Raw genomic sequence first — 133,588 nt, forward strand, 5'->3', positions numbered from 1 at the left:
GATTGAACTCGGGTCTTTGCTATCTCCCTACTTTCTATTATCTCTTTTTTTGGTCTTTATTTATATTTCATATAAGAGAAAACGAAGTGACATTTAAGTTTGTGTGTTTGATTTACTTCACTTAATATTATGGTCTAAGAACTAAAAAAAAAAAAATATTAACCCCCTTCAAATAAAAGACCCAGTCAAAAAACGCGCAAGTGAAATGAATAGGCACTTCACAGAAAAAGTACGAATAGCCAATAAATACATGAAGAAATGTTCAACATCGCTGGCCATTAGACAAACGCAAATTAAAACATCACTGAGATTCCATCTTATCCCATCATCAAGAAATCGCGTAACAAGTGGTAAAAAGGCTGAAGGGAAAAGTAACTCTCCTACATTGTTGGTGGGAATGTAAACTAGTACAAGCACTGTGGAAATCAGATTCCTCAAAAAACCAAAACTAGAAATTCCATTAGACCCAGCTATTCCTTTTCTAGGTGTTTTCCCAAAAGACTTAAGTATGTCATATTGGAGTGATACATACTACCTGTGCTTATAGCAACACAATTCATAATAGTTAAATCTTGGAAGGACCTATATGTCCATCAGCAGATAAATGGGTAACAAAAATGTGATATCTACACACAATGGAGTACTATTCTATTATGTCTACTTTAATACTTATTTTTTTTTTCCCAATTGGCAAATATACTGGGTCTCAGGTGGGGAAACCCAGATATTGTTCAGATTTATATTTGGGTCAAAGATTGTGAGCAATAACCTAGAAAACCTCAGCTGCTGATTTGAGTAATAACCATGTGGGAGAGGAGTATGGCTGTGGAGTAGTGGCAAACAGCTTATTTGCTTCACACAGCAGAGGAGCTCATACTTATTAATGGAGTAATATGTTGAGCCATGACTCAATGTGCCTAAGTAGGATTGCTGTCTCTACTTTCTAAACCTTCAGGATCAACACACACCGAATTTTGGGGTGTTGTTAGCTCTGCTAGCCCAAATCAAAATAAATCCAAAGATTCAGGGCTTAAATTTGTAGTAAGCTAAGCCCCTTTCCAAGCACTCTACTTCGTTGTATCCTGCTTAAATTCAAACTCTTAACAACCGGTAAACCTGGGATTCAAGAGGCCCAAGCAAGGACCTGAGTGCTGTGGGTGGCTCAGCGAGGACATTCTGAAAAACAGTGGAACACAGTAAGTCTGGCAGACAGGACTCATCCATTAAGAGCACCGGCTTTGCAGCTTTGGAAGTTAAGGATTGGTCTGGAATTCATTCACACAAGCCGCCGGGAGTCTTTGAAGTCAGTCCCCAAGGCACTGTCTAAAAGGAAACTCGCCCACGTTCCTGCTGGGAGACACCTACTCCACCTTTGCCACAGGTATCCCAAAGTCCTTGTGGTTTTCCCACAGCTCCATCTGCGCCACGGATCTATGCGGTTCCTCAGAGCATTCTCTTCCGCCCAAACCTTCAAGCCGGCCCTGGGGAAGCCTGCAGAGTGCAGCGAACCCTAAGCGGCGCAGACCGGAAGTGCATTCTGCCCGCCCCGCCTCTGCCCTCCGGAGCCGGAAGTTGGGCTTCCAGGGCCCGCGCGTCCCTTAGGCGGGCCGCCCCTCAAGCACAATGCTTTGTGGTACCCCAGGCTTCCTCAGGGCCTCCGTAGCGCCCGCCGCTGCCCTGGCTGCTGCCCTGGCTGCAGCCCTGTTCTCGTCGCTTGCGCACTGCTCGCTTTTGGAGCCGAGGGACCCGGTGACTTCAGTGCTCAGCCCCTATTTCGGCACCAAGACTCGCTACGAGGATGTCAACCCCAGGCTGCTGTCGGACCCTGAGGCGCCGCGGCGGGACCCGGAGCTGCTGGAGGGTACCTGCACCCCGGTGCAGCTGGTCGCCCTCATCCGCCACGGCACCCGCTACCCTACGGCCAAACAGATCAGCAAGCTGAGGCAGCTGCACGGGCTGCTGCAGGCCCGTGGGCCGGCGGATGGCAGGCCGGGCAGTGCGGGGTCTCGCGGCCCGGGTGCCGCGCTGACCGACTGGCCACTGTGGTACGCGGACTGGATGGATGGGCAGCTGGTGGAGAAGGGACGGCAGGATATGAGACAGCTGGCGCTGCGCCTGGCTTCACTCTTCCCGGCCCTCTTCACCCGCGAGAACTACGGCCGCCTGAGGCTGGTCACCAGCTCCAAGCACCGCTGCATGGACAGCGGCGCCGCCTTCCTGCAGGGGCTGTGGCAGCACTACTACCCTGGGCTGTCGCCGCCTGACGTCGCAGGTGATTGCGCCCGGGTCCACAACCCTGTCTTACCTCTTCCAGAACCTGGACTTCTCCAAGCCCAGCCTTTTCTCTCTTTCCTCCGTTCCCAATCCAACATCCTCCCAGCTATGTCTTTGCTGGGCACAGGATGTTGTGGAATTGGCCGTCTCTCTTCCTTAATATATATGTTCATTTAGTCATTTATCAGGTATGAATTTAGCACCTTCTACTTGTCAGGTGCTGTAGTAGATGCTGGTGATCCAGCAGGAAAGGGGGCAGATGAGATCGCTCCCATTTCCAAATTGAATTGCCCCCGCTGCGTCCCTGTCCATTTCGAACTCCCTCCCTGGCACTTTTTACAGTTGAGCACACTTTAAAATTTAAAAAAAAATTTTTAGATTGTACATATTTGATATTTATTGAAGGACAGACATTATTCCTTATCATCTTTTCCAGGTATTGGTTCTGGACTTTTAGGAAGCTACTCGGAAGCCTTTTATATGCCCTGCTTTTTCCCTTCATTTTGTTCTTGTATTTACTGTAGTTTCATGGTGGTTGTGGTCCATGGTCACACGCGATATCACTATACCTTTTCAAGTTCTAGAGCTCCAGTGGGATCCCTTTTATTTCACAAGTGAACAAGCTAAGTCCAATAGTATGCCTCAGTTGTCCTCTAGTTTAAGGACTAGTTAGGTAGGCCCAGAATTCAGTTCTTCTCTTTTTCCAGAATAATGCTTATTCCCTCAGAAAATGTTTTAATGGTCACATATAATGATAGCAAACACTCAACACCTATTGTATGCCAGGCATGCCTCACATTTACTTTACAAAAATCTTGCAACTGCTCTTTGAATAGTTCTTTTCTCACAGATGGGGAAATTAAAATACAAAAATACCAAATAATTTTCTGATTTTCATACAGCTAGCTATGGACATGAGAAAATCTATTCAGACCTTTTCTTAACGATAATTTGTTCTATAACACATTTGATGAGAATATAGATATGTAAGAGTGTGCCCAGGAGTTGAACAGATGTTAATAGTTCCTTGTCAATTTCAAGGTTAGAAGAGAGAGGAACTTCATTTACTTGCACAGTCCAACTGAAAAACAGCATTAAAAGTAGTCTGGTTTGTCATCTCTTCCATAGCACTTAAACCATCTTCAAGGGATTTCTCAGTTGACTGTGTTGTCTTGTTACTGCTTTGGGCATAACTTGGTTGGCTAACTTGAGTTTAATCACTTGTTGACTTGTGTTTTTTAATTATAGCTAGACTTTTTCTATTAGCTTGGGCGAACATTTCTCATAAATCTCTTAAATTAACTGAAGGTCAAAAGCAGAACATATTTTAAAATAGCACAGCATATACTATATAGTATATACAGGGCCTCCTGGAATGAAAGAATTACGGTCCTTAGATTGCATTGTCATTTGCTGCAGAGTACAAAGACAGGGATCAAATCTGTTCAGGATAAAGCCAGGGATCAAAATAGTTCAGAATAAACTCCCCCGCACCCACCATTTTCAGTCTCAGAGATTAAATCCTTTGCCTAGCCACTTTGTCATCATCTGTAGACAATTGTTTTGCCTGTTGTGTACATCTGGGCTTTTGTGGGAGACTACTGAATTAGATTTTGTGTTTTTATAGAACATAACAATACCTTTGTTTATGTTTAAAGGGGAGCAGTAATAGATAATAAATAACAGGAGTTAACTATCTAGAGCCACATGAGAAATCCTATTTTGAGGGCATAGAAAAAGGCAACAAACTTCCCTTTTTTTCTTCTTAGTCATGATATTTTTTAACAACTGTAACTCAGTTGATAATTAAAGTGGGCAGAATTATCTGTATCAGGGAACATATTTATACATCCATCTGTATGTTTGCAAACACTTCCAAAGCAAAATGGTAGAACTATATTTTCATATTTTATGTACAGAAATGATACCTGGTCTTTTCATGATGAACTGTTGGAGAGCTGATGATTGAGATGTTTTGAATATGACTGAAAAAAATTTAAAAGCTACCCCAATAGTTGAAGCATGATTATGAATGCTTCTTCAATACATGAGTGTATAAGAAATAGTGTAACTTACTAAATTCTAAGTGAAAATTATTTGGAAGCTCAGTCGTCAGCTAAACAAAATCTGAAGCACTTAGCACAATGAAGCAAGCACAGTGAGACCTGAAGCAGTGTGTTTTGTGCTGTTGTCAGTAGTTTTTGTCCAAAGCATAATCTTTTGTAAAGTGATGCTGCTTTGGGAAAGTTAATGGAGAAACTAAAATACTCTTAGATTCTGGCTTAGAGTAGAGAAACAGATTCAGTCTATTCAATTCTTTCTTACTTTGTACCTACAAGCTTTGCTAATTTTTGGTTTGCTTTCTAAAATTTTCTGTGCCTGACAAACAGTAGAGGGGCCGAGGGTGTAGCTCAGTGGTGCCGCACCTGCCTGGCAAGTGCAAGGTCCTGAGTTTGATCGCTGGTACCAGAAAAAATAAATGTGGTTAAAAAAAAAAAAGAGAAGAAGCCTTTCTGACAGAAACTGTAGTTATGTAACACAGTTTTGCACTTTTTATGATTTTTCTAATTATTTTTGTTTACTATAAGAAAACATTTATTTCATTTATCTTTATTTCACTGTCTAGTATTGCTTTAGCACATTTTACTTACAGTGCTTTCTGGGTTTTTGGCCTTTTTAAACATATCCTTTCATGAATTATGATCATTATAAATGTGGGTTAGTTTTACCCTTTGTCTTTGTAATCAGTATGTGCTATTTCAGATGTGTCAATGCACAGGTTACTAGAGCTCCTTTTTCACAGTTGAAACAATTTTCACTAACTTGAAATTGTCATGTATGCTATGATTCACATATATGATTTACATATATAATTTCTTTCAGATATGGAATGTGGACCTCCAAGAGTTAATGACAAACTAATGAGGTTCTTTGATCATTGTGAGAAGTTTTTAACTGAAGTGGAAAGGAATGCTACAGCTCTTTATCATGTAGAAGCCTTCAAAACTGGACCAGAAATGCAGAACACTTTAAAAAAAGTTGCAGCTACTTTGGAAGTGCCAGTAAATGATTTAAATGCAGGTAATATATCTGTTATCTTTCATTTGAGCTTTACTTTAAATAATTTTGAACTGTGAAATTGAAAAATTAAAGGAACATGTAGTTATTCCCTTTAAAGGCCCACGACTAATCCCAGAACTCTTGGTAAGCTGAGGCAGGAGGATCACGAGTTTGAGCCCACCCTGAGCAACTTAAAAAGACCCTATCCTAAAATTAAACATAAATAAAAGGTCTGAGGCATAGTTCAAAGGCCTAGGTTCAATCCCTAGTACAACCAAAAAAAAAAAGCCTGCATTTGAATATACATTAAGAAAATAATATAATATATTGGGAAGGTAAAAAAAATTATATACACAATGCTTTATATTCTTTGAGTCTTATGTAAAATAATATACAAGATTCTTGGTGTATTTTGAAGTTTTTTTGAGGGTAAAGGTATAAAATCCTCAACTCTAAGCATTACTTATAAATAAAAATTGTCTTTTCTAAATTATTTCTTCATAAAGTGATGCAAATAGAAACAGTTCAATAGTAAATGTTAAAGTGTGAGTGTTAAATTTTAGAAAATGGAAAGTGAAGTCTTTTGAGGCTTTTATATAGAGAGATTCTAAGAAGATGAGTCGTCATATCTCTTTTAAATTATTGCACTGAGTGGGGTGACTGCAGTTTATCATCTAAACGGGTCACTTTTGAAAGTGAAAGAGAATACTACTAGTAGTTTTACTCATAAAAGTAGGAAGCAGGGCACCTTATCACCTAGAGGTGGGAAATTTAGAAAATAAGATTTTTTTTTGTTTTCTAAGAATTTATAATCTATAGAGCAGATGTTGACACATGTTAAAATCACACACACACAAACACACGCAAAGATTTTTATTATATTCATCAGTTTCCAAAAGACTGGAAATAGATGTTGATTGGGGACTTGATTACAATGTGTCAATTATAGAACCTGGATGTTTCTTTCTTTTCTTTTTTTTGGTACTGAAGATCGAACTTGGGACCTGGCCCTTGTGAGGCAGGCAGTGGAACCACTGAGCTAAATCCCTGGCCCTGGATGTTTCTTATAAGGAAACATCCTTTTATTAAAAAAAAAAAAAAAAAAAAAATGAAGAAAACTATACTAGTATTTGAAATTGAGGTTTTTTTCTCTTTTCCCAAACTGGCTATATATTCAAGTCACCTATGGAGCTTTAAAAATTACTTATTTTATTGGGAAATAATTCAACTATGTAGATAAGGATAAAAGCTAACATAATGAACACTGTATACGTTCAACTTAGTTTTATCAAATTTTAACATTATGGTTCTGATAGTTGCTTTAAATAAATTGAAGTCTATTGGTCCTTCTCCTAGATCTTAGTCTTTTCCTTTGTTCCCTAGAGGCAACCATTGTTATAAATTGAGCATTTAAATCATCCCATGCCAGTTTATATGTTTCTGTACATAAGTAGGATATTATTTTGTGGATTTTTAAACTTTTAAGAATGGTATCAAAGTGTATATGAATTTAAAATTTGATTTTGTGTTTTTCATTTTATGTTTGTAATTGTAGTCCTATATTTTGTTTATTTATTTATTTTTATGATGCCAGGGACTGAACCCAGACCTTGAGCATGCTAGGAAAGAACTCTGTCACTGAACTATACATTCAGCCTAGTCTTACATTTTAAACTTACATACAGAATTTCATTATATATAGCCATTATTCTGTTAGTGGGTATTTATATTGTTGAAGAACTTTTTTTCAGTCTCTGAATGGGCAAGGGTTTTTTTTTGCCTTAGTAGTAGAATAACAGAGCAACTTCTTTTTGGAGACAATGTAAGCATAGTGGTTGAAATCATAGATTCTGGAATTTGACTGTATTTGCATTTTGACTCTACTTTCATGAACTGTGGTTTTGGGCAAATTCTTAATATCTATGCCAAAGTTTCCTTCTCTGTAAAATGGGTTAGGAATTATACTTGCTTCAGAGGATGATAGTGAAAATTATATGAGAGTAATTGATGCAAAACATTTAGCACAATACTTGGTACGGTAACTGTTCAGTAAAGGTTTTTGCTATTTAATCTTTCTTTCTAGCATCAGTTTATTTTTGGTCCCATTTTTTCTTGGGAAAGAAGAAAAGCAGCAAAATTAAAGAGAAATCAAAGTAATGGGAGCAACCCCTACAGTTGATTTCTTTTCTCTCCCTGGCATTAGATATCACGCACTTCTTGATTAAAGAACAGTGTTTTTATTAGGTACCAACAAAGGCTACTTTTTATAGCCTTCACACCCATTTCTTTATTTCTTCCTTCAATACAAATATATATATATGTAATTTAATTAGTGAATTAGAGACATAAAATTGGTAGATAATTTATTCTGAAATCTACTTTTGAAATTGCTTGAACAGCTGAGTTTGAAAAATTGATGCTATTACCAACCTTTCTCACTCCCTTTGGGTGTGATTTTCCTTTCTTCTTCTCTGGACTCTTTCACCTTTCTCCTGCTCCTTCACTTGCTCTGCTCTTTCTTTCCTGTCTGACTTTCTGGTTATAATATGAACTGTTGCATACTCAAGTTGGGGACTAAAACCTTTAAACTTTAGCTCCTTTTTTCTAGCCCTCTAAAATTAACAAAATCAAGTTTTGTTCAATATAGTAAGTCCTTGGGTTAACCTTTTTGTGGTTTGCCAGGCAAAGACACTCTTAATGAATGTTTAGTTTTAAAAGCTGAAAAAAGTTAACATTTACAGAAAAATGTTAGATTCATTGTACTGAAATCTATACCTCCTCATGATTTCTTCCTGATAGTTCTTTTTGATTGTATAGAGCAAGTCTTAGTTCTTTGATAGCTAGGAAAAAAGCTAGTCTCTTCCCCAAACTTTAACATATTCAGTTTTTTTCAGTTGTCTTACAAGTAGTATTCTACAGATACTTAGCTTTTGAAAAATTACCAAAACTAATAACACACAATATCTTACCTTTTTTTTTTTTTCAGATTTAATTCAGGTAGCTTTTTTTACCTGTTCATTTGACTTGGCAATCAGAGGTGTTAAATCCCCTTGGTGTGATGTTTTTGACATAGATGATGCAAAGGTATGTATTACTTTGGCAGGTTTTTCTTTTTCTTTTTTGGGGGTGGTATTAATAGGGCTTTTCTGAAAAGGAAACATAAACTACGTTGTGATTAACACCTAATTTTTCTTAAATAAAGACAGATTAGTGTTCAAATAGGTCTTACCTACTTGTAAATAGTTTGGGTTCATAAAACACTGGAAAACATTTTTTTTTTAATAGTGACTTGATATCTGGGTCTTCCCAGTTAAAAACCTGTTTAACTCAACATCAGCTTTTACTGCTGAAAGGGTTATGGAGTCAGTATAATTCAAATCATTCTTTCTATAGGAAGCCAAAGCTCAGAGAGAATAAATGATTTTCTAAAGACCTGTGTCTTTGGTACATATTTCAGGAGAAAATGAATTCTATTGCTATCTGCCTATCTCATTTTTTTATTTTATCCTTGTGTTAGTTTCTTTTCTCTTCTTGCTGAGACAAAATACCCAACGTCCAAAGATAAAGGGGGAAAGATTTATTTGGCTCACAGTTCATAGATGTTTTGGTCCATAATCAGCTGGCTCCAAGGCAGTGTGGCAGAGGGGCAACAGTTCATGGCAGCAAGACAGCAAAAGCAACTAGAGCTCTTAATAAAGTCTTTCTGCCCCCTTTATCTTATTCAGATTACTTAGGATGGGTAGCACTCACTCCCTTAATCATAAAAGCCTTGGGCCTAGCACCACCATGAATCAGTCACACACTCTAGATTCAGCCACCTCTGAAAAAGCATGAGGCTTTGGGGGAACATTTAAACACAAGACTTTCAGACTGGAAAGAAGACAGGCCTCTGGGGAGTTTAAGGGGAAGTCAGTTCTGGGGTCAATTCTAGGGTGTTGGGAGCCAGAGATGTGGGGAGAAAAGTGTTATTTTCTTAAGCATTGTAAATATGGATCATGCACGATTATAAACTTCTGAAACCTTAGATATCCCTTACATATAATTATACAGTCTTCAGTATTTCCCATGGAAATCAGTTTTCTTCAGAATTTAATCTCGTATTTTGGAAAGTATACTGTTTGCCAGATAGAGCAAGCTTTTAAGCTGAAAGTTGAAGGTAAACAAGTGATTATTTTGTTACTTAGAGCCTTATGTGATCAGCAGCAAATAACATGATTCTTGTGCCAATGCAGGGGCAGGGGCAGGGGCAGGGTTTCGTGGGTAAGTTGGAAGAAGGATAAAAGTTACTCTCAGTGGATGGTTGCTGTGGGATGCTGAACTCCCATAGTACACAGGTGTACTGTATTTCCCTTCTGTGCTCCTGAGTTACTCTTGATGGCTTATTTTTTCTCTGTCCCAAGTATCTAGTACCTTACTCATCTTCTCTGACTGGCCAAACCTTATCACTTCAGAAGCTCTTGGCCTGCTCTCTTTTGACATACCCAATACTTTGGGTGGCTATGCAATTTGTCATCTAAACTGAAACACTTTTGTGAAAGGAGCACTATTATGCCAATATAAGTATAAACTGACACTTACAGTCATCATTCATGTGTCAGAATACTCACCTTGTTCCCTAATCAGATTGCTTGGGGAGGGGGACATAATTGAAATGATTTTCAGTATTTTGTAAATGATAGGTATTGGCAAAGGAGGAATTTACCTTTGACAGAATATTACTTTAGTTGCAGGAATATTTAGGATGTGATTCATCTGGATGCCTGCCATGTGTCCTTTTCCCATTCTGAGTTCCATGTGGTCCTTTGCTTCTAGAGATTAACATCTCCTGGGTTAAGTACAAGCTGCTTTCCCTGCAGTGAAAGTACATTTCTTAACCACCCTCTTCTGTTTAAACTCTACTCACCTGCTTGTATTTCCCTCCCTTTCCCTTATTTAAGCCCCTTTCCTTTCAAACATTTTACTCTTGCTTTTTGTGCATCTTCTCTTTCTCTTCTGATAGGTAGTTTGATATGCTGTAAAACCCTGAAGTCAAGATTTGGGTTATAGTAAAATTTTCTGTGCTTTGATTCCACATGTGTTAAATGATGAAACTATTGGGTGACCCAGGAGCACTCCTATAACTCTTATACTGACTTGTCTTTTCCTTTTTTTAGGATTATTTTTTATCTCTGTATTACTTATGCATCCTTCCCTCCAATTTGTTTTGAAAAATTTTAAACTGACAAGTTGTAAGAACAATACAGTGAATATAGGAGTGCATTTACCAGATATTCACTTTTTTGGACACACTTGTTTTATCTCTGTGTATAATATATTAGTTTTTTATTGCTGCTACAACAAATTAGCCCAAACTTAGTGGCTCAACACAGCATAAACTTATTATCTTGCAGTCCTGGAGGTCAAAAATACAAAATGAGTATTGCAGGGTTCATCAAGGTATCGACAGTACTGTGCTCATTCAGAGACTCTAGGGGCAAATTTGTATCTTGCCTTTTCCAGACTGTAGGGGTTGCCTGTATTTTTGCATGATTCCAGCTTCTGCTTTCGTGATTACATCTCCAACTCTTACCTACATCTTATAAAGATTCTTGGAATTATGTTGGACTCACCTAGATAGTCCAGGATAATCTATCTCAAGTTCCATAAATTAGTCACATCTACAAGTGCTCTGTTATCATGATAGGATAGTCAGTGATTAGGATATGGACATCATGAAGGGACCATTTTATTCTGTTTACCACATATGTATGATCTTTATTTCACATATCAGGACACTTCACCCTTAAAAACTTGGTCATGCATCTGAATAAGAACATTCTCCTACATAATCATAATACACTATGCTTTGTATATAAAGAAATATGTAATATATAATTATCAAATACAGTTTTCAGTTTTTCGCATGTGTTTTAATAAATCTATTCTACCTTTTTTTTTTACAAGTCAGAATGTAATCAAGGCTAACTCATGGCATTTGGTTATCAATCTGTTTAGTCTTCTTTAATCTGGAAAAGTGCTACAGATTTTCTTTTTTCTTTTATACGTTGGCATTTCAGAGGTGTCTATACCAATGTTCGTTTATTTGTTTTGCAATATGTCTTTGTATGTACTTCATTTTTTTCTTATGATTAGATTCAGAGTAAAAATAATTTTTTTGGCAGTACTTGGGATTGAACCTAGGGTTTTCACTTTGAGCTATATCCCCACTCCTTTTTATTTTGCATTTTAATTTTGAGACAGGATCTAAGTCTCTAAGTTGCTGAGACTGTACTTGAATTTGGGATCTTCCTGCCTCTGCTTCCCAGAACGCTGGGATTACAGGCATTTGCTACCATACAAGTGTGTGCCACCACACCGGGCTCCAGATTAAACATTTTTGACAAGTATCCTCTTGTGAGTGATAAGTCCTCAGTGTATCAAATCAGAAGGAATGATATTATTGGTCACATTATTGGTGATGATTTTTTTTATTTGATTGAAGTGTTGCCTCCCAGATGTCTCTACTGTGGAGGTAACTTTTTCTTTGCTGTAAATAAAGGACTTGTTCAAATGACCATGACTTGAAAAACATCAATTAAATTTTTTATTTAAAAATACAAAGTTCTATTTGAATTTAGGTATTTTCTATAATTTTTTTCCAGCGATTTGATAAAAAATAATTTATACTTGCTTAGGACTTATACTGTGCAATAGGTTTACATATTGAAGTATTTACAGATTAAAATAATGTCTGGGTTTTGTTTGAAAATAATTTGATGGCAATAATAGGAGCACAACTGAAACTGGATTGACCAAATATTGATTATTGAAATTGGATTGTGATTAGTGACGGGTTCATGTACTGTTCTACATTTTTTATATGTTTGAAATTCTCCATTGAAATGTTTTAAGAGTGCTTGCTTTGGCAGCACTTACACTAAAATTGAAATGTTTTAAGAATTAAAAATGAACAGACAGGGCTGGGGATTTAGCTCAGTGGTTTCGCCGCCTGCTGTGCAAGCACAAGGACCTGAGTTCGATCCCTGGTACCAAAAAAAAAAAAATGAACAGACATTTATGAAATTCTGAGAATTATGGTGATTTATATAAGCCCTTGTGAAGTGCTGGACAATGTGTGCCTTGATTTAGCAAACATTTTGAGCACCTGTTCTATTCCAGATACTTACTTAGGACAAAAGATACTAATAAGATAGATCTACAGGGAGTGAAAGAGATTTTTATAAGTCTTTGTACCATAGTGGGATATCTATAAAAGAAGTATATCTAAGGTATAATGGTGTGCAATAGAGGAAGCTGGATTAGTGGCAATCACAAATTTTTACGAAGGAAATGCCACATGAGTGAGGTATTTTTCTGTAGGGTAGCCTGTTTGTCAACTTTGTGTATACCTTCTGCTCTAAAAATAAGTGTATTTAGATTTTCTGCCACTTTTGGGATGAGTTTTGGTATTTAGTATTTTCCTATAAAAGTTACCCATGTCATCTAGATTTGCAGAGTTTGCCATATCTATCTCTTATGATTTAAAAAACTCATTTTCTTTTTGGATCTTTGATTCTATTGTTTTATTTTGTTGTTTCTGTTGGTATTGGATTGAACACAGGGCTTTTCTTTGAGGTTCATCTCCAGCCCTTTAAAAAAATTTTTAGAGACAGGATCTTGCTTAGTTGCCAGTTTTCCTAAGCTGGGCTCAAACTTGTGATCCTCCTCCCTTAGCCTCCCAGAGTACTGGGATTGGAAGCATGTGCCCCCATGCCTGCTGACTTTATAGTTATTTTTGTATATTGTATTAAGATTTTTGTGAGTCAGTTTGGGTAACTTACACTTTACTAGAAAAATCATCTGTTCTATTTATACTTTTAAGTCTTTCTGATATAATGTTTTAATAGTATATACAGGAGATTTAAAAAAAATCCTCAGTTATCTCCCTTTTCATTTATAATACTGTATTTGTTTTATTTCTGAATAGATTTAGCAGGTGTTTATTAATTACATTTATTTTAAATCCTTTATATTTATTTTGTTCCTTTTGGCCTATCCATACTCTTAAAATTATTGTGAATTACACTTAGTTTCTCTGGAAGTTTTGGCCTCCTCCCTACCAGGGTCTCATTGTTGCCCAGGTTGGTTTGGAACTCCTGATCCTCCTGCCTCAGCTTCCTGGGTACTGGGATCATATGGGTGGGTATACTACCACGCCTAGCTCTCTAGAAGTTTTTGTCATCTTAAAAATTTTTTTAAATTCCTGATCCACAGTAACTGTCTTTCTGTGCTGTAACGAATATTCTTCTGTATGTCTTTGTGTGTGTGTATCTTTGCTGTCTTCTTAATAACGTTTTAGAAGAGAGGGTGAGCATGTGCCCTTACCTCACTCTCCTGAACTGTCATGGCTGCTGGATTAATTGGCTGTGAAGACTGACTAACTTGCTCTTGCCCTCAAGCTTTGACATTTCCCTGATTCAAATTTGTTTTGCAACAGAAATCTCTGTGTGTCTTGGACATCAAGGCCAACTGTTTAAATGTATGATATTCAAATAGGAACTCTGAATGCTGAGATTCTACTGCATTTTGTGCAGAATGATAATTAAACAGTATCCTTTTTGAGAGTTATTACAAAATCAGGAAATCAGTTACAGTTGGGAATATTATTACAAATGATTTTTGAAATTTTTATTTTTAGGTATTAGAATATTTAAACGACCTCAAACAATATTGGAAAAGAAGCTATGGATACACCATTAACAGTAGATCCAGCTGTACCCTATTTCAGGATATCTTTCAGCACTTGGACAAAGCAGTTGAACAGCAGCAAAGGTAAAACTTTTTTTTTTTGGTACTAGGGATTGAACTTGGGACCTTGTGCTTGTGAGAAAGGTAAAACTTTTTAAAAATTTTGAAGTGCATTCTAAATTTGCTATTAATCTTCTGGAAAATATTTTATATTAGATGATTTTTAAAAACATGCCATACTTTAAAAATATTTAATATGTAATTGATACTGTCTATATGTTGGTTTTGCTTGGAATTATGCTCCTTATTGTCTTCTAAAACATGCTTTTTTTACTCCTCAGCATTGAGTTTATAATACTCATTATATTATTGCCTACATCTATAGTTAGTTTTCATTAAAATATTCAATAATATGAATATACTACAATTTATACCATCACCTCTTATCAGTGAATAGTTTCTGTTGTTTTCAGAAATAGCATATTCGTGAACTCTGTACATAGTTCCCGGTATGAATATGAATAATGTTTTTGAGAGCTACGCATAAAAAAGTCTTTGTTGACATTCATACTTTTCACATGTAAAAAAATAATAATTTTCTTGGGGCCAGGGGTATAGACCAGTGGTAGAGCATGAAGCCCTGGGTTAAATCATTAGCACCAAAAACAGATTGTTTTTCATGACATGAACATTTGATAGAAACCCAACCCCATTTTATCTGACAGATTCGCCTATAGAAAGACTTATCTGTTAACAGTTGGTGGTGTAAATCATGCTGAAAAAGAGACAGTAAAGGGATGTGAGGGCGATCTGGCTGCGACATCTGTCACCTCATTGATTGCCAGGGTTGATTCGGCTGATCTGGCTGGGTAAGCACAGGTGTCCCCTTCCTCCCTTACCTCTCCATGTGTGTCCCTCCTGAAGCTGTGAGCTCGGTTGAAGGAGGACCGTTTCCTCGGTCAAGGGTATATGAGTAGCTGCGCTCCCCTGCTAGAACCTCCAAACAAGCCCTCAAAGAGACAGTAAAGATTGGAGGGTGATATGTTCACTGTGTTTCCTGTACTAAGTTTTATTTATATAAGCATATTTTGTTTATGGTGAAGTGCAATAGCACACACCTGTAATCCCAGCTACTTGGGAGGTTGAGGCAGGAAGATTACAAGTTCAGTGCCAGTCTGGACAATTTCACAGGACCCTGTCTTAAAATAAGAGGTAAAAAGGACAAGATGTAGTTCATTGCTCAGGTAGAGGAACCCTCAGTTCAATCCCCTGTATCACAAAAATGAAAAGATATATGTTTTCTGTTTGTTTTTGTTTTGACATTTGTTTGTAGAATTTTTTTGGGCTTGATGAGAATTAAACCAGACAAAAGCAGATTGATTATTTAGTTTCTGCTACCAAAAACTTTTGCAGAATTTCATTGAAGAGAAATAACCTTCTTTGAGATAGAAGTTAACTTTTTTCCTACGTGAATTTATGAATGGTTTATGGCTCTTAAGACTTTACAAGATAACAGATCTTTCCTATTTGTTCATTGTTAGTTGTTTATTCCAGTGTTGAATGTGACGTATGATAAAATTGTGTCAGGAAACTTTTAAAATAACTTTTGTAAGACTTGCTATTATGATTCAAGTCTAGATTTAAAGCGTAATTTAAAAGTTTATCACTGGTGTTTGAAAATAACACTAGTTCGGTTCACAGAAAACTATAAAATATTACAGAAACAAATTTCAGCTGACCTCAAAAATCAAGAGATACACCATTTTTATGGATTAGAAGATTATAATAATCTATACATTGAATGCAATTCCTGTCAAAATCCTAATAAATTTCTTTGCAGAAATTGAGTTGCTAATTCCAAAATTTATGCAGAAATTTAAAGGATCTAGAAGAGATAAAACAGAGCTGGAGATTTAGCTCAGTGATTCCGCCACCTGCGCCACCTGTCCTGCTAGCGCAAGGACCCCAGTTCGATCCTTGGTACCAAAAAAAAAGACAATTAGAAGAGATAAAACAATTTTGAAAAAGAACGAAGGGACTTATACCTGACTTGAAACCTTTCTGGGAAGCTATAGTCACAGTCAAATAGACCAACAGCATAGAATAAAATTATGAAATAAACTTAGATATACAGTTGATCATCCATGTTCATGGGTTCCCTACCCATGGATTCAAGTAACTGTGGATCTAAAAATTTTAAAAGAAAATTGCATCTGTGCTGAACATGTATAGACATTTTTTTCTTGTCATTATTACCTACATAATATAGTATAACTATTTCCATTGTTTTGGTTATTATAAGTAATCTAGAGATAAAGTATATGGGAAGATAATGTAGGTTATATATGCAAATATTATACCATTTTATATAAAGTACTTGCTCATCCATTGAATTTTGGTATCTGTAGGGGTCCCTGGAACCAATCTCTCATGGGCAGGTTGGAAGGAAATACATAGAAGGACATGGAAAGATGATTTTGTTTGGTAAACTGACTTCTAACAGAAGGTGCCAAGGCAGCAGTGGGGAAAGAGATAATTTTTTTTAACAGATGGTGCTGGAACAATTGGATAGATACCTCAGGGCTGGGGATTTAGCTCAGTGGCACCACACCTGCCTCGCAAGCACATGGTCCTAAGTTCCATCCCTGGTACCAAAAACAAAAACAAATATAGATACGTAGACCCATACTTCATACTGTATACAAAAATTGGTCATAGATTTAAATGTAAAATGTAAAGCCATAAAACTTCTGAAAGGAAATACAGGTCCAACAGACTAATTAGAAAAGCTAAAACTATAAAATTCTCAGAAGACGACCTAGGGATAAATATTCATGACCTTGAAGGTCAGGATTTCTTAGATAAAACACCAAAAGCACAATCCTTTAACAAAAATTGATAAAATGAATTTCATCAAAATTAAAAACCTATCACTTCAAAAGACAGCATTTGGAAAATGAGAATACAAACCACAGACCTAGAGAAAATATTTATAAAATATATGTGTGTGACTAAGGATTTGAATCCAGAATATACAGAGAATTATAGGTCACTAATAAGGAAACAACCCAATTTTTAAAAAGTACAGGAGTGCCATGGGTGTGGCTCAGTGGTGGAGTGCATTCTTAGCACGCATGAGGTCCTGGGTTCAGTCCCCAGCACCAGAAAAAAAAAGGTGCAAATGATTTGAATAGACTTCATGAAGAAGTATGGATGACAAATAAACACATGAAAAGATGCTTGCTGTCAGTAGGTAGTAAAGCCACAAAGAAATACCACCAATTTACTACCTAAATTGACTGAGATGAAGAATTGTCCTAGCCAGGGATGGTGGCACACCCCTGTAATTCCAGCTACTCAAGAAGTTGAGGCAGGGCTGGGGATTTAGGTCAGTGGCACCATGCCTGCCTCGCAAGCACAAGGTCCTGAGTTCAAACTCTGATGCAAAAAAAAAAAGAAGTTGAGGCAGGAGGATGGCAAGTTTGAGGCCAGCCTGGAAATCTTAGCAAGACCGTATCTCAAATAAAAATTAGAAAGGCTGGGAATATAGCTTAGTGGTAGAGGGCCTCTAGATTTGGTCCCCAGAAACCTTTCCCCTCAAAAAGTACTTTACTTTATAAAGCAGTTTTATGTTCACAGGAAAATTAAGTGGAAAGTGTAGTTTCCACGTACCATCTACCACCATCAACATCAAATAAGCTGTATGGTAGGATAATAAGATTTTAATAGAGTATTTTTATCTTTGTATGTTTCTGATTTATCAAATCATTAACCTTTTTATATAATTTAAAGGACCACTCGTGTTTGGACTTAGAGGTAGAGTATATGTGTGTGAGTGGATGTTGAGTGTGTGTATAGCCAATAATCTATCACCTTGTATGAGGAGACTTTCACTTTGAGTTACCAGGCTACGTTTTGCTTTCTTCACCCTTCCCACACCCACTTTGGAGTGGTATTATGTGTATAGGTTATCATTTTATATTTAGATTAATTCAGAGAGATTCCTTAATGGCACTAAAAATGTTTTCAGCACCATTTTAATAACAACTTTACTTGATGGAAAAATTGATGATTGCAAATAATATTGCTATGTGTTAATATTGTGGTTAAATATAACCAGCTCTCTAAATTCAGGATTCTTCATTAGGATCCTGACGTTTATTTTCCTTCTTTAAACCAATAAATTTGTTGTTAAATTTAAATTGGGTTAAATTTAAAACCAGTAAATTTACTATTTAAACAAATTTAAGCAGTTATTCTTATTTGAGCAGCTATGTTTAGAGAAGCAGATTGAATTCATTGAAGAAATGATATCTTTGCATTTTTCTACTTTTCCTTCTCTCATTCTTTGTTAATATAGTTTTATCTTTTTAGATTGGAGAAATTGAAGTAGTCACTTATTGTTTTCTCAAAGATTTTTATTGCCCATTATAATTACTTGGTTCCTGAGATCTATTTTTTTCAGAAGCAAAATTAGTTGCTGTAAGTAATAAATATGTTTCTGTCATTACATCATTCTCAATGTTAATCCTTTTTCTTTTAATGGGCTCTTAATCTCAACTTTTTTGATATTTTCAGATTTTATAGTTGAATAAAAGTATGGTTTTTTTAAGGTCGTGTAGTTCTATATTTTAACATAAGATGGCAGCATTGAAATGAATATGTAGTGGAAACAGTGTATAAGGTAAGAGCTCTGTAAATGTGTAGCTGTTTTGATCCATTGTTTAACCCATTGTAACAGGAGGAATTTAGTCTTTTAAAGGTTTTAGAAATGCATGCAGATAGTAGGTCCTTTTGCTAACTCTGAAGTCATGGTTCTGTAGAATTTAATTGAGTATTCCAGGAATCTCTTTTAATGCTAATTATTGAAAGTACTGGCTAAAGTAAAAGTTTAGGTTGCTAGCTTGGCTATACTGTAAATTCAGATTCAAATATCTAACTACTTTTTGGACAGATAGTTTTTTGCTGTCACTAGGCAATTATAAAACAGTCATGGGCTCTGAGACTTTAATTCATTGCCCTCCCTTCAATACCTGGAACAGTATCTGGGATATAGTTTGTGCTCCCAATATGTAGTGATGAAATACCCACAGCCCTCCTTTTTTCCCCATATTTCTTAGTGCCACTATCATCCTCTCAGACATTCAAGCCACATACCAACACATTCTTTTTTAAAAATTTTATTATATTAGTATATGTTTGTAATACATGAAGTTTACATTCATCTAAACAAGTAGGTATTAAACACATCTTGATTCTTTTTTACACCTGTTCTGCTCCCCGCCCATCTCTCTCTCTCCATCTCTAGATCCCCTTTCCCCATTTTCATTGTTATTTTTAGTTCATGTTTACTACATGTGTACATTCATTGTAGGTTTGGTTACATGTACATGACACATTTTAAAGGTTTTTACCTCCCCTTTGCCTCTACTCCTCCCATGCCCCTCCATCTCCTGGATCCCTTTCCATTTGCAAAAGATCTACAGTATCTCCATCTTTCCTTCTATCAGTCCTTTATTCTACTCCTTATTTACACTTTACCTTTCTCAAATGAGAGATGCCATATGATATTTAAGTTTCTTGCACTTCATTCTTTACTCCATCTCCCTCATCTTCTGTATCTACTCATTGCATTTTGTCTTTGTTTTAAACCTCCAGTTTGTCAATTTGTACCATCCTCACTATTGCCACCTCAATTTAGGATAATATCTCCTCTCTCTTAGATTTTAGCAACTGCCTCTCAAAAGGTTCCTTGATTTCAGTGTTATTTCCATTCTACTTCAGTACAGTCAGTCTTCTTTCTAAGATGCAGTTCTGATCATATCCAACTCCTACATGGATCATTCATTGACTTCCCACTGGTTGGCAAGAAAAAGTACTCTCAGAGTATTGAGGACTGCTTAACTTTGTATTTGCGGGTTTTAAAAAATTTATTTATAGCTGGGCATGGTGATGAATGCTTATAATCTTAGCATGCAAGGCTAAGGTAGGAGGATCACTGCAAGTTTGAGGCCAGCCTGAGGTACATAGTGAGTCCAAGGCAATCCTGAAGTGCATAGTGAGACGCTGTCTCAAAATAGCCAAAAAGAAATAAAAATGTATTTATGCCAACACATTTCAAGATATTTTTATTGAGAGATTGAAATCTATATTACATACAAAAATGCATAAAATTGTTCCTCTTTTGTAGTGGTTATCCTGTTCCCCCTCACAAAAGACTATATAAAATGTACAGTTTAAAGAACAATTGATTGTAAATTGAACAGTTATGATTACACCAACTGGATAAAGAATAGAACATTGCTAGCACCCTGGTATACCTCCTGATTCAACTTACATATGTATTCATAAGGCATATCTTATAGTTTTGCTTTATTAATGAAGCCTTACTATTTGATTTTCACTCAATATTGTATTTGCTTGGTGGATTCATGTTATTTGAGATAGCCAAAGTTTCTTTAATTTCCTTATTGTATTCACTATTATTTTTTTCACAGTTGATTATTTTTCCTTCGTATTTTAAAACTCATTCTTATTGAATTGCATTTAGCTATTTTAGAATCACTCTCAAATTGATTGTCATCTTTTCTTGACCTATTTGGAGAGTAAACCTATTTTGCATTGTTCCCAAGAGCAGAACTAGCAGGAAAATCTTGTTCCAGTTATTTTTAAAAGTCCATGGCTTTTTTTTTTTTTTTTTTGGTACCAGGGATCAAACTCGGGATCTTGCGCTTGGGCAGCAGGTGCCCGAACCAATGAGCTAAATCCTCGGCCTGCATGGGTCCCCCCCCATTAAGTTTATTGGTACATTTTAGATATAAAATACAGTTACATACATCACTGGGATCTTGTACCATTACATGAGTATCTTGGTTCTTATTTTCTTTCCCCTTCCTTTGCCCTCCTTTCACCCCCTCCACCCTTCCCTATTTTCAAAGACTTTGTTTACATTTTTTTCCTTTTCTCATATTTTTTCTTTTCCCTTCTTTCTTTTCCCCTACCCCTCCAACTTCCCCTGCTCCTTTAGACCTTTACTTCCTATTATACAATATCAATTATACATTTTAAAAATTATAATATCAAGATCTAGGAGACATTACCACAGATTTTACAGAATTTAAAAGGATATAGAAAGCATATTATAAAAATGTTTTGAATTAAATTTGACAACTTCTAAGAAGTACCTTGGAAGACAAATTAATGAAACTAACTCTGGAGGAAATATAAAATTTGAATAGCACCTATTAAAGAAAGTATATTCCTACCTTGAAAACCTACCTATATGACGACAACAGGCTCATATACATTTTAACTGATAAATTATATCAAACATTTAAAGCAGAAAACAAAAGGAACACTTCTCCCCTCATTTTAGGAAATCAACATTGTGCTAATCCTAAAACTAGATAAAGATAATAGAAGAAAAAGTATGAACATAGATAGAAATTTGTTTAACAAAACAAACTATTAGAAGTCAGGTTTGACAGTATGTAGGAAGTGGTTTTATTATAGGGATGGCAGTGTTGGTTCAGAATTGGAAGATCCACCCCCAAAAGTCATCATTTTAACAGGGGAAAGGAAAAAGCCATATGATCCTATCACTAGTTGGAGAAAAGTATTGGACTAAATTCTATAGCTGTTCATGGTAAAAGCTCTCAGGAGACTAGAAGTAGGAGAGAACCTTCTCAACAGATTAAAGACATGTACTCCATACTTCCAGCAAAAACACCTTATATGAATGGAGAAGATACAATGCATTCTCCCTAAGGTGAGGAACAAGGGTAGATATGCCTACTCTTCATCTACGCATTAAACTTTGAAACATAGGGCCAAACCAAAATAGTCTGGCAATAAAATGACACAATTAGAATAGGATTGGCAAGGTAGAAGCAAAATCTTTATATGTAGATGAATGATCATCTACAGAGAAAATACTAAGAAATCTCTAGGAGCCCTGAGCACTAGTATTTGAATTTAGCAGGATTAGAAAACACAAGGTATGTATAAAAATTCAGGTCTGTGTATACTTGCTATAAATGAAGAATTGGATATTGAAATGTACAAGTTATGTAGGAGTACAAAGGACCTAGAAAAGTAAAAAGAAAAAAAAAGTGTTGGAAGACATTTAGTACCTAATTTTAAGACTTCTTCCAAAGCTACAGTAATCAAGGCAGTGTTGGTGTAAGGAAAGACATATACATCATTGGAATAACACAGAGAATCTAGAAATAGAACCACACATATATGGTCCCCTGAGTTTTGAAAGATTATTTAACATTAACATTTTATAGAATATAAACTCAATTCAAGAGGAGAGGAAAAGATAGTGTTTTCAGCAAATGGCACTGGAATACCTGGTATTCATATATAAAAAATTAACTTCAACCCTTTATTTCCATACATAAAAATAACTTGAAAGGATCTATGAACCTAAATATGAAAGTCTAAAACTATAAAACTTTAAGAAGAAATTATAAGGGAAAATGTTTATGAATTTAGGGTAGGCAAGAACTTCCTAGGATACAAAAACCATGATGCATAAAAAGAAAGAAATTGATAAATGAGATTCCATCAAAATGTAGAACTTTAAATGACATCGTTAAAATGAAAAGTAGTCCGTAAACAGACCGTATTTACAATGCATATAACCTATGACCAGAATATATAAAAAACTCTTACAGCTCATTAATAGACAACCCAATTAAAAAGTAGACACAAGAAGATGATAAATAGCCAGTACAGCCCAAGGAAAGGTGTGCAACACTAGAATCAGAAAAATACTAATTAGTACAATAACAAGATTGAATTATACACTCATTAGGGAGATGAAGTTTAAAGTTTTAAAAGCCTTGTGATGACTTTTTCTTTTTGTTGGATTCTCCCCCTTTGTGTTTAATTTGTCACGCCAAACAGATTCATTCTGCAGGGCTTCCTGGGGTTGTGATCCTCATTGTCTTTTCCTAGGATATTGTCAAAAATTTTTTGGAGTGTTGGTTTGGTATTCATAATGTTCCTAAGGTGTTTTTTGTCATGAAAGTATCTTATTTCTCCATCAATTTTGAAACATAGTTTTGCAGGGTAGTCATTCTGGGTTGGAGGCTGTTTTCTTTAGGGCTTGAAATACATCACTCCAAGCTCTTCTTGCCTTGAGGGTTTGCATTGAGAAGTCAGTCAGCTGTGATTCTGATAGGCTTTCCTTTGTATGTGATTTGTTTCTTTTCTCTCACTGCTTGTGGAATTTTGTTCTTCTGTTTGGTTTCTGGAATCCTAACTATTATATGCCTATGTGTAGATTTTTTTTGATCAAGGCTAGTTGGAGTCCTATATGCCTTACTTACCTGTATGTCAAATTCTTTTCGCCTGCTTGCGAAGTTTTCTGCTATCACTTCTGTGAACAGTTTTTTTTATGTCATCTGCACTTTTGTTTCTTCCTTGACTCCAATCACTCTGATGTTATTCTTCTTTGCATCATCTAGCAGCTGTTGGATTGATTTCTCGTGGTCCCTTACAGTTTTAAAGCAATTTTTCTTTTCCTGGTCACTAATTGTAATCTTATCTTCTGTATTTGAAATTCTGTCCTCACATTGGTTCATTCTGCTGCGTAGACTTTCAGTGGAGTTTTTAATCTTCTGAAAATCTGTTTGCATCTGTTTTATGGATTCCATTTGTTTCCTATGTTGGGATTCCATCATGTTCCTCAGCTCCTCTATTTTTTTATCTGTGTCCTCTCTAGATTTATTAATCATGTCTTGCACTATGGGCACAATCTTTGGTGTTATCTGAGAAATTATTTCCTATTTCATTTTTTCCAGATCCTCTTTTTTTGCCAGTTCGGGGAGTCCAGGTGGTTGAGTATCAGATTGTTCCATCTTGTTTCCCTTTGGGGTTGCTGTATGTGACCTGGAAGTCTGTTTTTGAGGCTTGTTTATGTTTCTTCTCATTTCCATGGGGTGGGGGTTGCTGCTGGCACCCTCTAGGCTCCCCCTCTCTGTCCTAGGATCATGGAATGGCAGCAGCGTAGCCTCCTGCTGGGTGCTGGAATTGGCTCACCTCCTCTGCCCTAGGAGTGGTGGAATGGTGGCAGGGGAGCCTCCTGCTGGGCGCTGGGATTGGCTCACCTCCTCTGCCCTAGGAGCAGTGGAATGGTGGTGGGGGAGCCTCCTCCTGGGCACTGGGATTGGCTCACCTCCTGTGCCCCAGGAATGGTGGAATGGTGGTGAGAGCCTCCTCCTGGGCGCTGGGATTGGCTCCCCTCCTCTGCCCTAGGAGCAGTGGAATGGCGTCCCTGCATGGCTTTTTAATACCTACTGTTGATCATTAGAATAGGCTTGTGAAGTAGTAAATTCCCAGTCATACAAGTATTCTAATTGACTCTGTATAAATACATCAGAACTTCTGTAGAAGGAATGCTTCTACCAACTAAAGGGATAATAAATGATTGCATGACTTCATAATGAAAAACTCAGTTCATTTCTGTTTAATGAGCACTTTTGGGCACATAAAATGTGCTAGGCATAGTACTAGACATTGGGAATAGTATACAGGCATGGATAAGAAATTACATTTACTTTTTAGCTACTCACACTCTAGTACAGATGGATACTTTTAAAAGCAATTTAGATAACAGCATGTGGATGCTTAGGAAAGGGAATAATTTCAGAGTCAGGCCAGTTAGAAAAGGCTGTTGGTAGATGTAAGGTATAAGTTAGGCCTTAATCGTAGGAGATGTAGTATGATAGAATTTTCATTGGTTTTAGAATCATATTAAAATTTAAATCCTTGTTCAGCCTTTCTAAACCAAATTAAAATGCAGGTGATACTCATCTTCCAAGATGCTGAGAAGGCTGGATGTGATTATATATTCATATATGTAGGTATATCACACAAATATATATCAAAATATGTACCTTTTTTTTTTACCACTATGCTTTGTGAATAAGTGCGTAGTAGTTATTTTTAGATGATTATCAACACCATCATGATGATCATCTCAAGGTAGGGTTTATCTAGGAAGGAATAATGAAAACATTGTAACAAGGAAAAATATTAGACAAAGGCTTATGTGAGACTGAAACTGGAGTTTGTAGGATGCTAAGTAAATTAATTTGATGGTTTGAGTTGGACAGTGTTGGAAACAAGTCATGCTGGGTCACGTGTTGTTTCCTAATACAAAGAAATTGACCTGTCTTTTATATGCTGATTGAAATTTTTTATTATTTGTTTTCTAATTATTTGTGTTGATTCTAGGTCTTGTATATTCTGAGATTAACACTTAGGAATCTGTCTCCTTAATTAGAACACTGGTGTTATGGTTTGTATATATATGTACCCACAAGGCCTCATGTGTTTATAGGTGTGGCTTTTTGGAGGTGTTTGGATTATTGGAGCATGATACTTATCAGTGAACTAATCCACTGATGAGTTTATAGCTAAATGTGATTTGGGAGATGAAGCCTGGTTGGAGGACGTGGGTCACTGGGGGCATGGCCTGAAAGGGTCTATATCCCTCCCTCCTCTCTTGTTCTCTCCTCTCTGCATCCCGTGGTTATGGCATAAGCTCTTTCTCCTCTGCTATGCCACCCTGCTTTGGAGCCAGCTCACTATGTACTGAAACCTCTACAAATTATGAGCCAAAATAAACCTCTCCCTCTTATAGTTGTGAGTGTTGGATATTGTGTCTTAGTGACAAAGAAAGTAACTAAGACAGCCAGTAAGTAAAATGTACCCTCATGTTACTTTTTGAAACTTGAATAATTCTATTGAAATAAATGTAGAGTATTTCCCATGTCATTTTTCATTACCCACTATATTTGGGTTATGTTGCAAGCAATAGAGGCTATATAAAGATGAGTACTTTTTATTTTATGAAAATATAAAACAAAATTTCATAACAATAGTAAGAGTGTAACAATAGTTAATAAACTTTGTCATTATCTTCATAGTAGTTTCACAGAGTACGAAACATAAACAAAAAAAATTCTTACAAAAAAGAAACACATATAACACAAAAGTTTCTTTTCAGTGTACCAGTATAAACTACAGTGGAACCTTGGTAGAGCAAATTAAGCTCTACAGTTTTGGAAAAGATGGCCACATTTGTGTTTCTATGGGAAAGATGGCCACGGACATGCTTGTCACCCGATGCAGAGTTTACAAACAAAATATTTTGCCAAACATTTCTGTTTGTGAACAGAATTGTTTGCAAGCAAAAGTGTTCGTGAACCAAGGTACCACTATATAATAGTAGTATAAATGAAACAAATTAGCATATATATTAAAATATTTTTGAAATAACTATGTAATTTGGGGAAATATATGAACTTTTACCTGCTTTCTATTTATCCTCTTCTATTTTACTGTCTCTCTCTATATCTCTCTCTCTCTATATGTTCTCTCACATAAGATAAACCATTCAGTATTTAAGCTTGTGTCTGATTTATTTCACTTAAAATTATGTTTTCAAGTTGCATCCATTTACCTGTGAATGCCTCAAGTTTCTATGGCAGCATAGTATTCTACTTTGTATAAATACATTTTCCTTATCCATTCATCTGTTGGTGGACAAACATGCTGTTTCCAAGATCTAGCTGTAATAAATTGTGATGCTATCTGCTTTTGCTTTTACCCAGGATTGCTTTTGCTCTTCAGAGTCTCTTCTGATTCCATATAAATTTTAGGTTTGTTTTCTCTATCTCTGTGAGAAATGACCTTGGTATTTTGATTGTGATTACATTAAATCTGTATGTCAGCTTTGGAAGTATAGCTGTTTTGAATATGTTGGTTCTACTTATCCAGGAAGAAGGGATATCTTTCCATTTCTTGATGTCCTCCTTGATTCCCTTTTCAGTCTGATATAATTTTGATTGTAGAGGTCTTTCACTTCCTTAATTCAGTTAACACCTACATATTTAGTTTTTTTGTTATGCTTTTGTGAATAGTATTTCAAATAATGATATTTTGACTTGGTCTTTTTCTGTATGCATCCCTTTTATTTCTTTTGCCTGATTGCTCTCGCTAATCTTTCAAGGACTGTGTTGAACAGGGGTGGTGATAAGGACATCCTTGTCTTGTTCCCAATTTTAGAGGAAGCACTTTCAGTTTTTTCCATTTAATATGATGTTGGCATTAGGTTGGTCATAAAGGGATTTTATCAGGTTGAGATAAAGAACTACTACACCTATTTTCTTCAGGATTTGTATTATGAATGGATGTTGGATTTGATCACATGGTTTTTCTGCATCTATTGAGATGATCATGTGATTTCTGTTTATGTGATAAATAGCATTTATTGATTTGTATGTGTTGAACCACCTCTCCATCCCTGGGAGAAAACCTGCTTTGTCATGGTGTGTGATCTTTTTGATAATTGGTCGCATTTTGTTTGTCAGTATCTTGTTAAGAATTTTTGCATCTATGTTCATTTAAAAAATTGGCCTATAACTCCCTTTTTTGGTTGGATCCTTGTCTGGTTTGTAATCAGGATAATGTTGGCTTCTGAGAATGATTTTGGAAGTACTCCTTCCCTCTCAATTTAATGAAAAAGTCTGATAAGTACTGGTGTTAGATCTTCACTGAAGTTCTTACAGAATTTGGCTGTGAATCCATCAGGTCCTTGGCTTTTCTTAGTTGGTAGTTTTTTGGTTTTTGCTTTTTGGTTTTTTTCCTGCTTCAATTCCATTGCCTGTTATTGGATTCTTTTTTGGTGGGGAGGGTATCGGGTGTTATTGGATTCTTCAAGATTTTTAGGTCTTGGTTCAGTTTTGGCAATTCATGTGTATCTAGTAATCTCTCCATTTCTTCTGAGTTCTCCAATTATTTAGCATATATATTTGTGAAGGAGTTGCTTATAATTTTCTGGGTTTTAGCAGCTTCCATTGTGACTTCACCTTTTTCATTTCTAATTGCATTGTGTATTTTCTTTTCTTGGTAAGATTGGCTAAGGATTTGTGTATTTTATTCTTTCAAAGAACCAGCTCTTCGATTCATTGATTTTTTTGTATTTTTTAGTCTTCATTTTATTAATTTCTGTTCTGATCTTTTTTTTTTTCCTGTTCTGATCTTTATAATTTCCTTCCTTGTACAAGCTCTGGGTTTGGATTGTTCTTATTTATTTATTTATTTTGGTACCAGGGATCAAACTCGGGACCTTGTGCTTGCGAGGCAGGTAGCAGCACCACTGAGCTAAATCCAGGGCCCTGTTCTTGTTTTTCTAAGACCTTGAGGTGCAACATTAAGTTATTTAGACTCTTTCTATTTTTCTGATAGGGTATTCACCACTATAAACTTCTCTCGTAGGACTGCTTTCATTGTGCCCCATAAGTTGTGATATGTTGTGCTGGGATTATCACTTACTTCTAGGAACTGTCTTATTTCTTCCTTAATATTCTCTGTGACCCATTGGTTATTCAAAAGTGTGTTTTTTAATTTCCATATGTTTGCATACTTTCTGTGGTTTCTATTGCTATTGATTTCTAGTTTCACTGCAGTGAGACCTGATGATATGCATAGCAAAATTTCAATTTTTTTGTTTTTTGCATTTGTGTAGGCATTCTTTACTAGCTAGTATATGGTCTGTTTTTGGAGGAAGTACCATGTGCAGTCAAATAGAAGGTGTATTCTGTTTTTGTTGGGTGGAACACTGTATATAACTATTAAGTCCATTTGTTCAAAGATTTGGTTTAATTCTGATATTTGTTGATTTTTGTATAGTTCATCTATTTGTGATAGTGGGGTATTAAGATCCCTTATTATAATTGTCTTAATGTTTTCTGGTCTTTTAAGCCCGATAGAGTCTATTTCATGAAGTTAGGTGCACTGTGGCTTTATGTATGTATGTTTGTAATTGTTATCTCCTCCTGTTGAATCATTCTGTTAACTAATATGTAATATCCATCTTTGCCTCTTTTGATCAGCTTTGGCTTGAAATCCACTTTGTCTGAAAGTCATATAGCTATTCATGTTTGTTTTTGGGTTCCTGTTGCATAGAATATTGTTTTTCATCTTTTAATTTTTAGTCTGTGAATTTATTTTTATGTTAATTGTGTTTCTTGTAGATAGCATAATGTTGGATTTTGTTTCTTGATCCATTCTACTAATCTGTATCTTTTGATTGGTGAGTTGAGTCCATTTACATTGGTAGTTATGAGTGATAAGTATTAAATTATTCCTGCCATTGCATTAATTTCCTGTTGCTATTTTGCTTTCTTTCCTTTCTATTTCATTGTTAGCCCTACCTGATATATTCATTTTATTGGACCTTTTGGGATTGTTAGCTTCATTGTCTCCTCCTAGAATATCCTTGAGAATTTTTTGGAGTGTTGGTTTGAAAGTCATGAATTTTAAAAAGTTTTCTCTATCATTGAAGCATCTTATTTCTCCATGAATTTTGAAAGATAATTTCACAGGATATAACATGTTGTTTTCTTTAAGAGCTTGAAGCACTTCATTCTAAGCTCTCCTTACCTTTAAAGTTTGTGTTAAGAAGTCTGTTGTAATTCGGATAGGTTTTTCTTTATAGATGATACATTGCTTTTCTTAGCTGCCTATAAGATTTTCTTCGTGTATTTCTGGTATTTTAATTATTATGCGGCATGGAGTAGGTTTTTTCCAATCATGGGTATTCATGGTTCTATATGATTCACTTGTATGTGTTAAATTCTTTTTCTGTGTCTGGAAAGTTTTCTGCCATTACTTGTGTGAACAAGTGTTTTTTAATACCCTTTGTGGTATCTTCTGATTTTTCACTAATTCCGATTATTCTTTTTATTAATCCTGAGTCATCTAGGAACTGTTGGATCCATATTTTGTGTTCCTGTGTTGGTTTTGTTTTTGCTTGTCTGTTTTTGTTTTTTGTTTGTTTGAGACAGGGTCTTGCTATGCAGTTTGGGCTAGTCTTGAACTCACTATGTAGCCTAGGCTGTCCTTGAACTCAAAGCTATTCTCCTGCCTCAGCATGCCAACTTCTGGGATTTCAGGTGTGCATCACCACACCCAGTTCCCTTGTTTTTAAAGTTTTTCTCATCAATCGATCATTGGCCACAGCCCTGTCCTCTGGGTCTGACAGTCTGGCTTCACATTGGTCAGTTCTGCTACCCATACTTTCAATCATGTTTTTAATCTCCTGGATTTCTGCTTGGAACTTTCTTATGGACCCCCATTCTTTTCTATGCTGGGGATTCATACTTTGTATCTCTTTCTTTAGCTATTTATTAGTCTTCTCTAGTCTCACTGATCATTTCATTAGGATCATTATCTGATTAGTTATATCTTCTTTAAATTTGCCAAGCACCTTATTGAAATGTTTTACTTCTGTTCAGACCCGTTCAGACCTACCTGCCATTATGATTTCCTCCCCTTGCATGCCCCCTGAACCAGTTTATGGGAGCTGAGAGTTTATGGAGGCATTTTGTTTCCTTGTTTTTTCATGTTTGTGGTTTTCTTTTTCTTTTTTGTGTGTGCTGGGGTTTGCAAATTCTTTGGCCCAATACCCATTGTTGGGAGCAAGCCTCTCAGTATTGTTTATGACCCTCCAGGCAATCCAGGTATTGGCATAGAAAGGAAGCCACTTTCCAGCCACTACTGTGTTACCTTGGCTATAGTAGTAAATTCAGCGACAATAATGGCATGAAATATCTTTAGGGTATTGACAATCCCTAGGAACCACTAACCCTTAACCAAAACAGAGAGGACTGTGATTTTAGTGAAGACAATTAGGCCACCCTTATATTGACCTCTAGTAATTAAGACCACTAATTTCTGATGGATGTAGGCAGCAGTGCCAGAGCACAAACATACCACTAGACTAAATGCCTTCTTCAGGACCACCACTTTTGATGATTCCTCCCACCAACCCTGACTGCCCACAATAGAATACAAGCCCTGTGATTTTCCTGGTCTGAGCCCAGGACTCCCTGGGGATCCTGAGAGGTCCCTATTTAGCTCACACAGTCTCTAATCTTTTCTCTTAGGGCTGTCTCTCACCTAGCTTCTGAGATTAGGGTATCACTTCAGTCCTGATGTAAAACTCTCCTTCTGGGTGTTGGTCTCTTCTTTGATCAGGTCAGTCTGTCTCCTCTTTTGCCCTATACTGTGGAGAACCCAGGAGCTTGAGGTGAAGCTAGTATTTCTAGGTTCTTGGCTTTGGTGTGGGGCTTGGGCTGGCACTGGTGGGGACTGGGCCCAGGTGGGCCTTGGTGTCAGGTGGGCCTTGGTGTCAGGTGGCAGCGAGGTGCAGCATTCCTGGGTACTTCTGGATCCTGTGAGGGGCTTGGGCAGGTATTGGCATCAGCTGCCATTTACATTATTGTCCCCAGGAACTCATTTCAGTTTGGACAATATTTATATAACAGCACTAAATAGGCAAAACAAAAGTGCTGAGAGAGGATTAATTTGAATTGTGGGGTTCAGTAAAGGCTTTATAAGGAGTCGTTGAGAAAAGTCATCACGGGCTTTTTTCACTAACTTCAATCTATTGGCTCCTAATAGTTGTTTTAATGTTTTTTAAAAAGCTTTTTTGAGCCACTGCCTGCATTGCAAGCACAAGATCCTGAGTTCCATCCCCGGTACCAAAAAATAAATAAATAAATACAAAGGTTTATTGAGGGGTAATTGATATGAAGTAAGCTGTGAATATTTAAGGTGAATTTTTACATATATGCATACCTATGATACTATCACCACAATCAATAAATCAGTAAATCAATAAAATATCTATTGCATCTAAAAGTTTATGATTCTTTTTCTTTTTTTCATGCTAATGTTCAAGCTCAGGGCCTCTTGCATGCTAAACATGTGCTCTGGCAGAGCTATCCCTGGCTCTTGTGACTCTTTGTAATTCATTTCTTTCTTCACATCCCAACCACTCATATACTTTCTGTCACTATAGATTAATTTGTGTTTTCTAGAATTTTGTGTAACAAAACCATATAATAAGTACATTTTTTGATATAAATTTTACTCAGCACAGTAATTATGAGATTCATCTATGTTGTTGCATGTATCAGTAATATCTCATTCCTTTTTAAGACTGAGTCATATCCCATTGTAGGGACATAGTACAATTTTATTATCTATTCACCTTTTGATAGACATTTGGGTTGTTTCCAGTTTCGAGCTATTACAGATAAAACAACCGTGAACATTCCTGGTCTTTGTACACACATGTGCTTTCATTTCTCTTGGGTAAAGCTTAGGGATAGAATAGCTGAGTCATGTGTGGGTTGGATTTTTAACTTTAGAGAAACTGTCAATATTTTCCCATCAGTGTCTGAGAGTTCCAAGCATTCCATTTTATGATCAACACTTAATATGGTAGCTCTTTTAAATTTTAGCTGCTCTAATGGGTATGTGGTAGTACCTTATTGTGATTTTAGTTTGCATTTCTCTAATAACCAGAGATAGCAAGCATTTTTTTGTGTGTGCTTATTTACTACCCATATATTTATTGTGGTGAAATCTCTTGCCCGTTTTAAAATTTATTTTCTTTTTTAAATGTGTATTTTTTTATCATTATTGCTGTAAGAGTTCTTTATATGAATTATAAATAATGTCCTTTGTCAGATTTATGCTTTATAAATACTCTTCTAATGTCTTAGTTACTTTTCTTGTTGCTAAGACAAAATATCCAACACCCACAGTTACAGAAGAAAAGGTTTATTTTGGCTCACAGTTTGTAGAGGTTTCAATTTATAGTTGACTGGCTCCAAAGCAGTGCCGTATGGCAGAGGGGCATCACAGAGGAGAAATAGTTCATGATGGGCAGAAGGCAGGAAAGCAGCAAAGTAGTGAAGCAGCCATTGAAGAGACAGCAGCAAGCAACAAGCAGTGACCCTCTTTCTGTCCCTTATATTCTATCAAGGCTACATACCCTTAGGACAGGTAGCACTCACACCCAGAGTGGGCCTTCCCAGTAGCCACACCTAGAGCTATGCCAAACTAATTGGTGCACTAATTTGGTAATCACACAACCTTGATCCCAGCAACACACACTTAATCTCTGCAGCATACACTCTAGATTGATCTATAGTCTCCTCTGTAAAACCCCACCACTGACTGTATGAGGCTTTGAGGGGCATCTAGGCACAAGCCATAACACCTAGTCTAGTTTGCTGCTTTCTTCCTCTCTTTCTCTTTTTCTTTCTTTCTTTCTTTCTTTCTTTCTTTCTTTCTTTCTTTCTTTCTTTCTTTCTTTCTTTCTTTCTCTCTTTCTTTCTCTCTTTCTCTCTTTCTCTCTTTCTTTCTCTTTCTTTTTCCCTCCCTCCCCCCTCCCCCTTCCCCCCTCTCTCCTCCCCTTTTTCCCCCCTCCTCCATCTCTCTCTTTCTTTCTTATAATATCTTTTGATGGCTTCATTTTGTCCCACCATTGAGACAGTTTCTTCTAATCTATATAGTATTCTATGCAATTTGAAAATTTTCTAATTTGGCTTGTTGGAACACAAACCTGTGTTAGGTTTGGGACTTTATTTGCCTGTTCCTTTCCAGCACCCATCCACCCCACCCCACCCCCACCTCACTTGCATGTGCTGATCAGTATTGACTGACATCTTGAGGAGCCCCTGGTGAACTGGCTGCAGAGCATGTTGTCCTGTAACTTTCTTCTCTGGGACTCTGTCCTATAAATTCTAGCCAGTGTGGCCTTCCTAAATTCTCATTCCCAAATCATAGTTGCCTTGTTGGGCTCCTCCTCTGCACCACTGCCTGCAAACTAGTTTGGAAGCTTGGCACTTGGTGAGCTCACCTCATTTGCTTTCCTTCTTTCTTACTGTGACTGTAGTGGAGTATCTGAAAACTGATATTTCATATATTTTATCCAGCTTTCTAGTATTTTAAGGCAAATGGTAAGCCTAGTCCTTGTTAGTCCATCGTGGCTGAAAGTGGGGGCTGTTTCTCTGTATTCTTACTTGAGAAAAAACTTTTAGTCATGTTAGTTCCAGATTTGTGTTAAGTTGTCTAATCTATACTTCTCCAAATACACTGCAGCTGTGTTCCAGTCAAATGTATAAGGCTTGAAATTGGTTTTTCTTGATAATTTTCTTCCCAAAGCATCCAGTGTGTCTGGCATAAAGCAAAGTGCACTTACATAAAAGTATGGGAATTATATGAGTTGTGTAAAGCTCTATTTGATATTCCTGGATCATGTTTAAAAACACATGTTACATAATATCAGTTGAGTGTGAAACATGAATTAAGAGCTCATAAAGATCTAAAAAAAAAAGCTCATAAAGATCATAAAGAGCTGTCATAAAGACAGTTGTTATTTTGCAGGTTTAGATTTTTGAATGACTTAAGTATTTGGTGAGAGTGTTTTGCCTACTTTGACCACACATGTCATCAATCCTTATTTAATGGCATAATTTTAGACTTCAAATTAAATTTTGTTTTCAGTTCAAGATTTAATAAAATCTTCTGACCAATTTATATAAGTAAAAAGTGGTATAATTTTGAAGCCCTTCCTTTAAAAATCATTTCCATCTTCCTGTCAAAAGACTGAATACTTTTATTAAAGGAAAAATTTGGTCTACTCTATCAAGGCATTGTGAGTCTCATATGTTTATTGAATAGTAGTGACAAAGAGAGCTACATCAGATACCAGATAGAATGGGATATAGCAATCTTTATGTTATAAGTAATCTTATAACAAAGTTGTATGCAAGGCCTTATGTATGGAATTAGGTAATCTGAGAAATAATTCCTTTTACATTCTTTCCCCATTTGTAGTGCTGGGAATTGAACCCCAGAGCAAGCACCACAGTTGAGCCACCCTCCACCCCCCAGTTTATTTTTTTGGGTTTTTTGGGGGAGGGAGTGAGACAGGGTCTCACTATATAGTCCAGGTTGGCCTTGAACTCACTATGTAGCCCAGACTGGCTGAACTCACAGTGATCTTCTTGCCTTAGATTCCTGAGTCCTGGGATTTCAGGCATGTGCCACCACGCCTGGCTTAAATTTTGTTCTGAGATAAGGTCTTGCTAAATTGGCCAGGCAGACTCCATTAGGTGATCCTCTTGCTTCAGCCTCCCAGAGTACCTGGAATTATAGGTGCATGCCATTGCAGCTGGCTATTCTTTTCCTGTTTGTCATCTTACTCACCTACATTATGTTAATTGTGTGTGACACATATTTCCTTACTCCTTCATTTGGACGTTGACACATTCACTCCCATATGCTGTTGCCTGTATTTTAAGCTTAATCATAGACCAGCCTTGGTCTGGAGAAGGGTTATGAAACCTAGAAAAGTTCTCATGCAGTTTGACACTTAATGCTACTTAACTTTGTCTAAAAAAATAGAAATTTGAGCAAGTCATGAAAGGACAAACAGGTATAAGTATGAGCAGCTGCTTATGAGGGATTATATTAACCCTTTGGAAGAAAAATGTTCTCCTTTTGGACATAGGCTATTTCTGTGGAAGTAGTCAGTTTTTTTATATATTAGAGTTTCAAACAGTGAAGTGTAGGAATCAGTTTACATGTTGCCTCATTATTTTTTGTTTAAAAGAAAAGCATACTGCCATTCTTAGTTGTAAAAGGATCCCTTGTTTGAACTGTATAGTTAAAAATATCTGAACAATTATTGGCTAAGTTCTTTTGAATTTTGTATCTCAAAATTATGGTTTAAATGTTTTATTTAAGCTTTCTTGGGAGCCATGAAAAAGGCCACGTTTCTTGGGGAGTCTTGAATAAAGATTGCTTTATTATCTTTGTTTACATTTTTCACTTGAACTACTACAGATTACTAAATTGTATTCTGGCTAGGAAAAACAAAATAGTGAAGAAAATCATATTTTAGATTTAAGTGGTTGATATTCTGAACTGTAATTTAATATAAATACTTTTGAGATAAAGCAAAAAATACTTAACATTCTCCTAGTTGTAACTTAAGAGTGTATTGAATTCTGCTTCTTACTCTTAAAACCTCAACCTAGACATTTAGTGTACTCTGTATTTTGTTTTCTTTGAAATGAGAAAATCAAGAGTAAAATTAGGTCTTTTAGTTGTATAAAACATGTGTGTGCTTAAAAATAAATTTTAGTCCTCTTTAGGGTTTTAATTTTATGATCATGTTGATAACATACTTTATATCTTAAAAAATCTTTCCTTTTCTCTTTTTTGGGGGAGTGAAGGGGAATGTGGATTGAATTCACCTTCAGATGCTATACATGTACTCTGCGACTGAGTTACACCCTCAGCCCCATTCTTTTTCTAAACTGTTTCCCTCTGAGATAAAATTTCTGTAAATCAAATTTGTCACAGTCTGCTTTCTTGAATTTTTAAAAGATAAAAACCAAGCCAATTAAGTGTCTTATTCTATATTCAATAAAATGTGTGTAATACATTTAAGAATGATTTGCATATATTCCTTAAAATAATAGTTTTAGGTGATTTTGAAAAAATTTCATATTCAAAAAATATATATATATATTTGTATTGACTTATAATAAACTTTACCTGTAGTAATATCACTGTCAAAAACAAAAGACATGTGGAGTCATGTTACTAACTTGGCACATTTTCTACTGTGGTATTTTGTTATCCTGTGTCGTAGAAAAAAATGACCAAACTAGTTTTAGTTATATCTGAAAAATGAGAGATAAAGATAAAAGATTGGTTGGCAAAGAGAAGAAGTTCACATATGGAGAGGAAAGGGTGTAGGAAATAGGAAATAGATCACATTGAGTCTGAGTATCACCACACAATCCACAATACAGTGCTATAGATAGCTATGTCTGACTGGAAATTTGGTCTAGGTACTGGTTCTGTGACGCTAAAAATAATTTTTTTGTTCACATATTCCTCTTCTTTGAAGCTAGAATAAAAATTTAAATGTCTGTACACTGTACTAACTAAGTTGAATTCAAGATGAAGAGTGTAATGTCACTGAGTACCTTATTTTGACTGAGAGAAGTTTAGATAACCTCATGGAGGCATGGTATTTCTAATTTTAGGAAGCAGTTAATCATGTGATATGTTCCTAAGGAAGATTTCTTGTCTCTTTGTATATCTTCTTAGAGGCTTACTTTATTGATGACCAGTTTTTTTTAGGACTGTATTTTCTATCGAATATTTTTCTTATTGTATATTATTTCAGATTAAAAGCTTGAGAAATATGGTTTTTGCTTTCCAAGTCATTTATTTGGTATAGATTGTATCCACAGAACCTAATGGGGTACCTATATTTTTGCTTTTGCATTTGAATTTTGGTATTTTGAGGAATCTGGTGAGTTTTTAAATGTACTATTCAGCCGGACACATTGGTGCATGCCTGTAATCCCACCAGTCTAGAAGGCTGAGGATCATGAGTTCAAGTCCAGCCTGGAGAACTTAGGTACTTAATTAGATTCTGTCTTGAAATAAATTTTTAAAAATTAACATATGTTATTCAACTTGTCACTTGATACCATGTTTACTTTCAGTAGAAAGTGTTATATGCCGATCTTTTAGAAAGAAAACTCACCTGACTCAACTCCTGGATCCTAGCTCTTACACCACCAAAAAGTGTGACCTTGGGGCAATTGCTACTGCAATTGCTCTGCTTTTGCTGCTGCCATGGCTATTTGCTATTACATATGGATTGACTACTTTATGCCGAGCACTGATTTATTTCTATATCTTAAATAAAGGAAGTGGCTTATCTTCATTTGGCGGGAATTGAGACTGAGAGTTGTAGTAACTTGCCTAAGTAGGTTATGCTCTATGGATTTCAGTCCATAGGGCTGTGCCCCTCACTTCCACTCTGCTCAGTTTTTCTATCACATGCTCAGTTTTTTGAAAAGCTTAGACTGACGTAAGTTTACATCCAAATCCAAGGTGAAGTTATAAATTGATTTTAATTTCAGGTATGTTTTGCTGGGCCTGGTGGCTGGTGCAAGCTATAATTCCAGCACTCTGGAAGGCTTGAGGCAGGAGGATCGCAAATTCTAGCACAATTCTAGCGACTCTGTCTCAAACAATAAAAGTTGGGGATGTAGCTCAGTGTGAAGGCCCTGAGTTCAATATCCAGGACAAGAAAGAAAAGAAAGAAGGAGGAGGAGGAGGGGGAGGGGGGAAGGGGAGGGGGAGGAAGAGGAGGAGGAGGAGGAGGAGGAGGAGGAGGAAAAAAGAAAGAAAACTAATGTTTTGAAAAAAGTTAAAAATCAGATTGAGGACAATAAATATTTTTTGGAAAATCTAGGGCCCTCTGTTTTTATTTTTAATTAAATGAGCATAGGGCAGGAATTGTTAGCTTCACTAGACACAATGAGATTCTGTGCAACTTTATTTATTTGTGACTTCTGGGGATCGAAACCAGGCCTTGCACAAGTGTTCCACTAGACAAGCGCTCCACTACTAACTCCCTTGTTTGTTTTTTGTTTTTGTTTTAAAATTAAACTACTCCTGTGAATTTATTGAATGTTAGTTTTGTAGTGAGTTAAATTGGTGGCTCAAAGATAACAGGGAAGTAATTTCTCAGTTTTTGTCATCTCTAAAAGGGTATAATACTCACACTATAGTGTAAACCAGCTGCTGTACTTTAGTTTAGCTGCCATGAGCAGCATTGGCACTTTAAAACTTATTAGGAATGTTTTCATAGCACCTCAAACACCAATTCCTCAGGCAAGCCTGTGCAGTTGTCCCTCAGAAGAATTTCATCTCCTTCTCCAGGTTCTCTAAAACTTAGACACATGCTAATCTGTAAGAGATTCTTTTGCCTCACTGCTTTCTCTCCAGCCCATGCCTCAGCCCTAAAGAACGAAACTAGGATGGTGCCTGGAACTTGGCATAGAATGATAGGACCTGTGACATCTAACGAGTTAACCAAATGGATCTCTGAAAAGTCTCTCTTCTTTATTATGTTTTGGAAGATTGAACACAGCTATTTTGTCTAGGGGCCTTTGTATAAGTATATGTAAGCAACACCAGCCAGCCAGATCCCTTTTCTGAAGTTGCAAGAGTATGTGCTATCTACGAAGAAAAAAAAATAAAACTGCTCATTTCCTCTTTATATTTAGCATTATCTCGTAAACTTAAAATATTTTACTTGGTTATACATAAATACAAAAATACAGTTTTAAGTTGTTTATTATTTCCTCTAGGCACATTTGTATTTTTGAGCAAAATCTTGTTCTAACTTTGATGGCTCTCTAGTTTATAAACTGTTTTGTGGCATAGAAACAGTGACTAGTTTTGATCATACAATCTTAATGTATCTTTGTGTATTGGCACATTTGACCTGACCTTTTAAATACTGGTTTTTATATGTTGTAAACTTCTCTAATACAGATTGCTCTGTATAAGAAAATGATACTCATGGCATTTATAAAAAATTGGCAATTTTCCTTCCTACTGAAAAATGGAACTTAAAAATATATAATTAAATTGAGATTAATGAAATGGCCTAAAACAATAATTTATTTTTGATTACTTGGCTTCCTGTGTGAATCTAATGTATAAACAATTTGATTTATCATAAAACTCCCAGTAAGCATTTTATTTTATTTTTTAGTACATTTTTGTGAGACATAATAAATACATCCTTTGTGGGGCATTGGTACATACACATATTGCATTTTGATCCTTTTTACTTCCCTTTCTCATCCTTCTCCCTTCATCACCAGATATCCTCCCCATCTTCACAAAGCCTGTTTCCTATCATTTGTCTTTTATTTTGCTCTTTATTTATACTTTGAGTTTCTTGTATTAGAGAAACAATGCAATGTTTAACCAGTGTCTGATTTATTTCACTTAGCACTGTGGACTCAAGGTGTGTCCATTTTCCTTTAAATGACTCAAATTTATCATGGCTGAGTAGCATTCCATTGTGTATATATGCCAAATTTTCTTTATTCATCTATTGATGAACATATAGGTTACTCTGAAGATTAAACTAGTGTGAGTTATGCTGCTATAAACATGGAAATCCATGTATCACTGTAATATGATGTCTTTCCCTTTTTCACAAAGATACCCTGAAGAAGAATGGCTAGGTCAAATGGAATTTCTATATTTAGTTTTTGAGTAATCTAATGATTTCTATAGTGGTTTTAATAGTTTACATTCCCACCAACAATGTAGAAGGGTTCCTTTTCCCCTCACAACTTTGCCAGCATTTGTTGTTTTTCGTTTTTGATGATAGACATTCTTTCTGGAGTAAGATGGAATCTCAGTGTTGTTTTGATTGCATTTGTCTAATGGCAAAAGGTACAAAAATTGCTGAATGTTTTCTCATATACTTATTGGCCATTTGCACTTCTTTTGAGAAGTGTCTATTTCAATCGTCCATTTTTTATTGAATCTTTTATTTTGGGAGGCCTAAATTTTGTTGAGTTCTCCAGTAAGCATTTTTAAAACATCATCATTTTCTTCTGAAAAAAATATGGTTTTAAAATATGTTTAACAGCAAGGCAGACAAAAGAAAAATAATGGGGGTAACTGCTTTTTGTTTAAACCCAAAGAACCTTCAGATTTAAAAGTTAAATTGGGGTCAAGACTGGGATTGTAGCTCAGCGGTAGAACACATGCTTAGAATGCCTGAAGCCTTGGGGTCAGTCCCCAGCACTTAAAAAAAATTTGAGTCACAACCTAGATTTAATTTCTTCTAAAGCTTGAATATGTTTTAACAGATTTTGAACTCTTGTAATTTGCACTTAGCCTTTTTGGTCTATTCTTATTCCTCAACCTACGTTTTCCATATGTGTATTTTTATTTATCTGGTATCTTTTTTTTTTCTATTTCTCCTTTATTTAATATTTGAATTTAAGACTGTCCCTACCACTGTCCAACCTTCCTGTTCCAACACAATAGGCAGCAGCAGTATATGGTTAGTTAGCACTTGAAAAGGGGATGGTTTGAATTGAGGTATCTACATGAACATTTGGTACAAAAAACAATGTAAAGCTCATTAATAATTTTGTATGTTACATGTTGAAACAATAATATTTTGGATATATTGCCTTATATCTTACCCTTGGTTTATTGGAGTTGTTCATTGGGAAAGAGAAGAGAGTTTCTGGAAAAATAGAGGCTTTGCTGTTATTGCTGCTGTCCTCGCCTGTGTCCTACCCTCATGGAGAACAAAAATGGCACTTTGGGAATAGGGTTGTTCCTGCCTTTGTGGCTTCTGCCTAATGACTGAAGAATTTAATATGCAAACCAGTACATTTGGATTACTTTTCTTTGAATTTGTGTCACTGTTAAATTCCATTTTATCTAAATGATGACTTAAATGTGTAAAGGGGCCTGGCAAGTAGCAGAGGAATGACTTTATCTTATAGTAATCAATATGCAATAATATATGTACTATTGGCTGTATGCTCCTTTTTAGTTTTATTTTTATTAGTACATGTTTATAGTACATAATGATAACATTCATTGCGGGGAGTTGGCACATAAACATAACACATCTTAATTCTTTTTACTTCTCCTTATATGCCCTCTTTAGAGAGTAATTGTATTCCTGTTCAGCTGGTTGTTGCTTTATGGAAATATATCTTTCAGGTTTCCAAGAAAATTTTAAAAATCTGGATTTTTATCATTGTTTAATCTCTCAGTTCTTAAATACTGACAAAGGCAAAATTTCAAAATACTTATATAGCTGTAATCTGAGTGCTACTGCTTTGTTACTTTGGACCTAAGTGGATACTTCTTAGAAATCCTTTAGATGACCTAGTTAAAGTATACCTTTGATAAAGTGAGAATATTAATCTCAAAGTTGTGAAACTGTCTTTTGGTCTGTTTTTGAAATACTGATACAGTTTTCATATATTTTTGAGTGTTTCTAGCATACTTTCAGTTTCTGTATGAATGTTTTCTGGCTCTTTATTCTCTTCTATTACTTTCACATAGTTCATTTTAATGTGAATTGAGTTTTCCTGAACATTGAGAATGCTGGAGTTGGGCTACTTTTCTAACCTCACAGAGCTTCTTGTTCAGAAACACAGTGGGCTGCTTGCTGAGGTTTCTTAAGTCTCTCCCATCCCCTACTTTCATCTGGACCTACTCTTTCCTTTATCTGTCCCTAGTGGCTGTGTCTCTTTCTTTTTAGTATGGATTTGTGTTTAAAGAGCTCATGGGGACTAGGTTTCTCCTGAGCCTAACAAGCTGCCTATTTTGTACTCACTTGAGTACTAGAGTGGGCTACACTGTTCCCTGCTACAGCTGCCATCTCAGATTGGCCCACAGAAATTCCCAATGAATACCTGTTGGTTATTTGGGATTCTCCCTTCTGAGATTGCTCAGGCAGTCAGTGGCTTCCCTCTGCTTTTTTCCTTTGACAGATACAAATAATAGGCAGTTCTTGAGGCTATTGGTGGTTCATAGAGAATACTTGACTATGCAGTTATTTTGTGTTTTTCAGGGGTTTGGGGATTTACTGTTATATGTGGGAAATCAGGAATGTCCCAAACTACTGCTCTGTCTTCCTATAAAATCCAGATGCACTAAATGTATAATTTGATATGTGGAGTGGTAGGAAGAAGGTAGTCATGTTTTAATAGGTTTACAAATTATATTAAAGAACAGTAGTCATTCTTTCTATAAAAGTTGGGAAAAGGTTAAGTAGTCATTTGCTGCTTCTTATTAAAATTTTTACCAGAAAAAAAAGTCATACAAAAAAAATATTGAAAGTGGTTGGTTTCTGGCAGTGTATAAACTGCCACTCCCAACCAGAAACTTATGAACTAGTATAGATTGCACTGCTACCCTTTTGTGGCTTTATTCTGAATTTGGTGCCCAAATCAAGTCTTGTAAACCATTGAAGACATGAATTACTTCACAGTTCAGACTTGATCTTAACCAAGAAATTTATTGAATAGCACTTGTCCATACCCCCCAAATGTAGGGGGAAAGAAGAACCACTTTGTTTATTTAGAAGAGCCCCATGGAATTATCTATTTATTAAGGGCCAGTTTGTTCAGTTTCACCTATAGAAAGGCATCACAGCATTGAAGTGCACCTCTCTTTCAAGTTCCTTTAACCACAGAAAGGATAATGTCTATGTACTTGGGTGGGTTTTTAATAAATTTATTTAGATGCATTTGCCATACTACAGTGATCCTGAGTCTTGGAACTTAACTTTTAGTGTAAAAAGTTCAGTTTACAGGATTTCAGTTATATGCTTTTTAAAATAAGATTAAACTAAAAAAAATGGGAAAGTTGGATACTACTTCTGAGTATAAATATTATGTTTGATAACGTGAATATGTATATTTTTCTCCCCTCATTTCCTCTTTCAAGGTCTCAGCCAGTGTCTTCTCCAGTCATCCTCCAGTTTGGTCATGCAGAGACCCTTCTTCCACTTCTTTCTCTCATGGGCTACTTCAAAGACAAGGAACCCCTAACAGCTTATAATTACAAGAAACAAATGCATAGGAAATTCCGAAGCGGCCACATTGTACCTTATGCCTCAAACCTCATATTTGTGCTTTACCATTGTGAAAATGCTAAGACTCCTAAAGAAGAATTCCAAGTGCAGATGTTATTGAATGAAAAGGTGTTACCCTTGGCTCACTCACAAGAAACTGTTTCATTATATGAGGATATGAAGAATCACTATAAGGACATTCTTCAGAATTGTCAAACCAATGAAGAGTGTAAGTTAACAAAGGTAAATAGCACATCAGATGAGCTCTGAGTAACTGGAGTAAATTTTTAGTTCATCAGTGCTGTCCTGTAGGGACTGATTACATATTTGTAATTGGTAAGCAATCCCTTGATTACAGAGAGCTTTCATATTACTTGGGTATTTCTGTCTTTTCACAGAAAAATGTTTCTTTTGGGATCTGGGCATAATAAGTAAATGATTCTTACCTGGAGCAACTTTCTTAAGGAAAAAAACTACTTGAGGAAACAACTGGCACTGCATGTTTACAGAAATGAAGAATTTCTACCTTATATAAGAAACCTCATACTGAGGTGTAGCATAGGATTTGAAAGTGATACTTGAAAAGTGCTGAACTATCAACATATAATGTTAATTGGATGATCTATAATTTGATTTCATTTAGTCAAGGAACTTTATCTGTTGTGTACAGTGCTCTCTTTTTACCTCATATGGGACAGTCCTACTGTTGTCTTTCTTAATTGGAAATATTGTGATAACCTGAGATTATCACCTTGGAAGAAAGCTAACATATGTCTGAATGTGTGAAACAATGTTAAGAAACAGGATGGTTTAAAAGGACATCTTTACTGAAGCAAGACAAAAAGCATAATAAAAGAAATATTTTTGTTAATAGTATTTATAAACTATTTGAACACATTTAAAAAAATTTTTAACCTCGTAGTAAGAGATTTCAAGGCTATCTTAAGTTATTATGAGACCTGTTTTTTGTCTATAACAATGGAAGGACAAAGAGGACTATTAACAAGTCAGATGGATTGAATCAAAGTCTTTAAATTTTTTCCTTAGCTATCTTGTTACTTAATTTCCATTTTATATTTTGTTATTATGTGAAATGCATAATTTGCTTGTTTTCTTTTTCTTTCCTTTTTTTAAAATAAAGACTCCACCCTGGCTTACTTAGTCTCACCAACTTGAACCTATTTCACAGAAGATTCTGAGTTGTGTCAAATGCCATTAAAGTATTTGCTACAGCAAACAAAATTCTTGTGACTTCGTTACAGGTTTTTTCTACTCTCCTTATCAGAATTCAGTCAGTAATTGATGGTAAAAGGTTTGAATTTCAGGCAACTTTGATGAATCAAGCAACATAGGCAATTTTATTCTAATAGAAATTCCTTCAAACAAATAGCATATTGATCAGTTTTCCTGCTGCTAGTACAAAAGACCTGGCACCTGCAACTTAGAGGAGTAGTTTCACATGGCTTATAGCAGTGGTGGTAAACCTATGGCATGCATGTTACTGTACTTGTTTTTCTTTTCCTTTGTTTTTTTACTCATTTTTCTTTTAAGACAAAAGATGTTACTATATGAGTTCTTTTTTTCTGAACTAAAACCTCAGTATTCAAGTTAATTGCAGTGTTGGTACTTTGTGATAAATAAGTTGGTTTTGGGTTGCAGTTTAGGCATTCATCTCTAAAAGGTTTGCCATCATTCGTTTATAGTTTCAGTGAGTTCAGTCCATGGTTAGCTGACTCCAAGGCAAAGATATCATAGCTGAAGGGTGTAGTGGAGCAAAGCTGCTTAGTTCATGGTGGCCAGAAAGCAGAGCAGGAAACGGAGCCAGAGAGGAAGGGCCCAGGGAGCAGTTATAGACCCTCCGGTGCCTCTATGACCTACCCAGATATGCCCAGAAGTATGCTGTACTGACATTTTAGGTAGCTCCCAAGTCAATCAAATTGACAGTTGAGCTTAACTGTCACAAATAGATTTTTTTTTTTAGTACCGGGGATCGAACTTGGGACCTTGCGCTTGTGAGGCAGGCAGCAGAACCACTGACCTAAATCCCCGGCCCATGTCACAAATAGATTCTTAATCCATTTTAATTTAAGTTCACTTTGAAGATAGTGTCTATGAAAGGGAAATTGAAGATTTTTGAGAAAAATATGTGATTTATCAAATAGTATACAGTAAACACTTACTGGAATTAATTTTTTAATAGTTTCCATTTGAAAGAATAGACCATATAAAAACATATATTAAGGATATGCATGTGTCTATGTACAGATTGTTACGTGTGACTTAGATTAGGATAATTTCAGGCAAATTTCAGTTAAAAATGGAAAAATCAGTTTTGGGGTGGTTTTGTTTTGGTTTGGTTTGCTGATGTTACTGGACATTGAACTTGTGCTAGGGAGGCACTCAACCATTAAGCTGCTTCCCAACCCCTTTTCATTTTTTATTTTGAGACAAGGTCTTGCTGAGTTGCTCAGTCTGGCCTTGAACTCACTGTCGTCCTAGCCTCAGCCTCCTAAGTAGTTGGGATTACAGATATGCACTACCATGCCCTGCTCATTTTACACTTCAAAAAAAACTAGGGCAAGGGATATACAGTAGTTTGCCTACCACTTGTGAGAGGCTCTGAGTTTGATCCCAAGCACCATAAAGGGGAGAATCTTTTTCAGTACCAAGAGTTAAGACATTTTCTAGTTAATGCTTAAATTTTTTAATCAGTGAAATTATATACAGATTTAGAGAAGATTAAAAATCTTAAATGCTTTTTTGCAAAATATGACTGGGAGTACTTTTAAAGTTATATTAATTGTTGGATTATGTGATTTTGCCAATACCTTCTTGAATGGATTTTCTAAGGTTAAAAAAAGTTGCACTAATGAGTCAGTAAAAGAAACAAGCCAACACTTGGGGGCTTTATATATAGCATTTGTTCTATGTAAAGATGAAGAACTACTTCAGTATAACATTTTCAGAAAACAATTATTTCGGAATGGCAAGTATTTAGAAATGGACATGATACAGATTAATTCACGTGTTCTCCCAGAACACACTTTCTAGAAAGAAGGTATTATGGATCTCATAAGGAAAGAATCCTGGGTTCAAACCATAGGATTCTCCTTCCTATGGAGAAAAAGCTGGTGTGTACTGTGACAAGGAAGTATTACAGTAATGTCCATTTTTCTATCTTGTTTGATCTGAGAATTCTTTTTCAAGAAGAACCTCTATGACTATTCTAAATGAGTATGTATTCAAGGATTTTTGGATTTAAGTATACTATTTGGGTCTGGGGATATAGCTTAGTGATAGAGCACATGCTTAACATGCATGAGGCCCTGAGTTCTATCCCCAGCACCAATAAATAAATAAACAAATAAAGAAACAAACCACACCTTTTTGGTTTCAGTTGAGGAAATGGTGAGTCATGGAATAAAATACAAGTGGGAAAGAATGTATACAGTTGTAAACCAGAGCAAATGAAGTATGTATGATCTTTAGTATTTTCTTAAAATACTGCTTTATGATTTAATTTTCACTTAAGAAAAATGGAAATCCATTTTATTAAATCTGAGGTGTCAAAATATAGATTTGTATTGAAATAAAAGATGCATAAATTATTGCTCTTCAGGTGAAGCTCATAAAGCACATAGCTGGTAAATGCTGTTGATGCCTCAGTATTCTCACTGGTCATTGTTTCTGCAAAATGCTGGTTGTCTTGGTTTGGTTTTTCATTTGTACATGTGTTGATGACAGAATGAATCAATAAGCACTCATTCATCCTGTTTTATCAAAATTGGTATTGTAGGATTTGTTTTAGATCTAAATAAGAGCAATTTTGAGGATTTTATATGGCTCCCTGATCCTGTTTTTCTCATTCCCTGCCTAGAGGTAACCATCAACATAAAATTCAATAATCAGCATTCCATTACTTGCTTGACTTTGGAAACTTGTAGCACTAATGTGCACATTTAAAATTTTTCTGTAGAAGGACTTACACTCTTATGTATCATTCTTAAATGAGTGCAGTGCACACCTGTAATCCCAGCATTTGGGAGGCTGAGGCAGGAGGATAGGTGAGAGTTCAAGGCCAGCTTGGGCTACATAGCAAGATCCTGTCTCAGAAAACACTAAAAACAAAAAAGACTGAATTAAAAAACCTTAAAAACAAATTTACTTGGTGCCTCACACTAACTTTGGATTTTTTGATATTTTTATAAAATATCAAAGACTATGAAATTCTTACAGAACTTATTTAACTTCATTGTTAAATGGTCATATAGTCAACTTTTGACTATATAAAAATATACAGTCAAATGGTGCCAGGTGTGATGGTGCACGCCTGTAATCTCATCACTCAGGAGCCTGAGACAGGAGGATTGCCACAAGTTCAAGGCCAGCTTGGGCTACATAGTACAAGACTTGCCTGAACTAAATAGTGAGACCATGTCTCAAAACAAACAAACAAGATGTATGGTATGTAAATATATCAGGATGGAGGGTAAGTGGAATTCATTTTTGTTAATATTATAGACATTATGATATTATTCTGGTGCTATCTTCATTTAGGCAGTGCCTAAAACTGAAGAATCTTGTGAAAAAATTAAAGATCTTATCTAGGAGAGGGCTGGGGATTTAGCTCAGTGGCACTATGCCTGCCTCACAAGTGCAAGGTCCTGAGTTCCATCTCACCTCCCCCAACCACACACACAAAAAAGATTTTATCTAGGAGATAAGGAGTTGAATGTTGAGTCTTCCCTTAACAAATGTTTATTCATAACAAATGACCAAATATTAAATTAAGACAAATTTAATCCATAGATTTTTACATTTTCATTTATTAATTATGCCTTTTCTGTCTAATCTATAACCTAATGTGTACATTGTCCTGCACCTAGTTTTTTCTGTGTATGTTGTCCTTTTGGCATTTCTCCTAACATATATGTGCTTGAAATTTTTTGTATATTACCCTGGTCTTAATTTTAACACTGGAAGAAAAACTTAGTATGTAAAGAAAAAAGTTCTTTGTTTTTTTCCAAGGAAATTTTCATGATTTGAATGCTTTCTTCTCATTAACTGCAGAACTGATGCATGCCTTTAAAGGTTTCAGGGTTACATACAACTGACCCAGAATATTTTTTTTTATTAAATTCTTTTATTGGTACATTGTAGGTATACAACACAATTACATTTCTCATTGGGAATTGTACCTTTACATGATGCATCTTGGTTCTTATTTTTTCCCCATTCCTAGCCCTCCCTTCACCCCCTCCACCCTTCCCTATTTACAAAGACTTTATTTCCATTTTTTCCATTTCTCATCATTTTTCCTTTCCCTTCTTTCGTTTCCCCTGCCCCTCCCACTACCCCTACCCCTTTGGACCTTTTCTTCCTATTTTGCATTATCGATTATTCATTCTAATCATTGGTACATTTTAGATATACAATATAATGACATTCATCGTTGGAAATTTGCACCTTTACATAGTCTCTCTCGGTTCCCATCTTTCACCCTTGCCGAGTCCCCCCTTCAACCCCACCGTTCCTCCCTATTTACAAAGATTTTTGTTCCTATTTTTCCATTTTCTCATATTAATTCCATTCCCTTCTTTCCTTTCCCCTACTCCTCCCACCTCCTTCCCTTTTTGCCCCTTTAAATCCTATTTCACATTAACTATCATACATTTTAGTCCCCATTTACACTTTCAGTTTCACACCAGAGAAACTATTCGGTATTTATACATGTGTGTCCTATTTATTTCACTTAATAGTACCACCTCAATGTGCATCCATTTAGCTATAAATGTCTCCAATTTCTCATTTTTTATGGCTGAGTAGTACTCCATTTTATTAAAAAACCACATTTTCTTTATCCAGTCTCCAGTTGATGGGCACTGGGGCTGTTTCCAAGTTTTAGCTATTACAAACTGTGCTGCTATGAACATGGGTGCACATATATCACTGCTTAATTTTAATTTTTTGGGGAAGATACCCAGCAGTGGAATAGCAGGGTCAAATGGGACTTCCAGTCCTAGTTCTTTGAGGTATCTCCATACTGATTTCCACAGTGGTTGCACCAGTCTACACTCCCACCAGCAGTGGAGCAGGGTTCCTCTTTCCCCACAGCCCCGCCAGCATTTGTTATTGGTTGATTTCATGATAGCAGCCATTCTTTCTGGAGTGAGGTGGAATCTCAGTGTTGTTTTCATTTGCATCTCTCGAATGACCAGTGATGTGGAACATTTTTTCATGTATTTATTTGCTATTTCTACTTCTTTGTCTGAGAAATGTCTGTTCATTTCAGATGCCCACTTTTGGATTGGGTCTTTAAGTTTGGGAGGTCTGATCTTTTGAAGTTCTTTATAGATTCGAGATAGTAGATCTTTGAGGAAAAGCAGATGAAGATTTTTTCCCACATTGTGGGTTGTCTCTTCACAGTGCTGGTGGTTTCTCTTGCTGTGCAGAAGCCTTTTAATAAGAAGAGATCCCACTTGTTGATTGTTTGTGCTAGTTCACGGGCAACGGAGGTTTTGTTCATAAAATCTTTTCCTACCCGATGTCTTCAAGGGTTCTACCTAACCTCTGTTCCAACTGGTTCAGGGTTTCTATTTTAATATTTAGATCTTTAATCCATTTTGATTTTAGTTTAGTGCATGGTGAGAGATATAGGTCTAATTTTAATCTTTGGCAAGTTGAAGCCCAATTTTTCCAGCACCATTTATTAAAGAGGCTATCTTTCCTCCAGTGAGGGTGTTTGGCTCCTTTATCAAAGATGAGATGGCTGAGTGTGTCTGGCGTTGTTTCTGCATCTTCTAACCTGTTCTACTGTTCCTCAGGTCTGTTTCTTTGCCAGTACCATGCTATTTTTATCACAGTAGCTTTGTAGTATAGTGGCAGGTTGGGGATTGTGATACCCCCTGCCATGTCTCTGTTGCCCAGAATTTCTTTTGCTATTCTGGGTCCCTTCTTTTTCCAAATGAATTTTTGGATTGTTTTCTCAAGGTCCATGAAGTATGCTGCTGGGATCTCAATTCGAATTGCATTAAATCCATATAGCAGTTTTGGAAGTATGGCCATTTTCACTATATTAATCCTTCCTACCCAGGAGCAGGGGATGTCTGTCCATTTTCTGATATCATCTTCAATCTCTGTTTTCAGAGTGCCGTAGTTTTCAGAGAAGAGGTCTTTGATTTCTTTCGTTAGGTTGATTCCTAGGTATTTCAGTTTTTTGGATGCTATTGTGAAAGGAACTGTTTGCCCTATTTCTCTCTCAGTGAGTCTGTCATTTGTGTAGAGGAAAGCTATTGATTTTTGTGTGTTGACCTTGTAACCAGCTACTTGACTGAATTTGGTTCTTAAGTCTAGAAGACTTTTGGTGGAGTCATCTGCAAATAATGACAATTTGACTTCTTCATTTCCTGTCTTTTTCCTTTTATTTCTTTCTCTTGTCTAATTGCCATGGCTAATGTTTCCAGAACTATATTGAACAAGAGTGGTGATAGTGGACATCCTTGTCTTGGTCCTGATTTTAGTGTGAAGGATTTCAGTTTTTGACCATTTAGTATGATATTGGCTGTTGGTTTTTCATAGATGGCTTCTATCAGTTTGAGGTAGAGACCATCTATTCCAATTTTTTGTTGAGTTTTTATCATAAATGCATGTTGAATTTTGTCAAATGCTTTTTCTGCATCTATGGAGATAATCATATAGTTTTTGTCCTTGGCTCTATTGATATAGTATATTACATTGATTGATTTTCATATATTGAACCATCCCTCCATCCCTGGGATGAATCCCACTTGATCAGGGTGTATGATCTTCTTGATGATCTTCTGCATTCTATTTGCCAGTATCTTATGAAGGATTTTTGCATCTGTGTTCACTAGTGAGATTGGCCTATAGTTCTCCTTTTTGGTTGGGTGTTTCTCTGCTTTGGGGAATCAAGGTGATGCTTCCTTCTAGGAATGAATTTGGGAGTATTTCTTCCCTTTCAATTTCATTGAAGAGTTTCAGCAGTAGTGGCAGCAGTTCCTCTCTAAATGTCTTGTAGAATTCAGCAGGGAAGCCATCAGGGCCTGGGCTTTTCTTAGTTGATCAGTTTTTAATTACAATTTCAATTTCATTGGTTGATATTGGGTTGCTTAGAATTTTTAGGTCTTCTTCGTTCAACTTTGGTAATTCATAGTTATCTAGAAATCTGTCCATTTCTTCTGTGTTGTCTGTCTTATTCGCATATAGCTTCTGTAAGTAGGTATTGATGATTCTCTGGATTTCTGCTGAGTCTGTTGTAATTTCACCCTTTTCATTCCAAATTGCATGGATTTGGACCTTTTCTTTCCTTTTTCTGACAAGGTTGGCTAAGGGTTTGTCAATTTTGTTGATTCTTTTGAAGAACCAACTCTTGGCTTCATTAATTTTTTGTATTGTTCTCTTAGTCTCCATTGCATTGATTTCTCCTCTGATCTTTATAATTTCCTCCCTTGTATGAGCTCTGCAGTTGTCCTGTTCTTCTTTTTCTAGAAGCTTGAGGTGCCGCATCAGGTTGTTTAACTGGGCTCGTTCTGTTTTCCTAATATGTGTATTCACCGCTATGAATTTCCCTCATAAGACTGCTTTCATTGTGTCCCATGGATTCCAATATGTTGTACTGTCATTGTCATTTAATTGAAGGAACTGTCTGATTCCTTCTTTAATTTCCTCTGTGATCCATTGGTTATTCAGAAGTGTGTTGTTCAATTTCCACGTGTTTATGAAATTTTTTGAGTTTCTTTTGCTATGGATCTCCAATTTCATCGCACTGTGGTCTGATAATATACAGGGGATAACTTCAATTCCTTTGCACTTACTTAAACATGTTCTATGTGTGAGTATGTGGTCTATTTTGGAGAATGACCCATGTGCAGCTGAGAAGTATGTGTATTCTGATTTGGTGGGGTGGAAGACACTGTAAACATCTGTTAAGTTCATTTGTTCAAGAGTTCGATTGAGTTCTAGTATTTCATTACTTATTTTTTGTCTAGTTGATCTATCTATTTGTGACAGTGGGGTGTTGAGGTCCCCCACTACAATTGTATTAGTGCATATATGACTTTTCATGTCTGTTAGTATTTGTTTTATATAGTTGGGCACACTAGTGTTTGGTGCATAGATATTTATGATTGTCATCTCTTCCTCTTGGATTCTTCCCTTTACAAGGATGTAGTGTCCTTCTTCGTCTCTCTTAATCAGTGTTGGTTTGAAATCTACTTGATCTGCAAAGAGGATAGCTACTCCTGCTTTTTTTCAGGTTCCTGTTGCATGGAGTATTGTTTTCCACCCTGTAACTTTCAGTCTATGAGTTTCCTTTTGAATAAAGTGTGTTTCTTGTATGCAGCATATTGTTGGATTTTGCTTCTTGTCCCATTCTGCCAGTCTATTTCTTTTGATTGATGAATTGAGACCATTAACACTGATGGTTATAGCTGAAACATATTGACTTTTCATTGGCATGACTTTTTCTTTTTGTTGGGTTCTCCCCCTTTCCATTTAATTTCTTGTCATGCCAGATGGGTTCATTCTGCTTTGCTTCCTGGGGTTGTGATCCTCAGTGTCTGTTCCTAGGATATTGTGTAAAATTGTTTGGAGTGCTGGTTTGGTATTCACAAAGTTCCTAAGGTGCTCTTTGTCATGAAAGTATCTTATTTCTCCATCAGTTTTGAAAGATAGTTTTGCAGGGTACATCAATCTGGGTTGGAGGCTGTTTTCCTTTAGGGCTTGAAATGCATCACTCCAAGGTCTTCTTGCCTTGAGGGTTTGTGTTGAGAAGTCTGCTGTGATTCTGATGGGCTTTCCTTTGTATGTGATTTGTTTCTTTTCTCTAACTGCTTGGGGAACTTTGTTCTTCTGTTGCATTTCAGGAATCTTAACAATTATATGCCTATGTATAGATTTTTTTTGATCAAGGCTATTTGGAGTCCTATATGCCTCACTTTTCTGTATGTCAAGCTCTTTTCCCCTGCTTGGGAAGTTTTCTGCCATTATTTCTGTGAAGAGATGTTTTTGTCATCTTCCCTCTCTCCTGTTTCTTCATTGACTCTAATCAGTCTTATGTTATTTTTCTTTGCATCATCTAGCAGCTGCTGGATTGACTTCTCATGTTCCCTTATAATTTTGAAGCATTTTTATTTTCCTGGTCACTAATTGCAATCTTATCTTCTATATCTGAAATTCTGTCCTCACATTAGGTCATTCTGTTGTGTAGACTTTCAATGGAGTTTTTCATGTCCTGGAAATCTATTTGCGTCTGTTTTATGGGTTCCATTTGTTTCTTATGTTGGGATTCCATCATGTTCCTGTACTCCTCTCTAGATTTATTAATCATGTCTTGCACTAAGGGCACAATTTCTCCTGTTATCTGAGAAATTATTTCTGATTTCATTTTTTCCAGATCCCCTTTTGTTGCCAGTTCAGTGGGTCCAGGTGGTTGAGTATTAGAGTGTTCCATCTCATTTCCCTTTGGGGTTGCTGTAGGTGATCTGGAAGTCTGGTTTTGAGACTTATTTATGTGTTTTCTCCTTTCGACTGGGGCAGGGGGCTGTTAGCGCCTGCACGGATTACCTCCTCTGAGCTGGGTGAGGTGGGACAGGGGCCGGGAGCAGCGGTAGGGATGGTGGACCAAAAGCTCTTTACTGTGGGCTAGGAGCAGCAGGAGGGATGGTGGCCAGGAAGCCCCTTCCTCTGGACCAGGATCAGTGGGAGGGCAGCTCAGAAGCCCCTCCCTCTGGGCCGGGAGCAGCGGGACTAGTATTGTGGTCTGGTGGTCTAGTGTCCTCTGTGTCTTTGTGGTGTGGAACCAGGTGGCTGTGCAGAGGAGTGGGGGTGGGGGTCCAGTGGATTGTTGCTGGTGCATGGCCTGATTCTGTGTTTTCCACATGACTCAGGACCTCGGTAGGGTGTGCACAGACCTGCCTGTCTGCAGCGGGCTGATTCAGCGTGTTCCATGGGACTCAGGACCTCTGTAGGGCGTGCGCCCTAGAATATTAAGTATAAAATTTTGGGACATATTTTTCTAACAGTATTTATTTTATGTGGTCCACTACAGTGATACTTTGAGTTTGACTGCCTTTTGCCAAATTAAAGCTGAACAATAAATATTTGTAACACTACATAGATTTCTTATATCCAGCTATTACTTTGAATCTATGTCAGATCACTGAATTTTCTCCTAACCATTCTTTTTTCTTCAATAAAGTGTTTCCTTCTAGTCATCCGGTGGCCTCTTGCATTCTTAAGCATCAAAACAAATTATTCCATTGTTTTTTATTTGTATATGAATAATGGTTTTAGACAATTCTACTACAGGAAAAGGTTCGTCATGTTCTATTAAAGTTTTGTAGTTTGAGTTTCATACTTGGCAACTTGGAAAGAGGTTAACTTTTAAAGATTCTAACATTACTTGATATTTGAAGATAGAAAGATTGTCTAAAACTACCCTCAATTCAACAACTTCTGTGTGATATATTCCCAGATTTTAAGACATTCTGTAGACCCAAGCTATTCATGTTTATATGTTTTGTTTGCTGAACTGGGAGAACACATATTTATTCATTAAAATCACATCCTTCTGAATCAGGTAATACTCCTGGTATAAAAAATCTCAATTAGAATATATCATTTCTAAAATAGCTAACATGGAAAATTAAGTTGAGATGAAAATCTTGAGACTGTGGTTTTTCTCATAAGAGTTGATTCATCCTGCCAAGCTTTTCTCTGATTGTCTTGATTGAACATAAGCCATTAGATGCTTTTGTACACTTCTTTTTTTTTTTTTTTGGTGCCAAGGATCAAACTCAGAACCTTTCACTTGTGAGGCGGGTGCTGGCACCACTGAGCTAAATCTCTGGCCCTGTACACTTCTTTTTTCAACAAATAAGAATCCAGTTTTGATGTAGATTATATAAACATATATACTAGTTAAATATAACTTTGGATATATACAGATAAGAAAGTTCTGTTTAAAAATATATGCTCCTAATTGGAGACAAGAACATTAATTTTGCTCTAGCTGTAATTGCTCTTCCATTGAGAGACTGAGTTTCTTTTCCTTACAAATGTTTTTTTCTTTTCTCTTGCCTTCCTGAGAAAGTGAGACAGGGAAGTGTGTTTGTTTTTGTTTCCTCTACAGCATACAATATTGTTCTCTGAAACTTTCTGTCAATATTTGCATTATGGTGATTAGGATGAGTGCCTGGATTTCTAATTTGACTATTTAGATAGCTGTAGTTTTGTACTTTCCTTAATCTACCCAAGTCATGTCCATGGTGGGAAGAAACATTGAGCCTCACAGTGTTTATTGCTTACTCAGTACTACATGACTGAAGAGTGAAAGCAAAAGTAAGATCTTGGAGCAGGACATTGAGAAAGTGAGATAGAACAACAATCCTGTCTTTTCCTTGCTGAGAGATACAGAAAACTCCCAGATTTATTTATATATATATGCCTGCCATCACTATTCTCTTGCTTGGTGGCTACTCTGTAAAGCAGGTAGGGCAAGGATAGGGTGATTAGGGCTGGCATTTTTGATCTCTAGTTTTCAAGGCTGAATACTTTCTAGCTAGGTCTTATTTTCAGGGAAACAGTATTTTAAGAAGCACTGTCATGGATGAGTTTATGCATTCACTGGTATTTGCTCAAACACGTGTATAAGATCCAGTCTTAAGAGAAAACTATATGTTACAGAGCATAATGTAACAAGATACTTTATGATCCTCAATACTCAGCTATATACCTGGTGTTAAGTAGGTTATCTACAAAATAAGTTGTATATTAATAGTTGCCATTGAGTAAGAGAAATACCTATCTATATCTGCCAAGCACTGTAGATAATTCTTTATGTGTTACCCTGCTTAATTCTTATTGTAGCATGTGAAGTTGGTAGTAGGAACCCCCATTTTGCAGAAGAGGAAATTGAGATTCAGAAAGGGGCTTTTCTAACACTTTAAACATTAATCATATTTGTTATAGTTGTATCAGTGATAGAAGTGGAATTTGGACTTAGTTCATTTGGGGCTTTTTGGTGTGCAGATTGTTTCATTAAAATAGAGTAATTGGAAACTACTTTAATCTTTTGATTCTTCTCACCATTGCAATAAAAGTACTTTTCAAGGTGCCCCCTGTATCCATCTGCTGTAATTGCTCAGGCCAAGTTGCAGGAAATGGAAAGTTGAAGAAAGTGTGATCAGATCCTCATATGTGACCTTTTCTAAGACAAGCTATTTTCTTTCTGTAACTGTTTGCCCCACCAGCTCAGACACTGCACCATGTACCTAAAGACTTTTTTTCTAGAAGACTTTTTGAGTTAGCCAGAGGGTGAGGCGGGTTACTTGATTCTTTTATTTTAAACCATCCCTTAGAATTATATTTGAAATATAAGAAAGCACAACTTGGGCCTTGGAAATTTTGTATTAATTCAAAAATAGGAACTATACAGTGTAGATTCATTTTCTCCTTAATTGCTTTTATAACAGCCCTTTTGAGTAGTAACTGTCAGGCATGGAAATAGGCATAAAATATTGAAAGATAAAATATTTTGTGCTGTTAAATATTTTATTTGCATACTGCACATGTGTGTTATTCTTGTTTTAGAAAAATATATCCCTTAGGATGTTTTCAGATTTAGGAGAATTTCTGTGCTCTGACCCCATCTTCATTCAGTGATGCAGCTGTCAGTCTATTTATGCCAGCTCTCATAGGCTCACTCTTGTAACTTACCTGGCTATTCACAAAGCCAGGGACATTAGCACAAAGCAGTGGCAGCTGGCAGGTGTTTTCCCAGATACCCATGATGCAAAATTTTAACGGGGATGAAAAAGGGAAGAATTTGCTGCTGATTTGCCAAAAGCAAGTTGCATATGTTGCCCCAGGCCAATGATCTTCATGTACATTGATATGCTACTTTGACCATTATTGTTATAACAATGCGTGTTACAGCAAATACCACATGACCACCCCATCGTTTTATCTTAATAGAAGCTTGTTACAGTATAGACATTACTAGAAAATATTTCATCTGAGGACTTGACAAAAACCTTGATCTCCCAGTGATGACTTTTACCATTTAACATGTGGCATCACCTTGGGGGGAGGTGTGTGCTGACATGTTTGCTTTTACTCTGTATCTACTGCTAATTCATTTTCTTGAACCTCATTTGGGGTAGGGGGTAGGGAGTTAGTGTGAGATCTCCTGACTTGTTCCCACCCTCATTTTTATCTGGACCTTTGCTTTCCTTGACCCTTTTTGTCCCTGTTCTGTTTAATATGGACTTGTATTCCCAAGAAGTTCTCCTCAAAGTGGGACAATACCCTGGAAGGGGGCTCCTGGTGAAGTGTGAGAGTTCAAGGGCCACCTACTCAAGATCCCTACAGAGCATAAGGTAAACTTGTACAACTCTGCATTTTCAAGGACTAGCTTTCTGACTATCAGCTACCCAAAGCTCTCTGCTCCTTCCCACAAAGAAGCTTAGATGATATGGTTCTTGTGGCTGCTCTCAGTGGTTGGTCCCTACTCGCTCAATTTGAGGAATTCTTGGAGATCCTTCATTGCCTACTTTTGTTGTAGATACTGTCTTTGAGACTTTGGTTTTGTCATTTAAATTACACTTTTCATAGGGGACAGTGGGTTGGGGAGTTTTTTTAAAAATGCTAATATTACCATTACAGAATTTTCTTGTCTTTCGGAGGATTGCATTTTGAAATCCACTATTCATGTATCTTCTTTGCAAAAATATCTGTTCAGATATTTCTCAGAGAACAAGCAAAAGCAGCAAATAAACATATGAAAAAATGTTCAACATCACTGGTCATTTCAGAGATGCAGATGAAAACAACACTGAGATTCTACCTTACCTCAGAAAGAATGGCTACTATCAAGAAATCAACCAATAACAAATGCTGGCGGGGGTGTGGGAAGAAAGGAACCCTTCTCCATTGTTAGTGGGAATGTGGACTGGTGCAACCACTGTGGAAATCAGTATGGAGATACCTCAAAGAACTAGGGCTAGAGGTCCCATTTGACCCAAAAGAATGAAAAAAATCATACCACAGCAATATATGTGCACCCATGTTTATAGCGGCACAGTTTGTAATAGCTAAAGCTTGGAAACAGCCCAAGTGCCCATCAACTGGAAACTGGATAAAGATGTGGGGTTTTTTTTAATAAAATGGAGTACTATTCGACTATAAAGAATGAGAAACTGGAAGCATTTATAGCTAAACGGATGCATGTTGAGGCCATACTCTTAAGTGAAATAAATAGGACACACGTGTAAAAACCGAATAGTTTCTCAGGTGTGAGAAACTGAAAGTGTAAATAAGGATTAAAATGATTAAAATGAATAATTGATAATTTGAAATAGGAAGAAAGGTCCAAAGGGGTAGGGGAAGTAGGAGGGGAGGGGGAAAGGAAAGAAGGGAAAGAAAAAATTATGAGAAAAGGAAAAAAATGGAAACAAAATATGTAAAGAGGGAAGGGTGGAGGGGGTGAAGGGAGCACAGGGAATGGGGAAAAAATAACCAAAATCAGGTACAGGTACAAGTACCCAATGATAAATGTAAACGTATTGTATACCTAAAATGTACCAATAAAAGAATTTAAGTAAAAAAAAAAGAAAGAAAGAAAAAATGTCTGTTCAAATATTTTGCCCTTTTAAAAAGGAGGCTTCTTTTATTATTTTTTTGTTTTTGGTACCGGGGATCAAACTCGGGTCCTTGTGCTTGCGCAGCAGGCGGTGGAACCACTGAGCTAAATCCCTGGCACAGAGGCTTCTTTTATTGAGACAAGGTCATACCATGTAATCCATATTGGCCTTGAAGTTTCAAACACAAGATCCTCCTGCTTCAACCTCCCAATTTCTGAGGTTACAGATATATGCTTCCACCCCGCCTAGCTTGGTTTGTTTTATTATCGAGATATGTTCTTTATATGTATATATTCAAGCTACAAATCTTTTATCACCTATATAAATATTTATAAATATTTTCTACCAGTTTGTGATTTCTTTAGCTCAACATTACATTTATGTGGTTTCATGAGTTATATTTCACTGATTCTCATATTTCGTTACATTAATATAATCTGTTTATTCTCTTAATGGACATGAGGGTAGTTTAAACTTTTTGCTACTAGAATTGTGCTGCTGTTAACATTTTTGTGTCTTTTGGTGAACATAAATTTTCTATGTATGCAATTCTATTTGAAGTAGAATTGCTAGGTCATAGGGTATGTATATGTTCAGGTTTGGTATAGAGTTTGAGCATCTCTAATCTAAAAATCCGAAATCCAAAATGCTCCAAAATTTGAAACTTCTTAAATGCTGATATTACATCACAAATGGAAAATTCCACACCTGACCTCATGTAATGAGCCACAGTTATAAGAAATATATGAAATTAAAAATATATGAAATATATTAAATTAAAAATATATGAAATTACCTACATGTTATATGGATAAGGTTTATATGAAACATAAATGAATTGCATATTTAGACATGGGTCCCATTCCCAAGATATCTCATGAAAATGAAAATATTCTAAAATCTGAAGAAAAATCCCAAATCTGAAGCCATTTCAGAAAAAGATAATGGCAAGGTAACCTGTGTATTGCTAAACAATTTTCTAAAAACATTATACCAGTGTGTACTGTCACCAACACTATTCATAAATGCCACTTAACTGACATTCTACCAAAATTTTGTATTATCTGTTTCTTTCAGTTGAACCATTCTTGTGGTGTCTCAAGAAAGTTTGAATGTGCATTTCTTTGATGAATAGTTGGATCATCTTTTTAAATGGCCAGCACATAACCTCTTTTGTAATGTAACTCTGCAAGTCTTTTGCCCATTTTTCTATTGGATTGCCTGCCTTTTCTTGTATAGATTTATACCTCGCATAACTTTTAGAGTTTACTTTTTGTCTCTGATATTTTGAAGTGTAATTGTGGAATTGCCTTTATTTAATATGAGAGAACCGATCTGAAACTTCATGTCTTTTTCAGTTCTGAATATTTCTCAGCATTTTTTTTCTTTAAATATTATTTCTCATCCATTTCTTGTCCTTTCCTGGAATTCTTTTTAGATCTGTGTTGGAGCTTTTCAGTCTGCCTACCTTTAAATCAATTCTCCAATCTTCTTTATTGCCTTCTATGTATTTTTTTTTAACCCTTCGCTTCTCTAAGCAACTTCCTGAGTAATTATTACTGTTAACTAGAGTTTATCCTGTCAAGGTTTCTTCTTTAAAAAAAATTTTCATTACTGCTTTTTGAAAATATTAATAACTCTTTAATTTTCAGTACTTTTTAATACTAGGGATTCAATATTCCTAAATGAATCTTTTTCTTATCTGTTTTATTTTCCCTGTTTTTATCTTTTGTTTTCTTAAAATTTAAGTTAATCTTGCATTTATTTTTGACCATTGTCACCCTATTCAGTCAAATTAATTTTAATTTCATTCTGAATAAATTCATGTTTTCATAGTTAATTTTGTTGGTGGTGATTTTTTTCATAGCGAATTTATTTTTATTTGGAATGTCTTTGGCATACTTATTTAACATAGAGGTTCTATTTGTTTGTGCCTTCTTTTTCTCCTCTTTTTATTCTTTCTCTCCTTATCTCTACCTGTTTACTGGTTTTGCAGTTGCCAAAACCTGGTCTCATCATGAGTGGCATTTGGGGATTTCCTGTGTCACTAAGCCATTCTTTGTCCTAGGCTTTGTCCTCTTGATTCCCGGGATCCACTGCTGCTCCCAGGTCCCCTGCCTTCTGAGACCTACTGCTTCCTAAGTCAAGGCTCCTGAAAGTGGGAGGGCAGCCTGTTGTTCTTCACCCTCTGAGTCCCCAGACCCTGGTTTCAAGTGGTAAGTCATCAATTTCCCATTCATTGGGATGTTCTTAGTACCCAATAAACTTCAGAAGTTACCTTTCAGCCACCTGTGCCTATCTTCTGGCCAGAAGAATCAGTCCCTCTTACTGCTCCATGTTCTTCTTCTGTTTCTGGCTCACAGAGTGTGTAGCCCACTTTTGAATCCCTCCACATTTAAAAAAATTTTGATATTTACATTTGATTTATTATTATTTAAGTAGAAGGGGTAAGTCATAGTGTAGGCTTAGTCATTTTGATATGAAATCGGATTATGCATTTTTAATTCTGTTAGCTATTTCCAAATATGAGGAAAGATACTCAGTTTCCCTGAATCCCAGTTTATTTGTAAAACAAGGCTTTTAGGCTGAGTGCAATGGTGCATGTCCATAATCCCAGCTACTTGAGAGGCTGTGGCAGGAGGATTACAAGTTCAAGACCAGCTTGGGCAATTTAGCAATACTCTGTCTCAAAAAATAAAAAATAAAAAAAGGGATGGAGATAGAAAACAAGCATGGTGGTATATGGCTGTAATCCCAGCACTCTGGGAGACTGAGGCAAGAAGATAGCAAGTTCAAAGCCAATCTGGGTGACTTAGTGAGACCCTGTTTCCAAATGAAAAAAGAAAGACTGGGGGTGTAACTCAGTGATAAGAGTGCCTCAAGTTCAATACTCCATACAGGAGGGAAAAACTAAAAACAAATCTATTGCACCAAAATCCTTAACATCCATTTTAATTCTAAATTTTATAGTTTCCATAACCTACAACCTATGACTGTATCTGTGTTAACTCAGCTAATTTATAGAGTATGGGACTTGGAACTCCTCTTTCCTGCTTTCTGACATCCAAGCTGGTTTTCTTGTAAACATGGCAGAGGATGAGGAAATCTAATCCATGGCATGCTATACCCACCCAATATTCCTGTAGCTAGAAAGTTGAGGACTTCTCTAAGTTTTATTCTAGGCAGTGCTAGCTCTTATGCCACTTTCCCAGAATTCCAAACAGGCCAGAAAACATTTTGAAACCAGAACCCTTCTAACACAAAAGTTGATTCTTATACAAATAGCAAAGATCAGAAATTTAGAAAAAAGTCATTCAGTATGGTTATAATCTCAAAACAGGGAGCAATCATCAGTATAAGCAATATGCCTGGTGTAGAACTGAAGAGAGGACTGGTTCTTAGATCATAAAGACAATTATGATTACCACATCATCAAGCAAGAAGAGGCTGGTTAAAAAGATAACTGTTGCTTTTTGTTTAATAACAGCACAAACTAAAGAAGTGAGTTTTAAAAGTTACAAAACCTGAAACTTTCAGGGAACTGATGACTTTAAAATCTAATTAAAGAAATCCAAGCTCATGTTATAACATGCTAAGAGCCAGTCTATGGAATTGCTTGAAATACAAGTTCTTGAACAATAGGAAGGTTGTGTTGTGTTTACAAACAAAACAAAGTTTTGTGACATCTGCAAATAACTAGCTGGGTGACTTTCCTTCTTTGTAGCTCAGTATTTTATTCTCATCTGGAGCAAGGAACAAAACATCTCATCATGAGGTCTGGAGGTTTTTCCCCCTTTTGAATTCTAGCCTTTGTATTTAAACACTAGAAATCCTGGTTGACTGAATTAGTTCAATTTCAAATCCCAAAAGTAAAAATAAAAGCATATTAGTATAAACTGATTTAAGTTTTAAAGATTATCAAGATTATCAAGAATGGGTGACTAGGAATTTAAAGGAACAGCTCAAAAGGTCAGGCCCCGCTATGAATTATAAGACCCTATGCCAACCTCTACTGCAGCCCTGGCTCCCATCTGGGACCTGTGTTGGTGCAGCTGATATTTGGGTTGATCTGGTAAGAAGTGTCTGATGGGACATATCTTGTCTCTAGAACTTGGCCTCCACCTTGCTCAGGCAGTGCATTGTTATTCCTTTTGGCTGATCTTAGGCTAAAATATTCCTGCTTATGATAGAAATCACTTCCTAAAGCAGAAGAACACAGGCTGTCTACCAGAATCTCCAGTATCTTGTGCACACTACTTTTTCTGTAGTTGAGATAAACTGCTAATATTTTCTATTTGAGGCCAAATATTAAAGGAAAATAGCAAAAGTGTGGGGTTTATAATAACTCATCTGAGGGAAAGGGGCTGAGGCATCTGTGACCTGAATCAAAATCCAGTGGGGCCTTGTCTATCTGTTATTTGCTGGCTATGAAAGCTTATGTCTCTTTTGTCCCTCTGTTTTTTTCCATCCTGCCTTGGGATGTGTCATAGTCAAGGACAAAGCTGGTACTGGAAGAGTGCAGGGGTTAAGCTCAGCAGATTAGGGGCAGGTTGTGGTGCTTTGGATCAGGGTCTTAGATCCTTTTTGGGGGTGCAACAAATCAACTTTTGAACCAAGATGAGCTTTCCACATGCATAAGGGCCAAGCATGCTATAGAGGTTCAGTAAAATGTGCTGAATGAATTGCATGAGGTAAAGGTCTGAGCCCGTTAAGGGATTACTCTTGGTTGTGTCTTCTCCCTTTTCTCCCCTGGTGGGCTTAGGCAGACAGGACTCCTGAGGCTTACACTCACCTCTGAGAATGCCTGGACCAGCTGAGCTCATGGTGATAGCACATGCTACTTAGAACATCTTGCTCCTTTGCTCACTTGTTCCCTTTTCTGTCTTATTACAGTTGCCCGATCCAGAGAAACCAGGGTGTGTGCCTTGAGGGGAAGGGACTATGGAGCTCCCTTACTGTCAAGGCCTAAGCCTGTCATGTGTCCAGCCCAGCTCACTAGGTATGCACAGGAATTAGGGACAAAGTCTTAAAACGTGCGTTTGCCTGTCTTTGTTCTTTGTGCTTTTGTTTTCATTTCTTTTAAGAGCCTAAGGTGGGAAGGGGTCCAGGGCAAAGAAAGGGGCAGAGGGAGACATTTGAAATCCTGAGTCACCATCATCCTTCCTTCTCTGTATAAATCTCTACTTCTTTTTAAAATGATGTACATTATTCATGCAAATCTGTCTGGGAGAAAGACTGGTCAGAGCTGGAACATTACCCATTGGATGCCAACTTTCCATTCCATTCATCTCAGTCACCCTGACAAGCAAGAGAAATAGCAAGAGGTACTTGCTGTGTGATTCCTGTGCACTGGACTCTAAAATGGGTCCTTGCTGGTTTTCATGGTAAGCCAGGGGCTAGATACTGCTATCTTTTCCACTTATGGATGAGGAAAATGAACCTTGTCCAAAGTCAAGAAGTGTTAGATCTACAAGACAAATTCCAGCACACTGACTCTGGAGCAGGTGTTCTCATCCATTATATTTGTTTCCCTCCTCCCCACATAGATACTGAACAACAGCTAACAATATGCTTCCTGCTGCCAACCCATGAGTATGTGAAAAGCATTTGCTTCTGAGCGGGGAGGGGGTTCCTCTACTTTGAAGAGTGCCACTCTTTCTGCAGGGCTAATGTTTAGGATTCACCATCACACTTCCTTTTTTCTTCAAGCTTTGTCCTGTGCATCAAGTGGCATACCCAACTGTCAGTCATTTCCTCAGAATGAACAAATACATTAGATGTGTTCCTGAGTGGATCGATTATCCTTTTATGCTTCTGCCTAAGGAGAGTTGCCATTTGGGTTTAATCACTATTTGTCTTAATAGAAATGCCTTTGGTCTGATTTGTCAATCATTCCTAAAACATTTACTGACTAGTGTAAATAGTAGCCTTTTGTGGCATTTATATACTATCTTGGAAATGATATTGACACAATAATTATTTTTATCTGTAAAGTTTTGCAAAATAGCTAAAGAACCTACATGTGGTAGAACAACCAAAAACCACAGAAAATAATATGTTTCAATTTTTAGTGAAATAAAGCTTTGCTGGCCTAAAAACGAGTTTCATTCCAAGAAGATGAACAGGTCAGCCAAGGGAAAAGAGTACCATATATCTTTTCCATAATCTAATTGTTAAGGATGGACACAGAGAAGCCCAGTACTAACCAGAACTATAATAAACTTTTAGCTGATTTTTAAAAAAGTCTCAAGAATATATTTAAAGAAATCTTTTAAGGAATAATATCTTTATATGCCAAGCACATGTATCTTTAGCATATAAAAATGACTTCATTTGTCACACAGAATTGACTTTTAAAAGTGCTTGAAGTTTGCTGAGCTGGAAAGGGGAAATTCAAATTTTATTCACTTCTTCCTTCTTACCTTTTAAATATTTATGGATGTGAATTAAAGCTGATTCATTCCCGGAAGCTTGATCCAAGATAATGATACAATAGTACAAGTTACAACAACGTCAAAGGTCACAGGAAAGTAACATCATAAAAAAATGAAATTGGTACAGTTGTTCGCAAGTTAAATAGTAAAAGAATTATTGTTTCTGAGATAGTAGTTAGTTTCTAATATCTATTCTATAATGACTTTTTTCACCAAGAGCCAGAAGATCCATTGTTCCCTCAGCAGTAACCCCCATGTATGTTTTAGCATCTGGTGCCCAGAATTTAGGCTTCATCCTTCAGGCCTTTATTGAGGATTCCATGGTAGGTACTGGAGAAATAAAAGATGGTCCCCATCTCTGGAAACCCATGGTTTTCCAGGGGAGACAGACCCTCCAGAAGATAACTGTAGTACACTGTGAAAGTGTTATAATAGGGTCATTTAGATATCGGCTCTTCTAGCAGTAGTCAGAGAATGCTTTCTCCATAAACTAACTACTGAGCAGAGCCCTGAAGACCAAGTGCTGCTCACAAGTAAGAAGGGCTCCTGGTGCTGAGTTGCAGCATGGTAAAGACGTAGGTCCAGGGAACAGCAAAAATGTTTCCATTGATTGTGTGATTATAAAACCATAATGCCATCTCTGGACAATAATAATTATAGTATATTATTAGTTTTCTTCATAAGTATAAAAACAGGGCCCTTGTATTTGGACAGATCTAACTTCAGATTCTGACTCTAGCATGTACCAGCTGTGTATTCTTGAGGCTATTACTGTATTTTGAACCACAATTTCCTTATAAAATTAGCATAACATTTCTTTTGTATGGTTTTCCATGGGTAACAAGAGATAGCATATGTAAAAACTTACAACAAGTAGAATTGACAGATTTGGCAAGTACAAATTCAGGATACCCAGTTAAATTTAAATTTGTGGTCTTTTTTTTTTTTTTTTTTCTTTTATTGGTACATTTTAGGTATACAATTCGTTTACATTTATCATTGGGTGTTTGTACCTGTACATGATATATCTTAGTTCTTTTTTTTTTCCTCCATTACCTGTGCACGCTTCACCCCCTCCGCCCTTCCCTATTTACATAGATTTCATTTCCATTTTTTTGTCTTTTCTCACAGTTTTTCCTTTCCCTCTTTTCCTTTCCCCTTTCCCTCCCTTCACTCTTTTGTCTTTGGACCTTTTTTCCTATTTCAAAATATCAATTATTCATTTTAATCATTTTAACCCTTGTTTACACTATCAGTTTCTCACACTAGTGAAACTATTTGGTATTTACACATGTGTGTCCTTTTTATTTCACTTAAGAGTATGGCCTCAATATGCATCCATTTAGCTATAAATGACTCTAGTTTTTCATTCTTTATGGCTGAGTAGTACTCCATTTTATTAAAAAACCCACATTTTCTTTATCCAATTTCCAGTTGGGAAATGGGCACTTGGGCTGCTTCCCAGCTTTAGCTATTACAAACTGTGCTGCTATGAACATGGGTGCACCTATATCACTGTGGTATGATTCTTTAATTCTTTTGGGAAGATACTCAGCAGGGGAATAGCTGGGTCAAATGGGACCTCTAGTCCTAGTTCTTTGAGGTATCTCCATACTGACTTCCACAGTGGCTGCACCAGTCTGCACTCCCATCAGCAATGGAGAAGGATTCCTTTCTCCCCACAACCCTGCCAGCATTTGTTATTTGTTGATTTCTTCATAGCAGCCATTCTCTCTGGGGTGAGGTGGAATCTCAGTGTTGTTTTCATCTGCATCTCTCGAATGACCAGTGATGTTGAACATTTTTTCATATATTTGTTTGCTGCTTTTACTTCCTTGTCTGAGAAATGTCTGTTCATTTCAGATGCCCATTTTTGAACTGGGTCTTTGAATCTGGAGGGTCTAATTTTTTTCAATTCTTTATATATTCTAGATAGTAGTCCTTTGTCTGAGGTACAGCTACTAAAATTTTTTTCCCATATTGTAGGTTGTCTGTTAGCTCTGTTGGTGGTTTCTTTTGCAGTGCAGAAGCTTTTTAATAAGATGATATCCCAGTTGTTGATTCTTTCTGCTAGTTCCCATGCTGCTGAGGTTTTGTTCATAAAGTCTTTTCCTATGCCAATGTCTTCAAGAGTTCTACCTAACTTATCTTCCAGCAAGTTTAGTGTTTCTGTCTTAATATTTATATCTTTAATCCACTTCCAGCTTAGTTTAGTGCATGGTGATAGGTATGGGTCTAGCTTTAATCTTTGGCAGGTTGAAATCCAGTTTTTCCAACACCATTTATTAAATAGGCTATCTTTCCTCCAATGATGGTGGTTGGCTCCTTTGTCAAAGATGAGGTGGCTGAGCATGTCTGGAGTTGTTTCTGCATCTTCTAATCTATTCCACTGATCCTCAGGTCTGTTCCTTTGCCAGTACCATGCTGATTTTATCACAGTAGCTTTGTAGTATAGTTTCAAGTTAGGGATTGTGATACCCCCAGCCATGTCTCTGTTGCCTAGAATTGCTTTAGCTATTCTAGGTCTCTTATAGTTCCAAATGAATTTTTGGATTGTTTTCTCTAGTTCTGTGAAGTATATTGTTGGAATTTCAATTGGCATTGCATTGAATCTATATAGTAGTTTTGGAAGTATGGCCATTTTCACTATATTGGATCTTCCTACCCAGGACCAAGGGATGTCTTTCCATTTTCTTGTATCCTCTTTGATCTCTTTTTTCAGAGTGCTGTAGTTTTCAGTGTAGAGGTCTTTTGCTTCCTTTGTTAGACTGATTCCTAGATATTTCTTTTTTTTGGATGCTATTGTAAAAGGAATTGTTTCCCTAATTTCTCTCTCAGTGAGTCTGTTATTTGTGTACAAGAAGGCTATTGTTTTTTGAGTGTTCACCTTGTATTCAGCTACTCTACTGAATCTGTCAATTAAGTCTAGAAGTCTTTTGGCAGAGTTTTTTGGGTCTTCTATGTAAAGTATCATATTGTCAGCAAATAATGACAGTTTAACTTCTTTTCCTATCTTTATTCCTTTCATTTCTTTCTCTTTTCTAATTTCTGTGGCTAATGCTTCCAGAAGTATATTGAACAGGAGTGGTGATAGTGGGCATCCTTGTCTTGTTCCTGATTTTAGCCTGAAAGTTTTCAGTTCTTGACCATTTAGTATGATGTTGGCTGTTGATTTTTCATAGATAACCTTAATCAGGTTAAGATAAAGACCTTCTATTCCAATTTTCTGTAGTGTTTTTATCATGAATGGGTGCTGGATTTTGTTGAATGTTTTTTCTGCATCTATTGAGATGATCATGTGGTTTTGTCCTTGACTCTGTTAATATGGTGTATTACATTTATTGATTTATGAATGTTGAACCATCCTTGCATCCCTGGGATAAATCTGACTTGGTCAGGGTGTATAATCTTCTTGATGACCCTCTGTATTCTGTTTGCCAATATCTTGTTGAGGATTTTTGCATCTATGTTCATTAGAGAGATTGGTCTGTAGTTCTCTTTTTGGGTTGGGTCTTTCCCTGGTTTTGGAATCAAAGTAACACTTGCTTCCAGGAATGAATTTGGAAGTATTGCTTCCCTTTCAATTTCCTTGATGAGTTTAAAGAGTAATGGCATTAGTTCTTCTTTAAATGTCTTGTAAAATTCAGCAGTGAAGCCATCTGGACCTGGGATTTTCTTTGTTGGTAAATATTTTATTACATTTTCAATTTCACTCATTGTAATTGGGGTGTTTAAAATTTCTATATCTTCTTCATTTAACTTTGGCGATTTGTACGTATCTAGGAATCTGTCCATTTCTTCTGTGTTTTCCACTTTACTGGAGTAGAGCTTCTCGAAGTAGGTATTGATGATCCTCTGGATTTCTGTTGGATCTGTTGTGACTTCACCTTTTTCATTCTTAATTGCATGTATTTGTGCCTTTTCTTTCCTTTTTTGATAAGGTTGGCTAAAGGTTTATCGATTTTATTTATTCTTTCAAAAAACCAACTCTTTGATTCATTGATTTTTTTGTATTGTTCTCTTAGTCTCCATTGCATTGATTTCTGCCCTAATCTTTATAATTTCCTCTCTTCTATGAGCTTTGGATTCATTATGCTCTTCTTTTTCTAGGAGCTTGAGGTTCTGCATTAGGTTATTTATCTGAGTTCTCTCTGTTTTCCTAATATGGGCATTCACTGCTATGAATTTCCCATGTAGAACTGTTTTCATTGTGTTCCATAGATCCCTGTATGTTGTACTGGCATTTTCATTTACTTGTAGAAACTGTTTAATTTCTTCTTTAATTACTTCTGTGACCCATTGGTTGTTCAAGAGGGTGTTATTCAGTTTCCATTTGTTTGGTGGGGTTTTGCGGTTTCTTATGTTATTGATCTCCAATTTTATTGCACTATGGTCTGATAATATACAGGGGATAACTTCAGTTCTTTTACATTTACTTAGATATGTCCTATGAGCTAGCATGTGGTCCATTCTGGAGAATAACCCGTGTGCAGCCGAAAAGAATGTGTATTCTGATTTTGTGGGGTGGAACACTCTGTAAACATCTATTAAGTCCATTTGTTCAATAGCTTGGGTCAGTTCTAGAATTTCCTTGTTTTTGTTAACTTTTTGTCTAGATGATCTGTCTATTTGTGATAGTGGGGTATTGCAGTCCCCCACTACAATTGTGTTAGTGTTTATTTGGTTTTTCATGTCTATTAATATTTGTTTTGTATAGTTGGGGGCATTTGTATTTAGTGTATATATATTTAGGATTGTCATCTCTTCCTCTTGGATTGTTCCCTTCACAAGGATGTAGTGACCATCTTTGTCTCTCTTAATTAGTTTTGGTTTGAAATCTACTTTGTCTGCAAATAAGATTGCTACCCCTGCTTTCTTCTGGGTTCCTGTGGCATGGAGAACTGTTTTCCATCCTTTTACTTTCAGTCTATGAGTTTCTTTTTGATTTAGGTGTGTTTCTTGTATACAGCATATTGTTGCATTTTCCTTTTTAATCCATTCTGCCAGTCTATTTCTTTTGATTGGTGAATTGAGGCCATTAACATTGATGGTTATAATTGATAGATATCGATTTATACTTGTCATGATGTTTTACTTTTGTTGGCTCTTTTTTTTCTTATTTTCCCCCCTTTCCCTTTAGTGTCTTACCTTGCCTAGTGGCTTCTTTCTGTTGGGCCTCATGGAGTTGTGACCTTCATTGCTTTTTTCTAGGATATTGTTTAGAATTGCTTGTAGTGCTGCTTTGGTGTTCATGAAATTTCTCAGGTGTTCTTTGTCGTGGAAGTATCTAATTTCCCCATCGATTTTGAAAGATGATTTTGCAGGATACAACAGTCTAGGTTGGAAGTTATTTTCTTTTGGGCCTTGAAATACTTCACTCCAGGCTGTCCTTGATTTGAGGGTTTGTGTTGAGAAGTCTGCTGTGATTCTGATGGGCTTTCCTTTGTAGGTGATTTGTTTCTTTTCTCTAAGTGCTTGTAGGATTTTGTTTTTCTGTTGGGTTTCTGGGATCTTGACTATTATATGTCTAGATGTAGATATTTTTGATCATGGCTAGTTGGAGTTCTATATGCCTCGCTTATCTGTATGTCCAATTCTCTACCTCTGTCTGGGAAGTTTTCCACTATTGCTTCTGTGAACAGTTTTTTTTATGTCAATTGTGCTTTCTCTTGTTTTTTCATGGACTCCTATCAGTCTTATGTTATTCTTCTTTGCATTGTCTCGCAGTTGTTGGATTGATTTCTCATGGTCCCTTACTATTTTTAAGAAATCTCTATTTTCATGGTCTCTAACCATGATCCTGTCTTCTATATCTGATATTCTTTCTTCAGATTCCCTTAATCTGCTGTGGATACTTTCAATGGAGTTTTTGATCTCCTGAATATCTGTTTGAATCTGTTTCATGGATTCCATTTCTTTCTTATGTTGGGTGATCATGGTTTCCATTTCTTTCTTATGCTGGGTATTCATGGCTTCCAGCATGTTTCTGAGCTCATCTATTTTTTTTATCTGTTTCTGTTCTAGATCCTCTAATCATGTCTTTCACTCTGCTCACCATCTCTGCGGATATCTGGGAGATTATTTCTGCTTTGAATGTTTCTAGAGCCTCATTCATCTGTTTTGTTTTTTCATGGACTCCTATCAGTCTTATGTTATTCTTCTTTGCATTGTCTCGCAGTTGTTGGATTGATTTCTCATGGTCCCTTACTATTTTTAAGAAATCTCTATTTTCATGGTCTCTAACCATGATCCTGTCTTCTATATCTGATATTCTTTCTTCAGATTCCCTTAATCTGCTGTGGATACTTTCAATGGAGTTTTTGATCTCCTGAATATCTGTTTGAATCTGTTTCATGGATTCCATTTCTTTCTTATGTTGGGTGATCATGGTTTCCATTTCTTTCTTATGCTGGGTATTCATGGCTTCCAGCATGTTTCTGAGCTCATCTATTTTTTTTATCTGTTTCTGTTCTAGATCCTCTAATCATGTCTTTCACTCTGCTCACCATCTCTGCGGATATCTGGGAGATTATTTCTGCTTTGAATGTTTCTAGAGCCTCATTCATCTGTTTTGTTATTTCCTGTGCTATCAGTTCAAGGTGTCCAGGTGGTTGATTATCAGACTTTTGCACCTCATTTCCCCCAGAAATTGCTTTTTGTGGGGTGGAAGTCTGGTTTTGTGACTTGCTTAAATGCCTTCTCATTTTTATTTTTGGTACTGTCCCTGGTTTAGTTCCTGGGTTGATATTATGAAGTTGTTTATTGTAAGTATCTTTGTTGATCTATTTAAAACCCTTATGGAATGATTGCTTCTCAGAGGTGTCTACTGGATATAGCTGTTCTTTAGGTTTTGAGTCTATAATGACTCTGAGGCTATCTCATTTTCATTATACCAGGAAGAAAAACTGTTTAGATCAATCACGACACCTTAGCCCAAGTCATACCATCAGCAACCCCATAGCATTAAATACCTCTTAAAAAATGACAATTTGTAGTAGTTATTAATCTATCATCTTTAGCTGTGTGACTTAAATCAAGATTGAGGACCAACCCAACATATAGTGAATAAACTCTTTGTATTACAACTTTACCCTTTGGGATGGGGAGTTAGAAGGGGTTGGGGATGGAGGGATAGATGGAAAGCAGGATAGCGGAAGATTAGCAGTGTGGTCAGAGAACACAGGTGAGAAGGAAAAAGAGAATAATAGGAAAATAAAGAAGAACTCTGACTGAGGACCAAAACAAGGACAAAAAGCAAAGATGAACAATGTGGGAGAGCAAGAGAGTGAGTGTAAGAGAGAAAGGAAAGAGAAAAGAAAAAAAGAAAAAAGGAGAGAAAACCAAATATTTGCAAAGAGTAGGGAAAAAATAAAAATAAGAGGAGCAAAACAAAAGAAAAGAGAAAAAACCCAAAATGATAAAACTAATTTTGGGAATAAAAAATAACCATGAAGATGAAGGGCCTCTTTCAGGGTATGTCTCTGCTGTCACAATAGACAACGTGGGTTGCAGTGTGCAGATATAAGTCAATGAGTCTCAGCAAGCTAGTCGCAGACCCATGAGATTCAGGCAGATTTCTGGCTGCAAGTCCCAAGTTGAGCTCCCTGTCCTCCTGTAGGTTTGAACTCTGCAGAGTTGTATTGCAGGTTCCAGCTGCCCTTCCCCTGTAGATAGTCCCGGTCCTGATGGGAGGTGAAGATGACTCCAACTTACCCAGTACAGTGGTCTGGTGGTCCGGTGTCCTCTGCGCCTTTGTAGTGTGGAACCAGGTGGTGTACAGAGGAGCGGGGCGGGGCGGGGCGATTCGGCGCATTCCGCGCGACTGGCGACGTTGCTACTGTGTCCACAGACATGCCTGTCTCTGTGGGTTTTTGAAAAGTGTTAAAACTGTCCCAAATATATCACAGAACGTATACTGAATACTCATTTGTTGTTTATCTGAAGCTCAAACTTAACTGTGCATCCTATCTTATTTTATCTAATAAACAATCTATAACAGTAAGTTGTTGGTATGATCAGTGTTTTTAATGCTAGGGAAGCTCTAATTTAGACAAGAGTTTTGAAAAAAAGAATAGACTGCATAGTATGCATCATACATACATGGTATGGGGGATTGTGGGAAAGGTGAAAGGATAAGTTAATGTTAGGAATCCAGAAGCTTCCCCAAGATTGATAAACACGTTCTTTTAAATAGAATTTTCTTCCAGTTGCTTAACACTGACAATAGCAAAAAATCAACACGTTTATAAGCGTCATTTTTATTTTTATTTATTAATTTTTTTTGGCACCGGGGATCGAACTCAAGTCTTTGCGCTTGCGCAGCAGGTGGTGAAACCACTGAGCTAAATCCCTGGCCCTAAGAGTTATTTTTAAAAGGCTGTGTTAATAGAATCTGAGTTTTGACACTTTACATCATTGAACTTTTCAGCACTCTAATAGTATACTTGTTGACCTTTTTCCAGAATTTTGGGTCCTTAAGAAGTCAGACTACATCTGTTCTCCTCTCTCTCCTTATTCCTCCCCCATATCTCAGGTTCCTTGGCTAATGGGTGAATGCTGCGTGTTGGACCAGCTAAAATGTCGCTGAGTCTAGAACTTTAGCCTGGAACTGTGGAGAGGGATTCATAAAAGGATAAATCCCCTTCTTTCAAAAACTGTAGAATCCTGTTTAAAAAGTCTAAAAAAGATGAAAAATAACTGTTAAATTGAGTCACTTCCTGAAATACATGTTCTATAAACAATCAGTTTCACTACTACATCCCAGTACCTAGAAGAATACCTGGCAAATGGTAGGGGCCCGGTAAACATTCGGTGAATGAATTAATCAGTATATAGGCAGGACTCACCAAAGGAAGTTCAATGAAGTAGCTTAGTCAAAATGGGCTCAGAAGATCTGGCTGAGCAGAAAATCGCCATTGTCATCCTCAACATCATCATTGTAGCTGCCATTTATTGTGAACCAGGAAGTGCACAGTACTTTATATTAAGTCTACTCAGATGTTCCCAAAAGCCCTTAAAAGTGTAGGTCTATCTGGCCCCAAATCCCATTTTTCTTTTGCAAAGCGGCTTGAAGTTCATCTCAGGAAGACTTCTTCAGACTAGCCTATTAAAAAAGTATTCCTTCCATTTACTCTTTGTCTTGGCCCATGATCTTTCATCATATAGAAACTAAACATGAATTTACTAAATACTGTATTTCTTGTCTGGCTCTCTATAGTCCATAAGGACAAAGATTGTCTTACGATTGCTGTGTTTCCAACACCCATCAGCCAGCTTGTTCCCTGACACTCAGTAGGCATCCAGTTGATATTTATCAAACAAATGCTTTTATTTTTCAGCCCTGTCTGAATAGAATCACTAAACACTACCATCAAGGCCTCTCCCCAGGGTCACCAGGTCCAAATATCCAGCAGTGAAGCCCTGGCATCTCTTTTCCCTTCTTGTAAAACTCTGTATGCAAATCTAATGCACAGCTGAAGATGAGAACTCCAACCAGCACATGATGCTGTGATAAAACTGTAAGGACTCATGTAAAAATCTGGTGGATATATTTTTATTTCCTGCAACCTTTCAAATACCTCCATAGAAGTTTCACTAAGAAATACTTTGGGGATGACCTTGTCCTCAGTATAAGTTTATTTTGTACCTAACCATTCTCATCCTGTTCTCTCCAACTTTAAATGGAAGAACACACCAGTGTCAGCAGCAAGCACATTTGAATTTAAATTTATTTTCATGGACCCTAAACATATGAAGAAAGGCTCAGCCTCATTCAAAGTAGGAGATGGAAATTATAACTATACTGAGATATCCCTCCTCATCTGTCAGATGACAAAGATGCAAAAGTTTGATGAAATATTTTATTGACAAGACCACAGGGAGACTAACACATTACCGGTGAGAATACAAACTAGCCCAATGGAGAGGAATTTATCAATTACTGGCAATATCATATATACATACATAAACCCTTTGTCCCACCAATCCCTCTTCTAGAAATCTATCCAAAAATACAATAGCAAAAATATTCTCACATATAAATACACTGGCAATAATATAATGATATACAATCAAGACTGATTAATCAATGGCAGTGGGGATTGAACCCAAGGCCTGGCACGTGCTAAGCAAGCACTCTACCACTGAGCTATATCCCCAGCCCTTTTTATTTTTTTATTTTCTAGAAAGGGTCAGTCTAAGTCACCCAGACTGGCCTTGAACTTGCAGTCCTCCTACCTCAGCCACGCCATAGCTCAGGGTATAAGTATGTGCCATGGTGCTTAGCTACACAGAAAATTTTAATGGAAGTTTTTGTTCATTTATTTTTTTATTAGTACATCTTTGCAGTAGATAATGTTTACATTCCTTATTTGGAGTTGATACATGTGCATAACGCATCTTAATTCCTTTTTTATATTAGAAAAGGGAAAAAAACCTCACAAATGTCAGTCTGTAAGGGATTGGTTGAGAAAGTTGCAGTATAAACATATGATGGTCTTTGCTTCTACTAAAAGGAAATAAGGAAGCCCTCTGTGCTGGTATGAAGTAATCTCTAGGGTATTTTTCAAGTGAAAAAAACGTGATGTAGGAGGGTGTTCATGGTATGCCACCTTTATGTAAAAAATACCAGAGGAAAATATGAATAAATTTAAACATTTGTCTATTTTTCTCTAAATAATAGGAAGATAAACAAAAAATTATGAGGGAGCAAAAGGGAAGGAAACTGTACTTTTCTAAATACACTACATTTAAAATCCTGTGACTAGGTTAATGTTTTACATAATTAAAAGACAAAAGTGATAAAGAAAAGAAAAAACCTTAAATTAAAAAACAAGCATGAACAAAAGAACCAGGCTATGTCTTAAGTTGCTATATTTATACTAAATAGAATTATTTTACATTAATTTAAAGCACTATATTTTAGGACATATCCTAGTGACAAAAGAATTAAAAACATTATATTAATTAGTTTGTTGGTTATATAAATATATATTTTTGGTACTATTTGTATAAACTGTCATGTTGTTAGGAACCATTTTAGCATGAGAGAAAAAAACATGTAACTCTAAATAAAAGGTAATTAGTTAAAATCTTTGTAATCTTAAAACTTGAACTGAAAATATGTATGAACTTGTTATATATTTTTTTCTCTGTAAAAAAATACATATTTTATACCTCTGTCCATTGAAAAGGCCTACGAACAATGATAGCTCAGTAGTAATTAACAAATGATAGTCTCAAATACCATTCCTACTAGGGCATTCCTAATAGCTGATTCCTAGTGTCGGGCAAAGATGTATAAGATGAGTCTAGTATATCTTATGCTTAGAGCAAGAAAAAGCCCAAAGACTAATAGGGTCATATTCAAAGGACTAAAACTAACCTACAGGGATTTCTAAGTGGCATGGTGAGAAAAATTGAGCATAAAGAAAATAATAACATGCCATTGATAGAAACACATTGAATACAGAAAAATCTGGGTTCAAAATGATATTGAAAAATATGCATATCCAAAACAAATTAAACATCTTCTTCACTATCAGAGGTAGTGCTCTAACATATAGTTTGAATATTGATTATTAAAGTAAAATAGACACTTACCCTAGCACAAACTGTAGACTTATTTGTGGAGCTGTTACTAAAGCTTGGACCTGTCCATTTTCAAAATTATTTTACATGAAAGAGAAACTTTTATGTATTTAAGTCCCTTTACTGGGGTTTCTGTTATATAAAACTGAACCTAATTAAAACTTAATCAATATACATATAAATGAAACTACATTTCCTCAATGAATGAGGTGGTTTCTTCCCAAATAGCTAGAACCCCTTCAGTCTTGGTGCATTGTACAATTCTTGCCTTTGGTCAATCCCCTTCATTGAAATGATAATTATAAATCAGAGGCTACACAATTTCAGCACAGAAGCTACTGGACAGACTCTTGGTTCACAAGAATTAAGTATAATTTCCATGCAGCTTTTCCATGCTGAAGGTAGCAACAGGAAGTATAAAACTATTTTAAGGATGCTGGGGAAGGGAAAAGAAAGATGGTAGTGGGAATTTTATGAAACAGTGATTTTTGAATAGAAGTTAGATGAAAGCCCACATCTAGAAGCTGTGCTGTGAAAGAACTGACAGGGTTATCAACCTCAGATTCAGATTCAACTAAGGTTCAATCAAGGATGCTCTGAGCCAGTCTTTAGGCTAGGTGACTTCCTATGTATTATCTAGTTTAATCACTAATTCCACGTCCAGTTTCCATTTTAGCCATGCATTTCCCCTTCCTTCATCAAATTTTTATCCATTGTAAATGAGATATTGACATTTTATTTTATTTTAATCACCACCCTTCTGTGGAGATGCTGGTGAAAAATAAGTGAAAAATCAGAGAAGGCCTTTGTGGTAGGCAGAAAAATGGATTCCCAAAGATGCCAAATCCTAATCCCTGAGACCTGTGACTATAGTAAGTTACATGGTAAAGGAAAAACAAGTAGCAGATGGAATTAAGGTTGCTAATCAACCGGCTTTAAGAGAGGTTCATTATCCTGGATTATCCACATGGCTCAGTGTAACACAAGAGTCCTTAAATGTGGAAAGGAGAGGAGAAGAAGAGGTCAGAAGAATGTGAGGGGATAAGAACTCCAGCCACTGTTGTTGGCTTTGAAGACAGAAGGGGGGCATGTGACATAGAAGGAGGAAAGAGCAAGGAAACAAAGTCTCCCCTGGTGTGCTCAGATAGGAGTGCAGCTCTGCTAGCAGTCTGATTTTTATGTCCATTGAGACCTATTCCAAACTTCTTACCTTCAGAATTGTTAAGATATTAAGTGGTAGTTGTTTTCAGTCACCATGTTTTTGGTAATTTGTTAGATTAGCAGTGGGAAACATGCACATGGGTATGGCCACACATTGGGGGAAGAAACCTCTCTATACATGATCTAGTAGATTCGGTGCCTCAAAGATATGAAGACAGTGGAGTTTGGAGTGGTCAGTTCTGTGATGACCTACCTGGTTGTTACTGAAGCAAGATTTGCTTTGACAAGGAATTGCTGAATAGCCCAAATGTTGACACCTGTGGTGTTCCTGCTACAGCCCTTCTTGTCCCTAAATGAGAAAGAATATTTCATTGTATGCCTATATTTTTTCTAGATGATCTATTGCTTATTTATATAAAAACCTTTAAATGAAATTTTAAAAAATTTAACAGGATTTATCTAGGTGTTAACTTTTTCCTATATCGTGTGGGCTCTTGATTTCCACACACTGAGGTACATCTTCCTACTGGGAAAGTTTTCTCCTAATATTAATTTATTGTACCTGTTTGGCCTGTTTGGGGGGGTTATTATTTTCCCTTGATTCTCTTGTCTCTGCTCTACATACTTTTCATAGTTTCACCTCTCAATTTTTTCTAATCCTTTTTGGGAGGTCTTTTCAAGCTTATTCTCCAAATCACTGCTTCAGTTTTCTTCCTTGTCAACATGATGATTTAATTCTATGATGGTATTTTATAGTTTTAAAAAAACATATTAACTCATATAGTTCTTTTGATCCCTGATTACATTTCTCTCTCATCTTTCATGCTTGTTATCTTCTTCATATTTCACCTTTTATTTCAAATGATTCATATTTTCCTAAATCTTATTGAGAGTACAACTAGAAGTGTTCTAAAATTGATTAGGCTTCCTGCAGAAATACCATATATTCCATTCATGTTTTTTTCAAAAGATGTACAGATTCTCTGTTTGTATTTCATAATGTTTCATTGGCTGCTTCCACTACTTTAAAAATATTAATTATTCTAGGAAAAGAAAGTTGTACCCAACTCTGGCAGATCATCAATAAAAATGGTCAATTACAGAACCTTCCATTTGCATTGTAGATTTCAAGACCTGTCTATCTTCAGAAAATTTGTTGCTTTGTATTTATTCTGCATCTATTAAAATAGATCCTCTGGAATTCAGGAGATAGGACTTTTGGGGGATCACAACTGATCCCTCACCCAGAAGAAAATACCTGCTTCCCTCTGTCATTATCTCTGGGCTTCTAAATCCAGGTTTTGGTAAGTGGATGTTCTTTCTGACATCTGGTACATGGCTGAGCAGCATTTCTAGTTTTCATGCCACTGTAACTTTTTTTATCTCCTTTCTTTGGGTTCATAAGTATTTTAATAGAAAGAAGGGGCAAGGGGATAATCGATGTTCCTACTTTCTAATTTGCTTCTGTTCTAAAATATGAATCCTGTGCTGTGCTATCTGGGTTCTGTCCCCTTCCCTCTGAAATGCCACTCACATTCCATAGCCACCCTCTTTATAGTAATTTCTCAGATTGGGCTCCTGTAAAACTGACTCTGAAACAGAGACTAGGTGCAGGGGTTTACTAGGCTGTGCTTGGGGTCAACACTTGGGAGGACAACAGGAAGCAGGAAGAGGCAGGGGTTGAATGGAGATATAATTCTAACAAAGGCCTCAGGCAACCCTACAAGAGCTCTGGGGCCAGGCTGGCCCTTGAGATGCCCTGATTTGGACAGGGGGCCAGGACTTTATGTCCTCAAATGGTCATTCTTTGGATGGGCATTGACCTTGGAGGAGGCATGACATTAGGTACGGCAGCTTAAACAGAGGTGAGCACTGAAGACCATCTTCCTGAAGAAAGACCTCAGTGTCATATCACGGCATCTACCTCAAGCAGTCACTGGATATAATAGCTCAATACTTTGACCTCTCATGTCATGAGAAGCTGAAATGGATTGATCAAGGTACAAGGCCAAGATTATAAATTTCTTACAATTGATATAGTAAGATAATCACCAGATGGCCTTAGCCTAGAATACTTTAGGCTAAAGACAGTTTTTGTGTGTGTGCTACTGGAATTTGAACCCAGGGCCTTTACACTGAGCTACATCCTCAGCCCCTTTTTTTTTGAGACATGGTCTCACTAAGTCACTTAGTTACTCAGCCTAGGCTCAAACTTGCAATCCTGCCTCAGCCTCCCAGAGTACTGTGATTACAGGCATCCACCATCATGCCTGGCTCCAAAAAAGTTTTTTATAATGACAATTGGTGAAGAAATAATAGACTTGCACTAGATAGATTAATCCTCCAGTAGGACATAGTTAAAGCTAACTAGGAGTCACCTGCTTTGAAAGGAGACAAAAAGAATTAATAAAGAGAATCCTAGATTTGCAAAGGAATTTTCTGTTGTCTCGATCGTCTTACATTTTGTTCAGGAGTCTAAAAGTTAAAATGATCACAAACTTTAAGCACCTGTAGTGTAGATTCTCATTTCATTTAACTCTTAAGTGAATTCCCCTTTTATGTCTTGCTACTTTGTGCATCCACAAGGCTCCAATAAATGGAAACTATGACTTAGTTACTTGGTATGTGCTCTCTCAGAGACAGTTGATTGAAATAATTCAAGTTGGAGGTTACAAACTCTATATGCAGAGGTCCAGGGGTAGAGTGCAGGTATCTGGTGAGCTCTACCATGAACAATCTGAGGTGTGGCCTCGCTCTAGCATTGGCTCCTTGCTGTGTTGATGTGGGGATCTGGGCAAGATGCTGCCCAATCATTTGATTTTTAAAGAAAAGCTGGAGCTTCAGATTCTTATGTGAAATTTCCAGATATTTTTAGTACAAATTTTTTTTCATATAGACTTCAGATTTTTAAAAGAAACTCACAACACTGTAAGACAAACAAATTTCTTAAGGGAAACTCAGGCCTGTAAACTGCCAGTTTGTAACCTCTGAGTTAAATGCTTTCAACAGAAACCTTTAGATGAGCGAAGTCAGAGTTAATATATAAACAGAATAATACTATAGTTTATTAACATATTTTAAAATGGCTTGATAGCCAACACAAACATATTACTGATATGCATTATGAGGACCATTAACTACATATTCCTTTATATCTGAAAATTGTTCAAGTCAGTAAGAAATGTTATGGCTTTTGGCCAAAGGACATTAAAAAACATTTGGAAAGCAAAAATCTAATGCTATTCAATCTTCAATGAAAATAGTGTCATGAATGCATACTATTTCATATTACCTGTATCCTATTTCAACTGGGAGTAACATTTCCCTAGTTTTAGAAGTTATTTTCCCTCTTCCCCATTACAGTCATGTGGTTCCTTTGGGAACTGCCATGTTTTTCCCTTACCTTGATTTTCTGTTCACTGTTGACTGGTCAAGTTCTGAGTGCCTGACCCAAAGGATATAGACTAAAATTCCCTGAGAAAGTTCCCTCCCTAGTGGCAGTAGCTGGCAGCGGCCATAGGGAAGAAGTTGGCCTACAGTGAAAGAAGGAAGTTCAGCTTACCTGCAGAGAGAAACAGAACAAATAATGGGAAGAGAGTCATGGCTACATTTACAATTCTGACTTTGATTATTACTGAGCCATTTCTTTATTCCTGTTCTTCCTTTGGTCTGACTGATTATGAGAAACTTCATGTCATTAGTGAAATACAAATCAAAACCACAATGAAATGCTATTTAAATCATTAATATGGCTATAATAAAAAAGACAGACAATAACAAATGTAGGTGAGGATGTAGAGAAGTCATAACCTTTACTGCTGGTGGGATTGTAAGACGGCCCAGCCACTTTGGAATACAGTTTAGAAGTTCCTCAAAAAGTTAAGCATAGAGCTACCATTATTGCCCAGGAATTCCACTCCTGGATATATACCCAAGAGAACTGGAAATATATGTCCTTATAAAACTTGCACCTAGGGCTGGGGATGTAGCTCAGTGGTTCTGGCGCCTGCCTCGCAAGTGGAAGGACCTGAGTTCAATCCCTGGTACCAAAAAACCCAAAACAAAACAAAACAAAAGACTTGCGCCTGGATGTTCATAACAGCATTATTCATAATAGCCAAAAGTGGAGATATCTCATATGTCTATTAACAGATGAACAGAAAAATAAAATATGATAAATTCACCCACTGAAATTCAGCCATAAAAGGAATAAAGTACTTGCACATGTTACATGTGGATCAGCCTTGAAATCATTATGCTAAGTGAATAGATCTTTTGTGCTCACAAAAGATCACTTATTATATGATTACACTTATATAAAATGTCCAAAGTAGATAAATCCATAGAGAAAGATCCAGAAAGAAGATTAGTGGTTGCTGGAGGCTCAAAGGAGTGGAGTAAGGAATGTTTGGAGTTTCATTTTGGGTAAAAAATATTCTAAAATAGTATAGTAATAGTAAATATTAAAACTACTGAATTGTATATTTTTAAAGGTTAAATCTTATATTATGTGAATTAATCTCAAGGCTGTTATGAAATGAGCCACACTAAATAATATTTTTACAATTTTTTATTAGTGCATATTTGTTATACAGAATAATGTGTTTCATTTTGCTATATGCATATAAGATACTCTGATTATTTTACTCTCCATTATCCTCTTCTCTTCCTCTCCCTTATCCCTTTTCTTATTTTTGTTAGTCTTCCTTCTACCTCCTCCTCATCTCTCCTTTTTAACCTTTTTTCTCTATTATTAACATTATTTATAGGCTCCACATATGAGAGAAAACACGTGTTATTTGACTTTCTGAGTCTGGCTTATTTTGCTTAACCTTATTGTCTCCAGTTCAATCCATTTTCCTGTAAATGACATGATTTTCTTCTTCATGGCTGAATAATATTCCATTGTGTATATATGCCAATTTTCTTTATCCATTCATCTGTTAATGGGCATCTAGGCTGTTTCCATAGCATAGCTATTGTGAATTGTGCTGCAGTAAACATGGATATACAGATACCACTATAGTATGCCATCTTTAATTCTTTCAGAAATATACCAGAAATGGTATAGATGGGTCAAATGGTATCCCTAGTTTTAGTTTTTTTGAAGAAACTCTATACTGATTTCCATAGTGGTTGTACTACTTTACATTTCATTCAACAGTATAGAAAGGTTCCAATTTCTCGTATCCTCCACAACATTTTAAAACATTCTTGATGATAGCCATTCTGATTGGGCTAAGGCAGAATCTCTACATAGCTTTAATTTGCATTTCCCTGAGGGCTAAAGATGTTGAAAATCTTCTCATATACTTATTGCCCATTTGTACTTCTTTTCAGAAGTGACCATAGAATTCATTTGCCCATTTATTGTTTTCTGGTGTTGTTTTATGAGTTCTTTATATATTCTAGATACAAATCCTCTGTCTAAAAAGTAACTGGCAAAGATTTTCTCCTATTCTGTGGGCTGTCTCTTCAACTCTATTGATTGTTTTTCCTTTGCTGACTTCACAATAAATTTTATCTGGTTTTCAGATAATGTATTTCTTACTTAATCAGAAACCCAATAATTAGCAAGAATGCACAAATTAAAGATCACCGCCAACTACAACATTTATTATGTACAAAGGAGAATGTAGGAGACTAAAAGCTGGAATATAAAAAATGGCTTAAAACAAAACAAATTTTAAAAGTATGAGGGGTGGGGGTTAAGAGAGGTCAGACAAAGTCCTGACCTTGTTAAGAAGGAGGCTCTGTATCAGGACGATTTCTGCATGTTGTTCAATGTCCATGAGCACACAGCTAATAACAGATGAATAAGGGCTGAGATTAGTCTGTTCTCTGCCCCCAAAGCCAAGTCCCCTAGAGTAAAGTGCACCTGCCCAGAGAGGGTGTGTTTTTCTAATCTGCACAAAAATGCTATGTCACCTAGTGACAGATATTGATACAGAAAGAAAATAATAAAACAATAGATAAATAGTGACCAGTGGCAAAGTAGGGGTAGTCAGAAAGGGGTGGGGCAGTTAGAGAAGTTTATCTTACAAAAATATCACTGGAATTGGGCCTTGAAGCATGGGCCCAGTTTGCTCACCTTAGTAGATAGAAGGGGAGTGAGGAAGACATTAAGTTTATTGGTACATTGTAGTAGGTATAAAATACAGTTACATACATCATTGGGATCTTGTACCTTTACATGAGTATCTTGGTTCTTATTTTTTCCCCTTCCCTTGCCATCCCTTCACCCCCTCCACCCTCCCCTATTTGCAAAGACTTTGTTTCCATTTCTTTTCTGTTTCTCATATTTTTTCTTTTCCCTTTTTTCCCTTCCCCTATCCCTCCCACTTCCGCTGCTCCTTCAGACCTTTACTTCTTATTACACAATATCAATTATACATTTTAAAAATTACAGTATCAAGATCTAGGAGACATTACCAGAGATTTTACAGAATTTAAAAGGATATAGAAAGCATATAACAAAATTCTGTTCTGAATTAAATTTGACAACTTCTAAGGAGTACCTTGGAAGACAAATTAATGAAACTAACTCTGGAGGAAATATAAAATTTGAATAGCAACTATTAAAGAAAGTATATTCCTAACTTGAAAACCTACCTGTATGACAACAACAGGCTCATATACATTTTAACTGATAAATTATATCAAACATTTAAAGCAGAAAACAAAAGGAACACTTCTCCCCTCATTTTAGGAAATCAACATTGTGCTAATCCTAAAACTGGATAAAGATAATAGAAGAAAAAAATATGAACATAGATAGAAATTTGTTTAACAAAACAAACTATTAGAAGTCAGATCTGGCAGTATGTAGAAAGTGGATTCATACAGGGATGGCAGTGTTGGTTCAGCATTGCAAGATCCACCCCCAAAAGTCATCATTTTAACAGAGGAAAGGAAAAAGCCATATGATCCTGTCACTAGTTGGAGAAAAGTATTGGACTAAATTCTACAGCTGTTCATGGTAAAAGCTATCAGGAGACTAGAAGTAGGACAGAACCTTCTCAGCAGATCAAAGACATGTACTCCATACTTCCAGGAAAAATGCCTTATATGAATGGAGAAGATACAATGCTTTCTCTCTAAGGTGGTGAACAAGGGCAGATATGCCTACTCTTCATCTGTCCATTAAACTTTGAAACACAGGCCAAAAACAAAATAGTTTTAAATGACACAATTAGGATAGGATTGGCAAGGTAGAAGTAAAATCTTTATATGTAGATGAAGTGATCATCTTCAGAGAAAATACTAAGAAATCTCTAGGAGCCCCGAGAACTTATATTTGAATTTAGCAGGATTAGAAAACACAAGGTATGTATAAAAATTCAGGTCTGTGTATACTTGCTATAAATGAAGAATTGGATATTGAAATGTAAAAGTTATGTAGGAGTACAAAGGACCTAGAAAAGTAAAAAGAAAAAGAAAAAAAAAACAGTGTTGGAAGACATTTAGTACCTAATTTTAAGACTTCCTCTACAGCTACAGTAATCAAGGCAGTGTTGGAGGAAGGAAAGACATATAGATCATTGGAATAACACAGAATCTACAAATAGAACCACACATATATGGTCCACTGAGTTTTGAAAGATTATTTGACATTAACATTTTATAGAATATAAACTCAACTTAAGAGCTGAGGAAAAGATAGTGTTTTCAGCAAATGGCACTAGAACACCTGGTATCCATATATAAAAAATTAACCTCAACCCTTTATTTCCATACATAAAAATAACTTGAAAGGATCTATGAACCTAAACATGAAAGCCTAAAACTATAAAACTTTAAGAAGAAATTATAAGGGAAAATGTTTATGAATTTAGGATAGGCAAGAACTTCCTAGGATACAAAATACGTGATGTATAAAAGAAAGAAATTGATAAATGAGATTCCACTAAAATGTAGAACTTTAAATGACACCGTCAAAATGAAAAGTAGTCCTTAAACAGACCATATTTACAATGCATATAACCTATGAACAGAATATATAAAGAACTCTTACAGCTCATTAATAGACAACCCAATTAAAAAGTAGACACAAAAAGATGATAAATAGCCAGTACAGCCCAAGGAAAGGTGTGCAACACTAGAATCAGAAAAATACTAATCAGTACAATAAAAAGATTGAATTATACACTCATTAGGGAGATGAAGTTTAAAGTTTTAAAAGCCTTGTCATGACTTTTTCTTTTTGTTGGATTCTCCCCCTTTGCATTTAATTTGTCATGCCCAATGGATTCATTCTGCTGGGCTTCCTGGGGTTGTGATCCTCATTGTCTTTTCCTAGGATATTGTCTAAAATTTTTGGAGTGTTGGTTTGGTATTCATGAAGTTCCTAAGGTGCTCTTTATCATGAAAGTATCTTATTTCTCCATCAATTTTGAAAGATAGTTTTGCAGGGTACATCAATCTGGGTTGGAGGCTGTTTTCTTTAGGGCTTGAAATACGTCACTCCAAGCTCTTCTTGCCTTGAGGGTTTGTGTTGAGAAGTGTGCTGTGATTCTGATGGGCTTTCCTTTGTATGTGATTTGTTTCTTTTCTCTCACTGCTTGTAGAATTTTGTTCTTCTGTTGGGTTTCTGGAATCCTAACTGTTATATGCCTATGTGTAGATTTTTTTTTGATCAAAGCTAGTTGGAGTGCTGTATTGCCTCACTTATCTGTATGTCGAGTTCTTTTCCCCTGCTTGGGAAGTTTTCTGCCATCACTTCTGTGAACAGTTATTTTATGTCATCTGCACTCTCTCCTGTTTCTTCATTGACTCCGATCAGTCTTGTGTTATTCTTCTTTGCATCGTCTAGCAGCTGCTGGATTGCTTTCTTGTGGTCCCTTACAATTTTAAAGCAATTTTTCTTTTCCTGGTCACTAATTGCAATCTTATGTTCTACATCTGAAATTCTGTCCTCACATTGGTTCATTCTGCTGTGTAGGCTTTCAGTGGAGTTTTTAATATCTTGGAAATCTGTTTGCATCTGTTCTATGGATTCCATTTGTTTCCTATGTTGGGATTCCATCAAGTTCCTCAGCTCCTCTATTTTTTTTAATCTGTGTCCTCTCTAGATTTATTAATCATGTCTTGCACTATGGGCACAATCTTTGGTGTTATCTGAGAAATTATTTCTGATTTCATTTTTTCCAGATCCTCTTTTGTTGCCAGTTCAGAGAGTCCAGGTGGTTGAGTATCAGATTGTTCCATCTCGTTTCCCTTTGAGGTTGGTGTAGGTGATCTGGAAGTCTGTTTCTGAGGCTTGTTTATGTGTCTTCTCGTTTCCATGGCAGGGAGGTGCTGCTGGTGCCTGAGTGGCTCACCTTCTCTGCCTGGGAGTGGTGGAATGGTGGCAGGGGAGCCTCCTTCAGCATGCTGGGACTGGCTCACCTCCTCTACCCTAGGAGCAGTGAAATGGTGGTGGGGGAGCCTCCTCCTTGGTACTGGGATTGGCTCACCTCCTCTGCCCTAGGAGCAGTGGAATTGAAATAATTTTTATTGATAATCAAATATTTCAAAAGAAGTTCTATAACAATTATGTTACCATTTAAAGAAAAAATTTTCCTAGTTTAGAAAATGTAATCTTTTAAATTTCAGACTGATATTCCTAGTATTTTCATAATCTCATGTTTTGAGAAAGTACTGACTCAGCACTTTATATCTATCCACAAAGGCATGTAATTTATGAGCATAAAATAATATGTACTGATTTTTGTAAATACTTTTTAAATGAGTTAAAAGTCTAATCCTATGAAAGACTGAAAAGAAATTTAATGCCTGGTGTACTATAGATTCACAGTAATGGTGAACCTTTTACTCTTTTCAATGATAACAAAGAGCCCTGTGTGACACACATGCTGTAGGTTCACTACTGCTGGTATAGAAATTGACCAAGGAAAGATTTTAGCCTGGTGCCAAAGGTAAAATGACATTTCTCTATTGCTTGTCTTGTGTGTCAAAGTGTGACTTTTTAAACTCATATTTTAAACATTGTTGATGGAAATTATGCCCATATTTCCACATAAAACAGTATATATATTGAGTTTGTATATTGAGTGAGGTGCTCCTTTATTTCAACTGATTTACTGAAAATAAATAATAGGAGCAGCTTGGAGCACAGATTTTGATTGTCAGATAGACCTACACTACAATTCCTGTTCAGCCACTTACTAGCTGTTGGTCTAGGATGTATTATTTCACCTGTTTAAACTCTTCAACTTCCTCATTTTGTAATGATTAGATGAACTAATGTGTAGAATACATTTAGTGTATTAGGCATAGAGTAACAACTCAAATGATAGCTGTGAATGGCAGTATTATGTTACATAAGTGCATAGTATTGAATCTTTTCAAACCTTCTTAGCTCTCGTCCATCTTTAGTTCCTTGTAACCTAAAAACCTAAAAGTGTTCAGGTTGAACCTACAGGTTCAATTATCTGCACTTGAACATTCCCTTTTATGTTTGTGATTTGCCTCATTCTCTTTGTTAGATTGGACTCTCCCAAATTTAAAGACCTTACCTTTAAAAGACTCATGTGTGCTTTTATATCCTGGCATTTTTGTGTTTTGCTCATTATTTGTGGGGAGAAGGGGACTTGTGGGGAGTGAGGAGCTGAGGAGAAGTTGAGCAGAGGGGAGTTCCTGTTTGCTGGCTTCTTCTATTTCTTCCAAAAGAACTGAAAAGAGGTAGATGTCCTAAATACTTTTCTATATTACCTTTAGGATTCTGACATTAATTAAAACAAAAAAAATTGTGCCACAACGGAACAGGCAATGTTCTATATGGAATTGATATGGATGAAACACAAATATGCAAAAATGATATTACCAAACAGAAAATGATTAATACCCTGAAAATTGCACAAGCCAAATATTTCAGGTTTTGTACAAGGAGACATTTACATATGGTTAAGGAATTTATAGAAGTTTCATAGAAAAGTGAACAGTTCAAAGAGTAAGATGGAGTAGTTTTTGATAGATCTTGAGGAGATACAGCATTAGTGCTCCAAGTATAGGAAGAGTATCAGCAAAGATATAAAGATTATACTCCTCTGTGTCTGAGTTTCTAATCTGGGCTCATCACTGGGATCTAGGTGTGTTTAGGTTTGCCTGGATCATTAGGTAGCACCTAAGATAGTCCAGTCTATTCAGTTACACTGAAGTAACAAAGAGATTGATTGGCATACACTTCTAGTTTTAATGCTTTTATATAATCACCTCCCCGTGTGTGCACACTAGATCTAATGGCTCAAGAACAAGGCAGAAATAATGGAATGTCACCTCTGAGATTACACTATAAAAAGACTGTGACTTCTGCCTTAGACTCTCCCTCTCTCTCTTTTAGATCTCTTATTCTGGGGGAAGCCAGCTACTGTGTTGTGTTGTGTGTAGACTTATGGAGAGGCCTATAGGTCAAGAAAGCAATATTTTTGGCCACAGCCAGTGAAAACCTAAGGTCTGCTATCAGGTGTGTGGGTGAGCTTAGAAATAAACCTCCCACCAGGTCAGGCCTGAAGATAACTGCAGCTACAGTAGGCACCTTTTAAAAAAGTTTTTCTTTTCTTTTCTTTTTAATTGATAAATAGTAATTGTATAATTTATGGAGTATGATATGGTGTGCTTTACTACTTGTATACATTGTAGAATGATCATCCTAGGCTAGTTAGCAGACCTATCACCTCAAATATTGATCATTTCTTTAGAATAAGAACATTAGCTTTCTTTCACCTGTCTTGAATTATATAATACATTTTTAATTATAGTCACCAAACTGTGCAGTAGATCAACAGAAATTATTCTACCTAACTGAAACTTTGTACCCTTTGGCTAGTGCTTCCCCTTCCTCCATCTGCCTCATCCCCAGCCCTCTGCCTCTGCTTACCATTATTTTCCTCTCTGCTCAGTGAGTTTGACTTTTTTAGATCCCACATATAAGTGTGATCATATATATTTGACCCTCTGTGCTTCAGCAGACACCTTGTTGTAGCTTGGGAGAGATCCTGAACCAAAGTCATTCAGCTAAGCCATACCTGAATTCCTGATACACAGAAGTTATATGGTAATAAAAGTTTTTGTTTTAAATTTCTAAATTTGAGATGATTTGTTATGTGGCAATAGATAATGAATACACCTTTCAAATGGATGAATGAGTTTGAAAGAATGCTTGAGAGACCAAAATGATTTTAGGTAGGGTCTTTCCAGGAGGCTGAGGGTTTTGAATTGATGGGAGGTTCCAAGAACCACATCATTCTGTAGATGTGCATCTGAAGTTCACAGATGTTAAGCAATTTGTGAAACAAGAGCTAAGAGATGTTAAGCAACTAGACTTCATACCTTATGTATGATTCTGGTAGGAAGTATGATCAAGGGCATATGTTTTGTAGTGCATGTAAATATAATTTATTTCCCAATAAGGATTTGATGGCACAGAAACTGAGATGGAAAAATGCATAGCGTATCTCTGCAAGGCTGGGAACAGCAAAGTTAGGATATTGAAAAGCCAGAGGAATGACAGAATCTTAGCAAGGCAGCAAATGTACTTTTCATGTCTTTTTCTTATATTCTGGAAGTTTTCAAAATAAACGTTAACACATTGTGGAAATGTGTGAGCATGAAAGAGGAGGCAAGTAAAGCAAAAAATACAGGTGCTGAGTGTGAAGGCTGAGGTGGTTCAGATGCTTTGGAATGCCTGCAATAAAAGCTCACTCAACTAAATTTACCCCAAAGGTTATTTATTGCCTCAAGTAGCTGCTACTTGCAGGAGTGCATCTCATTCCAGGTAAGGTGGCATCCAGGAGCACAGACTATGTCACCAGGACTTTTCCCTTCATTTCTTGGCTCTTGTCTTTCTACTCTTTTCCTAAGTTTTATTCATTAATTACATATTTTCCATGTTTCCCTCTTCTGTTGTTTTGTATATGTGTGAATAAGTGGTTGCCTTTAAACATTCAAGACATAATCAGCAGGGTCTATTCTTCAAATAATAAAGGTAAGACCCCAAGTTTCATTTTACTACCACACTCTCCCTAACACCCCCCAGGCTCACATTACTATGATACTCTCTGAAATTTTAGTTTCACTTTGATTTTAAACATATAATTTAAAAAATAGACACTGGAGGAAAAATGTTTATTTATGAATAGATTAAACTGAAATAAATGTCCCAAGAGTTAGAATGTTGAAAGAGAGGGAGAAGCAAAAAGTTTCTCCTTTTCTTCTCTTTTGTGTCTTCTAGGGGGATAGTTTCTAGAACGACACAGAAAAGTTTCTGCAGTGTGTTTTACCAACTTAGAAAATAGTTAAAACCAATTATGTTTGTCTAAAGAAAAGCTAGGACGTTATTCTCTTTCTCCCCTTCAAACCTTAGTAAAAAGTCCAAAGGACATAAAAACCAACAACTGTTCTCAAAAGTTTGTAGATGAAATATTATGACAATGTCCACTAACATGGAGAACAAAATATATAGCAATCATGGTTCTTCTGGGCAACTGCACATTTATAATCTGAAAATAAAACAGTGACATAATATCAGTTAAAAGAAGTAAGAATAAACTCAAGCTTTAACAGTTAAAATCTGAGATCAATAATCAGGTAGAGTTTTACTTTGATTTTGGAAGAGATGCAATTAGCTCTTCTCCTTAATAATTTTAGTTCATTCAGCGCCCAGGAGGAGGCTCCCCAGCCACCATTCCACCACTCCCAGGCAGAGAAGGTGAGCCACTCAGGCACCAGCAGCACCTCCCTGCCATGGAAACGAGAAGACACATAAACAAGCCTCAGAAACAGACTTCCAGATCACCTACACCAACCTCAAAGGGAAACGAGATGGAACAATCTGATACTCAACCACCTGGACTCTCTGAACTGGCAACAAAAGAGGATCTGGAAAAAATGAAATCAGAAATAATTTCTCAGATAACACCAAAGATTGTGCCCATAGTGCAAGACATGATTAATAAATCTAGAGAGGACACAGATTAAAAAAAATAGAGGAGCTGAGGAACTTGATGGAATCCCAACATAGGAAACAAATGGAATCCATAGAACAGATGCAAACAGATTTCCAAGATATTAAAAACTCCACTGAAAGCCTACACAGCAGAATGAACCAATGTGAGGACAGAATTTCAGATGTAGAACATAAGATTGCAATTAGTGACCAGGAAAAGAAAAATTGCTTTAAAATTGTAAGGGACCACAAGAAAGCAATCCAGCAGCTGCTAGACGATGCAAAGAAGAATAACACAAGACTGATCGGAGTCAATGAAGAAACAGGAGAGAGTGCAGATGACATAAAATAACTGTTCACAGAAGTGATGGCAGAAAACTTCCCAAGCAGGGGAAAAGAACTCGACATACAGATAAGTGAGGCAATACAGCACTCCAACTAGCTTTGATCAAAAAAAAATCTACACATAGGCATATAACAGTTAGGATTCCAGAAACCCAACAGAAGAACAAAATTCTACAAGCAGTGAGAGAAAAGAAACAAATCACATACAAAGGAAAGCCCATCAGAATCACAGCACACTTCTCAACACAAACCCTCAAGGCAAGAAGAGCTTGGAGTGACGTATTTCAAGCCCTAAAGAAAACAGCCTCCAACCCAGATTGATGTACCCTGCAAAACTATCTTTCAAAATTGATGGAGAAATAAGATACTTTCATGATAAAGAGCACCTTAGGAACTTCATGAATACCAAACCAACACTCCAAAAATTTTAGACAATATCCTAGGAAAAGACAATGAGGATCACAACCCCAGGAAGCCCAGCAGAATGAATCCATTGGGCATGACAAATTAAATGCAAAGGGGGAGAATCCAACAAAAAGAAAAAGTCATGACAAGGCTTTTAAAACTTTAAACTTCATCTCCCTAATGAGTGTATAATTCAATCTTTTTATTGTACTGATTAGTATTTTTCTGATTCTAGTGTTGCACACCTTTCCTTGGGCTGTACTGGCTATTTATCATCTTTTTGTGTCTACTTTTTAATTGGGTTGTCTATTAATGAGCTGTAAGAGTTCTTTATATATTCTGTTCATAGGTTATATGCATTGTAAATATGGTCTGTTTAAGGACTACTTTTCATTTTGACGGTGTCATTTAAAGTTCTACATTTTAGTGGAATCTCATTTATCAATTTCTTTCTTTTATACATCACGTATTTTGTATCCTAGGAAGTTCTTGCCTATCCTAAATTCATAAACATTTTCCCTTATAATTTCTTCTTAAAGTTTTATAGTTTTAGGCTTTCATGTTTAGGTTCATAGATCCTTTCAAGTTATTTTTATGTATGGAAATAAAGGGTTGAGGTTAATTTTTTATATATGGATACCAGGTGTTCTAGTGCCATTTGCTGAAAACACTATCTTTTCCTCAGCTCTTAAGTTGAGTTTATATTCTATAAAATGTTAATGTCAAATAATCTTTCAAAACTCAGTGGACCATATATGTGTGGTTCTATTTGTAGATTCTGTGTTATTCCAATGATCTATATGTCTTTCCTTCCTCCAACACTGCCTTGATTACTGTAGCTGTAGAGGAAGTCTTAAAATTAGGTACTAAATGTCTTCCAACACTGTTTTTTTTTTCTTTTTCTTTTTACTTTTCTAGGTCCTTTGTACTCCTACATAACTTTTACATTTCAATATCCAATTCTTCATTTATAGCAAGTATACACAGACCTGAATTTTTATACATACCTTGTGTTTTCTAATCCTGCTAAATTCAAATATAAGTTCTCGGGGCTCCTAGAGATTTCTTAGTATTTTCTCTGAAGATGATCACTTCATCTACATATAAAGATTTTACTTCTACCTTGCCAATCCTATCCTAATTGTGTCATTTAAAACTATTTTGTTTTTGGCCTGTGTTTCAAAGTTTAATGGACAGATGAAGAGTAGGCATATCTGCCCTTGTTCACCACCTTAGAGAGAAAGCATTGTATCTTCTCCATTCATATAAGGCATTTTTCCTGGAAGTATGGAGTACATGTCTTTGATCTGCTGAGAAGGTTCTGTCCTACTTCTAGTCTCCTGATAGCTTTTACCATGAACAGCTGTAGAATTTAGTCCAATACTTTTCTCCAACTAGTGACAGGATCATATGGCTTTTTCCTTTCCTCTGTTAAAATGATGACTTTTGGGGGTGGATCTTGCAATGCTGAACCAACACTGCCATCCCTGTATGAATCCACTTTCTACATACTGCCAGATCTGACTCCTAATAGTTTGTTTTGTTAAACAAATTTCTATCTATGTTCATATTTTTTTCTTCTATTATCTTTATCCAGTTTTAGGATTAGCACAATGTTGATTTCCTAAAATGAGGGGAGAAGTGTTCCTTTTGTTTTCTGCTTTAAATGTTTGATATAATTTATCAGTTAAAATGTATATGAGCCTGTTGTTGTCATACAGGTAGGTTTTCAAGTTAGGAATATACTTTCTTTAATAGTTGCTATTCAAATTTTATATTTCCTCCAGAGTTAGTTTCATTAATTTGTCTTCCAAGGTACTCCTTAGAAGTTGTCAAATTTAATTCAGAACAGAATTTTGTTATATGCTTTCTATATCCTTTTAAATTCTGTAAAATCTCTGGTAATGTCTCCTAGATCTTGATACTGTAATTTTTAAAATGTATAATTGATATTGTGTAATAAGAAGTAAAGGTCTGAAGGAGCAGCGGAAGTGGGGGGGATAGGGGAAGGGAAAAAAGGGAAAAGAAAAAATATGAGAAACAGAAAAGAAATGGAAACAAAGTCTTTGCAAATAGGGGAGGGTGGAGGGGGTGAAGGGATGGCAAGGGAAGGGGAAAAAATAAGAACCAAGATACTCATGTAAAGGTACAAGATCCCAATGATGAATGTAACTGTATTTTATACCTAAAATGTACCAATAAACTTAATGGGAAAAAATAATAATAATTTTAGTTTGCTACCAGTCCCTTATTGGGAGTGTTAAGAGACTGGAGTTTCTCAAGTTTGCTTGATTATTGCTCAACATAGAATAAGAAACAAACATGTGGCAACTGGTTCTGGTTAGGTGAAATTAGTATTTACTCAGGCCTGCTAATATAGAAGCATCTGATTACAGGCCACTTTTACAAAAATTAAATGTACCATTGCTTTGATCATTTAATCATTGCTAATCACATTTCCCATTTCTCCGTATGTCCCCCAAGTATTATTTCACTCTGTAAACTTCACTTTTCTTGAGGTTTTATTTGTTCCTTCTTTCAGAGCTAGAACATTTTGAAGTAATCATTGCTAAGTTAGAATTTCCTCTGACAATGTTGAAATATCATGGCAAGAGATGGAAAGCCATGGAAGTGTTAAATTTGCTAGAAGTTTCTTAGCTGATAGCTGTTTGACTAACCTATCTCCAGTATCACTTTTATGGGAAAGCTGCTTTGCTAACAATAAATTGGCAGTGTTAATTGGCAACCTTAAGTAGCTGTTGTTTTATTTTCTCTTCTAATGTTTTGGGTTCCCTCCACCCCCACCCCATGGATCTTTTAGAATATTCTGTCAAGATATCTCAGAGAAAACAAACTTATCAAGAATCAGCGAGCTTCTTTAGTATTATAACCAGAGTTACTATCAGAATATGTTCACTGGAAAACCTGTTTTACAAGTGGATTTTTATTGTGTTTGCAGGAAATTTTGATGCCAAATGAATCAGCAAAAGTATTTTCTAAATCCTACTGAAACCACAAATCAATTACAAATGAAATTTCAAAATTACATTTTGATACAGAATTTCTTGTGCAGTAAAAATAATGGGTATATATTAAATGTACTTACACATTATTAAAGTGAGCCACTATTCTATATATAACACTGATCTTATGTGCCAGTTAAGAACACACCTTTTCAAAAGTTTATTTTAAAGCCTGGAAAAATCAAACACAGTCATTACCCAACTGTCTCCTAGTCTGTGAAGCGAATTGCCTCATTGAAACCAAGTTACCTCTAACAGATCCCCCTATTGTACATGGTTAGCCAGTGTTAAATTTTTCCAAGTGATCCTAGAACTGACTCAAGCTTTCTGAGCACTTTGGACTAGGGATATGTTTTGGTTTGGCTCACAAACCTAAGATTTCTCTGGTCTTAAATAGAACCACCAGGCTTGCCCTGGAAGATTTGAATAACTTTTTCAAATGGGCCAGACACTGTGCTATGGAACGAGGATAAACAGATGGTAGAAACAGTCTCTGACCAAAGTTCACTGTAACTTCTTACAATACCTTGTTTAAAATGGGGCCTTGTGGTTTTGGGCTGGGTTAATGTTAGGTAAATCCAAACATTCTTGTATTAGACAAGTATTCCAATTACCATTTAAATGGAATAGTCATATAAAGTTTTACCTCTCTAAAATGTGCAAGTATAGAGGAGTCACAGTATTTTTAAAAATACATAAACAATTTATGGGATTACCATGAAAATTCTAACAAGTAATCATATATGGGCATAGTACAAAGCATATAATAAACACATAATGATAACTGCTTGAATACTAGTTTAGTACCTTTTGTGCATCACAGGCTATATCCATCAGCTATTGTATCACAAACTACTGTATCCCAAACTTCAGGGAAGGAAGACAATGACCATTTATTATCACTCAAGAGTCTACCAATTAACTAAATGGTTCATCTGGTTGTATCTGGACTCCCTCAAATATTTGCAGTCACCTGTGTTCAGGCAGTTTTTCTGACTTTGAGCTGGGCTCTCTCGTAGTTGTAGTGCTCAGGAGGATGGTTGGCCAGAGACATGGCTAGAATGTGTCACCTGGGCTCCGTGTGGTCTTATCCTTCAGCGAGTGAGTATGGACCTGCTCACATAGCAGTCACAGGGTTCTGAGAGACAGACACAAAGCAAGCACAGCTGCTTGAGGTCCGATCTTGAGACAAATGTATCTTTTTTCTACTACATCTTATCATCCATAGCAAATCACATGCCCAACCCATATTCAAGGGTGTAGGGAAAGAGACTTCACCCTTTTGTGGGAGGAACTACATGGTCACATTGCAAAAGGAAGTTTAGATAATTGCGGCCAGTTTTGCAATCAATCTACTGCTATTTCTTCAATTAATATAAGAGAAAATATAAAAGTGAAAGAGTTCATTTATAAGCAGCTGAATAATGATGCCTGTATCTGAGGCTTCCATTATTTATGTTTCAAGGTGCCTCGTTTCTCTGAGCACCTCCATGCCACTATTTAGTGTGTCCTATATGTACCTCTAATAAATCCTTCTCATGTCCTTTTAAAAAAAATTTTATGTTTCAAGTTCGTTCTTTGGTTCTTTTATTGGCACATGGTAGGTATTGTGGCTATCGGACATACATGTATGTGTGTTTTGTATATGCTTGTTTTGTGAAATTATATATAATCATATAAATGTGAAAGGATAGATACATACATACATAGATAAATACATACATACATAGATAGATACATAAATAGATCTGACTAGCTCGCAGAATCTAAGGATGATCTTCAGCAATGACAGGAACTCTGGGGTAACCAGACTCTAGACAGCAAGAACTAAAATAATAGTCCATTTGGGGCACTGCTATTGGTATTCAAATGTCCTGAAGAGAGAGAGTCCAACTGGCTCTGGGTTAGTGCCCAGACATTGGCAAAGGGAGGACCAGTCTCTTTGACTCTAAAGTTTCACCAAAACTATATGAAAAAAGGCTGAATGATTTTTCAAAGTAAAATGGGGTTCACTGCCAGATGGAAGGAATTAGAGAGACAATATGTTTCTTAGGAGTTGTGTAAGTTAGGGATGTTCCTGGCTGCTGGTGACTTTACCCATAGAACTGTTATTGTCATTGAGTAGGAAGCTCCAAAGTAGTGATCCCAGAATGCACCCAGAGGCTCACTAAAGTCCTCAAGAACTCTAGTATCTCCTTCTTTTCCACTTAGCTATCTAGAATATGACAGTAGTGTTCTCCCCTATATGGCTACAAGATGGCTGCTGCAACTCCACCATTCTGTCCTCACAGGATAGCATCTCTAACAGAGAAGAGAGAGGAGGAAGCAGAAAAGCTTTTGCTCTGCTTGCTTCTTTCTGCCCCACATCCTTTAATACGCTTTCTGTTACATCTCATTGACCAGAACATGACCATTTTAAACCAATCACTGTGGAAGGGGAATGAGATTGCCATAATGGGCTCAAACCAATGTTAGGCTTCTCAGGTTGGGCACATTGTCACCTGTGTCTGAGGTTTTACAGTGCCTCCATTCTCATTTTCTGGGCCTTGTCTCTCATTTCAGCCCCAGCTGAGATCAGAGCAAGCTTCCTTGGACATGGGACCTGTGTTATTTTACAGGACCCTTCATTTAAAAGGACTCTCAATCTGTGGTTTGATGCTCTGCTGGTGCTGCCTTAAGTCTTAATTTTTAAACAATGAGCCTTGCCTTTTCATTTTGCATGGTATCCTGAAAATTACCTAGCTGATCCTGGCCAGCTCATTTCTCCCTTGAGGCCTCTTGGTCCAAACACACACTGTTGCTTTCTCTCCTGGGCTTCCCTGAAGCTGTAGGCACCACTGCTTGCTCAATCAGCTGGTGACATGGACAGTTTGGAAGGGAAATTTTGACCAGTTCAGGATAGAACCAATGGAAAAATGCTCCTGTGTGCCTTCATGGGCCATCTTCACAGTTCTTACCAGGCCTGGAGGAATTCAGCTTCATACTCTTCTGCAGTATCCTTTACAACACATCTATCTAGTAGCTTTCCTTCCTTCTTTGTCCCACTCTCCCTGGATCATCTTCCAATAAATACTTGCATGTTAGTCTTATCTCTGACTCTGCCTTCAGGGGAAGCTCAAATGCTATGGAAATACTGTTTCCTCACTGGTTAAGCAGCATCAACAGTGCCAGCCAGAGTGCTCATGGGATTATAAAGAGGAGCAGCTCCACATCCTGTATCCTTGACTTCCAAAACAGAAATTCATGACTTGAGTAGTTACTGGGTGCCAGATGCAGTTAATTTTTCAGATATATTTTCTTATTTTAGCTGCACAACAGCTATTTCTAGTAGGCATCTTTATCTCTATTTTACAGATGATAGTACTGAGGATCAGATAAGTTGACTGACTTCCACAAGGCCAGTAAGCAAAAGACCTAGAATTTTAATACAAGTGATCTAGGTATTTTTCCTACAATATTACCTTGCTAAAAGGAAGGACACTTGATCCATAGGCCAACTGGCTAGCACTGTGGGGAGGTGGAACAGCCTGGCTGTGAGCCCTGTGGCCACTCATAAAGTGCAAAGTTTTTCCTGAAGAGCAGCCAGCGGGAAGATGGGCTAGCAGAGAGAGGCTTTCCTGTCTGCTTTTGGTCCTCATATAAAAGTGTTTGCAGCAGGGTTTCAGGAGCAGAGAGTTGTGACCAGCACATTGCTCACAGATTTTCTTTAAACCAATAGCAACCTGGCAACAGTATTCTCCAAGCCTAGCTAGACAGATTACTCTATTTTGCTATGTCACTTTCAAAGGAGTATCCTGCCCCTTCACAGACTCGGTGCTGTGGAGCAGACAACATTTACAGAGTGCTCTGGATAATGAGGTCAGACAAACATTTCAAGAGATAGATCACAGACTACAGGGACACTACTGTCTTTTTCCAGGGCAAGCTGGAAAAGAAATTGGACACTGGTCTAGACGATGTCTAGGATACTAACTGGATTGGTAAAGGGTGACTGCCAGAAGTCAGCGACATGAGTGAAGAAAGGACTGTAACATGATTATTCTGAAAGGATGGATTTTTTAGTATGTAGTATGTAAGGTGGAACACAGAATGGAAATTTTGCTTTGTACTAAGTTGTTACCACATGATAAAGAATTGAATTAAAATTAATAAATTACATTCATAACCTCAGACAATTTTCCAGAGTGACCCTTGGATTGATTTTTATTTTATTCATGTACACTAATTACCTCAGTATTTATAAGATAAAATTTGATGTGTCATTATCCCTTGTTGATTTCAGCTTCCTTGAGTTGAAAACAAAACATCAGTTATCTTAAAAAAAAAATCAGTTATCTCAAACTTGTTGGCTGTGTCCTTCATCAGTAGAAAATCTTTTGGATAAATCTCCTATATATATTTATGAATTTAGAAATTATATCTCTTTACTGCTGCAAGATAGAATTAAAATTTAAAGAATAAGATAAAGATTAAACTCTCTTTACTGAGCACAGTGATACATGCCTATAATCCAACTACTAGGAAGGCTAAGGCAGGAAGATTGCAAGTCTAAGCCTGGGCTGGGCAATTTAGCAAGATCCTGTCTCAAAAAAAAAAAAAAAATGGCTGGGAATGTAGCTCAGTGAAAGAGCGCCTCCTGAATTTAATCCCCAGTAGCACAGAAATACAAAAAACACAAACAAACAAAGACTAAACTATCTTATATTAGGAACAGTATAAAAACCATTCCTTTTGCTAATGAGAATAATGCAAGGAAATATGCTTTCTTTAAAACATGATCCATTCTGTGATACTTTGACTCAAAATTTCAAACTAGTTCAATTTATTACAATACTGACTTTAAATGTTTTAATTATAATTTTATTTTAGTGGTATTCACAAAGTTGTGCAAACATCATGACTCTCTAATTTTAGTACATTTTCATCATCCCAAAAGGAACCTATACTCAGTGGCAGTCATTATCCATTTCCACTAGCAATCACTGCCCCGGCAACCACTAAGCAATTCTATTTTCTGTCTCAATGAGCTTGCCTATATTGCACATTTCACATAAATGAAGTGATAACAATATGTAGGTTTTGAGTCTAGTTTCTTGCATTTAACATAATATTTTGAAGTTTCACCATGCTGTAGTGTGTATGCACAATTCATTCCTTTTTATGGCCAAATAATATTCTATTGAATGGGTATACCACACATTGCCCCCTCTCTTCATCAGTTAATAGACATTTGGATATTTTTCACTTTTTGGCTAGTATGAATAATACTGCTGCAAACATTAGTGCACATTTTTTGTGGATGTTTGTTTTTATTTCTCTTGGGTATAAGGCTAAAAATAGAATTGCTTGGGTTTTATGTTAACTCTATGTTTAACCATTTAAGGAACTTTCCAAAATGGCTATACCATTTCATATTTCCACAGCAATATATGAGAATTTTAATTTTTTCATATCCTTGTCAGCACCTTATTATCCATCCTTTTTAAAGAGCCATTTTAGTGGATGTGAATAGTATCTCATTGTGCTTTGATTTTCATGGCCCTAATCACTAATGACATTGAGCACCTTTTCATATGCCTAAGCATTTGTATATATACTTTGGAGAAATGCCTATTCAAATTTTGTGTCCATTTTTTTAAGTTATTTATCTTTTTCTTATTGGGTAACAAGAATTCCATATGTCCTGGGTCTAGATTTTATCAGATACATGGTTTACAATTTTTTCCATTCTGTGGATTATCTTTTCACATTCTTAATCATAGTCTTTGAAGCACAAAAGTTTCTATTTTGATAAAAATCACTTTATTGTTATTCTTAGATTCCTTGTGTTATTGGTGTCATATCTGAAAAACCAAAGATCACAAAGATTTACACCTATGGTTTTCTCTAAGAGTTTTATAGTTTTCGCTCTTACATTTAGGTCTTTGATCCACTTTGAGTTAATTTTTGTATATGATATGGGGCAGGGCTTCAGTGTCATTTTTAGAATGTGAATAGCCAGTTGTCTCAGCATATTCGTTAAAAACACTATTCTTGGGCTGGGGATTTAGCTCAGTGGTTTCACCGCCTGCTGTGCAAGCGCAAGGACCCGAGTTCGATCCCTGGTACCAAAACAAACAGACAAACAAACAAACAAACAAAGAACACATTACTAAAAAACAAAAACAAAGAAACCCCGCTATTCTTACCCTCATTAAATTGTTATGGTACCCTTGTTAAAAATCAATTGACCACAAATGTATGGGCTTATTTTTGGACTTTCAACTCCATCTCATTGATCTCTACATATTAATATGTGTTTTTTAAATATTAAGCTTTTAGTGTATGTTACAGTTTATTTATTTATTTATTTTTATTTTTGGTACCAGGGATCGAACTCAGGTCCTTGTGCTTGTGCAGCAGGCAGCGAAACCACTGAGCTAAATCCCCAGCCCAATAAGAACTAAGAAGTACTCAGTTTTGTTTTTGTTTTTGTTTTTTGGTACCAGGGATCGAACTCGGGACCTTGTGCTTGTGAGGCAGGCCCCGGAACCACTGAGCTAAATCCCTGGCCCTGTTACAGTTTAAAAATAACAAATATTCATAGATCAAATACAAAATGTTGCACCACTGTTTATGTTTACTAATCATTTTTTACCACAATCACTGTTACAGATAAAGACTCACATATTGAGGTCTTGATTCCCCAATATAGCAATATTCAGAGGTGGGGCCTAGACAGGTGACTGGATCATGAGCCCATTGAGGAGTTCATAGCTGAATGGGCTATTAAAAAGTAGGGCCCAATTGGAGGAAGTAGGTGACTGAGAGCATGCCTTTGAAGGATCTATTCTGTCCCTCCCCAACACACTTCACCTCCCTCTGGCTTTCTTGCTCTCTCTCTCTCTCTCTCTCTCTCTCCTTCCTGGTTGCCATGAAGTGAACAGCTTTCTTACAACACGCCTTTATACCATGATGTTTCTACCTTGAACCCAGCCAACAATGGACTGAAACCTCTGGAACCATGAGCTAAATTAAACCTTTCCTCCTTTAAGTTGTACGCATCAGCAATTTTTTCCAGCAACAAAAAGGTGACTAACACAATCACTAATTATACAAATGTTTGGTTGGAGATCTGACTAGTGAGTTTCCTTTTTTTTAAGTCTATGGGTTGTTTTTGCAACCCAATAGTAAGGCATTGCATTTTTTTCATCTGTAACACATGAAAACCCTTTTGTTTCTTTGTGTCTCTTTGTGTCTATGGACTACATTCTGAGTACTTTTTTCAGATTGGTTTTCTAGTTCACCAGTTCTCTCCAGAAAGAAACTGAATATACAAAGGACAATGATCAGAAAAGAACACAAACTATAATATGATTCTGACCCACACAAGAAGCTCAAGAAGCCAAATGACTACCTCTACACCATTCTATCAAGACTCACTCAACAACAGCCTTCCTATTTTTCACTCTGGCTTTTCACTGACTAACCAAGCAGAGAAGACCAGATATGCACTCTAAACCAGTCACATAAAACACTCACTTTTAGTTAGTTCACTGTTAACTTCCTCTCACCAAAAACCTCTACTCAGAGGATAGCTGGAGCCTTTCCTTTTTGTCACTATAAAGCTTTTCCATGCCCCTACTTGCCTTAAGTGTCCACCAAACTCAAGGAATGGTGACCAACTCCCTTGCTATTTAGCAAGCTCTGGGTAAACAGTCTGCTTCCATTTGGGTTGTCTTTGTTCCGGTACCTGTTCATGATATACTGCTGTTTGATGCATCTACTTGGGTTTTTTTAATTTCAGCTTTATATGTTTCAAAAGTTCATTTGAAACCCATTTTTCAGACTCATCTGGTCATTTTTATACCCTCTTGTTTTTTTGCCATCATTTTTAGTTCTGTCAGCATATTAAGTGTTTCACTTAGTACTCCTTTATGTGGGTGCTTTCTTTTATCATTTGCTGCTTCTGCTGTCACTCATTTGTGGTAGTATTCTTTGAATATCCTTTGATTTTCTTTCTTTTTTATTGTGAGTTCAAATTCGTTGTGTGCTCTATCAGAGTTGCCTGAGGCCTAACTTGAGGTCCAGTAGAGCAGGGAACATTTGCATTTCTTTCTTCTGGGCACCTGGGAACATCAAAAATTGCTTACTGTGAAGTTCTCCTTAGAGGTTTTCATTTGACCTTATCCCTTTGGAGAACACTTCATGCAAGTGAAATCTTATGTCACTGTCCTTGTGCAAATTTATGAATCAAATGTAGTAGTAATGCAGAATCAAACTGAGTAAGTAAGTAGACATTACTGTTTGATCATTGTCTTCTAAATTTCTAAGCAAACACTAAAAAAGAAAAAAATGTAATATATAAAAAGTGATTCTAATATATGAAAAGTATGTTTTTACAAATATCTTAGAACTTCTTGTGCCCTTTTGTAGAATGGAAAGTAAGTTTAAGTGAATGTGCATTTTCCCCTAGCTATAAAATTATTTTGAGGGAGGGAGAGAGAGAGAGAGAGGAGAGGAGGATTGGAGATGTAGCTCAGTGGTAAAGTGCATACTGAGCATGAGATGAGCAAGACCTTAGATTCAACCCCAGCACCAAAAAACAAAACAAGAAAAAAGGAAAGAGAAAGAAAGAAAGAAAGAAAGAAGGAAGGAAAGAAAGAAGGAAAGAAAGAAAGAGAGGGAGAGAAAGAGAGAAAGAGAGGGGGAGGGGAGGGAGGGGAGGGGAGGGAGAAAGAAAAAGAAAAGCAAGCAGGGCATGGATTGCAGAAATCAAATTAATCCCTAAGAATTTGGATCATCTGTTTGCTGTCCCTTCCAAAACATTTCTTTAAATTGTATCACATATTCAAAGATAATTTTCCTGTGTTGTCTTAGAATCCATAATTCTTATAGAAACACGAGTGAATAGGTCTAAATGATATTTGTACTTGTGGTGTCTTTTTCTTATTCCTGCCGTGCTTCTGAAGTCTTTCAAAGCTGCTGTTCACTCTCTACCATAGTTATTGTACTCAATTAAGCTGCACTGGGGACATAATAATGAGAAAAGCAGGAGCTCACTATCTAGTAAAGAACAGATTAACCATCACAGTAGAAACCAGTTTTGAAAAGTGTTTCCACAACAAAGTCTTATGAAGCATAGAGGGAGGAAGGAATGATTCAAACAGGGGGAAATGGAAAAGCTCACAGGGAAATGGTCATTTTTGCTCTACTGGAAATCTAAGAATAATTCTCCAGGGGCTGGCTATCCTAAAAAAGATCCAGCTTCCTTAGTGATCAGGGACACAAAAGAGAGTTCTGCTTGTGAACTGAAAAGTAGTTAAGAATTCAAGAGGGGCCCGGGATTTAGCTCAGTGGTTTTGTCGCCTGCTGCGCAAGCACAAGGACCAGAGTTCAATTCCCAGTACCAAAAAAAAAAAAAAGAATTCAAGAGGCTTTTTAGCCACTGGGGAGAGTGGGACCTGAAGCTGATAAATGGGCTGGCTTCAGTTGGCTAAACAGATTTCCAGAACTGAGCAAATTGCACAACTTCATTTATGAACTCTACCTCTATTATAGCACAGAACCTGAAAATATATTTCTGCCTGTGTTCTGTCTGCTGATAATCATTCCTATAATATGGTAATGAGGAATAATGGATGTCAAGCAGTGCATCTCAGTGTGTTGCCAGTGGGCCTCCTGCTGAGGAGAGGTGCAGGTGACTGCCACAGTATTGTCTCTGCCCCTTCCCTCTCTTCTCCTGCAAGTCTTTGGTGGGAAGCAGGAGAGGAGAAAGTGGAAGCAGATACTGTACCTTTCACTAGCTCCCTGTCATGGATGGAGGTTCCACACAGCCACATCTGCTGTGTCCTCTGCCTTCCCTTTCTCACTAGTCTCACTTGCTGCCTGTCCTTCACCTGTCACTTTGTTTCCATGGTAATTCCCTGAGTCACTCATAATTCCCCGCATGGAGCAGGTTTTGTTCATGCTGCTGTGCCTCTGTACACACCGCTCCATCTGTCTGTGGTGCCCTTTGCCCTATCCATTTGCAGTCTTGCTTATCCTTCCAAACCCAGCTCATGTGCCCCACAGTTTGCGAAGTCTGCTCAGCTTACTGGTCCCAGCATCCCCCACCTTTCCTCTCTGTTATTGCTCTGTGCCTCTGTTGTTGCACTGATCACACAGAAGTCAATGGTTTATGCAGAGGTCTGCCTTCCACTGTTCAGTTGGCACCCTGAGGATAGAGTAGCTCACAGTCCACCTCTCTCTCCCAGCATCCAGCTCAAAGCCTTAAACAAGTGGCAGGGCAGCATGTGTGATTTGTGAAAGAGGTTCTCAGGCTTTTCATCAAGATGCTGATTTGCTGTTTATGGGACAGTTTCAAATGACAACTCTAGCTTTTTAAAACCCATACATGCTGAATATACCTGTTTCTGCACAGCATTCATTTTGTGACAGCTTAGGACATGTACCAGAGATTTATTTTTTGACAAATACCTGATGTTAACCTCATTCATACCAACTACCCACAGTGTGTCCAGAAACACCCCAAGCAACATTCTTCAGCTGCTTCGAGCACATAAAGTGAAGTGCATAAAAAACAATTCAACTGTAGAACAAGGCTCTCTTGGTTCCTCTTGTACCAAGGTCTCAGAACCAAGTCAAGCTATTCTAAAGCCTTTTTCAAAATTGTCTCATCAATTGTTCACTAGAGATTCTTTCTTGATCAGGGATGAATTGCACTTGACATAAAGATTTGTGTGTGTATTAGGAGAGCCTAAGGGGAAAACATATATGTGTTTATTTAGTCCAATTTTATAAGTATACCTTTATTCATGTATCCTTGAAATAAGCTATAATGTCCAATTTCAAATGCTCTCTATGCATAATGCCAACTTTCACACTGCCAGTAAATGCTGAAAGGCTGCATTTCAAGCTGAAGTTCATTCCAAACAACACTCCACCCACCACAAATAAGCCTCTTTGGGACCATATCAGAAAGCTGGAATTGAGAACAGAATGGCCAAGGAAAATGACTTTATTAAGTGCATTCTTGCTAGGTTATTAGACTTTATTCCATTTCACATAAGCTTAATGCCTAAAAAATACTATTCCATAAACATTTATTTGGTGAAGTACAGGTACAACGCATGGATCTGGTTTATAAGAAGCTCAATGAGATATCCCTGACATCAAGAAGCTCACCAGACATAGACATCTGGTGCCTCCTGACCAACTACAGCATAAACCAAAGGAAGGAGAGATTTGTGGGAAAAAGTTGAGAAGCTTTGTGGAAAGGATGACATTTGAGGCTTGAAGAATGCCTAGTAGCAATGAGGGAGAATATTGTTCTAGAAAGGAACAAGGTGGGCCAGGTGTAGAGTAGGTCACATGCAAGATCCCCTCAGTGAACAGAGGTAATGTCTGAGGTCATTAGGTGCATTGAGACAGATGACTTGGAGGGAGATAAGGCTCAAAATATGGCTCTTGAGATATATACGAGATTTGAATGCTTCCCTAAAGAATTTTAGTCAGATGGCAGTAAGGGGCCATGTAAGAGTTTAAGCCAGGATTTCCATGACTTGATTTTTGCTTGGGGTCAGTGATTTAGGGGGGTGGGCACCATAATGGATATATTTAAAGACAATTTGAAGGAGGGGGTCTCTTTTATGTCTGTAACTTTTCTTCTTTAAACCATACTGACTAGAGTTTATGATATGTTACACATTAACAAGTACAAGTTGTATTTCCACACCCTTCTTCTCTCAGAAGATAGGCTTTCTGGCTCAGTGAAATTATTCCTTCTCCTGTCTCCATTACGAAGATAACCCCTACAATTATAATACATGTTGTTTCTTGTATTCAGCTGACTTAAGCTTTTTTCTCTTTCCAATAAATGCTGAATGTGTGCTGTAAAATATCTACCTATGTTGCTTAAAATTGCAATGTGTGCTTTTATCTCAAAATATGGGAACTCTTTGATCCAGCAACTTCATAGGCAGGAATTTGTCCCAAGGAAATAAGATGGCCACAAAGATCATCTCTAAGTGTATTCATCTCTGTGTTGCATATAACAATTTTTTAAAATTGAAAGCAACCTAATTGTCCAAGAGGAGATTGGATAAATAAATTATACAGCCAATTAAATATTTTGTAGGAGAATAATAATATGAGTAGATATAGTAATGTAATGTTAAATTTAACAATTGGATTATAGGATGGTATGATTCCATTAAAAAAATGAACAAAAAATTCCTAAAGGAAGATCTTAAGGTATAGACCAAACTTGTAACTGAGTATCTTTGGTTGGCAAGTACAATGTGTAATTGTTATTTCTTTCTTTGACCTTTCTTATTGTGTTAGCTTTCTGTTCCTGTGACAAAATACTGAGAAAAATCAATTTAAGGATTAAAGGTTTATTTTGGCTCATGATTTCAGAGATTTCTGATCCTTGGTTGGTTGGCTCTGTTGTGGGTGAAAGCAATTGCAGACCCTGAGGATGCCTGTTGGGGAGTGGCCCATCACTTGCCAGTCATCAGTCTGCCGATTCAGCCATCATCCCTTTGGGGAGGTGGACACAGAGTTCCTACCCGATAACTGGGTCAGTGTCAGACTCAGCATGTCTTCAAGCTGCCAGAATGAAATCCTGAGACAGAGTTAGCTTCAGTTTTGCAGTGGAAAGGTCAGAGGTGATATTGGTCTGGCTGCATATAATCATGCCATAATCAGTGCAAGAAGGGAATGGTGTGAAGACTCAGGCTTTCTGGAGAAGCAGTCATGTGTGAATCACATATACATTCTTTTATTGGGAGTATTTGAACTGAGTTCCTGGTGAATATCTTCTGGGCTTTGGTTTTTGTTTTTATGATTTTTAAAATTTTATTTATTTTTTTTCTTCTATTTGCTTTGATTTAGTTGGTGTCTATGTTTTCTCCTTATCTAATTTCTTCACCTTAAGCTTCCATAGCAATACTATTATCTTGTTTCTTTTCCCCACTTTTAAATGCCTCCTCTCATTTTTAATTTGCTATACTCTGCTATCTCTCAGTCACCCCTGTCTTTTCCCATATTAAGCCTCTATTCTCCCCTTCCTATTCCTTTTTTTTCCTACATATCCTACCTATCCCACTGTCCTCCCATACCTCTTTTCCACACTGCAGGTACACAAACTTATCAATGTGTTCCAACAACCACATAGCTTTCCTCAGTCATAAAGTACATCTCTATCCTCACCTTCCCAAATATCTTCTTAAATCTCTCAACACTAATCCTTCAACCCAAATACATAAAAGTACTCCAACAGAATCTGACCCCATATTGATTTTTTTATCTATCACTACCCCCTGTACTATCCTCCCTCTTACTAACTTACACTCCTCTTTCTCTCACCCTTCAATCTCTTCCCTCCACTTCTGCCACATCACAGAACAACTGCTAATAATAATTGAACATAAATTGTATAAAGCATTGATAAAAGGTAAAAGTGTTTTTGCAATGCTTTTATAACCAGAAGTAATTCTTTCCTCAAAATAAAGAGACAGAGTCAAAATCACTTAAATTAAATAATAAAAGAGGTAAATACTATCTCTGGACATGTAAAGCTGAAAACACATCACAGTAGGGTAGTATCTTACTAAAAACTTCATATAAACTACAACCTCTCCCCATCCCAATAGACCTCAACTGACAGTGCCAAAAAAAGGGGACAGGGCATGGGTAAAAAATAAAACAAACATACATACACACAGGATCATGGGAAAATAAGGCAACAAACAACTCCAAGATCTCCCAGTTCTCCTAAGGCAGATCAAAAGGATACAAATGGAGAGGAAAGCAAATACCAGGTAGTGGAGCTCTACACAAAGTTCAAAAAAGAGATGAAGAAAGTTTACAAATTTAAAGGACATGACCCAAAAGTTTATGGAATTATCACTCAAAATGCCCAATATGTATTTGGAGGAAACAAAAATTGAAAGAGATGACAGAAATAGTTCAAAACATGAATGACAGATTCACCAAAGATATAGAATCCATGAAAAGCTATCAGACAGAAATACCAGAAATAAAAACTGTATAGAATTCATAAATTGCAGAAATGACTAATGTGAACATAGAATGTCTGAAATTGAGGACCAAGTACTCAGAGAATCTACAAAAAATATAAGAGAACAAAAATAAGTCATCCAGCACCAACTAGAAAACCGTAAGAAGTCAGAGAAAAACTAGAAAATAACACAAAGAGAATCATTAATTTGTTTACAGAAATCATAATAGAAAATTTCCCAAATACGAGAAAAGGGCCCAACATACAAATAAATGAGACTTCCAGAACACCCATCAACTGATGAAAAAAGGAGTTCACGGAGACATATCAGAATTGAATTGCTACATGTCCAACAACAACAATGAAAAAAAACCCCATTATTTTAAAAGCAGTCAGAGAAAAATAAAAACATCACATATAAAAGTAAACCCATTAGAAATCACAGCAGACTTCTCAACACAAACTGCACAGGCCAGAAGAGATTAGAGTAAAATATTTCAAGCCCCTAAAAGCAAACAACTTCCAACCCAGATTAACATATCCAGCAAAACTCTCCTTCAAAATAAATGGAGAAATAATGACATTTCATGAAAAAGAGCTCAAAAGATTTATGAATACTGTGTAGAATTCCAGAAAATACTCTAGAATATCCTAGGCAAAAAATGATGAAACCCACAAAGCCCAAAATCCAGATGGAATGAAAACCCAAGAAAGGCCAATGGATAAACAAACAAACAAACAAACAAGGCAGGAAAAGAAAATTAAAGGAGTCATCAGCAGACAAAGTATGCAATGATAGTAATTAATCAACACCTTTCAGTAATATCTCTCAATGTTAATGGCCTCAACCCTCCAGTTAAAAGACACAAATTGTCAGACTGGATCAAAAACAGAATCCAACAGTCTATTGCATTAAAAAAAAACCCTCACTAAATCCAAAAAGATGTTAATAGACTAAAATATCAAAGGATGGAAAATATTTTATGCACCATGACCCCCAAAACAAGCAGAGGTAGGAATTTTAATCTCCAACAAGATAAACTTTAACCTAAAACTGATCATAAGACACAAGTAAGGTCACTACATACTAGTTAAGGGAATGATCCAACAAGAAATGATAAGGTTTATAAATATTTTTGCACCAAATACGGGAGCACCTATCTTCATAAAACAAATACTGTTGAAGGGAGTGCAGGGGAATAGGGAAAAATAAGAAACAAGATACATTATGTAAAGGTACAAATTCCCAATGATAAATCTAAGTGTATTGTATACCTAAAAGGTACCAATAAAAGAATTAAAAAAAAATACTGCTGAAATTAAAAGATCAAATAAACACTAACACAATCATAGTGGAGGACCTTGATACCTCACTTTCACAAAGAAATTAACTAAACAAAAAAATCAGAACCACACCCTTGAAAATATGGACTTAGTAGATATCTACAGGGTATTCCACCCTTCAACAACAGAGTATACATTCTTTTCTACAGCATATGGTACTTTCTCCAAAGTAGATCACATACTAGTTCACAAATCCTGCTTAAATAAGTATAAAAGAATCATAATCACTCTATGTTTACTATCAGACCACTGTGTAATGAAAATAGAAATCAATCACAGAAGAACTGCAGAAAATTTAGAAGCACTTGGAAACTTCATTGCAATCAATGTTCACGTTAGGAAAATGGACAAAGCCTAAATAATAATCTAATCAAAAACCTTAAGCTACTTGTGAAACAACAGTCCAAGCTCAAATTGAAATTAAGGAGGGAAATCATAAAGATTAGAGGAGAAATTAATGAAACTGAGACTAAAAGATCTATACAAAGAATCAACATATCAAAGAACTTGTTCTTTGAAAGAACAAACAAAATAGACAAACCCTTAGCTAAACTTACCAAGAAAAAGAGAGAAAAGACTAATATCAATGCAATTAGAAATGAAAAAATGCACAATTACAGCAGACACTAATAAAATTCAGAAGATAGTTAATAACTACTACAAAAAATTGTATTCCAATGAATTGGAAAAATTCAAAGAAATGAACAGATTTCTAGACTCCTACAAATTAGCAAAGGTAACCCAAGAAGACACAAAAATGCTAAACAACTGAATAACAAGCAATGAAATTCAGACAATAGTATAAAACTACCAACTAAAAAAACTCCAGGACCTGATGGATTCACTGCTAAATTCTACAAAATCTTTAAGGATGTTATATCACCAGTATTCCTCCAACTCTTCAATGAAATTGAAAGTGATGAAGTGCTTCCAGACTTGTTTATGGAAGCCAGCATCAATCTAATTCCATAACCAGACAAAAAGAAGAAACTACAAGCCAATCTCTTTAATGAACCTAGATGCAAAAACCTCATCAAAATATTAGTGAATAGAATGCAGCACATCATCAAAAAGATCATACAGCATAAGCAAACAGGTTCCACCCCAGAGTTGCAGAGATGATTCGTATGTAAATCAATAAATGTAACACAGCACATAAACAAAAGTAAGAACAAGTACCACATAATCATATCAATAGATGCAGAAAAGGCTTTTGACAAAATCCAACACACCTTCATGTTAAGAACACAGAAAAAAATAGGTATAGAAAGACCATATCTGAATTTGATAAAAGCAATTTATGACAAATCAACAGCCAGTGTCATATTATGTGGGAAAACCTGAAAGCATTCCCTCTAAAATCAAGAAAAGACAAGGGTGCCCACTATCACTACTTGTATTCAATGTAATATTTGAAACATTAGCCAGAACAATTAGGCAAGAGAAAGAAATAAAAGGGATATACATAGGAAAGGAAGAACTCAAATTATCATTATTTGCAGACAACATGATCCTCTCTACATAGCAGACCCAAAGAATTCCACTAAAAAACTCTTAGAATATCCAATTTTAGCAATGTAGCAGGATACAAAATCCACACACAAAAATCAGTAGCATTTGTGCACACCAATAATGAACTTAATGAAAAAAAAATTGTGAAAACAATACCATTCACAGTAGCATCAAGAAAATTTAAATACCTAGGAATTAACCTAACCTAGGAAGTGAAAGATCTCCTCAAAGTAAACTATAGCACTCTTTAAAGGGAGATTGAAGAGAACATTTAAAAAATAGGAAGACATCTCCTGCTCCTGGATAGGCCAAACTCCCAAAACTGTTATACTGATTCAATGCAATCTTAATCAAAATACCAACTGCACTCTTCGCAGAACTTGAGAAAACAGTCCTAAAATCTATATAGAACCAGAAGAGACCTAAAACAGCAAATCAATGTCAGGCATCAAGGCAAAGCAGGAGGTATCACAATATCTGACTTTATGCTATACTACAAAGCAACAATGATAAAAACAGCATGGTACTGGCACAAAACTAGACATGTGGATCAATGGAACAGAATAGAAGATATAAAAACAGCCCCAGACACATTCAGCTATTTGATCTTTGAGAAAGTAGCCAAAAATATACATTGGAGGAAAGATAACCTATTTGACAAATGGTGCTGGGTAAACTGGCTATCTGTTTACAAAAGATTAAAGCTGGATCCATCTCTCTCACCATGTACTAAATTAAAATCAAAATGCATCAATGACCTAAACATTAAAACAAAACCATTGAACCTACTGAAAGATGAAATGGATAAAACACTTGACATCATAGGTGCTTGCAGGGACTTTCTAAACAAAACTCCAATTGCACAAGAATCAACAAATGAGATAACAGCAAAAGAATAAATTTGTAGAGTGAAGAGTAAACCTACAAAATGGAGGAAAATTTTGCTAGCTATTCCTCAGACAGGACTAATATCTAGAATATATAAAGAACTCACAAAATTAAATCACCTAAAACAAAAGACCCAATCAAGAAATGGGCAAGTGAAATGAATAGATATTTCTCAGAAGAAAAACTACAAATGGCCAACAAACATGAAAAAATGTTGCACATCTCTGGGTATCAGAGATATGAAAATTAAAACAATGCTAAGATTTCATCTTACACCAGAAAGAATAGCAATCATTAAGAAATCAAACAACAACAAATGTTGGAATGGCTGCAGTAAAAAAGGAAGCCACTTACATTGTTGGTGGGAATGCAAACTTGTACAACCATTATGGAAGTCAGTATGGAGAATTCTCAAAGAACTAAAACTAGAAATTCAGTATGACCTAGCTATTCCCCATCAAGATATCTTTCAAAAAAAGCTGAAGACATCATACTACAGCAGTACATGCATACAAATGTGTATAACAACACAATTCATAATAGCTAAATCCTGGAACCAGCCTGTATGCCCAACAATAGACAAATAGATAAAGAAAATATGGTATCTATAGATAATGCAATACTACTTGGCTATGAAGAATAACTTCAAAACATTTGTAAGAAAATGGTTGCACCCAGAAAATATAACATAGACTGAAATAAATCAGATACACAAGCTTCAATAGCATATGGTATCTCATTTCCATAAGGCAAAGTACAAAAAGCAAACTAAAGGATGGAAGGAAACAAGGGGATAGATCTCTTGCAAATGGAAAGGGGTCCAGGAAACCAAGGGATGGGGGAGGGAAAGAGGAAGTAAGAAAATTTAAGATATACCATATACAGGTAATAAATACCCACAATGAATGTAAACATTTTATGTCATAAACCTGGGCTAAGACTAATATCAAGAGTGAAAATGAGGATAGTAGATTCAGAGATGGAGAGAGGGATGGAAAGGGAAAGGGGATTAAAAAACCCACAACTGTGTTATGTACATGTGCCTGATCCCCAAGATGAATGTAAAGTTCATTTACTTAAAACATGCACTAATAGCTGAGGAGCAGAGCCCCCCCACCACCACCACCCCAGTGCTGAGAAGGTGAGCCATGCAGGCTCCAGCAGCACACAGATACCCCCATCCTGATGAAATGAGAAGACACGTAAACAAGTCTCAAAACCAGACTTCCAGATCACCTAAAGCAACCCAAAGGGAAATGAGATGGAAAAATCTGATACTCAAACACCCAGACGCCCGGAAATGGCAACAAAAGAGGATCTGAAAAAAATGAAATCACAAATAATTTCTCAGATAACAACAGAGATTGTGCCCATAGTGCAAGATATGATTAATAAATTTAGAGCAGACAGATAAAAAAAATGGAGGAGCTGAGGAATATGATGGAATCCCAACACAGGAAACAAATGGAAGTGATAAAACAGATACAAACAGATTTCCAGGAGATTGAAATATTCATTGAAAGTTTACACAGCAGAATGAGCCAATGTGAGGACAGAATTTCAGATATAGAAGATAAGATTGCAATTAGTGACCAGGAAAAGAAAAATTGCTTTAAAATAGTAAGGGACCATGAGAAATCAATCCAGCAGCTGCTAGATGATGCACAGAAGAATAACACAAGACTGATTGGAGTCAATGAAGAAACAGGAGAAAGTGCAAATGACATAAATAAAAACTGTTCACAGAAGTGATGGCAGAAAACTTCCCAAGCAGGGGAAAAGAACTTGATATACAGATAAGTGATGCATATAGGACTCCAAGTAGCCTTGATCAAAAAAGATCTACACATAGGCATATAATAATTAGGATTCCAGAAACCCAGCAGAAGAACAAAATTCTATAAGCAGTGAGAGAAAAGAAACAAATCACATACAAAGGAAAGCCCATCAGAATCACAGCAGACTGACTTCTCAATGCAAACCCTCAAGACAAGAAGAGCTTGGAGTGATGTATTTCAAGGCCTAAAGGAAACAGCCTCCAACCCAGATTGATGTACCCTGCAAAACTATCTTTCAAAATTGATGGAGAAATAAGATACTTTCATGATTAAGAGCACCTTAGGAACTTCATGAATACCAAACCAACAATCCAAACCATTTTAGACAATATCCTAGGAACAGACAATGAGGATCACAACCCCAGGAAGCCCAGCACAATTAATCCAAGCAGCACGGCAAGAAATTAAACAAAAAGGGGGAGAATCCAACAAAAAGAGAAAGTCATGACAATGATAAGTCAATATGTATCAGTTATAACCATCAATGTTAATGGCCTCAATTCACCAATCAAAAGAAACAGAATGGCAGATTGGGTCAAGAAGCAAAATCCAACAATATGCTGCATACAAGAAACACACTTAATTCGAAAAGAAACTCATAGACTGAAAGTTAAAGGGCAGAAAACAATACTCCATGCCACAGGAACCCGAAAAAAAGCAGGAGTAGCTATCCTCTTTGCAAATCAAGTGGATTTCAAGCCAACACTGATTAAGAGAGACAAAGAAGGACTCTACATCCTTGTAAAGGGAACAATCCAAGAGGAAGAGATGACAATCATAAATATATATGCACCAGGCCGTGGTCCGACCGGGAGGAGGGTGGTGCAGTCTTGGCGCCGCTTCGGGGACTTCCACCCAGGACAGTTCTCCCTCCCCGGGCCTCCCCCTCCTGCCCTCTCGTGTCCTCGCCTCCTAGGCCTCTCTTATCCGATACCGTGGGGCGAGGTGAGAGCAGGCTGGGGGAGGGTGATCACGCCGAGGAGCTGCAGTCTCTAGCAAGATGATAGAAGTCCTGACAACAACTGACTCCCAGAAACTGCTACACCAGTTGAATACCCTGTTGGAACAGGAGGCCAGATGTCAGCCAAAGGTCTGCGGCTTGAGACTAATTGAATCTGCACATGATAATGGCCTTAGAATGACTGCAAGACTGAGGGACTTTGAAGTGAAAGATCTTCTTAGTTTAACTCAGTTCTTTGGCTTTGATACAGAGACATTTTCTCTAGCTGTGAATTTACTGGACAGATTCCTGTCTAAAATGAAGGGACAGCCCAAGCACCTTGGGTGTGTCGGACTCAGCTGCTTTTATTTGGCTGTAAAATCAATAGAAGAGGAAAGAAATGTCCCATTGGCAACTGACTTGATCCGAATAAGTCAGTATCGGTTCACGGTTTCAGATTTGATGCGAATGGAAAAGATTGTATTGGAGAAGGTGTGTTGGAAAGTCAAAGCTACCACTGCCTTTCAATTTCTACAACTCTATTATTCTCTCATTCGGGAGAGCTTGCCATTTGAAAGGAAAACGAGCCTAAATTTTGAAAGACTAGAAGCTCAGCTTAAGGCATGTCACTGTGGGATCCTATTTTCTAAAGCAAAGCCTTCTGTGTTGGCCTTATCTATCATTGAATTGGAGATCCAAGCACAGAAGTGTGTAGAATTAACAGAAGGAGTAGAATGTCTTCAGAAACATTCCAAGATAAATGGCAGAGATCTGACCTTCTGGCAAGAGCTTGTATCCAAGTGTTTAACTGAATATTCATCAAACAAGTGTTCCAAACCAGATGTTCAGAAGTTGAAGTGGATTGTTTCTGGGCGTACTGCATGGCAACTGAAGCATAGTTACTATAGAATAACTCACCTTCCAACAATTCCTGAAACGGTTTCTTAGTTGGTAATTTTGGTTGCTATTCTCTGTATAAAGAAAATTGTATAATTTTCTTCTACAATTGAAATATTGAAATATTATCTTCAAAATAAACCAGCTGGACTTGGAATAGCAAAAGGGAAAAACTGGTATCACCAATCTAGTCAGCTAATATTTGAAGGCATTTGCTATATATAAGGTACAGTACCCTAAGGGCTGGGCATGGTGGTGCATGCCTGTAATCCTAGCACTTGGGAGGCTGAGGCAGGAGGATTGTCACATGAATTTGAGGCCAGCCTGGGCTACATAGTGAGTTCAAGTTCAGCCTAAATTACATAGCAAGACCCTGTCTCCAAAAAAACTTAAAAAAAACCCAAACCCTTAGGAATTTCCAATCTCTGATACGTATGTTAACCATTTCATTAAATTAGCAGCTTAGAAACAATGTCCTCTTTAATAATCTGAATTTTTAAGGTAGTGCTAAAGTAATGCTTTTTTAATTGCACATTTTGCTAAATGTAGCCCTAAGCTTTAGCTCATTTAAAAGTTATAATAGGACCAAAAGTTTGATCCATATATGAACTAATTGGAGACTGTTAGCTTAGAAGCAGAGAATCATTATGAACTTGAATGTTACACCTAAAGAAAAAGTAATACAAAGCAGATGATTGCTTTTGGGTTTCTGAAAATTGCCAGTATGTCTCAACATACTGCTACTGCAATTGGAATAATAGAAAGTAATTATATTCATTAAAAACATAAATTCAGCCACTGCATATATTCTATATGTTCTTGCCATCTAAATTTATTAGCTTGCAGTAATGATTTATCTTTTCCTGCTCAAAACTGAATGTTAATATTTAATACATCCACATATGATTATGAAACTTGGGCATGAAAAATTTACTTTTAACAGCTAGTAGTATTTAGATAAACCTTTGGTAAGTTGGAGGTTTTTGTTCTTTACATAAACAGTATTATTGCAGCAACAAAAAAAATTTCTTTGAAGCCTTTCTCCACGACCCTGAACTATGGATTCCACAATGTTATAATTGATTTAAATTGTGAACCCTCGGGCCAGGGATTTAGCTCAATGGTGCCACAGCCTGCCTCGCAAGCACAAGGGCCTGAGTTCGATCCCTGGTACCAAAAAACCCACAAAATATTGGGCCAGGGATTTAGCTCAGTGGTTTCGCTGCCTGCTGCGCAAACACAAGGACCTGAGTTCAATCCCCAGTACCAAAACAAAAAAAACAAAATAAAATTATGAACGCTCAAAACATCACAACTAGATTAGTATGATGTTTTCCATCTTTGGAAAACTGCCTAATTAATATAATGCTGCAGTAAGATTGTTTAGATTGAATTCATCTGTAAAGCTAAAGACATAAATATGAAGCAAGCCTGAAAGGGATAACTGTGAATCTTCTTTTCTAACATTAATTTAACTTTCTATACTGGATCAATATATTATATTTAAATGATTTGGAAAATGGTAACCTAAAATTTTAAATTATGAGGTTTACATCAAAATCAACATTTCACACATGCACTTTTTAAAGGCATAATAAGGTTATATTCTAGATAATGTAATAGTTTCTTGGTACCTATAAGTAGTCAAGTCATAGATAGTTCAGAGATGAGAATGTTACATTTGGGAATTACATTTACATTTAAAAACATTTTGTATTAAGCCAAAATGCAGACCTACTAAGTTTGGCATATTCATTGAGCTATCTTTAATGTTTCTTCTAAAAAACAAGTGACATTTGTAACAATGATAAAAATTTCTATACAGAATCTACTTCCTCAGTCTTATCTAGTTCCATTTAAAAAAAATATGTTCTATTATATTACATAGTTAAGTCAAAATCAATTACCACTCTGAAAACTTGCTTTACCCTAAGTTCTGGCTAGATAAAGCACTCCAAGTTTTACTATGGACTGTTTCTATAAAACTGCCGTTGCTTCCAGTTTTGTTTTTTTAAGGAATAGAATATACTTTCACAAATTTCCATAATGTGTCTTAAGAAAAGGAGGCATCACCATAATTATGAGATTGCTGAGGCAGTGTTTGGAATTCTCCATATGAGCCAACCAATATAAGAAAATGTACATATATTGTTAGTGTTGTAAACAGTACAGCCTGAAGCCTGAGTCTATCCAGAATGGATGTAACCAATTTTAACATCATGTTACAGATAACTAAGCATTGAAAAATAAACCAAAGAACCTCAGTATATTCTACCTTTAACTTTTTGTAAATCATATTTTGTGGATACTTTCAGTTTTACCATAAGGCTGATATATTTCAATATTTTGAAAATATCAGTATTAATTTTGAGTTGGCAGAGGTAACCTAACCAACTACCTTTGGTACTAAGAGATATACCTTTCAATAAAATTACTGAAATGCAATCCAAAAAATATATATATATATATGCACCAAACACTACTGCACCCAACTATATAAAACAAATATTAACAGACATGAAAATCAAATAAGCACTAATACAATAATAGTGGGGGACCGCAATACCCCATTGTCACCAATAGATTGATCAACTAGACAAAAAATAAGTAAAGAAATACTAGAACTCAATCAAACTCTTGAACAAATGAATTTAAAAGATGTTTACAGAGTCTTCCACCCCACAAAATCAGAATTCTTTTCACATTCTTTTCAGCTGCACATGGTTCATTCTCCAAAATAGACCATACACTCTCTCATAGAAAATGTTTAAGTAAACGCAAAGAAATTGAAGTTATCCCCTGCATATTATGAGACCATAGTGCAATGAAATTGGAGATCAATAGCAAAAGAAACCACAAGAATTTCATAAACACATGGAAATTGAACAACACACTTCTGAATAACCAATGGGTCACAGAGGAAATTAAAGAAGAAATCAGACAGTTCCTTCAATTAAATGACAATCACAATACAAAATATCGCAATCTATGGGACACAGTGAAAGCAGTCTTATGAGGGAAATTCATAGCAGTGAATATTCATATTAGGAAAACACAGTGAGCCCAATTAACCTGATGCTGAACCTCAAGCTTCTAGAAAAAGAAGAGCTGGACAACCCCAAAGCTCATGCAAGAGAGGAAATTATAAAGATCAAAGCAGAAATCAATGCACTGGAGACTAAGGGAATGATACAAAAATTCAATTAAGGAAGAGTTGTTTCTTTGAAAGAATCAACAAAATTGACAAACCCTTAGCCAACCTTATCAGAAAAAGGAAGGAAAAGGCCCAAATCCATGCAATTAGGAAAAAAAGGGATGAAATTACAACAGCCCCAGCAGAAATCCAGAGGATCATCAATACCTACTTCCAGAAACTATATGCCAATAAGATGGAAAATACAAAAGAAATGGACAGATTCCTAGATAACTATGAATTACCAAAGTTGAACAAAGAAGACCTAAAAATTCTAAACAACCCAATATCAATCAATGAAATTGAAAATGTTATTAAAAACTTACCAACTAGGGCTGGGGATTTAGCTCAGTGGTTCTGGTGCCTGTGGTGCAAGCGCAAGGTCCCGAGTTCGATTCCCGGTACCAAAAAAAAAAACAAAACCTTACCAACTAAGAAAAGCCTAGGTCCTGATGGCTTCAGTGCTGAATTCTACAACATATTTAGAGAGGAATTACTGCCAATATTGTTTAAACTCTTCAATGAAATTGAAAGGCAAGCAATACTCCTGAAATCATTCCTAGACGCAAGCATCACTTTGATCCCCAAAGCAGAGAAAGATCCAACCGAAAAGAGAACAATAGGCCAATCTCACTAATGAACATAGATGCAAAAATCCTCAATAAGATACTGGCAAATAGAATGCAGAAGATCATCAGGAAGATCATACACCCTGACCAAGTGGGAATCATCTCAGGGATGCAGGGATGGTCCAACATATGCAAATAAATTAATATAACACACTATATCAATACATCCAAGGACAAAAACTATACGATCATCTCAATAGATGAAGAAAAAGCATTTGTCAAAATCCAACACACATTTATTTTTGATACCAAGGATTGAACTCGGGACCTTGCAGTTATGAGGCAGGTGGTGGAACCACTGAGCTAAATCCCCTCCAACATGCATTTATGATAAAAACCCTACAAAAATTGGAATAGATGGTCTCTACCTCAAACTGATAAAAGCCATCTATGAAAAACCAACAGCCAATATCATACTAAATGGTCAAAAACTGAAATCCTTCACACTAAAATCAGGAACAAGACAAGGATGTCCACTATCACCACTCCTATTCAACACAGTTTTGGAAACATTAGCCACAGCAATTAGACAAGAGAAAGAAATTAAAGGAATAAAGATAGGAAATGAAGAAGTCAAATTGTCATTATTTGCAGACAGCATGATACTCTATAGAGAAGACCCCAAGAACTCCACCAAAAGTCTTCTAGGCCTAATAATCAAATTCAGTAAAGTAGCTGGATACAAGGTCAACACACAAAAATCAATAGCTTTCCTCCACATGAACAACAGACTCACTGAGACAGAAATAGGGCAAACAATTCCTTTCACAATAGCATCCAAAAAACTGAAATACCTAGGAATCAACCTAACGAAAGAAATCAAAGACCTCTTCTCTGAAAACTATGGCACTCTGAAAAGAGAGATTGAAGATGATATCAGAAAATGGACAGAGATCCCCTGCTCCTGGGTAGGAAGGATTAATACAGTGAAAATGGCCATACTTCCAAAACTGCTATATAGATTCAATGCAATCCCAATTGAAATCCCAGCAGCATACTTCATGGACCCTGAGAAAACAACCCAAAAATTCATTTGGAACAAGAAGAGCCCCAGAATAGCAAACGCAATTCTAGGCAATAGAGACATGGCAGGGGGTATCACAATCCCCAACTTGAAACTATATTACAAAGCTACTGTGATAAAAACAGCATGGTACTGGCAAAGAAACAGACCTGAGGACCAGAGGAACAGATTAGAAGATGCAGAAACAACGCCAGACACACTCAGCTACCTCATCTTTGACAAAGGACCAAACACCCTCACTGGAGGAAAGATAGCCTCTTTAATAAATGGTGCTGGAAAAATTGGGTTTCAACTTGCCAAAGACTAAAACTAGACCTATATCTCTCACCATGCACTAAACTAAAATCAAAATGGATTAAAGACCTAAATATTAAAACAGAAATGGTGAACCAGCTGGAACAGAGGTTAGGTAGAACTCTTGAAGACATTGGTGTAGGAAAAGATTTTATGAACAAAACCTCAGTTGCCCATGAACTAGCACAAACAGTCAACAAGTGAGATCTCTTCTTACTAAAAAGCTTCTGCACAGCAAGAGAAACCACCAGCAGTGTGAAGAGACAACCCACAATGTGGGAAAAAGTTTTCACCAGCTGTTCCTCGGACAAAGGTCTACTATCTAGAATCTATGAAGAACTTTTAAAAATCAGACCTCCCAAATTTAAAGACCCAATCCAAAAATGGGCATCTGAAATGAACAGACATTTCTCAGACAAAGAAGTAGAAATAGCAAATAAATACATGAAAAAAATGTTCAACATCACTGGTCATTCGAGAGATGCAAATGAAAACAATGCTGAGATTTCACCTCACTCCAGAAAGAATGGCTGCTATCATGAAATCAACCAATAACAAATGCTGGCAGGGCTGTGAGGAAAGAGGAACACTGCTCCACCGCTGGTGGGAGTGTAGACTGGTGTGACCACTGTGGAAATCAGCATGGAGATACCTCAAAGAACTAGGCCTGGAAGTCCCATTTGACCCAGCTATTCCCCTGCTGGGTATCTTCCCAAAAGATTTAAAAGAATCATACACATGTGCACCCATGTTCATAGCAGAACAATTTGTGACAGCTAAAGCTTGGAAACAGCTCAATTGCCCATCAACTGGAGACTGGATAAAGAAAATGTGGGGGGTTTTTAAAAATAAAATGGAGTACTATTTAGCCATAAAAAATGAGAAATTTGGGCCGGGGATTTAGCTCACTGGTTTCACCGCCTGCTGCGCAAGCGCAAGGACCAAGTTCGATCCCTGGTACCAAAAAAAATAAAAAGAGAGAGAGAGAGAAATTAGAGACTTTTATAGCTAAATGGATGCACATTGAGGTGATACTCTTAAGTGAAATAAATAGGACACACATGTGTGAATACCGAATAGTTTCTCTGGTGTGAGAAGCTGAAAGTGTAAATAAGGGCTAGAAGGTATAATAGATAATGTGAAATAGGAAGAAAAGGGGCAAAGGGGAAGGGGAAGTGTGAGGCGTGGGGGAAAGGAAAGAAGGGAATCGAATTAATGTGAGAAAATGGAAAAATGGAAACAAAGTCTCTGTAAATAGGGATGGATGGAGAGGTTGAAGGGAAGGCAGGGGAATGGGGGAAAAATAAGTACCAAGAGTGATTATGTAAAGGTGCAAATTCCCAGTGATGAATGTCATTATATTGTATACCTAAAATGTACCAATAAAATTAATTTTTTTAAAATGCACTAATAAAATAATGAAAATTTTAATAGAAAAATGACAGCTATACTTCTTTATTATTTTCTTTTTTATATATTTTTAAATTTTATGTTTACAATACATAAGAAATATATTCAACAACTATACTTCCATTTGTACTCCAAGCACCTTACCTGTGTCTGTCATCAATCGGGCAAGGACTTGGTAACACATGTAGAATGGATCAAGGGCCAGTGAAAACTGTCACTTTCCCCTTGTGGAGAAACTTTAACTTTACTCAGTTCCGATTACCTGTCATGCACATTGTTTTTCTCATGTGCTGTATCTCTCAGAAACTCCCATATGAGAACAAGAAGCTCTATTTTGTTCTTTTTGTGACTGCTTCAGATTCTATCCTGATTCACATTTTCTATGATTATAAATTCTGGCTCTCACTGTTTTTCAAATAACTGGCTTAACGTAGTTATTCATAGAAATCTGAATTTATTTTTACAAAGTCATTTTTCTCTCCCATCCTTTTACACATTCATTTTCCAAAACAAGTGAGAATTTCTTTTATGCTAACACAAATGAGCATGACCATTGTACCTGTCTGTTCCAGTCCAGTCACTGTCATTAGCTAATTTATACTTTGTGCTTGAATGACTATTGGAACAGTTCTTTCTATAGTATGTAGGAAGTGGTCCAACTCAAATATGGATTACTTTAGTGATTACAAAACTCTTTTGCCAGAAAAGAGCAGTGGGAATTCTATTATTCACCACTCTACAGCTGTGTGAGATATAGCTGAGATGTAGGTTCTTTAGTTTACATATGGTTGGACTTCCATATTATTACTTTGAAAACTTAGTAAAAGCACATAGAAAAATTTGAACAGTCCAAAAGAGTATGTCTTCCATCATGTTTCCTTCTAGAGATATGCAAAACAAATATAAGCATATGTACTTATCTCTATATCTTCCTTTTCCCTTTACACAAGTGATAAGATCAATGTACCTGCCATGCACTTTGCTTTTCTCATTTGCTGTATGTCTCAGAGACTGTCTCATATTAGAAGTAGCTCTATTTTGTTCTTTTTAATGACTGTATCATACTCTGTGATATAAGGATATACCACAATTATCTTAATCATTCCTCTACTAATGGACATCTAACTGGTCTTTTGCTACTTCATAAAAAAAGACTTTCTGGTTTGGCATACACAGTATTTGCCTTCTAGTAAAAGACATCCCAGAGGAACTTTCCAAAGAGTAAACAAAAATACCGCACCTGCCTGGCAAGTGCAAGGTCCTGAGTTCGATCCCCAGTACCCCACACAAGAAAAAGTAAACAAAAATAAAAATAAAAGTCATAAAATAAGATATGAGGGCAGAGGTCCCATTTGCCATAACTTCTGCCAGTTTTCCTGGAAAATGGGCATCTGCCCTCACATTCTATTTCTATTCTTGTTGGATGGTAAGGGGAAGAGGTTTATATTCTTGCCTTTCATCATCAAATACAAGTCCTGGAAACTTCCTACTAGCCAGGCCAGACCCCAAAGCTCTGGATCCAAGCGGGTTTTACTGAACTGTTCTCCTAGGTACCCAGCTGGCCACAAACATGACAATCATGGTTTGTATAATAAGTGACAGACTCAGTGGGACAGACCTAGGAAAACCTCTAGAACAGTGGTTGTGGGAGCCATCAAATGGATTGGGAACCAGTGTGGGGGATGCCGTTCTTTTCTCAGGAGGGGAAGTTTGGAAGCTACCACTTCAGTCATGAAAGCAGCTTAGATTTGGGGGCTTTGACATTCTTTTTTTTCTTTAACATTCTTTTGAGACATGTCTTAAGAGTCTCTCTTCTGAGCGCTTACTCAGCCCTCTGCTAGGTGGTTTATATACTTCATAGTGGAATCATAGCCTATACATATTTACATTGTAAGTACTGAGAGTACATAGCAAAAAGCAAAAAGGAATTCATATAACATGGGGAATGTTCCACAAGTCCATCTAATGAGGATGTGACAAGCAGTGGGTGCAGTCCTTGCTGAAACCAGCAATGCTTGTTGGTTGAAACCTTTGCAAAGACTGAGCAAGTGACTGCAAGGATTTACCCAAAAAGTAAAACTTTTGTTCCTAGTGATGGTATAAGAGTGGTCATATATGAAAGTAAGAAATTCCACGACAATAATTATCTTCAGCATTGCTCACACCAATGTACTTGGAACTCTACTTGGTTTTGTATTTGAGGGATTTTCAGAGTTACTGTTGACTGTATGAATTTCATCTTTACAAACTGACCTCTGAACTTAATCCACTCAGATATGAACCCCACCTGAACTTGCCTGAAGCTCTCAATGGTGTAATAGCAATCCAAGATTCACAAGCCAATAAATAAATGGCAGGGCTAGAATGCAAACTCGTGCTGTCAGCAGGCCTAAATGCAAAACCAGCATGCTTAACTGCATCCTTGTTTATAACTCTCTCACCTACATTACTGAGAGCATGATATGACACTGGTATGACTAATGGATTGGCTTACCCAGATCTAAGGAATCCCCAGGACTTTCAGTTTAAAAATGAGGACAGGCCCAGGCAAACTGTGATGGTCTATTAATCTTTTGGGGTTTTGAAAAGCTTTGAGGAACGCCATGTGACCATCTTATATCATTAATTTTTCTAGTCTGAAGTCTTTATCTGATATTCTGTCACTGGTCCTCTTCCTGAGTTATAGGCCTGGGAATAGTACCTTGAAGTTTAAATGGTGCTTTTGAATAAATAAAGTCTATTAAACCTAAGCCAAATTCATTTGCAATGGACTTTGAATTCTCTGAGTCCTTACTGAAGTCTTGAACACTCTATTAAAATGAAGACTCTAATAATGCAAATAATCACTGGCTGATTCATGTGCTTTATAAAGCCATTTTCACTATTTTCTGGAGTTATGAATTGTAACAAGTCAGTGATGAAGACAGTGATGGCAAGTTGCATTGAAATAGCTTTCCCTGTGAGAAAAGAAACTGAAGAAGGTAAGAAGTGAGTGACAGATTGGATGTTTTCCAAAGAAGTTACATAAATGGCGAACATCAATAGCCAGGGAAATGCAAAGAAAAACCATGAGCTTCCACTTCACATGATTATAATTTAAAAAGGCAGACAATAACAAGTGAAGATGTGGAGAAATTAGAACCCTCATATATTGCCAATATGATTGTAAAATGATAAAACCACTTTGTGAAACAGCTTGGCCATTCCTTAAATGATTATACATAAAATTTATGCTCCTTCCTAGCAGGCTATTTGGAAACTTGGTGTGGGACCTGAAAGTAAGCAACTGTTGTTGGAGGTATATAAAAAATTAAATAATTTATTTTAAATAATTAAACATATTTAAAATGTTACATTCTCTACAACCATTTAAACTCATCTTTTCATTTATGCAGAATGACATTTCTACAAATTACTCCAGGTTGATGGCATTTTATTCTGTTTCATAAGATTTTTAAAATATTGCATGCACAAGCACAGGATAGGTCACTTGCATATCAGTTACAAATGTGGAGCCAGAATCTCTGTGTTTGAATCTTGGCTCTGTCATTTACTTAGTCACTTAACCTCTTTGGGTCTCATTTCCTCCTCTATAAAATGGAAAAGTAATATCATCCACTTCATAGTTGTTAAATTAGTGAACATATGTAAAGCACTTATAATAGTGTCCAGTGGTATTTGCATTACTTTATTGTCTCCCCTTAGCCAAATATGCATTGGGCCTAGAAGAACAAATATCTCAACTCAATGTCACCAGTTGCACCACCTTGGGAATTTGTGTTTGTAAAAGAACTGGAGCATTAGAACACAGATGAGTTAAACTGGTACTTTCTTAGTAGAATTCTAAGAAAGATGTCCATGCCAAATGGATCAAGGAATGGAATGGATAAGTAAGGCTAAATTTGAGAATCATTTTTTTAGGCAAGGAAAAGTGTATAGAATCTCATAGACATTTTTTCCAAGTTTATTTGAAAAGCAACTATGTATCAGTCTGAAATGCCCTCATACTTCCATTATTTGGGGGAATGTTTGTCTCTCGTGTGATCAATAAATTAATACCGCTGATCTTGTGAGGCAGGCGGTGGCACCACTGAGCTAAATCCCTGGCCCAATATCACTGATCTTATAATGGGGCAAATGAATTAAAATAGTTGCTTCCATTAGAATCTATTTTTAAGGCTTAGATATTAAAATTTTCATTCCTATTCCACAAAAATGTGTGGGGGTTTTTTGAGATACAAGTACAGGTATGTTCAACTTATCAGCATTTTATTTTCAATTCTGCTCAAATAAAAATTTCAACTTGGCTGACTCATTTTAATATGGACAGAAATTTCACTACCAACATGAACATAGATGTAGGTACTAAGTACAGATGGAAGCATTTGATAATTGACTTAGATAAGAGACCTAGAATTTCATCACACAGAGACCTCTTGGTTCTTCACAGTGAAGTAACACTTCAGGACAGAATGATGACTCCTACAAGTACTCTAGCCCTTCTTTTTACTCTATAAAGTTTACTTACACTAAATATAGGATAACACAGTTGTTTATGCTTCAAGTTTGAAATATTACTGTTTAATGGTACTTACAAATGTGGAAACGATATTGGTTCATAACTCAGAATTTCTTCCAAAAAGAGAAACATCCTCTATGTTTCCATTCTAAACTTTGTAAAGACTGACTGTCCTTCTAAGCAAATAAAACTGGAAGGAATACAGGTATAGCAAGAACTGAGATAATAGCTTGCCTAAGAGGCAAAAGAGACATTCTGATTGGCCATTTAATGGACTTGAGGTAGTACAAAATCTAATCTATTGCTAATGGTTACTAGATTGTCCTGAGGGGAGTAGAAGGGACCACATCAGGACCCTTTACAGGAACTGAAATAATCTCAGTTTCAGGCTACTCAGAGATGGCAGGTAGAGTGAAGCTGAGAGCACAAACATGACTGAATCACAGCTGAGCCCCTTTATACACAGGGAAAGGCAAACCTTGGAAAGTTGTGAAATGGAGGGAACAACATTCTATTTAGTTTGCTGTAAAGTATATCAGTTATCTATAGCTGCATTTGAAACAGTGCTTTTAACAATATTTATAATCTTACAGTATCTCTAGGTCAGGATTTCAGGCATTGCTTAGCAGAATAATCTTGCCTCAAGATCTCTCACAAGGTGCAATCCAGGTGTCAGCCAGGTTGAGGGATCAGATGCCTCATCCTGGTGACAGTGTGTGTGATTTCGGAGGGGAGCTGGACTTCCAAGCTTGTTCTTGTGGTGGTTGACAAGCCTCAGCTCATCCTTGGCTATTGGCTGCAGACATCAGTTCCTTCCCAGGAGCTCAGGACCTGGCCACTGGCTTCCTTAGAGGAAGCCAGATACAGCTTGGGAGAGTGAAGGTGATGGCAGTCAGTCTCAGTCTTTTTTAAACCCAATCTTGAAAGGACATCTCCTCGCTTGTGCAAAGCGCCTACATATGGTGAGAAAAGAACTGAAGTTTGGTGGTGCTGGGAGATGTGAGCAGGGAGCAAGATGTAGGGGAGGGAAAAAACTTACCCTTTACCATCTTACATTTAGTGGCTTGGGCCTGGGAATTAAAATAACAAAACACAGATTGTAAGATTAAAAAGTTTATTCTACATACACAAGAAAAGAAGTGAAAACTCACACAGCAGTTAGGCCTTATATGAGCTTATATGTCATTTTAACAAATGGTGATAAATTGTGGAGAAGTGAAAACAAGGGAAAAGAGGTTTGGGCTTCTCGGAGTGGGAAACTGTGAGTAGGTAAATATGTGGGGAAAACTACTGAAGAAAGTGTTTAGTAGGACTTACTTGTGCAGACTTACCTCGGTGGCGACTTTGTGCGTCCTGTGACAAGGCTGCTCTTCTCCTTCTTGGAATGGGAGAGTGGAAGGGGACACCTTCAACCACAGGAATGTGTTACCTACCTGAAGGAAATGTTTCTCCTACTTTTAGGCGGAGTTCCTCTGAAGTTAACTGAAAGCTACTTTGCGATAACCTGAAAATGTCACTGCATTTATATATTGGAGTGTCCTCAAATTTGGGAGAAGATTCAAGTCATTTCTATTTTAGACCTTTAAAAATGTGAACTAAATTGAGAGCTTATAAAAAAGTTTCCCATCCACCTTGAAGCTCTGAATTGTCATACATGTAGAGGCAGTTCTAGATTACCACTTTTGATTCAGTTCAGTTCTTTAATGTATTAAGCATTATTGCTCAGCACTGTGCTTGGAACTTCAGCACATCCTTTCATGCAGTTTCACATTGGTCCAAAAAGGTAGTGATCATGCATCAGTCCCAAAGAAGTCATCTGACTCAAATTATTTTAGTCAAAATAAGAGGTATTTACAGGATTGTAATTGGTCATGTCATAGAATTGCAAGAAGGGCCTTAGGAAGAGGGTTTTTCTAAGAAGTTTGAGGCAGGGAACAGGTATTTGTCATGAGTAGCTCCCCTAACTTTTTATTATTCTGAGAGTTTTCTACATGAGAAGTGCTGTGCCCACTGGCATCTCTGATCTTAGATATAGTGTTGGGCACTGCCTGAGAAGAGTTATTTTCATAGCTCCAACAGAGAAATCCTGGAAAAGGACTGGAACTGGTCCTGGGGCTGCCCTATGCTGTGTTCAACCTGGCTACCTGTCTACGCCTAAGGAACAAAAGAAGGGAGCTATTATGAGACACACAGATATAAATGTAGGTCTTCAGCATCCAAGCCTAGAAATCTTTTGGTATGTCATGTATACAACTCTTTAACAGAGCCGGCCCACTCTGTGTCATCCCGCAGAAAGCTTGTGGGAGGTCATTTTTCAGTTAGGAGGTCATTTTGCAGTCCCCATGGGCCACTCTTGGAAACAACCCAACCCCTTCCTCCACCAGCCTCTGTTCCCACTCTCCAGGTCAATGGTTTTCAATGTTTGATCTGAATTATGTATGTAAGGGAAAAGGGAATATAGTTTTACTATTTTACTAATGAAGTTTAGCAGAGTATCCAAATATAAGATAACCATTTTAAAATCTATTGCATTTCTCTAAAGCAAAAATAATAGGAGAGTAGTGTAGGAAACTCCATGCATAATTCCATAGGAATCATTTTAGTGTGAGTATGAGACCTAAGAAACCTGACTAAAGACTTTGTTGCAGAGAGGAAACTTGATCTCTTTATCAATTCTTCCCAAATTAATGTATAATTTATTTAACATTTTTGATCAGGAGTCCTATACAATTTTGGAAAGCAGGGCAGGGGGCTTAGTAAAATAATTCAGTAATTAGTCTAGAAGGGCAAATGGGCAAAAAAATTCCAGATAATAAAATCAAACTGCTTCTTACATGGGCTTCATGGTAGGTAATAATGAGGATCATAGCAATTCAATGATTCCTAGGAGTGACCCCAACAGCTAACATTGTACATCATAGAGGAAGCACCATAAACCAAGAGAAGAATGGATTTATTACTCAATGAGTAATGTTAGAAGTAACTAGTATGGTATGATAATATTTTGTAAGTGTTAGCTGTTATTTGTACTTACTATTTCCTTATCTTATACCCTCTACCATTCCAGCAAGACCAATCTGGGCTCAGGCTGGAAAATAGAAAATATAGCTAGAGTCTTCTGGCTTTGTTGTCCTAACTTAAAGTCCTTAGAGAAAAGAAAGAACTCAAATGAAACAAAGCATTTGGAGAAAAAGCAGCCAGCCTAACTAATAGCCTGGAATTAGAACAAAGTGAGCTTGCAGAGGAATTCCAGGGTGAGTCAGGAATATGAGTTTTTACAAGCACTCCAAGGGATTTCTGTGCATGCTGAAGTTAGAGAACAGGTGAGCTAGCTTCTGGCTCCCCACTGGGCTGCACAGTATCTGAGCTGAGGTTGTGACAGATTCTGCGGCAGGTCTCTGGCCCATACATTCACATGGTGAGGGGGTGTAGAAAGAAACCCAAGCAGCAGACATTTTTTTAAAAAGCTTCCCACCTGATTGCATTGACTAGTGAAAGCTGGGAACTTGTTAATTTCCTTTCCTGTAACTCTGTTAAATGTTTCACCACTGTGAAATGTGAGAAATGAATTATGAGAATAGTATCCAAGGTTGTCTCCCCAACAAATATATTCTATCTCTTTCTACTCTAGTAATTTTCTAAATATACTGAAAAAATTTAAACATGTGGGTGAGTTTGAGGGCCTGTATCTATGGCGGTGATCTGCAGCATAACAAAACCCCTGGTCACTTGTTAGTATTGCGGATTCTGTATGCCACCCTCCATGTGCTGGATGAGAAACCTGGTGGCCAGGTTGGGGCAGCACTCTGTAGGCTAGTAACCGCTGAAAGTGACTTGATCCACTTGACTTCTGATAACCAAAGATTCTCTTAAAGAGAATTTAAAAATTCCTGATGCCCAGGCCCCCACCCCAGGTTTTGATTTAATTAGCATGGCACATGATTCCTCTGATAATTACATAAAAAAATTTGAGAACCTCTGGGGCCTCAAAGAATTTCCCCTGTCCAAAAGAGAACTGTCTTTCTAAACTAAAAGTGAATAAAAGAAAGAAAAGATATGTGTGTGTCTGTGTTTTTAAATGAAGACAACATAGGATTTTAAGAATGAGGAATTTCAAGGTTTGAGCCTAAGTTTGTTTTAGCAGTGCTTACAACAATTTTGGGCAATACTTTATTTATGTTTCTATTTAATAGTCAACAGTACTCAATTTCTAGAGACTAAAATCCCTATGAATATAGTTGGATTTTTAGAATTTGATGATGAAAATATTATATGAAAATCAGGAAATTAATTAGATAATATTTTAAATGAATATAAATTTTATTCTTCACTGTAACAGCTGAAAAACAGTAACATTGAAAAACAGTAGCAAATATAGAACCATTACTGTTTCAGAAAATGTATAGAGTTTACTTAAACTCTCTTATAATATTGTCAGGAAGCCAAAGGCTCATACTCTGTTGACCAGTAAGAGTTTATATTTTTATTTTAAAATAGATAGTGTATTTCTATGATGTGACTGCCTAAATTTATAAAATCCTTCGAGAAGGTTTAGGGCTCACTAATAAACTAGACTAGGATCAACACTGTCCATTCTAATTCTTTACAAATTAACCATCCAATATCTGTAATTAACCATCTAGCGTCTACAGTATTCCCTAATAATCATATTAGATTTATTATTTCACATCTCTCACTTACACCAGAAAACAAAGCACAAAATACGTATGTTAAAATTTCTGTTTTTCCATAACTAAAGAAACATTTAAAGAACTAACCTTTCCAAATATTATGTTTAATATTTGCACAATTTTAGGTCAAATATCACAATTTTTATCTTTCCGTCTTTTTCTCCTGTTCTCTTTCCTTTCAATTTTCCTTCATTATTTTCTTCTTCCCTTCCTTCCTCCCTTCCTTCTTTTAAAATATAATTCTTGAGCCAGTTGTGATGGTGCATACCAGAACTTGGGAGGCTGAGGCAGGAGGATCAATGCAAGTTCCAGGCCAGCTTGAGCTACATAGTGAAACCAAAACCAGCCTGAATTATAAAGTGAGACTCTGTTTCAAAAATCCAAAAACCAACCAAACATACAAAGATATAATTCTTTTTTTTTTCTTAAATTCTTGTATTGGTACAT

General features: G+C 36.6%; 1 protein-coding gene and 1 pseudogene across 8 annotated transcripts; both read left to right on the plus strand.

Annotated features, from left to right (window-relative positions):
* The first annotated feature begins 1,536 nt into the window (after nucleotides 1-1,536).
* Nucleotides 1,537-76,362, plus strand: Minpp1 (multiple inositol-polyphosphate phosphatase 1). 7 transcript variants are annotated; one of them, XR_015440355.1, is made up of 8 exons: nucleotides 1,543-2,272; nucleotides 5,158-5,355; nucleotides 8,321-8,418; nucleotides 14,012-14,145; nucleotides 14,787-14,930; nucleotides 43,267-43,636; nucleotides 61,124-61,271; nucleotides 63,949-76,362. XR_015440355.1 is itself a non-coding variant. In XM_087184863.1 (7 exons), exons 1-7 carry the CDS (start codon nucleotides 1,624-1,626, stop codon nucleotides 63,982-63,984), a joined length of 1,629 nt encoding a protein of 542 aa, XP_087040989.1. In that variant the 5' UTR covers nucleotides 1,542-1,623; the 3' UTR covers nucleotides 63,985-67,786. The 7 variants fall into 7 exon arrangements, 6 of the variants coding, with proteins under 6 accessions (XP_004858392.1, XP_087040989.1, XP_021094797.1 ...); XM_087184863.1 differs by lacking the exon at nucleotides 61,124-61,271 and having other exon boundaries at nucleotides 1,542-2,272; nucleotides 63,949-67,786; XM_021239138.2 differs by lacking the exons at nucleotides 61,124-61,271; nucleotides 63,949-76,362 and adding an exon at nucleotides 60,133-60,643 and having other exon boundaries at nucleotides 1,542-2,272.
* Nucleotides 76,363-116,394: 40,032 nt separating this feature from the next.
* Nucleotides 116,395-120,654, plus strand: LOC147825638 (cyclin-G1 pseudogene; annotated as a pseudogene). The gene has a single exon (XR_015440354.1). The product of XR_015440354.1 is annotated as a cyclin-G1 pseudogene (transcript).
* The last annotated feature ends 12,934 nt before the right edge of the window (nucleotides 120,655-133,588 follow it).

The sequence above is a fragment of the Heterocephalus glaber genome, unplaced genomic scaffold, assembly GCF_053883595.1.
Source record: "Heterocephalus glaber isolate CG9 unplaced genomic scaffold, H.glaber_assembly_v1.0 deba00001497, whole genome shotgun sequence".
Taxonomy (NCBI): Eukaryota; Metazoa; Chordata; class Mammalia; order Rodentia; family Bathyergidae; genus Heterocephalus; species Heterocephalus glaber.

Excerpts from the sequence above, each read along its gene's own strand:
- Minpp1 (XM_021239138.2), top strand. The coding sequence starts at position 1,624 with ATGCTTTGTGGTACCCCAGGCTTCCTCAGGGCCTCCGTAGCGCCCGCC. Across the intron at positions 5,356-8,320 it reads AGTAAATGATTTAAATGCAG|ATTTAATTCAGGTAGCTTTT; the intron begins GTAATATATCTG and ends TTTTTTTTTCAG. Across the intron at positions 43,637-60,132 it reads AAGAGTGTAAGTTAACAAAG|TTGAACCATTCTTGTGGTGT; the intron begins GTAAATAGCACA and ends TGTTTCTTTCAG.